This window comes from Eubalaena glacialis, chromosome 3 (genome assembly GCF_028564815.1).
Source record: "Eubalaena glacialis isolate mEubGla1 chromosome 3, mEubGla1.1.hap2.+ XY, whole genome shotgun sequence".
NCBI lineage: Eukaryota > Metazoa > Chordata > Mammalia > Artiodactyla > Balaenidae > Eubalaena > Eubalaena glacialis.
The window spans coordinates 143,813,816-143,935,711 of NC_083718.1; the positions used below are offsets into that span (position 1 = coordinate 143,813,816).

Consider the following 121,896-nt stretch of genomic DNA (forward strand, 5'->3'; position numbering starts at 1 on the left):
CAAAACCCATTTATGATAAAAACCCTCCAGAAAGTAGGCATAGAGGGTACTTACCTCAACACAATAAAGGTAATGTATGAAAAACCCACAGCCAACATCATTCTCAATGGTGAAAAGCTGAAAACATTTCCTCTAAGATCAGTAACAAGACAAGGTTGACCATTCTCACCACTATTATTCAGCATAGCTCTGGAATTTTTAGCCACAACAATCAGAGAAAGAAAAGAAATAAAAGGAATCCAAATCGGAAAACAAGAAGTAAAGCTGTCACTGTTTTCAGATGACATGATACTATACATAGAGAATCCTAAAGATGCTGCCAGAAAACTACTGGAGCTAATCAATGAATTTGGTAAAGTAGCAGGATACAAAATTAATGCACAGAAATCTCTTGCATTCCTATACACTAATGATGAAAAATCTCAAAGGGAAATTAAGGAAACACTCTCATTTACCATTACAACAAAAAAGAATAAAATACCTAGGAATAAACCTACCTAAGGAGACAAAAAACCTGTATGCAGAAAACTATAAGCCACTGATGAAAGAAATTAAAGATGATACAAACAGATGGAGAGACATACCACATTCTTGAATTGGAAGAATCAACATTGTGAAAATGACTATACTACCCAAAGCAATCTACAGATTCAATGCAATCCCTATTAAACTCCCAATGGGGTTTTTCACAGAACTAGAAAAAAAAAATTCACAATTTGTATGGAAACACAAAAGACCCCGAATAGCCAAAGCAATCTTGAGAAAGAAAAACGGAGCTGGAGGAATCAGGTTCCCTGACTTCAGACTATACTACAAAGCTACAGTAATCAAGACAGTATGATACTGGCACAAAAACAGAAATATAGATCAATGGAACAGGATAGAAAGCCCAGAGATAAACTCACACATATATGGTCACCTTATCTTTGATAAGGGAGGCCAAGAATATACAATGGAGAAAAGGCAGCCTCTTCAATAAGTGGTGCTGGGAAAACTGGACAGCTACATGTAAAAGAAAGAAATTAGAACACTCCCTAACACCATACAAAAAATAAAATCAAAATGGATTAAAGACCTAAATGTAAGACCAGATACTATAAAACTTTTAGAAGAAAACATAGGCAGAACACTCTATGACATAAATCACAGCAAGATCCTTTTTGACCCACCTCCTAGAGAAATGGAAATAAAAACAAAAATAAACAAATGTGACCTAATGAAACATAAAAGCTTTTGCACAGCAAAGGAAAACATAAACAAGACAAAAAGACAACCCTCAGAATGGGAGAAATATTTGCAAATGAAGCAACTGACAAAGGATTAATCTCCAAAATTTACAGCAGCTCTTGCAGCTCAGTATCATTAAAACAAACAACCCAATCGAAAATGGGCAGAAGACCTAAATAGACATTTCTCAAAAGAAGATATGCAGATTGCTAACAAACAGATGAAAGGATGCTCAGCATCACTAATCATTAGAGAAATGCAAATCAAAACCACAATGAGGTATCACCTCACACCAGTCAGAATGGCCATCATCAAAAAATCTACAAACAATAAATGCTGGAGGGGGTGTGGAGAAAAGGGAAGCTTCTTGCACTGTTGGTGGGAAAGTAAATTGATACAACCACTATGGAGAAGAGTATGGAGGTTCCTTAAAAAACTAAAAATAGAACTACCATATGACCCAGCAATCCCACTACTGGGCATATACCCTGAGAAACCCATAATTCAAAAAGAGTCATGTACCACAATGTTCATTGCAGCTCTATTTACAATAGCCAGGACATGGAAGCAACCTAAGTGTCCATCAACAGATGAATGGATAAAGAAGATGTGGCACACATATACAATGGAATATTACTCAGCCATAAAAAGAAACAAAATTGAGTTATTTGTAGTGAGGTGGATGGACCTAGAGTCTGTCATACAGAGTGAAGTATGTCAGAAAGAGAAAAACAAATACCGTATGCTAACACATATATATGGAATTAAAAAAAAAATGGTTCTGAAGAACCTAGGGGCAGGACAGAAATAAAGATGCAGATGTAGAGAATGGACTTGAGGACACGGGGAGTAGGAGGAAGGGTTATTTGGGACGAAGTGAGAGAGTGACATGGACATATATACACTACGAAATGTAAAACAGATAGCTAGTAGGAAGCAGCCACATAGCACAGGGAGATCAGCTCGGCGCTTTGTGACCACCTAGAGGTGTGGGATAGCGAGGGTGGGAGGGAGAGGCAAGAGGGAGGAGATAGGGGGATATATGTATATGTATAGCTGATTCACTTTGTTATACAGCAGAACCTAACACACCATTGTAAAGCAATTATACTCTAATAAAGATGTTAAAAAAAAAAAGAAAAAAGAAAGTAAGGGCGACCCAGCAGCTTCTTTCTTTTTATAGATGTAAATTCAGCACTCCAAGATTCTGAATTTTTAAGAGCTTGATAAGCTGCAGATTTTACAATAAGTTAAAGGACATGGGTAAATTGTCAGATATTTTCCTCCTCAAGGTAAAGGATGTGGGCAATAGGTGGTGGGTAATAGTTACACGTATTTATATACATGCCACTCGTTCTGAGATTATTATCCGTCTTTGAGGACAAATTTTCAAAAAAATGGTAATCAACTAAAACTTGCCAGAAAAGAGTGATACATATTAGAGAGATATAGCAGTTATACTCAACGATGATGGGTATTGGAGAAATACTGGCAGTTACACTAATGTTACCTACACCTCCCATCCACTGGGATTTGTTTCCCTACTTGCAAATGGCTAGGGGCTTAACTCATGGTCCTATGTTTCCTAAAGAAGCTTACTTTTCTCCCTTTAGAAAAATGTGTCCCCAATACAGAATAGATTCCTAAAATAGAATCCAGAAAGAATCCCCTGCTAGTCTAAAGTGACTTTCAGAGACAATGTATTTTGACAGCACCTGAAATTTTAGAAAGATAAACATAAAGTCAAGAGAATAAAGGCTCTCTTTTATTTTCTTTTGGAAAGAAAAAATAGCTTTAAAGTTATTGAACTGTATTTCTTTCTTGCAAGCTTCTCTATTCTCTATTTATACCATGAGTCATTGTTTATTTAATTTAATTAACATTGGCCAGTGCCTGCAAACTAAAACACAGTCTTAAAGCATTTGCTTGAAAAGTCTCCTTGTCCCTGAGCTGTCATTTCTTAGCATGATGGATAATGGATAGAAATAATTACCCTGAACAAGGTTAGACAGCTTAAATGATTAGAGTTTCAAAGAATTAGCAGCCTTAGCTAAACACCTTATTTTCCAAGATTAAAGAAAAATAACATAGAGACTGTGATGAATCTGAAAACCCTCTTAAAAGAGTGCCATTGTCTATGACAGGTAAGTTTACACCAAGTATATTTGCAGAGACTCATTTAAATAAGACTGCCACCCAATACCTCATAAATTCCTCCACCAAAGTGACTTGAGATAGTTTTGAATGCCAAGTGTCAATGCAGGACACATATAAGTGGAAATATTGAGGCTTTGTCTGTACATTCCAAGGTCTTCATTAATCTCTCACAGACAGCACTTTGTCTCTTCTGTAAGTCTAAATATGTAAGGGTTTTTATTTGCTTTATTTTTTAAAAATAGGTTTTAATATTATCTATAACTAGGATTGCATTTCCCGATGCAGGCCCATTCTCTTGGCTCTCATGGATGGAATTGCTTTCTGTGCTGACACTTGGAAGGATTTACCACATCTACTTTATTAGAGCATTTTTATTGTTTAATAAAATTTTTTATTTTTATGTCCAATACTGTAAATGGTGAGAAGATGATGGAAAACTTTGAGGCCAATCAAATATCTAAGGAAGTAAGCAAATCAATTTAATAAAAGCTGTATTCTTTTCAGAACTATTTCTCAGACACACAGTGAGCAGAGCTACCAGAGGACATTTAGGCTGATGGTTCTTTTCCCTTCCTAGAAAAAGAGGAGGCTCAATTTCCTGCCTATGGTCAAGAATAAGTTCTCTCCTCTCTTCTGTTGACATTCAGTTTTTATCCTAACCCAATGGAAAACATTTTCCAAGTATTTAAGAGGAATTTGAGGAAGAAAAATTGAGGCCATTTTAAAGAATTAGTTACTGCACCTGGTGAAAATCATGCAACTCACTACTTGTGTGAAAAGTTAGTCTCCAGATTGAGTTCATGTTTCATCTGTAAAGTGGGGAGGATGATATTTATTTCACACTGATGATTTGAGATCCTAATGAGATTGCGTATATAAAAACACACGGCACAATATTTAGCCCATTGCAGGCAAAATTTAAAAAAAAAAACGTTTGGAAGGGTAAAGTTGTATTCCCAGGGTCATGCAAGTAGAAGAGCTGGGATAGGAACCCAGGTCTAATATTAGAGCCTGTGGTTTTATTTAACCTCTACATCAGTGCTTCTCAAAGTGTGGTCCCCAGACCACCAGTATCAGAACCATGTGGGAACCTGTTTGAAATGTAAAGTCTTGTGCCCCACCCCAGACATAATAAATCAGAAATTCTGGGGCTTAGGCCCATCTGCCAGTGTTTTAATAAGTCCTCAGGTGATTCTGATGCATGCTAACATTTGAGAACCACCGACCTATACTATACCACCTACCCACTGAAACAGAAATAGCCTTCTCCAAGGCACTGAACAGAACCTTTCTGTCTTGGTGTCATATAGAGATCCTGTGTGACTCTTCCTAGGAAATGACACAGGACATGCACTGGATCAGCTTCAGGTGGATCAGATCAGATTTGTCAGGAGACAGGTGAGTGGAACACTGACTGACTCTACCCAACTGCAAAAAAAAAAGCAACAGGAAGAAGCTACTGCCTCCTCTCCCTTGCTTGGCTCTTCTCCCTGATTACTTCTTTCCCCAGCTGACTCCAGGAAAGCTAGAAGTGACAGAATACAAATAATAGTCATTATTTTCTTATTGTAAATGATTTACCATGTATGCCTCATTACTGCAATACATGATAATCATGCACGTGATTATAGAAGCCTTAAATTACTTAATTTCAGCCTTAAATCTTTCTCATATATGTGTAGTCCTCTCAGAATCTGAATGCCTATCATTATTTAAAACAATTACCATAAGTATTACTTCTAGGTTTGTTTTTGTTTCTTCTTTTTCATGCTCAAACAAGTCTGGTTAACAGGGAGACAAAATCCTACCATATTCTATTCAAAAACTGGCATGATCTTTTTAAAAGTTTATGAGTAAAATGTGTGTAAATATTACCACCATATATATGTACTTTTTCTCTGAGTTTAAAGTTACCACAATGATGCCTCTTCCTTTTGGCCTTGGAGCTTAAATTCTTCTACCCTAGCAGAGAATGACGAATTTTCCATGTATCTTGCAGAGAGCTGCTTTATTGCCACTGTAATAGCATGAAACTGAATGCGTGATGATATTTTAAGAGAGATGTGGGAGAGAGCAGTTTGTACATAGTAATGCATCTTGGAAAACTCCACTCTTGCCTTCCTCCCCAGTGTCCTTTTAACAATGAAGTCACTGAAAATGTCAGATATTCTAGGAGCATTTTAAATTTGTGTTTTTTAGTAGAGCATCTGATCAATATGAAATGTAGGGCAAAATGAAACCATGAACTTAATGGACAAATAAAACAAACCTGCCAGTAGATCAGATTTGTCTTCCTTCCTAACTAAGTAATATTTATGGAATGTGTTTCCATGGAAAAGGCTGGATTTGGAGTCACTCAGATCTAGGTTTGACTCTCAGTCCCACTTCTGTCACCTTGTTTGGGCTATCCACTTACCTTCTCTGTGCTTCAATTTCCTCATCTGTAAAATGAGGATGTAATGAGTTATTGAGAAAATGAGGTATCCATGTAATATACATGTAAAGTCTTAGCATAACACTTGGCCCATGACTCAGCAAATGGATATCTTATTTGTCTCTGCCCCTTCTACACAGTTGAGCTGTGGTTCTTTACAGAGTAAAGATTCTCTTATGCTCTTCCTGAGAGACCTCCAAGGGTGAGTGACCAACACAACCCTCTCCCTGACACATAGTCACCCACATTATTGAGTATCCCTCTGGAAACAGCATCTCTGAAAAGTAGAAGAGAATGGTCTTTTCAAAAGAATATTGCTGATTAATAATGACTGTGTTGGGAATTTCCATGAAGTATAGTCCCACTGTCTACTAATTCAGAGGTACCTGGAAAAATTCAGGAATTTCAGGACACCAAAAACATCCTATAGTCACGTCCCAATTTCTCTATGATGCTCTCTGATATCCTAATTCTCTTTTTCTTTTTTGCTTTTTCTCTTTATCCCACCATGTCAAGTATGAGTTTCACATGAGGGAAAAAGTAAGTAATGTACCCAAGGGGAGAAAGCAATCAGATATATATTTACGTATTCACAGTCTTCATCGGCCAGAAATTCAGGAACTGATTCTGAAGCCTAAAGAGCTATAAGACTGCACACTCTGAGGCTAAGAGTTGAGCCCAAATTATTCCCAAATAGAAATAGTTTGCTCTGGTAGAAGAGCATGAATTTTATTATCAAGTAGACAGTGCTTGCTGCAATTTCTGGCCATGTGATCTTGAAGCAATCTTGATCAGAGTCCCTTTGAGCCTTAGTTTGCAATAATACTTATTCACAGGTTGTGAGGACTGAATCAAACGATGGATATAAAGTGCTTGGTATGTGGAAGGTAGTCAACTCTTAGAAACCATGATTGTATTTATTTGAGGTGTTTCTTCCCCATCCTTTTACTTGTTACTAAGCCGCACACTTTGATCTGAAAAGCAGAATTTAACTACCTTGTAAGGCATAATTAGTAGCCATTTGTCAATTTCATCCAACATGGAGTTCAAAGTAAAAAATTAACACTCACCCAGCTGTCCTTTAGTCGGTGAATAGATAAATAAACCGTGGTATATCAAACGATGGAATATTATTCAATGCTAAAAGGAAATGAGCTATCAAGCCATGAAAAGACACGGAGGAAACTTAAAAGCACATTACTAAGTGAAAGAAGCCAATCTGAAAAGGCTACACACTGTATGATTCCAACTATATGACATTCTGGAAAAGGCAAAACTATAGAGACAGTAAAAAGATCAGTGGTTGCAGAGGTTGGGGGTGGGGGAGAGATGAATAGGTGGAGCACAGAGAATCTTTAGGGTATCACACTCTGCATGATACCATAATGATGGATGTCCTTATGCATTTTTCCAAACCCATAGAATGTACAACATCAAGAGTGAAGTTCAATGTAAACTATAGACTTTGGGTGATTATGATGTGTCAATGTGTAATCATAATTGTAACAATCGTAATGCACCATTCTGGTGGGCAATGTTGATAAAGGGGGAGGCTATGCACATGTGAGGGCAGGGCATTTAAGAAAAGTCTCTGTACCTCCCCCTTAATTTTGCTGTAAAACTTATACTTCTCTAAAAAAAAGTCTTAATATAAAAAATTTAACACTCTGACCTTGATTCAGTTCCAACTGTCTGGCCCTATCTTTCCTTATCTGTAAAGTGAGACAAATGTGCTGAATAAATGTGATAATCACACATCTGCTTTTATAGGGTTTTTAGCGCATGTCACAATTATAATGAATTGCTTGCTTATTTGATTAATAGCTGTCTCTCACATCAGATTCTAAATTTCCATGAGAGACTGTCTTGTTCATCCCAGCATCCCCTAGAATCTAATAAAATACCTGGCACCTAGAAGATCCTCAATAACTTTTTTGAAATGAATCAATGAATATCACATGGGGTGGCATAGAAATTAATCTGTTCTTTCACTCACCTCCCTCAATCATTCATACAATAAATATTTTTAAATGCTTGATATGTACAAGGCCACATGCTCTGTGGTTGGCAAGGCAATATTCTGCTAGATTATCTCATTTAATCTTTATAAAACACTGTGGGGAGACTTTGCCAGTAGGTCCACATTAGAGATAAAAATAAAGTAGAACTTAAGGACATTGGGAATTTCTCTATGGTCACACAAATGTCAGTGAAAAAGTGAGCAAATACATATTTTTTTTTTAATTTCAAAGTTTTTTTTTTTTTTAATATAGTGCTTACTATTGCAGGCACTATTCTAAGCACTTTACATATATTAAATTTACTTAATCTTTACCAAAAAAGGCTTTGAGGTGGTAACTTATTATCATCAGCTTTCAGATGAAGAAACTTGGGACCACAAAAGGTAAATGATTTTCCACAGAAATTAGGGATTAAGCAATTTGCCTCTGAACTCAGATAGTACCTAGTGGAGAGGTAGGATCTGAACCCACATAGTTCAATGGCACTTAGCCATCACAGTCCAGCACGTCTCAGAAACCTAAAATGATTCTAAAACAAATATCAAATGCTGTTGAGTCTCCTTTGGTTGAAGTCAGCTGAGTTAGTGAGGGGACGGCTAAAAACTGGAGCATGGTGGAATTGATTCATGTGTGTGGTTTACAAAATTTTTTGATGTTTTTTCCATTTTTATGCCTAGGCTAACACAATGATGTGTTACATTTAGTATATGCCCAATAATTTTTCCTGATGTTATGATCGAAATACACATTGTGAAACATAATCTGAGTCAGATCAAAAAATTCAAAATACAGCATACATCAAAGCAATTGCTAATGATTCAGCTGGCCAAATGCCCCCTTTCCTTAGCATAATATATGATATTCCAGAATGAGTCTTTCAACAAGAGTTGGCTTGGAATTTATCCTCAAGCACCTTCAGTTGTGCAATTTGATCTTAGTACAGAAAACGTGTTAATCCCTTCATCTAAAAACTAACCCAAATTGCCTAGAATAGGGGTTGTTAGAAGGAAAATTCACTCTGTAATACTGATGTTGTTATAAGGCAAGAGTTCATTCTTATAACTTTGGGGGAAGAGGCAGAAATTGGAGTAAGAACCTCTAAATTCAAAGCTAGTCTCTACTTGAGAACAATATCTTCCACCTTAAGATGCTGATTTTAGTTTATGAACTCTCAGCAGTCAGAATACCCTAAAATATGGGTTATGGGATCTTACAACTTTAGGTTTGTCAAACTGAGGACTTCCCCCACACCGTTTAAAAATAAACAGGCTATAAAATCATGAAACTTCAACTGTTTTCAGTTCTAAGCACTTGTAAACGGAGATTGTGCCAAGTAAAACCTCAGAAGTAAGGGTAAAGGCACAGAAAATAGCTGGGTTATAATGAGCCTTAGCTTCTTGCAGCTACCTTAGTTTCAGCCCAATATAGTCACATAACATTGGAAATAGCCCATCTGGCTGAAATTCAAAAAGAATAAACTCTTCTCTTTGTTAAGACAACTTTGAGACCAACTAGACAACCTCTGGGATAGATCAACAAATCCTGACTTTCAAAAATATTTTTCCCATTCCAATGTTTTTATTTTCTCCAAATGGATTGTAATTTTCTTTGTACAATTCATTCATATATCATGTATTCATTCATCCACTTCACAAATACTTATCAAGTGCCTTATGAAAACTTACAGCTCCTACCTTGGTTGGTATATAGCAGCTTCTCAGTAAAAAGGGTTTGAATGATGCAATTTTTCATCCGTCATTGTACTCATGTTCATCACACTTATAGCTTGTCAACTTGTGTTCATTCATTTAATAAATCTTTATTTATTGTTCTTGAGCTACTATGTCAAGCACTGGGGACACAATGATAAATCAAACACCATGGTCCTTGCCTTATGTGGCTTATGGTCAAAGATTCTCACAACACATATCAAATTTTTATTGGGATGAAGGAGACATGCTCATCAGCTCGAGTGGAAAAAGAACTTTAGATACTCAGAAATTTCTCAGAAGTAACATTTGTCCTGAGATCTAAAGAGTGAGTACATGCTTCTCTAGGTGTCTTAGATGCGGTTCCCTAAAGGCAGCCCTGAGACACTGGTTCCTGCACTAGAGGTTTATCACAGAGAGATGGGAAGCCAGGCAACAGTGTGATCTCAGACACAGCTGTGCAGAGAATAGCTTCAGCCAGACCCTGTGGGGAGACCTCTGGATTGTAAGCCTTGCCTCAGAGTTGCCCCGATCTATGCAATTTTGCTGGCTTTTCAAACTGTCGCTTAGAACCATTGGTTAAAGGTCCTTGTGGGAGGGGAGTTTAAACACACAGGAACTTCCTGCTAGCAATGCCACTCCAGTAACCAGAGGGCAACCTCAACAAAGGAGCTGAAGGTGCTGCACAGAAGGGTAAGGTACACAGAATTGATAAGAATGGCTCCTAGGAGATAGTGGGAAGCACTAGTATTGTCCTTTACTCTAGATGAGGGCCAAGTATTTCAGTATAGGCAAAGCTCCTACAGTGGAACAAATCTTTGCCAGGATAAGGGCCTGAAAGAAATGCAGAATGGTTAGAGCCAGCCAAGACTGTAGATTGGCATGGGATGGGCTGGAGAGGCAGATGAAGGCTGGCCATAGGTTGGGTTAAGGCCCTGACTTCCATGCAAGAGCAATGGGAGGACACTGAATGCTTCTGAGCAGGGGAGCAGCATATTTGGATTTGCATTTAAAGGCTTCCTCCAGCTAGAGTATGGAGAATGGATTGAAGAGATGCCTGTGTGCAGGCAGGCAGACCCAGTTAGAAGGTTATCTAGAAAAGAAATGATGATGGAGTGGAATTGGGTAGTGGTAAAGAGAAGTAAGCATATTGGAGAAATTTTAGGAGGTAAAACCACTAGGAATTGCTGATGGATTGGATGAGGGAGGGAAGCCCTGGGAAATATCAAGATTTGTGGCTTGCCTGACCAGATGGATGGTGGCTTCATTCATGTGAAATTGTGAACACTGGAATGCTAGGTCTCAGGGCTCAAAACTAAGAAAGATACACACACTATTCACAGGAGGAGGCCCGTCACCTATTGACTAATTCCCACAAGAAATTACCTGCTTCCTAGGTAATATTTTTTGGAAACAAGCAGAGAAACTACAACCATAGATCAATTTCCAAATAGGGATTTCACAGACCTAGACAAATATTAGCCAACTTGCTCCAGGGAATGTACCATCCTATGAATGGGATGGGACTGACTGGGAAGAGAGACCTAGTATAGAGGAAAGAATTAAAACGTTAGACAGAATATAATTACTGTTCATGTATGTGATTCAACTATAAGCCTAAATGACTCAAAGAAATTTTTAATTGAATGCAATAATGAAGATTCTAGCCCACAGTTGGGTACCAAAGTTGGTTCTAATTTTTCTGCATTCTAAATAATACTGGAATGGATATCAAAGGGATTGGTATTACTGGGTCAAAGGGAATATAATTCCAAAGCCCTTGGAATTTGCTTGCCCTCTAGTAGTGCTTCAATGCACTTTTCCTGCACCCGACCCTACACCCTTAGTTTGGCTAAAGAGAAGTATGTTATGGTCTCAGGGTAGGGGGTAGCATGTTATGGTTTTAGCTTATTTGTATTTGATTTCTTGTATGATTAAAGTTTTTGGTGTCATCTTCTTACCCATTTTTTTAAAAGGATTTTATTTACTTCACCCAAATATATGCCGTTGTATTAGTTAATTTTCTTATCAATTTCTACGAATTTTTTACATATGACAATGTAAATTTTGTGTATTTAAACTTTGTATATTTAATGTAAATACTTTCCCAAGTATGTTATTTTATGTCCAGAGCCTTTAATTCTGGTCTACAGAAATAAGATTTTCCTTCCACATTTCTTCACTGCTTTTTTTTTTTCCTTAGTTTAGAAAGTGTTCCCTTATTTACAGATAACAGTGTATTCTGGATTTTTTTTTAATCCAACAAGGCATGGGGGTTGGTAATAGGAAAGTGGATAGATAAACCAAAATCAGTCATGTGTTTTTCATGTTGAAGCTGAGTGTCAGGGTTTGTTATACAATTTTGTTTTTTTTACTCTCTAAAAATTTTATAATAAAGATTTTTAAAAGTTATTTCTAATTCAAAGACCAGAAACATAGTTCTGCATCATTGCTAATAGTCTTCTCACTGGGCTTCGTATTCCAGTCTTCTTTCCTACGATTTAGTCTCAACATGACAACCAGGGTGATCTTTTAAAATGGTGGCATTTTAGCGCCCTATTTGACCCAAAGACCTTCAGTGGCCTGCAAGGCCCTAGGTGATCCATATATCCCTGTCACTCTTTACTGCTCTGATTTCACTACTGCTCTTCCCCTTTGCTGACTCTCCTTCAGTTATACTGTCCTCCTTGCCATTATTTGAACAAGTCAAGCACACTCCCACCTCAGAGCCTTTGCACCTGCTTTTCTTCTGTTGCTCCAGATTCCTGCATGTGAACTCCATTTCCTCCAGGTCTTCCTCAAATATTCCCTCATCAGTGACACTCTCCCTGAGCACTCTATGGAAAATAGCATCTCCCCCATCTCTCTATCCTCTTACCCTTCTTTTACCTCAGATCACCATCCATAGTATGTAGTTACTTTTTTATTTATTATCTATCTTTCAGAATCTGAACTCCTTATGGGTCCTTCTCAGTTTTCATTTTAAGTATATTTCCAGTGCCCAGAACAGTGCTGAAAAAAGAAGTAGTCATTAAGTAAATATAGGTTGAATAAATTAATGCTATTCAGGCAAAAATTGAGATTATATTTTTAATAATACAGAGAAATGTTCATGCTGTAATGCTAAGTGGAAAAAAAGCAGAACACAAAATTTTCACCTTTGAAAAAAATTACGAGTTAAAAATATCAGGGAGAAAATTCAGGTCCCTCTGAATGGGAGCATTTGTGTGATTATTTTGTATATTTTTCAAGCTTTTGTCAAAGACTTTTATAATAAGTATGTGAATTTTAAGACAATATAGTAGCAAATTATATATCTAAGTTTTCACTTCTGGGGCAATATCTTATATGACCAGTAATAATATCTATACTCTATGAAAATACTCAGAATATATGTCACTAGGTTCTCCTGGACAACATAAAGATAAGGATGCTAATAATTTTATACTAAGGTGGTTAGCGAATGTCATTGGCAAGAACAAATACACACTGAGTACTTGATATGCTCCAGGTCCTGAGGTAGATAACTTGGGAGTTTAAATGTAAGCAGGGATAATGCCTATCTTGTTTATTGTAAAATCCCTGGCACACAACACATCAAAGAGTACAAAGTATGTGCTAAATAAGTAATTATTGAATACATTAGGAAATAGGACTTGGGGCTACCACCTTCAAGCATATTAGACTAAGTGAGAATTAACACACAGAGCCCTAGACTTTGCTTCTTCTTTTACAAGATTTATCACACTGACAATTATTTATGTATACATGTCTTTCCTCCTAAACTGTAAAGTTTTGGTGGCAGAGGCCATATCTATTTTGTCAATAACTGTATTCTCAGTGCCTAGCCCAGAGCCTGCTACATAATTGGGGTCCTGATAAATATTTGTGGCACGATTGATAGATGGATATGCCCAAAATTCCCAGCTAAGTTGGATGTATTAAAAGGCATGAGAGATACAAAGAGGTTTAGAGAATTTAGGGAAGCAGAATTTACATCTTGTTTAAAGGAATCTGCAAAATACAAGGAAAAGAACTGGCATTGAGACTGACCTTAAAGAATAAATCAACAATTTTAAGGTGTGATAAGAAAATAGGCATGTGTCATTTTAAGCAAAAGGAATAGAATGATCAGTAGTATCAGATGTGCTTCTGTGAGCTTTTACTATTTGGCACCTTTTGAAAAGTTAATCCTATGTGAAGAAAAGTTTAATTGTGGGGACCCACAGCTGGTACCTTAAGTGCCAGATGTAGTTTTGTTTTATAGTTAAGGGTGGCAACACTGCTTAATTGTATATTTACAAGCAAACACATGTCGTTTCATGAAAACTACTCGATAATTACACAGCGACTACTGGAAGCCCTGATAATTACACAGTTACACGTGTTACTGCTACCAGGTTACCTCCTGATAGCTGAGTAATTAACTTGTCAACTCAGCAAATGGAGCTGGAGGGGAGGCATCTGAAACGCTTATTCCTTTTTTTACAGATGTCTGTGGGTTCATTCAGCACTTGCTGAATTTGGTACTGTCCTCCTCTCGGTCACTTGGCACTTAACGTAGAGGCTGAAACACTTTCTGCCACCCTAAAATACCTAAACCTTTTCACGCTTCTAGTGATTTTAACACATTTTGCCTTGCTGCTAATTTTGGGCGTATCCACCCATCAGTCCATCCATCCATTCACCCATCAGTCCATCCACCCATCCATCTATCAGTCCATCCATCCATTCATCCATGCATGCATCCATCCAACAACCCAGAAATGTTGATTGAACCTGTCCTATGTGCCAGGCCCTGTCTGGAAGTCACTCTTCCCGCTTCAGAAAGCAGGGTGTTATAGCCCAAAGAGCATGAATCAGTTTTCAAATTCAGGAACTGCTACTCTTCAGGTCTCTGATTTTGTGCAACTTTCCTAATCTGTAAAATGGGCCTAATAATGCTTAACAGGGTGGTTATTAGCATGACAGATAATGAAAAGGACTAGCATAAAATAAGCACTCAATAAACTTTAACACCCAACCACTGCCCACCTCCCACTACCAGGCCCCAGTTAGTCTTAACTGTTTCATGTCTTCATCAAAATAGATCCCAAATAGCCTCTACTTGGGATTGTGAATATGGTCAAAATTAAAATAACTACATTAATTTTTTTAATTCTCAAAAGTCAGCTGTATTAACTAAATCAAAAGGCCTTTTATCAAAATATATTGAAATTAATGATTTTGCTAAATGGTGTCCCAAATACCTGAAATGGTAGAGACAAATAAGAAATACAAGACTTTTTTCCTATTTTAATAAAACCATTGTCCAAATCAAAAACCCGAGTCATAATCACACATATCCACTTAGAAGGTAGAATTTAGGAGTCCTCAGGGGGGCCTGGTCATTTGAGACTTCTCACAGCCCTCACTTCTGCTCCCTGCTTTAGCATTCCCTGTCACAAAGCTTCAGTTCATAAGGAAGTGGCTCTCTGTCTGGAGAACAGGGCACCAGACGCTGTGCAGAGACACAAATAAAATAGAAGGTGAAAATAACACCTACCTCTGGGATTAAATATTATTGAGGCTGAGACAGATTAATGACTTGCCCATGTTAATAAAAGCAGGAGGTAGCAGAACTATATATAGTTCAAACTCATCATCCCAACTCCTAACCCATGCTCTTCAGAGAACATCACCCTGCCTCAAGCCAATCTGTACAGGGCCTTGAAAAACTTTCATCCAATGCTTTATTATTTGCTTACATTTATTAAGTGTCTACTACATGATGATAAAATGTCATGCCCTAGAGGAATAAAACTATGTTTAACTAGCATCTAATCAATGCCTGCTATGTGGCAGTCACAAATTTTCCATACACATTAGCTCATCGGATCATCTCAACAACTATGTAGGAAAGATACTGTTATTATCCTCACTAGATGCAGGAAGAAACTGAGGCATAGAAAGCTTATATAACCTGCCTGAGGTCACACCCCATAAGTGGTACAAGTGAGATTTGAACCAAAGCTGACTGTCTGTGAAGGCCACACTGTTAGCCACCAGGCCAGCCCTGCTCTGTTTTGCTGAGATAGCTACAAGGCCCAGCACAGGGCTGGAACAAGGGCAAATGTGCTTCAGACCTTGGACATGGAAAGCTCACAGTCTAACAAGGAAGAAAGACACAGAAACAAATACCATTCAACGTGCTGGGTGTTACACTGTGTGGTTGTGATGGAGCCAGGATCCCAAATGCCTGCTCAGTCACTTCAAGCTTCTGAGAAAATATAACATAAAAGATGCCAACCATATGCACCCTGGTTATTCCTTGCCGTGGTTTTCATCTGAATCCCTGCCTACTCTAGGGAACTGGAATAGATCCCATGTGGAATAAGCGAATCAAAAGTAAATTTCAGGGGAGCACTCTAAGACAGAGCTCAGATCAAGCCCAAGTAATTAGAATTAGTTTCCCCATTTTCAGTCTCTCATGGTACCTGGTCCCTCCTGGCCCTCTAAGTCTTGGAAACTCCCTAGCCAAAGGTCTACCCAGCCTAAATTTTACATTCCAGCCACAGAGGAGGAGAGAGTGTCATAAGGTAAGGAGTCATCTTGACTCTTTTGCTCCTCCAATGAAAGGTCCTTCTCACATGACCAGAATGCTCCTTCTGGCTAAAGAAAAGGAGCGGACTCTGTGTCAACATGACAGAGGGCTGGCCAAGTGCAGTGGAATCTCAGAGGAACCGTATGCACACCTGTTTGAGGAGAAAGATAGGCTTCACAGAGGAGAGGATGTTTCAGGGACGACTAGGAAATGCCAAACACATGGGGAAGAAGAGAATTCCTGAGAGCGGAAATGTATGGAGGCACAGGATGGGAATGGTCAAGAAATCCAATGTGTACCTGGGCACCTGAACAGGGAGAAGGAGGCTCTAGGAGTCACTGGGATAGATGATAAAGAATTTAGCCTGTCCAGTGGAGTAGTTCTAATTGTTCATGGGAGATCTTGAAGCATGGAACTGGCATGATTTATTTTAATAAGCCCAGGGCCAGGAAGACAAGTCAAGAGCCTATTTCAGTTTTTCAGAGGGTGTGGGTTTGTGAATAAGCCAGAGATAAACTCAGGGGCTATTTAACTACTAACATCCGGGCTTAGTGTCAGATATGGGGAGAGAGGAGGTAGGGATTGAAGAGCGTGCCTCAAAGCCTTCAACAGAAGGGAAAGTGACACATAGAAATAAACACAACCACTAAAACCCCATAAACCTATTGCTAAAGAATTATGATTGCAAACTTGCCAAATAAATGGGCAAGCTTAAGCTTCATTCTCCTGTTCTCCTGATTGGTAGATGGTGCTAGTCATGGGTGGTAAGGCAGGAAAAGAGAGATTTAACTTGACTTCCAAGCGCAGCTCTTCTGTCCCAGTCCTAATGACACCCCTACTGCAGGCTATAGTGTCCAGTGTGGGTTTGTAACCCACCTGTCTGTGCAGAATTTCCCACTAGTGGCTTTTCACTTACATATATCTGCTCTGAGCACCAGAATGTTAACTTTCAGGTTCAATCTACCCAGCCAAGATATTCATCAACAAAAATGCTGGAATCTAATCTGTAACTCAACGAATGCAATAAAAGTATTATTGATAATGACTGAACCTGTTCTCTGAAATTGCAATAGTTTAAATAATAGCTGATGTTTGCTTGGAGCTTTCTTTGTTCCCTGCTCTGTACTAACGGATTTATACACAGATTGCTAATGCGACCTGTGATGTAATATAAATTTCATTTAAGGTGCCTATTCTCCTCCCAAATTTGCTCCCTATAATTCTCCACAGCATTACCAAATACCATGGCAGCAAAAATAGGTTCGTTGTTTATTTGGGCCAAAACGTAATAGAACTTTTACAGTTGGAATGGGAGACAGTGAGGTATAGTGGGAAATGTTTGGGGCTTTGAAGTTAGAGAGAACTGGCTTTGGTTCAGCTCAGTTCAATTCAGTGCAACAGAGAGACGCTGAGTCTCTACCATAGGAGTCTTAATAAATGTGTATGACTTTAAGGTAAGCACTGAGCTTGGAAGTAGGTATACAAAGAAGAGTGAAGACACAGTACCTGCTCTTAAGAAGCTTACAAGTTACTGGGAAGAAGAGGCATATAAGTAGATATTTTCAAAATAAAGTGGACAATATTAAGATCAAGGTAAAAAAAATACTATAGGAGCATGAGGAAGAAACACTTAGCACAGCTGAGATGATTCCTGACCTAGGTCTTAAGACATAAGGAAGATATCCCAGCCAGGAATGGTGAGAATCCAATTTTAGGCATTGATTACATTATAAGTGAAGACACATAGGAAGGTCACATGTATGAAAAATTATAAAAAAACGTAAAGTGAAAAGCAGGGCATATTGTCTGTGTGAGCCTGGGCAAATTCCCTTACCTTTCTGAGTCCCAGTTTCCTCATCATAAAAAGATTATCAACAATGTCTCTGTCACTAGCTGGTTGCAAAGATTAAAGGTGAAAACCAATTATGTACCCAGAACACTGTTCATAACAGAAATTCAAAGAAAGATAAAACATTTCTTCTATGGGATATTAATAGATGTTTTCTGTTAAGTTGCATATATGGAGTTGACTAATTTCAAACTTTGAGCAGATTTCTTTAACTGGAACCTTTAATATGCTAATTTTCATTGTGGACCTTTAAGGAAATGAGAGAATATACTTTAAGCTTTTCCAAAGCTTTTTTTTTTCCTAACTAAGCATCCCAAAGACTCATGTTCCATAACTGCACTGGGAAGTATTGGCCAAGACTGAAAGAGAAAACGGGATGCCCAGCACAGCTTTAATCCATCTTACCTTTAGGGAAACTGTGTTTCATTAGTTCATCACTATATTTGAAAGCCAGAATTTTTTGTCCTATGAGAAACTGAAGTCTATGTCACAATGACCCACAGTGATTAAGGGTTCTATGTGTGTAAAGGCATTGAAGAGTCTCAGCTTTAAAACAGCTGATTTGTGAGAAGGGCTGGACTTCACTCCCTGGTCTCTTAAGTATTTGAACTACCATCTGGAATGATAACCCATTGCTTTATAAGCAAGGAGGCAGCCTGATATGGTGACTCTGAGCTCTATAGTAATGGGAAGAATCACTTAGATTCTCTGGGCCCGTTTCCAATTCTGAAAAACAAAATAATGTTATGCATCATCTATCAGCCCTTCTCTTAGATTCTGCAACAATATCACATCCTAGGTCAACCTAGAGAATACTCAGTCTCAAACCTCTAAACTTGGTGAGGCAGGAAGCCATGGCTTATGGAACAGAATTCCATACTTCCAGGTGGATTCCATACTCAGTGATACCTGGGCAGTAATGTAACGGTTCCCAGAAAGAACGGATGTGCCAAGTGGAAAGAAAATAGTATCTCCATCTAGCCTATGGCTTTTTGAAAGAAAATAAGGACTAACAGCCTGTGTTAAAAAGGAGTTGAAGGAGGGCAGTGAGACAGAGAAGACTGGGAAGAAAGTTATTTGCTTAAGTGTAATGTGACCAGTTTAGGAGACTTCCAAATCTTCACCCAGACTTCTTCCAAAGTTATATATCTATATATGTAACTGTCCAGTAACCATCTCCACTTACCTAACACACAGCTCCAACTTAATGTGTTCAAAATAGAACTTGTGTTTTTCCTCCTCTACATAACTCTGAAGCAAGATGGTTTGAAGAGATCCCACAGGTCTGGGGAGGCAACTTCCTGCATCAGATTGAGTGGTCCTCACATCATTGGTGTAAGCGGACAGGAGAGTATTACTAGGGATTTCCGTTTCCTTTGTCCTCAGTGCTTTCCCTGGTACTATCTTATTTCATCCCTAATAAAAACCATTAATAATTGTATCACTATCCCCATTTTTACAAATGATGAAAAGTGAAACTCTGAAGGGGTAGATGATTACTCAAGGTCCCACATATAGTAAGTCTGGGAGCTGGACTTCCTGCCTATACTTGACTCCAAAGCCACGTACCTTTGACTAAGCTGTCTCATCTGAGGATGTCAGAGAGTTGGTACAGATGATGCTAGAGCCCAGGGATGCTGAGCTCTGGCCCTGGGGAGAGGCTGCTCCTTGTTCTACATTGTGCTCTCTGTCACGAGTGAGCATCTCAAAAGTGCTGACTACCACTAGAAGGAACTGTCAGGCAGGGAAAAAAAGGTTAGGATACAGGTTCAGCAACTATCTCATGTGATATACTGTGATCACGGTGCTTCCTGCGCATGTCACCCGAGAGCCTCTCTCTCACACACACGCAGTTCATCCCACCTCCCGTCCTGTCTCTCTCTCTCACTCTCTCTCTCTCTCTCTCTCTCTCTCTCTCACACACACACACACACACACACCCCCTCTGCATGCTTTCTGAGGACACTGGAAAAAATATGCAAAATATAATTTGAGCTACCACACAGCTCTCCCCAGCTTACATTTTATCCACATTAGCTTTCATTTATTGAGCACCTATTGTGAGCTTCTGCTCTACATGCCCAACCCAATTTAATTCTCACAGCATTCCTCTGAAACAGGTATTATAAATTGCATTTTGGAGACAAGGAAACTGCGGCACAGCAAGTTTCAAAATTGTTGGTGGTCACAAAGCTGGTTAGAATACAGGGGTGGAGGAAAAAGTACCTCAGATGAAAACCCAAGGTCTTCAGGCTGCAAAGCCTAGGATTTGGCCAAGGTGCTTGGCTGTCTCAGTGGGCTCTGTTGGTGTGGTGCTGGGTAGGCCATTCTATCAAGACAGCTTTCTGGTGAAGAAAAGTAATTTAAAACATTACTGATCCCTCCACCGCCTTAAACTTAACACTCACAGCAGTTGGGAAAGTGTATATCAAAGAGAGTTCTCCTCCCTTCTCTCCGGAGCAGAAAAAAAAAGATCTAATGAATGTTATTTCATCCCGGTTCACCTGAGTTAATCGAGGAAAGCAGGAAGCATTTCTTGCTGCCAAAGACAAGGTCCAGAGGCCTCCCTCAAGTGCAGCAACACTGACACCCAGTGGCCAAGTCAGCCCTCCCCAGGCCCTCCCTGATTCTCCTCCCACAGCCCCTGGTGGGAGGCCCACCAGCTCTCTCAGACTCTCGGGGCGGGTGTGCTGAGGACAGAACCGTTGAGAAAGAACCAACCACTGGGTTGGGATAGCTGCCAGTAGAGTCTATTTTTGCTCCTATCAGAAGGCAAATACTGCTGCAGGTAACTGATGACAAAGCTAGTTCGTGGCCTGAGAGAACAGGACAGGAATAAAGATGCAGATGTAGAGAATGGACTTGAGGACACGGGGAGGGGGAAGGGTAAGCTGGGACGAAGTGAGAGAGTGGCATGGACCTATATACACTACCAAATGTAAAATAGATAGCTAGTGGGAAGCAGCCGCATAGCACAGGGAGATCAGCTCGGTGCTTTGTGACCACCTAGAGGGGTGGGATAGGGAGGGTGGGAGGGAGACACAAGAGGGAGGAGATATGAGGATATATGTATACGTATAGCTGATTCACTTTGTCATACAGCAGAAACTAACACATGATTGTAAAGCATTTATAGTCCAATAAAGATGTTAAAAAAAAAAAAGAGAGAACAGGAAATTAGACTTTTCCCCCCTAATTTCTGTATTTCATTATTTACTAATTTATATAGCCCTTAACTGTGTTCCAAATATAGGCAACTTAAAAAGATGCGTTGATATTTGGCTAGGTAATCCATTTTATAATTTGGTGAGCAAGATGAAACAAAGGTAAACAATGAGAGAAACAAAAACACAGGTCTGGATTGAAGCCTATACAACATGCATCACTAAAAAACGCAGCCCAAGGGTATGGATGGGACATGGATTTGCCCCTGGGTCTTCTATAAACCAGTGGAAGGATGAAGGCCTCATTGGTTACAGTCTATGAGATAAAAACAAACCATAAGCCAAAGAGGACACAACTATTCCTAATAGGGACAGCAGGGGAAAAAAAACAAACAAACCAAAAGACAGCTCCCCTGATGTCTTTACAGAGAGGGCAATAAGTAAAGGGCATGAGTAAGGTCAGTACACAGATGAGCATAACTGGCCCAGATGATCTTTCTCTGTGGCTCAGCAACTCAGAAAATGCTAACACTCTCACTCATCCCTCCAGTGTTGCATTCTTAAAATAGTACAAGACTTTTGTTTTTCATTATTGGGCTTGATTGTGTATGTGTGTTTAGAATGCTTTGTGCTTCCCCTTTAAATGATTGCTGCCAATTAACTCTGTCTAAAATGCAATAAGATTCCATTTTAAGAAGTCGATGCAGGGCTTTTACTGAGAACACAATAAATTAATCATTAAATCAATTGTATTGATTGGACCTTGCAAGACATGAAAAATTGTAGTGCAAGGAATATTTCCACCAAGGGTAGGAAGAGACTTCAGCATCCTAAGGGAAGGTGGGTCAGTATTCTCTGATAGTACTGCCTCATTCCTTCCCTGGGATGTTAGCTTCATTTATCAACTCTAAAATAAATATGGAGACCATTTAATCTCAAACATCTACCCTAAATAATAGCTTCCATTTATTAAGTACTCACTAGGCACGCCACACTATGCTGAGTGCTTGTATACATTATCTCACACAATCCTAACAATAAGTGTGAGAAAGGCATTCCTATCCCCTATTTGTGGACAAGAATACTGAGGCTAACAGACACAGAAACTTGTTCGAGGTGACCCATTTAATGAGAAGTGACGCCAGGATTTGAACCCAGTTCTGAGTAAACCCAAAGCCCGTGCTCTTAGCACTAAATTAAACCGTAAATTAACAGAGAATATAGAGGTCGGATGGAAACTACGACACACTATTCTGCCTATTGCCTGGACTGCTCGTCTTCCTGACAGTGTGCTAACATGAGTGCAGGGAAGTGGAATGTTGGTGCCAAGATCAGGTTTTATTTGGAGGAAACAGAGTGTTGGTTACCAATGGCAAGACTATGAGCAAAGGTCCAGGTGATGCACCTAACAGACCCCAGTGTGAAGCACTGGGATGAGAGCTGGTGGAAACAACCACCAGGGAAGGCAGGAGGCACTGAGGAAGGGCAGGCCACAGCTGTCCACTCGAAGTGGTATAGAGAGCCTTTGGCAGTTACCACCATGATTGGGGGGATATACAGACATAATTTCCAACCTTAAAGTTTACATCATGCACCATGAGCATGCACCTTAAAATCTCTAAGCCTCAGTTTCCTCATCCATAAAATGGGACAGTCAGACCTCTCTCAAAGTGTTGGTGTGAAGTTTAAATGTGATATGTCTGTGAAGCCCTAAAGAGTCCATCCGGTACCAAGTGGGTGGCTAGTAAAAGGATGCTTCTTTCTCCCCTCCCTTAAATCTCCCACAGCAGAGCCTCTGCTAAGGAACCTCTGAACTGGATTTAGCTGCATAGTGTTTTTCTCCCAGGCTTTTCCAATAGTTCTAGTAAATTTATCTCTTTACACTCTAAATAGCATGCCATCAATTCATAATCTGGCTTCACCTCTTTACCCTCAAGGAGATCTCCCTTGGCCCACCACTCGGAGACCAGGTGTGAAAGGGTAATCTGCTATCAGTCCTCACAAGTGTGAGTAGGGCTGGTGATGGGGTGATGCTGTGACAGAGGTGTCCTCTTTGTTGCCTGACTCTCTGCTCATTTTCATGGGATAAAGCCATCTGGTCTCAGAAGACTTGCTTTTCAAGGAAGCAAAGACAGAAAGAAACCTATACTGATCTTTCCCACCACCTTCTCTCCCAGAAGCAGAACCTTCCCAGTTTTAGTGCCAGAGGTAACCTTTTCGGGATGATTCACTCAGAAAGACAGATATGAAAGGCTGAGGAGGCACTACTGCTTGACAAAATACCAGCCACAAAAAAACCCAAGCGAGTTTTTATTTTGCTGGGCAAATACTTTCAACCGATGCATACCTACGGGCTGATTAAAAATAAAGGTGGTTATTTATTCTTGAAGAGGCTACAGCAAAAACGAGAAAAAGAAAAGTCTTGATTATAGTTGTAGCAGCATGTAAAGGCTGGCTGAGTATTCAGCTGAGATTTGAGCTTGAAGTTCTGGTACCAGATACAGTTTAGGATTCTAGGGAGGAACAGGAAATGGCCTAGCTCAGAGTATTCTTTTTCACTTCTTGAGTCCATTTATTTTATGGGTCTGACCGCATGCCAAAGCCATTTGGAGACTTCAAGAGTTTAAATAGCGATGTCCAATTAATAAGGTATAAAACCCTGCAGCTTCCTCACCCCCATGCATTTAGCCAGCCCTTCTCTGTTCTGACTGTCTAATTGATAGGAGACACTCGCAGGCCTATGTCTCTGCATCCAGGCCAAGAATGGGAGCAGTCAGAGTGGTCTCCAGCATGGGTTTGTGTGTTTGGAACCATTTGAGCAGTCATGTCAAGACGAATTACTATTCCTCGTGGACATGGTGTCTGTGATTGGAATAGGATGAAAGCTCTGGTAGTTTTATTTCTTTCTGAGACGTTCTGGAACATTTTAGCAGTGAATTTGTTTCCTGGCTTTTTTGGACTACAAACTCCCCACATATTATTTTAATAATGAGGCATTCTGCTGAGGGATTAATGGAATAGCTTTGCGGTGTCCAAAGTGACAATTAAAGCTGTTGTTTTTTCTCAGTGATGCATTCATCTCTTTCAAAATGATTATTAAAAAAAAAAAAAAAAAGCTCATGTTTAGATTTCACCTCTGCTTGAACAGAGTCAAACTGGAAAGTATATGGGAAACAACTTGGTTCCAGGAATATTCGATCATATTTAATGGAAGGGTCTATTAAATCTTTCCTCTTCTGTTTCCCCCCCCCCCCAACTGGTTTTAGGTTATAGCAGGTATTCACTACCAAATTTAGAAAGGATAAAAAGCTCTCTTTTTCTGGGTGAAGCTTTTTGTTTTGGGGAGGAGGGATGCAGAGACGATCTTCAATCTCTTCTCCCAATAATTTGTAGATTACACAAACCCTTGTGCTTTTAAGAGATGGTTCCTCATTAGATGGCACAACAGAATAAAATAATTGTCCTCTATTATCCTTGGGAGGCAGGGCCAAGTATCCCCTCAAAGACATTATCATATCAAACAACCACTTTAAACGCAATGCGGAATATAGGCTTTATGGGAAAACTTTGGATTTCTCCCTCCTGCCAAAGGAGGTCTAAAAGATGAGCCCTTTTGTGGCTCTGGAGTTTCTCTAAGAGGTGTACCAGATGAAAGATGACTAAAGACATCCCAGATGGAAGAGTTGGCTAACAGCACTGCCATAAATACCTGATGGATATACAAGCCTCTTGGCGTGAAATATAGTCTTTGCTCTGATTTACACTTTTAGGGCATATTTAAAAGAATGCCACATTTGCTGGGGGCGGGGGGGGGCATTAATAAAAAGTGTTTTAGATTTGTGGGGAGAGGGTAAAGAAAGCCTCTACTCCTTGACATATACATTATTGTTTTTCCTCACCAGAACTCCTTCTTTGTCTCTAAGGACATCTTTGCTTTTCTGGACAGGTTTTACTCTTGGTTGGTTGGTTGGTTTTTGTTTTTTGTTTTTGCCAGAGAGGGCAAACTCCATTCTTCTAGATTGATTCTGAGGATTTTTTGCTGGAAGGAAAAGCTGTGATGTTATGGAAATAGTGTTGACCTTTGAGTCCAGAGATAGGACTCTTTTTTTGTATATAACTCTGTGCTTACTTTTGTCACACTGTTGGTTACAGCGCTGTGTCTGGTACTTTGTAGGCTCTTAATAAATATTTGTTGTTTATCTGAGCCTCAATTTTCTCATCTGCAAAATGGGAGCTAGCAATATCTACACCACAAGGCTTCAACCCATATTTAACAAGAGCCTCTGTATGCCATATTCTTTGCTCAGCACTTTCTTCAAGAAACCTGTACAAGTACAGGATGGAAAGGATATGAATACAAAACAAACCAACATGTGAGAAGGTCATCACGTAGTGAAATCAAACAAACCTGAGTTCAAATCCCAACTCAGCCACTTGCTAGCTTAGTTACTTTGGGAAAATTACTTAGCCCATCTTGGCTTCCAGTTGTCAATTTGTAAAATGGAACATTAATAGTTCCTACCTCATAGGGTTATTGAAAAAATTAAATAAGATAATGCATTAAAACTCTTAAGAAATTGCCTGCATATAATAAGTACTCCATAAATCTCAATCAGCAATTTGGCTGGACTTAATGAAGCTTAATGCCTAGAATGAACTCTTCAAAACTTTTCCCTGATCAAACCATTGCTCAGGTGATATTTTTATTTTAGGACATCACAATTTTATTTTAGGACGTCACATCCAAAAAAGAATCCCTGAGACAATGAAAGGTTTTGAAATCATTTCATATGAAAAATGGTTGAATAGCCTATTATCTGGATTTAAGGGGAAAAAAATCCATCACTATATACATATTTGAAGAGGGATTCAAGTCCTGAGGGATTTTTAAGAGCAATACTGGAACCATCTGATGGGGAGGTTGATACCACTTCTATTTAGAAGAGGACCTCCTGATATTTAAGGCTTTCTGAAAGTGGAATTTTCTCTTTCATGTAGATGTTAATCTCCCACCACTACAGTTAAAAGAGTAGGCCTACGCTCAGTATGACATGGATCTGAATATAAGGTAGAGGAATGGACTTCCTTTCACCTTAAATGTTCTGTGACTCCACATAATGACTAGCAGGCTGACTCTCCTACTATTATACATTGAATGGCAAAAATCCAGACAGATCCTGTCTCTCCAGCTACTTAGTGGTAAATGTGTGCTACAAATTCATTCTGCTAATTCCATTCTGTTTATAGAAAGTCATCACTCTACTGTGATGTGTCCTTCCTCGGGTACGAGGCCAAGCCCTTCACATTTCTTCTTGATTCTGTTCTCCCTCATAGTCTCTTGGTTTAGCTCTTAAGCCTCTTCCTCTCTAATTTTTTGTCTCCTGCAAAAAGGAGCCAAACCTCAACCTGAAAATATGCTCCAAGCTCTCCTGTGTTTCTAACACTTCATTTTTCGTCTTTTATCTCAGTTGATAAGGTGCTCTTGCTGTCTCCGGGTACTCAACCCCTACTTACTCCTCAATCCACCAACCTCCCTAATCTCTAACTGAAATAATTACAGCAAGTTTCTCAGATCTTCCCTATCGCCAACCCCAATAGTCATCTTTCAGATCTTTGCATGCTCTCCTTCTGTTACTCTTTTTTTTTTTTGAATCCTTCCAAAGTTTATTATTACTTTTCACAATCTTCTGCAATTATGTTTTCAGATAAATTCAACAGAAAAGGCCAAAAATATGTAACAGTATATATTTAGAAATCTCTAAAATATTCAACTGTGTTTTTTTTTTCTTTTTCAAAATGCATCATTTTATTTTCCTCATAAGACAGTTATAAACCCTATCATGTGACAGTCACATGATTTCTTTAATCTCAAAATTTCCATGAGCATTCCTGGAGCTTATAGCCAGAGTAGTCTTGAGATTTCAAATATTAAATCTTTCCTCGTAGCCACAAGTTCCTTTGATGTTTGAGTTATTAAACACAAAATCACTGATAATTTGTCCTCAACCTTGTCCATTTTCTGTTCCTAAAAGTGTCAGCTATGCTGTTTTTTTTTGATGAGCACTCTGATTCCATTTAGCACAACTTTTTTTTTCCATCAGATTTAGGTGAAAGAACAGAACATTTAGGAATGAATGAATAATACTAGGGATTCTATCCAACAATTCAACAACAAAAAAAACAAACAAACAATTAATAATGACCTTATCTTACTCCTATCTTTCCAGGCTTGTCTCTCTCTGCCCACAATTACCCACATAGATACACTGTGGGAACGGAGAGAGGAACAGATTAGCAGTAGTATGGAGGCAGGACACTTTGAGGACATATAAGAGAAACGATGAGTGGTTCATTTTGACTCACTTTGACCTGAGTCTGATGGTGGTGGTGGGACCTAATAGAATTTTACAAGGCCTTAAATTCTAGGATAAGGTGCTGAGAATTACTTATGTCTGCAACAAGAAACCATTTTTCTTAGTAGAAGATTGTCACGATCTTTAATTTTTTTAAATTTATTTATTTAATTTATTTATTTTTGGCTGCGTTGGGTATTCATTACTGCACGTGGGCTTTTTCTAGTTGTGGCGAGCGGGGGCTACTCTTCCTTGTGGTGCGCAGGCTTCTCATTGAGGTGGCTTCTCTTGTTGCTGAGCACAGGCTCTAGGCACGCGGGCTTCAGTATTTGTGGCTCATGGGCTCAGTAGTTGTGGCTCGTGGGCTCTAGAGCGCAGGCTCAGTAGTTGTGGTGCATGGGCTTAGTTGCTCTGCAGCATGTGGGATCTTTCCAGACCAGGGCTCGAACCCGTGTCCCCTGCATTGGCAAGCGGATTCTTAACCACTGCACCACCAGGAAAGCCCAGATGATCTTTAATTATAACACATTGGATGGACGACTCGAGGTAGGAAAACCGTTTGGGAGGATCTATTTATTTTCTGCATCCTTTTCTGCTTCCTATCTAGTAACTGAGTTGTTTCATTTGGGGAAATGGTATTCGAAGTGAGCATTTGCTTGATTTCAGAAGAAGAGCTTATAATATTGCCATTATCATGATGAACTTCCCAAAGCATAGCTATGGAATACTGATGGTTCTGGAGATGGTGTGGGATGGGCCAGAGAAAGGGCATTAAATAGCCTTGAAACACATGACAAGAATTTCAGTTATCTTTTAATCCATTCAGTGACACCAACAAGGAAAACATCATTTTGGTGCTCTGTATCTTTAGCATCTAACACTTTGCTAATCTTCAGTTTTACAAAGAAATTATGCCTTAGGCACAGAGACTTCTAGACATAAGACTCTACAGCAGGAATTTAATAACACTCTTGTTTTCATTTATTCATTTTTGTTATTACCATCTATTTATGGCAAGTGAAATTGCTTTCCATTTATGTTGGCATTATGCATCTTCCTTCTAAAATGCATTCATTTAAGTAAAATTTAAGAAGGAGGGGAGTTGATTTACAGAAAAATGTTAAACAAAAGTAAAGGGCTATGCAGTTATGGTGAAAATGAGAAAGGGAACACCAGTGAATAGAATTTGGAAAACCATAATTTGGTAGAAAATGTGGAATTTGGAGTCAGACAAGACTGGCTTAGTATCCAAGGCATACTGAATAATGTAAGACAATTTTCTTAAAAGCCTTAGTGTCTTCATTCGGAAAAAATGAAGAAAATAATACCTTCTTAATAGGACTGTTGAAAGGAATTAAAAGAGGAAATATTTTTAAAGTGCTGAGCACAACACAGTACTTAAGACACATAGTACATTTCAGTGTCCCTTTCCTTTCCTTTCCTTGCTGACCCCTGGGATTGGCCATTGCTCCCTGTTCCCAGGGTCCCCCCTTTCACAGTGTACCCTGTAGGCAGGCTCTTGCATCTGATGGCCTCGGAGTTCTCTCCTTGCTAGTTTCTCTACTGACAGGCTGGCATGGGGCAGTCTGTACGGCTTCTAGGAGGGGGAAATGCCGGGTTGCAGGTGGCAGGAACTCCTAGACAAGCTCTCCCCACAGGCATCCTCCTTCCGCATCTTCACCAAGACGTAGAGTCATTTGTTTCTCCTCCTCTCCCCTTCTATGTGCAAAGCAGCTAACAATCTGCCCTTTAATTGGTTCCCCTATGGAGGAACTCACGAGCCCAAACTGGTACAGTCAAAACAGTGAGAACCAGCTGATTTCTGGCTTCTTAAGGATTCTTCACCAGATATAGAGTCAGACCCTACTGCACTTCTTACAAGCTTGGGAGAAACACTCAGTTTCCCTTTCTGAGTCACAATTTCTTATCTGCAAAATGGAATTATTAAGGACCTCTTTTTAGGGTCATTGTGAGCAGGTAAAGGCTTTAGCATAGTGCCTGGCATCTGATATGACGGCCATTCCACGGTATTAGTCCTCATCAAGTATTACCACGTTCATGGACAGAACCACCATTTCAGAGCTGAAAAGAATTTGGAGATTATTAAATTCTTTCTCTCATCAGAAACAAGAATCTTCTCCAGCCTTAAAACTGTCCACTCTGCAGCTGGAGGCTCCCTTCCTTGAAAGGTAGGTAGTTTCATTGTTTGACACATTACCGTTACACGTTACAAGTTTGATTCAAATACTGAGTTTAAATTTGCCTTCATTTAATCTGCTGTTCTTTCTGGAGCAAGACTGGATAAATCTAAGATTTAATGATTTATTCATCATTATTAATCTGTTTCCAGGTGGCTTCTGATCTGTCATTTCTAGAACCTCTCTGGTTCCTGTGAAGGACTTTCCCATTGCCTTTGGTTTCTCAGTACAGTACTAGACGGTTTTTCCCTAAATTTGAGTTAGTCCCACGAGCCTCATTATGTCATTCTGACGCAAAAAGAACCCTAAGACACTCAGACAAATACCTTGCATTATTTCTGCAATTTCTAGCCAGCAAACAAGAGTCCTTAATAAAGTAGCATCTAAATGGGAAGACAACACAAGTTGTCTTCAAAACCTAGAGTCACAGAAAGATTGAGGGAGGAGGGCAGCCACATGGTGGGTAGGGGAACAACCACTGCATAGAAGAGTAAATTCAGTGTAGCGTGCCTGACAGGACATGAAGAGGCCAAAATCATACCAGGTAGGAGCTGGGAGAGCCCTTGAACTTGCTAGCTATTTCTTTCTGTTATTACTGGTGAGGAAGCTGGAAGCTGCCATGGAGGAATAATATGTGCAACCACACAACACGAGAGTTAGGTCCCAGTTCTCTGACGCCTAACCCAGTGCTCTTTCCCCGACACCATGTCATCTCCTGCCCACCCACTACACTCTCCCTCCTGATGACTGTCCAAAGCCTCAAAGCCTCATTAGACCACAGTTGACGGAGCCATTTTCAACTCTAAGAGTCTGCACAGTCTCCAACAAGGCTCCTAAAGCCTTTAAATCCTTCGAGTCAAAGGATATAAGAATCTAGAATCTGGGAAGTATTTAGATAGTCTAGTACAAGTCTTCATTTATAGAGGGAAAAACAGAAAAGAAGAAAGGAAAGGAAAGGAGAGGAAAGGAGAGGAAAGGAAAGGAAAGGAAAGGAGAAAAAAAAAGAAAAGACCTGAATTACTTTCCAAGTTTACACCTCTTGTTATGGACAGAGCTGGGATGCAAGTAATAACAATAACTAAGTTTATTGAATGGTTATTATGTGTCAGATACAGAGTGTTATGATATTTACAAACATTGCTTGATTTATTGCTCTCAACAAATGCACAATTTTGCCTGCGTTTTTCAGATGAGGAAACCAAAGCAGGTAGCGCTACCTGTCTCTTGAGAGACAATGCAGTTAGTTATATGCAAGACAGTGGGGATACAGAGGTGACTAAAACCCCACCATCATCGACATGGTGTATACAGTCTGGTCATAAAGACACAGACATAAACAAGTGAGCCTTGGGCACTGTGATGAGTGCAACAGTAAGAAATACGGATAGAGGCAGCTCAGAAAACAAAGTAACCAATTCCCCTCCGGCCTACTTTACATACAAATTAGAATCCCATTACTCTCTTTCTTAACATTAGAATAAAGGCATTTTCCATGTATAAGAACTGTTTTTTATAAGATCCTCATAATATTCTATGAAATAAACTATCATTTATTTAAACAAAACTGTCTTATAATATTCATTATTATAAATAAGTCTTCAAAAAACATCTTTGAATACTAAACATTTTTCCCCTTTTTCCTTTGACCACAAAATGTAACTAGTGGCTCAACATGTTCCAATTTCTTTCCCCAAAATCACTTCCCTCATTTTACATACAAGCAGTGAAGCCCACGTCCAAAAGCATTAAGCTGTTTGACCATGTTAAAATAATTAATAAGTAGTTGATCTGAGCCTGGAACACAGGTTCATACAGTTTCCAAGGTGATGCCTAAAGGTTGTAGGAGAAAAATATTTCTCTAGGTTAGGGTTTCTCAATCTTAGTACTATTGATATTCGGACCAGATAATTCTTTCTTGTGGGAGAGTATCCTGTGATTGTAAGATGTTTAGCAGCATCATTTGCCTCTACCAAATAGATGCCAATAGCACCCCGACACACATACCAGTTATGATAACCAAAAATATCTGCAGACAAATGTCCCCTGGGTCGGGGGCTGGCAAAATTGCCCTTGGTTGAGAACCACTGCTCTAAAAGTTTCCTGCTACTTTGATCTGAAAGCAGATCCTCATTGACGGAAATGACAGTAACAAGACAACTTTTTCAATATTGAATAGACTTTGATTCACAACTATATGTGGACAAATGAATCAAGTGTAACTTACATATTAAACTTCAACAAATTCAGGATAAGATATCTGTAAGAGTTTTGAAGTAGGTTATTCAAAAAAACAAGAAGAAATATATTATTCTGAAAGGCTTTTAGGATTCCTGCTGGTGTCCAACAGAATATATGATCCACACAGACAATAAAACGAAGGAAAAGAACATAGAAACAGACGTCAACTCCACGGCTATCTTGATCTTCCAAGCTGCTACTCTCCTAGGATTTCTCTGAAAAGACAAACCATATGGAGGGCTTGTTACCTGGCACTAGTGTTTATGAATCCTTGGGTAGTGATACAGGGCCTTGGGAAAACTCTGGCAGTCAATAAGGAAGACTGTAAAGGAATCCCTTTCAGCTAATGCATAGGTGTCTGGTTTCTTAGAACACAGAATTAAAGGGGTCAAAATCTTGTAATGAGTCTACATATGTGGCCACTGATTGCATCCCTTACCATTCTGATTTCAAGAGACCATGGTTAGATGGTGCTAGTGGATCTCCCAAAACCCATTCAGCATGAAGTAAGCAGAATTTGGCACAATTTCAGCTTTGCTTCAATTGCTCTCATATGTGTATAGAAAGTAAAGTCATAACTGGGTGGAAAAATGGCCTGGAAGTTTGCTTCAAGATAAAATGCCACCCAATGCATAGAGTTAAGGATTTCACAAAGGAGGACTGGGCCCCTGTTCTTCTTCATGCATCTCTACATCCTGTGTCTTCAATTTGATGACTAAATGCCTGACCAACAGCACGTAGACTCCTAGGTGTAGCAGAGGGGAAAGAAGCTCTAGTAATTACTAGCTGAGAGCTCATAGGCAGCTTTCTTCACTTCTCTGAATCCCAGTTTACTTAATTGAACATATGTCCCCAGATTTTGGGGGGATTCAACGAGATATTATATAACTCATCTAGCACAGCATCTACTTCATGATAAACATTCAATAAATGTTAGTTCTTTTTCCCTTTATTACTCTTCAATAGTCAGGCTGTGGGCTAGTGAACATTCTTATCTTGAAGGTCTTTGGGCATTTTGCTAAATAAACTCTTCAGTTAAAATCCAGGATAGAGTTGGATGGTAACCTCCGTAAGGGAAAGGATTGTGTCTGTCTTTTTCTGTTATATGAATGATACCTTAGTACTTGGCATATATTAGGTGCTCAAAAAATCTTTGCTGAAAGAATAAATATATAAATAAATAAACTGATCAGACAATAAAGTCTTGGTATAGGGAAAGGAAAAAATAGCATTTCTTTAGTGCCCACCTTGTGCTAATCATCTTGATATACACTCCCCAGCCATTAATTTATTTAATTTTCTCAAAGTTTAGTCCCATGTTTTAGAAGATGAAACTGTGGCTTAGGTAACTTGGCTAAGGTCACTTGGTAACTAAGTGGGTTTGGCTGAACTTCAAAGTCCTAACCCCTAGTACAGAATGTGAACTTAATTGGAAATAGAGTCATTGCAGATGTGATTAGTTAAGATAAGGTCATACTGCAGTAGGGTGGGCCCTTAATCTAACGTGACTGGTGTCCTTATAAGAGGGGAGATTTGCACAGGAGGAATATGGCCATTTCATGATGGAGGCAGAGACTGGAGTCGGTTATCTATGATCCAAGGAATGCCAAGAATGGCTGGCAAACAACTGAAGCTTGGAAGCCTTCAGGATACCACACTGCTCAAAACTCAGTTCTGAGTATCCTGTACCTTTGATTTGTATCGTGAATTGGCATTTTTAAAAATGGACCTTTATTTACCTGGATATAATAATAGTGCCCGCCACCACCATTGGACAGACCTGGTGCTCTAATGCCGAGTTATTACACACTAGGTAATCTCTGGCATGTCTTCGCTGGCATTATAAAATGTGGCCAGAAAGACAGGCCCTCAGAGTAAGAAGTCCATATTGGTGGTAGGAAACTCAGGTTAGGAGTACTTTTGTCTCAAAGTATCGGTTATTTAGCATACAGCTCTCAAATGAGACTCGTCTGTGTTTCTGGATGAGATGATGCACTCTGTTCTGTCTGCTAAATGCCACTGTGCATAGAATAACATCTTGAGAAGCTACCTAATGCATAAGCGGTTTAATGCTATAAAATATACTAGCTAAATTAAATGCCACTTACTTTTTCAGAGATGAATTAATCAACATCCTGGTCAAATTCAAAGCTTTTTGATGTATAAAACTTCATAAATTATAGGGGGGCAGGGAGGGAGATGCACGAGGGAGGGGATATGGGGATATATGTATACATCTAGCTGATTCACTTTGTTATACAGCAGAAACTAATACAACATTGTAAAGCAATTATACTCCAATAAAGATGTTTTTTAAAAAACCTTCATAAATGGAACTAGCCCACCAATAAGCAAAGTATAACAAAAACCTGCCTAGATATTTGGGGGTTGGGGGGCGCATGTTATTCTGAGTGGTTTTTTGCTCCTCAAATTAACAAACTCTGTAGAGGTAAACAAAGACCCCCCAAATAAGAACAAGCACTGCTTATTGTCAGCAAGGGAGGCAGCCACTACTATAGCTTGAATTTGGCACAGACCCAAATCCAAGGCAGAAAGAGGAGTTGAAAAGCTTTATGGTGGCAAAAGGGGAAGGTGCAGCCTGATGGAAGGTTGAGGGAGTGGGGAAGCTGGAGGTGGGCTGACTAGAAGACGGGCATCCTACGTAACTGGTGAGGGAGAGCATATTTGGCTTCCCCTTGTTGGTCCTAAGAGGATGGGTGTGGGCAAAAATGGCAAGCTGTCAGTTTAGTCCTGACCACTTGGGGCTGATTGCTGCAAAGGTGTGGTCTGACTCTCTGACCTGAACCCCTCCTTTGTTGTCTTCAGTCAACTGAACACATGAGGCAACACCCAGAGCAGAGAGACACAGGCTTCTGGCAGGGAACTCTGGGGCCTCAGTTCGATGTCTACCAAGGTCCGAGGCTGCACAAACCCAAATGCATCTTCCGTTGAACATCCTCAGGCAGTTGTTCCTCCTGGCAGCTGCCAGGTATCTAGAATTCATCTCAGAAGTCCATGGGACTGCCTGTTCCTAGTGCCTTTCCCTGAAGAATAGCCTCAAGACATTGCTTTCTCTTTCTGACCCAGCCCAACTGCCAGCACAAACCCACTGTCCTTGCTTTGAGGCTGTGACTCCATCTGTGACATTTTGTGTGGTAGGATACTTACATGAGTTGAATCCTGGTTACCTAGGGAACTTACAAGACTTGTAGTACTTCCTTGCACTTGACCTAAGGCATAGAAGTGGGCTAAACCAGCCTTTGCCATGCTGGGAGGTTGGAGTGAGGGGCTTGTTAAAGCTGCAGGACCACAGCTCTCAGAGGGAAGGCTGAATTCCCAGCTACACACATTCTTGGAGGGCAGGGCCTCTTCCAGGACAGGGTAGAGTCTTTGAAGTGGAAAGGAAACAAGGATGCGTGGACTCCCAGGAGAGTACTTTGGGAGGTAAATGTGATCTCAACCACTCAGGCAAGACTAGAACCTCAAGTAAGCTGAGAAAGCCCATGCCCTTTGAAGGCTGGAAGCTTGCTCTGGCTCTAGGCCAGGATGTACTTTGAACAGTTTGGAAATAAGAAAGTCCCTGGGGTTTGCTACACTGCTTACCTGTGTCTCCTGGCTCTTGCTATTGGGTGGGGAGACAGCAGCCTGCTTGGGGTTCCTGGTGCCAAGCTCATTCCAAAGGGCTGGTGAGGCAGAGTGGGAGCCGCCTCTGTCTCCAACCTGCCAGGTACCATACTTCTCCCAAGGGAGGGCCTTCTGCTAGGCTGACATCTGAACCTGAACTTGAAAAGGGCAAAGGCTCAAGAGGCTGACTGGTGTCCTAGGAATCTTCTGAGGGGAACAGGGATTTAGTCATCAGCCACAATAGAGAGGCTCTGGGCTCCCTCAGTTTGGTCTCATTCTCCCACTCCTGCTGCCCAGACTTCATGCAGGTGTCCAGGCTGGTCAAGATGTTGGGTCAAGTCTCCAAAGATCTTATGCGTTTCCTGACCTGCTCTTGGATGAGGGACTCAAAGCTGAGATGGAAGGAGTGGAGTTGGCTGTTGTAGAACCTCAGCGGCTCATCCAGGAGCTGTTTGTTCTCGGCTCCAAGGTCATCCCATACAAGCCACAGCTCTTCTGGGCAGCACCGGCCCTGCCTTCTCCTTTTCCTCATACTTCTCCACCTTGGCCTGCAATCATCTATAGTCCTAGTATATAGGAAGGCTGCTTCCCACCACCTTCTCACCACCATGTTGAGGTTCTGGAAGACACTGCCAAACTTTTTCAGGGTTCAATAACGGTCTTTCAGATCTGGTTCACTTTTTCCTGGTTGAAGGTATCCATCCACTTCATGGCCATGTCCAGGGTGGTCACCATGTTCAGTAAGTCCTGGTCTTGCTGGCAGAGGGGATTAGAGAGTAAGTCTAAGGACATCTTCACAGCAGATTTGATGATCAGGTCAGCACTGGGACTCTTCTTCTTCATGTCCTTTCGCAGCCTCCTGGTCTGCTCTTCCAGCTGCTGGAGTTTTCTATACTTCCTTTCACAGTCTCTCTCCACTGCTGACCAATCTTGGAAGGAATTCAGCTCATGTTCATGAACATGGCCCTGCTGCCAGGATCTTCAGCTGCAACTCGGTCCTCCATTTTTTTTTTTTTTTTTTTTTTTTTTTTAAGGAGACTTGTTTTACTTAGAGTGGAAAATTCTGCCAGGGACAAAGTCAACACAACCATATGTATGGAACACAAATATATGTATGGAACATTACACATACAAAGGATGCTTGTAGGGTTGTAGCAATGCAGAAGTAAGAAGTTAGGAGCAGGGAAGAATTCTCCCCTACAGGTTTCAGAGGGAGCATGGCCCTGACTTGATTTCAAACTTCTGGCCTTCAGAACTGTGACACAATAAACTTCAATAGTTTTAAGCCACCTAGTTTGTGATGTTCTGTGATGGCAACCCTAGGAAATGCATACATATCCTCTGTGCAAACTATTGCCGAGCATGTTAGAGCTTCTCTCAGAAGAATGTTCCTCTCTGTTGCTGGAGGTGCTCAAACACAAGTAGGAAGACTACTCAGTGGTGATGTTGTTGAGGAATTTAAATTATTACTTATTTTTAAGAGTCCCACGTAAACCAGATTCTATGATCTTAAGATATGAAGAGCTTGGAGGGGAATGATTCTGGCATTACATTACAACATTTGGAGGTGACTCTGATGAGTATTACCAGGACAGTTAGATTTTTCTAAATTGGCCCAGTCTTATAAGCTACAGCCACCAATTAGAAAAATATTTTTTTAATTAAATTTATTTATTCATTTATTTTTGGCAGCATTGGGTCTTCGTTGCTGCACGCGGGCTTTCTCTAGCTGTGGTGAGTGGGGGCTACTCTTTGTTGCGGTGCACGGGCTTCTCACTGAGGTGGCTTCTCTTGTTGTGGAGCACGGGCTCTAGGCATGCAGGCTTAAGTAGTTGTGGCACGTGGGCTCAGTAGTTGTGGCTTGCGGGCTCTAGAGCACAGGCTCAGTAGTTTTGGCGCACGGGCTTAGTTGCTCTGCAGCATGTGGGATCTTCCTGGACCAGGGATCGAACCTGTGTCCCCTACATTGGCAGGCGGATTCTTAACCGCTGCACCACCAGGGAAGCCCAGAAAAAGACTTTTTTAAAGTGCTGTTAAGGTCTTTCTCAATGATTTATCCACTTTCAAGGACTGTTTGCCCTCCATGTGCACTGTGGATTTAATCACTTTGTCTATATCTTGCCATTTTTCAGACCTAGGAGTGAAAATGTGTTTCAGGTGTGAAATACTGTCTTGAACTAAGAAAGCAGGAGTGATTAAGACTCACCCAAGCCCTCCAACAGAGCCCCAAACTCCTTACCTCCTCTTAGAATTTAAGTATTAGATGCCTAAGACTGTGGAAACCACCAAACCTACAAATGACTGAGTTATTTGTAGTGAGGTGGATGGACCTAGAGTCTGTCATACAGAGTGAAGTAAGTCAGAAGGAGAAAAACAAACACCGTATGCTAACACATATATATGGAATCTAAAAAAAAAAAAAAAAAAAAAAGGTTCTGAAGAATCTGGGGCAGGACAGGAATAAAGACGCAGATGTAGAGAATGGACTTGAGGACACGGGAAGTGGGAAGGGTAAGCTGGGACAAAGTGAGAGAGTGGCATGGACATATATACACTACCAAATGTAAAATCGATAGCTAGTGGGAAGCAGCCACATAACACAGGGAGATCAGCTCAGTGCTTTGTGACCACCTAGAGGGGTGGGATAGGGAGGGTGGGAGGGAGAGGCAAGAGGGAGGAGATATGGGGATATATGTATATGTATAGCTGATTCACTTTGTTATAAAGCAGAAACTAACACACCATTGTAAAGCAATTATACTGCAATAAAGATGTCAAAAATAAATAAATAAAAAGCAAATAAAAAAAAAAATTGTACGCATTTCAAAGGTCTCCGGCCTATGTTCCTTGTTGGAAATGGAGCCTCCTGCCTTTTTATTGTTAAAGGAGTCTCAGTTTCTTTCTTGAGATTATCCCTCATTATTGGATATTGATTTATTATTTTCATAAAATTGCAAATGGGAGCCTGTTGCCTGAGAGCAGTCATAAATTATAAAAATGTGTTCAGCTCCTCTGTAGGGACTGATCTTCTTACGGGGAGAATTACCCAGAACTAAATTTAACTGCTTTGTATACGTTTGCGAGAAGGTTTGATGTCCCTGGCCCTGTAATGAGGAAGGGAAAGTAGAAAGGGGCTAACATTTTCTAACAACCTACTAGGGACCAAATTCTTTGCATGGTACTTAATTTAATGCTCTTAACACAATGAAGCACAATCACCATCTGCTTTGATAGAAGATAAAATAGAGGCACAGAATGATGAAAGACTTTCCCCAGGCTAGTGAAGGAGCAAAGCCAGAGTCAAACCTAACTTTGTCTGCCTCTGAAGTTAAACCTCTTTCCAATTACTGCATTGCCATTCTAAAGTGGAATAGTAATATCTCAGCTAGGGGTGGATGGGGTGGTTTTTATTAATATCAACCTAAACCTTGTGCTCTTCAAGTTCTGACAGATTTGCTCCAAGGAGCCATTAAGAAAGGACACTGATCCAAGGGCTATAAATTAACACGTTCTTCATACACAGCTATAAGCAGCTATTTAAAACCTGGGTAATATCTTCCTAAAAATACGTATCAGTTGTCTGGATATTTATGCCCTATCACTCTTGGTTTTCCATCCTTGACTCCATTAATAGAATTTTCCTTAATTCCTTTTCTCTTTTTATGGCTTTGCAAGAGGCTAATTTGCAGGCAAAACTGCTAATTTTACAGTTGCTTTCCGCTTCGTCAGCATGAGACTGACTGAGGAGTTATTAATAGAAGAATAGGATTCCCTCTTCATCCTTTTGCTATTGACTGTTGTAGGAGGTGGGAAAAACTCCATTATTTAATAACATTTGTTCTTCTTGAAAGGTCATCCTTCCAGCCTTTCAGTTTCCACTAAAGTATAGCAGTTTCAGCAGACACTTTCTCTTCCTGAAGGGATTCTGGAATTCCTCCAGGTTATACGGTTGGCATAAAACTGTCTTTGAGATCCTCCTTGGGAATGGGGTCCAGCTGGGAAATTCTCTCGGTATTTCTGTGCATTTTCCAAATAGTAATTTCTAGCCACAATTATTTTTAAATGTGCCAGTCACCTACATTCCTGAAAAGGATGCTGAATTTGGGATATATTAGTTGAGAATTGTATTTGGCTGCTCATAGCAGAGAATAGAAATAATAGTGGCATAAACAAGAACAATTTATTTTTCACATAAAATATGTTTTAAAACAGACATTCAGGATTGGTATGGTGACCTCACATTGTCATCAGAGACCCAAGCTCCTTCTGCCTTTCAATTTTATTGTCAGTACCATGTAGTTTCCATCCTCACAGCTGACCCATGGTCTCAGATAGCCACTGGACCCATGACTATAAATTTATGATTCTAATCAGGAATCAGAACATAGAGTAAAGGGCAAAAGGGACAGATTTGCTGTCTCTCCATCACTTACAGGACTTTCCCATAGGTCCTCCCAACAGATTCTGTTTATATCTCAAGCTGTAAGGGAGACTGGGAACCATACATAGTCTTTTATCTGGGCACACTGCTGCCTCCATAGTAACTAGGGTTATCTTACTAAGAAGAAAGTGTAGGACAATATTAGAGAGGCAAATAGCATGTCTGCTACATGGAACAAAGAGAATGACTAAATAAAATTAAGCCAATAAACCCTTACTAAGCACCTATTTCATGTCTGGAGATGAAATAGAAAGTTTAGATTAATTCCTTTAAGGAACAAAAACTTAGATACATTATATACCTCATGTCTTCTTAGCCTAGAATGCTTTTTCCTTCCTTGTTCACCTGGAAAACTTGTATTAATTATTCAAGGCTGTTCTCCAATTTCACCTGCCCTGCTGTCTGATGCTTCCTTGGAAGATTCTTCCCAGGAAGAATTCATCAATTGCCAATTACTCAGCTCTGTCCCTATAGCACCTTATCCTTCACTCTACTTCACCACTTAATTCCTCAGAGGCAGTATGCTGAAGTAAGGGTAACATGAGAAGTAGGAAATGTTGACTTCAACTCCCAGGTCTGTTGCTTACTAGCATTGAGACAGATGCTTTTGCCCTTTGAGCTACAGTTTTCCTGCTGTAGAAGAGAGAACGCTAAATTCCACTTCAGGGACTTTTGTGAAGATTAAATGAGATTTCTTAGGAAATACTATCCAAAAGAAATTTATATCAGTTATGTCAAAATTAAATAAAACTGATGTGAAAGTCCAAAGCATTTTTAAAAATAGAAAAGGTTACTACAAAATAGTAAGTTTTAATTCCCCGGTAGTTTTAATGATTCTAAATCTATATGGACTTAAGATAACCTCAAAATAATGTAAAGCAAAAAAATGAAAGTGAAACTTCAGATAGAAATAGATAAACCTATGACCTATTAGAATATTATAACACAATTATCTGTGAAAAATTAAGCACAAAGGTCAGTAAAGATCTAGAAAATTTGAACAACACAACTAACATGTTTGATTTAATGAATATCTATCTATCTATCTATCTATCTATCTATCTATCTATCTATCTATATCAGTCTCGAATCAATGTCAGAGAACACACGTCCTATTTAAACACATGCAGACTCTTTATGAAAAACTGTCCTAGGCCATAATGCAATCTCAACTGATTTCAAAGAATTGTCATCATACAGACCATCCTCTCTGACCGTAATGTAACTAATGCAGTGAAAAGTTACTCACAAAAATATAATTAAATACAATATAAAATTGGAAATTTTAAAATTTACTTTTAATGCCAACCCCAGTTAAATAAAATTCTCTACCTACTCTCCAACATCCTCACAGCAGAACTGATTAGAGAAAAACCAAAACCCTGCTGATTGGTCTCATTTTACATTCATGACCATTAAACTCAAGCAGAACTTTAAGACTGCTTGGTACTCATGCTAATTTCACTCATCCTCCTACTCTCTTATGTAACTACTCTACACCTTTTTCTCTTTTCCCAAACCACGACACCTACTCCCATACTTCCTCTCAGCTTAGACCTTGCTTACTATTTCCCTCAGAAGAAAGAAGCAATCAGAAGATAACTTTAACAAGCTCACATCAGAAAATATATTCACCTGTTTCTTCTTTAGCTTTTCTTATGACGCATAAACTCTTCATGTACCCTATGGACTTCAACCCCTCCACTTTTACACCAAGTCCCACTTTCTGTCACCCGCTCAAGAATAGCTCCAGCACTTCTCCACTTTATTTCCTATGTCACAAATTTTCATAATCACACAGACATGTAAATTTTCCCATCTTATAAAGAGAACACATTTTCCTCCATGTACTTCCCTCTCCCCTTTTACAGAAAAAAATCCTTACGGTGGCTGTGAGAATGCAGCTGGTGACCTCCAACTACAGGGAGTGTAAATGACCAAGAACCCAATTGCTATGCTCTAAAATCTACCTCTACACTTGCACCAAGGCCATGTTTCACTCAAGCGACTTAGTCAGTGGCCAAGTATAGCAGGAACACTAAAGCAGGTACGTTTATTTCACTAAATAAGACTCCTCTGATGCCTTTGGCTACAACTCTCTGATAGCCTTGTGGAAATGTCCTTTAGCCACATGGTAGTCTATGACATGTCCATCCAAACTTTCTCCCTCATGAAAGTCAGACTTACAAACAGTTGAAGGACTATCCCAATCTTTTTAAGCTCTCTCCCCACTTTCTCTAACACAGGTATGTTTCCTAATAAAATCCTTGCACATTTTATTTCATCTGGGATCTGCTTCTCAGAGGATTCAAACTAACTCACTCCTCTGAAGAGTTTACTTTCCTCAGTCTCCAATTCCTCTACTCTCACTTTGTCTTGAAACCATTCTAATCAAGTTTTTGAGCCACACCTCCATTGAAACTGTTCTTGTCAGCAAATTCCAAGATTGCTCAATTGAAAGATTAAACTTCTCCATATTTTAGTTGCTCTACCTGCAGTATTTGATACAGTTCATCCCTCCCTCTTCTTCAAACTGAAAGGCTGACAGGATATACTAAACTGTAACTTGTTCATTCAACTGCTACTCACCTTCTCCATTTAGATGTTTTATAGGTATCTCTGATTTAACCAGCCCAAAACTGGGGATTTGATGATCTTCCCTCCAAATATTCCTTCTCTCTTAATCTTCTTCAATCTGTAAATGAACACTCCATCTTGAAAGAGGGGACGTTACTACATATCCTATGGACATTAAAAGGTTAAGGAGTAATACTATGGACAATTCTATGACCACAAATGTGATAACCGAGATGAAATAGACCAATAATTTGAAAGACACAATTTTCCAAAACTCACACAAGAAGAAATAGACAATCAGAATAGGCCTATATCTATTAAGGAAATTGAGTTTGGCTAAAGCTGGTCTTTGTCTTCTCTACATTAGTGAATCAACACTTCAAACAATTGCTTACTTTCTTCCCTGAAAAGCAGTTTCTGGTTATTGCTGTGGCCAATATTAATATTTTTATTGAGTAATCAATATTCCATTTATTGAGTGTTTTTTATGAGCTATTATGTTGTGCTAGTTGTTTTTTTTTTTTAATAAATTTATTTATTTATTTATTTATTTTTTATTTTTGGCTGTGTTGGGTCTTCGTTTCTGTGCAAGGGCTTTCTCCAGTTGCGGCGAGCGGGGGCCACTCTTCATCGCGGTGCGCAGGCCTCTCACTGTTGCGGCCTCTCTTGTTGCGGAGCACAGGCTCCAGACGCGCAGGTTCAGTAGCTGTGGCTCACGGGCCTAGTTGCTCCGCGGCATGTGGGATCTTCCCAGACCAGGGCTCGAACCCGTGTCCCCTGCATCGGCAGGCAGACTCTCAACCACTGCGCCACCAGGGAAGCCCCTAGTTGCTTTTGATATATACTTTTTACTTCTTTTAACAACCATCCCCATTTAATGGATGAGAAAATTGTAGCTTAGTGAAATTTAGTTGTTTGTCCATTGCCCAACAGTTAGCTGAATGGATGACCTGGAATTTTAAAACACCTGTCTGACTCCAAAGCCTGTGGTTTCTCTATAGCTCCATGCTAGTGCATAAGAAGGTGCCCTAGAACCTACAAATCAATGAGATATCACTGTCCATTCACTAAAGGGTTAATATTTTTGCCTGCTCCTGTTCTAGCTTCTTGGAAGAAGATGTTGGGTCTTTACCTCTACCACATCTACCATGAAGCTCAACCTGAGCATTTGATCTCCTGCTAGTATGCTTTCTGATACATACTGGAAAATAAAAGTAGGAAGCCAGGCATGGTTTAGTCATACTTGTTACACTTTTATGGTACCAGTCAGAAATGATGTTGACCTTAAAATTATGATTTAGAAGCACATATTCTGAAAAAGAACACAGTTCAATAAGAACAAAACCAGTAAGACCTGGGAGAGGCTTCTGAGAGCCCATAGATGATATGAAGCATAAACAGCTGCTATATGATATATTGTTGCCTCTGGCATTCACTATTTATGGTGCAACTGTAAGGTGGTACAGTTTTTCCCTGTACACATGTTTTTCAAGAGAGAAGGAGGGAAATCATGCAATTTTTTTGTAGTTTCAAGGGGGCAAGAGAGAGGAAGTGGTTTGGGAGGGACAGAAAATATGGTCCACCCACTTCTGCTATCCATTGCCTGCTTTCCAAGCATGTGAACTGAAGTGTAAGAAGTCCGGTAAACTGGAAAGTTAGAGTTGTTACAGACAGATCTGCCTTTGATATCATTTCTTTACTACATTTTTATTGAGGTAAAATATAAAATTTACCATTTCAACAATTTGAAGTGTACAGTTCAGTGGCATTAAGTACATTCACAATGTTGTGCAACCATTACCACTATCTAGTTCCATAATTTTTCTTTACCATAAATGGAAACCACATATCTGTTAGTAGTCAGTTCCTATTTCCCCCTTCCCCCAGCTCCTTGAAACTAATAACCTCCTCTCTGCCTCTACAGATTTTCCTATTCTGAAGGTTTTACATAATAAACCTACATAAGGGGGCAAAAGACCTATACACCAACAACTATAAGATGCTAATGAAAGGAATCAAAGACGACACAAATAGATGAAGAGATATACCATGTTCTTGGACTGGAAGAATCAATATTGTGAAAATGACTATACCACCCAAAGCAATCTACAGAGTCAATACAATCCCTATCAAATTACCAAAGCCATTTTTCACAAAACTAAAACAGAAAATTTTACAATTTGTATGGAAACACAAAAGACCCCGAATAGCAAAAGCAATCTTGAGAAAGAAAAATGGAGCTGGAGGAATCAGGCTCCCTGACTTCAGACTATACTACAAAGCTACAGTAATCAAGACAGGATGATACTGGCACAAAAACAGAAATATAGATCAATGGAACAGGATAGAAAGCCCAGAGATAAACCCACGCACATATGGTCACCTAATCTATGACAAAGGAGGCAAGAATATACAATGGAGAAAAGACAGCTTCTTCAATAAGTGGTGATGGGAAAACTGGACAGCTATAGGTAAAAGAATAAAATTAGAATACATCCTAACACCATACACAAAAATAAACTCAAAATGGATTAAAGACCTGAATGTAAGGTCAGATACTATAACACTCTTAGAGGAAAACATAGGCAGAACACTCTTTGACATAAATCGCAGCAGGATCTTTTTTGACTGCCTAGAGTAATGAAAATAAAAACAAAAGTAAACAAATGGGACCTAATTAAATTAAAAAGCATTTGCACAGCAAAGGAAACCATAAACAAGACCAAAAGACAACCCTCAGAATGGGAGAAAATATTTGCAAACGAAGCAACTGACAAAAGTTTAATCTCCAAAATTAACAAGAAGCTCATGCATCTCAATATCAAAAAAACAAAAAACATCAGAAATTGGGCAGAAGACCTAAATAGACATTTCTCCAAAGAAGACATACAGACGGCCAATAAACACATGAAAAGATGCTCAACATCACTAATTATTAGAGAAATGCAAATCAAAACAACAGTGAGGTATCACCTCACACCAGTCAGAATGGCCATCATTAAAAAATCTACAAACAGGGTAGAGACCTTCAAGATGGTGGAGGAGTAAGACGTGGAGATCACCTTCATCCCCACAAACACATGACAAATACATCTACATGTGAAACAACTCCTACAGAACACCGACTGGACACTGGCAGAAGACCTCAGACTTCCCCAAAGGCAAGAAACTCCCCAAGTGCCTGGCCATGTGGCTGACAGAGTCTGGGTGTTCCAGCCAGGAGTCAGGCCTGTGCCTCTGAGGTGGGAGAGCAGAGTTCATGACATTAGTCCACCAGAGACCTCCTACCTCCACATAGTATCAAATGGCGAAAGCTCTCCCAGAGATCTCCATCTCAAAACTAAGACCCAGTTCCACTCAAGGAACAGCAACATACAGTGCTGGACACCCTATGCCAAACAACTAGCAAGACAGGAACACAACCTGACCCAGTAGCAGAGAGGCTGCATGAAATCATAATAAGGTCACAGACACCCCAAAACACACCACCAGACACGGTCCTGCCCACAAGAAAGACAAGATCCAGCCTCATCTACCAGAACACAGGCACCAGTCCCCTCCACCAGGAAGCCTACACAAGCCCCTGAACCAACCTTACCCACTGGGGGCAGACAACAAAAACAATGGGAACTACAAACCTGCAGCCTGAGAAAAGGAGACCCCCAAACACAGTAACTTAAGCAAAATGAGAAGACAGAGAAACACACAGCAGATGAAGGAGCAAGGTAAAAACCCACCAGACCTAACACATGAAGAGGAAATAGGCAGTCAACCTGAAAAAGGATTCAGAGTAATGACAGTAAAGATGATCCAAAATCTCGAAATAGAATGGAGAAAATACAAGAAACGTTTACAAGGATCTAGAAGAACTAAAGAGCAACCAATGATGAACAACACAATAAATGAAATTAAAAATTCCCTAGAAGGAATCAACAGCAGAATAACTGAGGCAGAAGAATGGATAAGTGAGCAGGAAGATAAAAGAGTGGAAATAACTACCACAGATCAGAATAAAGAAAAAAGAGTAAAAAGAATTGAGGACAGTCTCAGAGACCTCTGGGACAACATTAAAAGCACCAACATTCGAATTATAGGGGTCTCGGAAGATGAGGAAAAGAAAGGGACTGAGCAAGTATTTGAAGAGATTATAGTTGAAAACTTTCCTAATATGGGAAAGGAAAGAGTCCATCAAATCCAGGAAGGGCAGAGAGTCCCATACAAGATAAATCCAAGGAGAAACACAACAAGACACATATTAATCAAACTACCAAAAATTCAATACAAAGAAAAAATATTAAAAGCAGCAAGGGAAAAACAACAAATAACATACAGGGGAATCCCCATAAGGTTAACAGCTGATCTTTCAGCAGAAACTCTGCAAGCCAGAAGGGAGTGGCAGTACATATTTAAAATGATGAAAGGGAAAAAACTACAACCAAGATTACTCTACCAAGCAAGGATTGCATTCAGATTTGATGGCGAAATTAAAATCTTTACAGACAAGCAAGAGCTAAGAGAATTCAGAACCACCAAACAAGCTTTACAACAAATGCTAAAGGAACTTCTCTAGGCAGGAAACACAAGAAAAGGAAAAGACCTACAATAATAAACCCAAAACAATTAAGAAAATGGTAATAGGAACATAAATATCGATAATTACCTTAAATGTAAATGGGTTAAATGCCCCAACCAAAAGACACAGACTGGCTGAATGGATACAAAAACAAGACCTGTATATATGCTGTCTACGGGAGACCCACTTCAGATCTAGGGACACATACAGACTAAAAGTGTGGGGATGGAAAAAGATATGCCATGCAAATGGAAATCAAACAAAGCTGGAGTAGCAATTCTCATATCAGACACAATAGACTTTAAAATAAAGACTATTACAAGAGACAAAGAAAGACACTACAAAATGATCAAGGGAGGGAGGAGCTTCAAGATGGCAGAAGAGTAAGACATGGAGATCACCTTCCTCCCCACAAATACATCAGAAATACATCTACATGTGGAACAACTCCTACAGAACACCAACTGAACGCTGGCAGAAGACCTCAGACCTCCGAAAAGGCAAGAAACTCCCCCACATACCTGGGTATGGTACAAGAAAAAAGAAAAAACAGAGACAAAGGATAGGAACGGGACCTGCACCAGTGGGAGGGAGCTGTGAAGGAGGAAAGGTTTCCACACACTAGGAAGCCCCTTCGCGGGTGGAGACTGCGGGTGGCAGAGGGGAGAAAGCTTCAGAGCCACGGAGGAGAGCGCAGCCACAGGGGTACGGAGGGCAAAGCGGAGAGATCCCCGCACAGAGGATCAGTGCCGACCAGCACTCACCAGCCCGAGAGGCTTCTCTGCTCACCTGCCAGGATGGGTGGGGGCTGGGATCTGAGGCTCTGGCTTCGGTCACATCCCAGGGAGAGGACTGGGGTTGGCTGCATGAACACAGCCTGAAGGGACTAGTGCACCACAGCTAGCCGGGAGAGAGTCTGGAAAAAGGTCTGGAGCTGCCGAAGAGACAAGAGACTTTTTCTTGCCTCTTTGTTTCCTGGTGCGCAGGGAGAGGGGATTCAGAGCATCGCCTAAACCAGCTCCAGAAACTGGCCTGAGCCGCAGCTATCAGCGTGGACCCCAGAGATGGGCATGAGACGCTAAGGCTGCTGCTGCAGCCACCAAGAATCCTGTGTGCAAGCACAGGTCACTATCCACACCTCCCCTCCTGGGAGCTTGTGCAGCCCGCCACTGCCAGGGTCCTGTGATCCAGGGACAACTTCCCTGGGAGAACGCACAGCATGCCTCAGGCTGGTGCAACGTCACACTGGCCTCTGCCGCTGCAGGCTCGCCCTGCATTCCGTACCCCTCCCTCCCCCCTGGCCTGAGTGAGCCAGAGCCCCCGAAGCAGCTGCTCCTTTAACCCCGTCCTGTCTGAGCAAAGAACAGACGCCCTCAACCGACCTACACGCAGAGGCGGGTCCAAATCCAAAGCTGAACCCTGGGAGCTGTGCGAACAAAGAAAAGAAAGGGAAAGTTTTTCCCAGCAGCCTTAGGAGCAGTGGATTAAATCACCACAATCAACTTGATGTACCATGCATCTGTGGAATACCTGAATAGACAACGAATCATCCCAAATTGAGGAGCTGGACTTTGGGAGCAATGATATATATATCTTTTCCCCTTTTTTTCTTTTTGTGAGTGTGTATGTGCATGCTTCTGTATGTGATTTTGTCTGTATAGTTTTGCTTTTACCATTTGTCCTAGGGTTCTGTCTGTCCATTTTTATTCTTTTTATTACTTAAAAAAATTTATTTTCCTTAATAATTATTTTTTTATTTTTTATTTTAATAACTTTATTTTATTTTATTTTATCTTCTTCTTTCTTTCTTTCTTTTTTTTCTCCCTTATATTCAGAACCGAGTGGAGGACAGGTTCTTAGTGATCCAGCCAGGCATCAGGGCTGTCCCACTGAGGTAGGAGAGCCAAGTTCAGGACACTGGCCCACATGAGACCTCCCAGCTCCACGTAATATCAAACGGTGAAAATCTCCCAGAGATCTCCATCTCAACGCCAAGACCCAGCTCCACTCAACCACCAGCAAGCGACAGTGCAGGACACCCTATGCCAAACAACTAGCAAGACAGGAACACAGCACAATCCATTAGCAAAGAGGCCTAAAATCATAAGGCCACAGACACCCCAAAACACACCACCACACATGGAACTGCCCACCAGAAAGACAAGATCCAGCCTCATCTACCAGAACACAGGCACTACTCCCCTCCACCAGGAAGACTACACAACCCACTGAACCAACCTTAGCCACTGGGGATAGACACCAAAAACAACAGAAACTATGAACCTGCAGCCTGTGAAAAGGAGACCCCAAACACAGTAAGTTAAGCAAAATGAGAAGACAGAGAAACACACAGCAGATGAAGGAGGAAGGCAAAAACCCACCAGACCTAACAAATGAAGAGGAAATAGGCAGTCTACCTGAAAAAGAATTGAGAATAATGATAGTAAAGATGATCCAAAATCTTGGAAATAGAATGGAGAAAATACAAGGAACGTTTAACAAGGACCTAGAAGAACTAAAGAGCAAACAAACAGAGATGAACAACACCATAAATGAAATTAAAAATTCTCTAGAAGGGATCAATAGCAGAATAACTGAGGCAGAAGAACGGATAAGTGACCTGGAAGATAAAATAGTGGAAATAACTACTGCAGAGCAGAATAAAGAAAAAAGAATGAAAAGAATTGAGGACAGTCTCAGAGACTTCTGGGACAACATTAAACACACCAACATTCGAATTATAGGGGTCCCAGAAGAAGAAGAGAAAAAGAAAGGGATTGAGAAAATACTGGAAGAGATTATAGTTGAAAACTTCCATAATATGGGAAAGGAAATAGTTAATCAAGTCCAGGAAGCACAGAGAGTCCCATACAGGATAAATCCAAGGAGAAACACGCCAAGACACATATTAATCAAACTATCAAAAATTAAATATAAAGAAAAAATATTAAAAGCAGCAAGGGAAAAACAAAAAATAACATACAAGGGAATCCCCATAAGGTTAACAGCTGATCTTTCAGCAGAAACTCTGCAAGCCAGAATGGAGTGGCAGGACATATTTAAAGTGATGAAGGAGAAAAACCTACAACCAAGATTACTCAACCCAGCAAGGATCTCATTCAGATTTGATGGAGAAATTAAAACCTTTACAGACAAGCAAAAGCTGAGAGAGTTCAGCACCACCAAACCAGCTTTACAACAAATGCTAAAGGAACTTCTCTAGGCAAGAAAAACAAGACAAGGAAAACGCCTACAATAACAAACCCAAAACATTTAAGAAAATGGGAAGAGGAACATACATATCGATAATTACCTTAAATGTAAATGGATTAAATGCTCCCACCAAAAGACACAGACTGGCTGAATGGATACAAAAACAAGACCCATATATATGCTGTCTACAAGAGACCCACTTCAGACCTAGGGACACATACAGACTGAAAGTGAGGGGATGGAAAAAGATATTCCATGCAAATGGAAATCAAAAGAAAGCTGGAGTAGCAATTCTCATATCAGACAAAATAGACTTTAAAAGAAAGACTATTACAAGAGACAAAGAAGGATACTACATAATGATCAAGGGATCAATCCAAGAAGAAGACATAACAATTGTAAATATTTATGCACCCAACATAGGAGCACCTCAATACATAAGGCAAATGTTAACAGCCATAAAAGGGGATATCGACATTAACACAATCATAGTAGGGGACTTTAACACCCCACTTTCACCAAAGGACAGATCGTCCAAAATGAAAATAAATAAGAAAACACAAGTTTTAAATGATACATTAAACAGATGGACTTAATTTATATTTATAGGACATTCCATCCAAAAACAGCAGATTACACTTTCTTCTCAAGTGCTCATGGAACATTCTTCAGGATAGATCATATCTTGGGTCACAAATCAAGCCTTGGTAAATTTAAGAAAATTGAAATCGTATCAAGTGTCTTTTCTGACCACAACGCTATGAGACTATATATCAATTACAGGGGAAAATCTGTAAGAAATACAAACACATGGAGGCTAAACAACACACTACTTAATAACCAAGAGATCACTGAAGAAATCAAAGAGGAAATGAAAAAATACCTAGAAACAAATGACAATGAAAACACAACCACCCAAAACCTATGGGATGCAGCAAAAGCAGTTCTAACAGGGAAGTTTATAGCTATACAGGCCTACCTTAAGAAAAAAGAAACATCTCAAATGAACAACCTAACCTTACACCTAAAGCAATTAGAGAAAGAAGAACAAAAAAACCCCAAAGTTAGCAGAAGGAAAGAAATCATAAAGATCAGATCAGAAAGAAATGAAAAAGAAATGAAGCAAATGATAGCAAAGATCAATAAAACTAAAAGCTGGTTCTTTGAGATGATAAACATAATTGATAAACCATTAGCCAGATTTATCAAGAAAAAAAGGGAGAAGACTCAAATCAATAGAATTAGAAATGAAAATGGAGAAGTAACAACTGACACTGCAGAAATACACAGGATCATGAGAGATAACTACAAGCAACTATATGCCAATAAAATGGACAACGTGGAAGAAATGGACAAATTCTTAGAAATGCACAACCTGCCGAGACTGAACCAGGAAGAAAGAGAAAATATGAACAGACCAATCACAAGCAGTGAAATTGAAACTGTGATTAAAAATCTTCCAACAAACAAAAGTCCAGGACCAGATGTATTCACAGGCAAATTCTATCAAAAATTTAGAGAAGAGCTAACACCTATCCTTCTCAAACTCTTCCAAAATATAGCAGAGGGAGGAACACTTCCAAACTCATTCTACGAGACCATCACCACTCTGATACCAAAACCAGACAAAGATGTCACAAAGAAAGAAAACTACAGGCCAATATCACTTATGAACATAGATGCAAAGATCCTCAACAAAATGCTAGCAAACAGAATCCAACAACACATTAAAAGGATCATACACTTTGATGAAGTGGGGTTTATCCCAGGAATGCAAGGATTCTTCAATATATGCAAATCAATCAACGTGATACACCATATTAACAAATTGAAGGAGAAAAACTATATGATCATCTGAATAGATGCAGGGAAAGCTTCTGACAAAATTCAACACCCATTTATGATAAAAACCCTGCATAAAGTAGGCATAGAGGGAACTTTCCTCAACATAATAAAGGCCATATATGACAAACCCACAGCCAACATCATCCTCAATGGTGAAAAACTGAAAACATTTCCACTAAGATCAGGAACAAGACAAGGGTGACCACTCTCACCACTATTATTCAACATAGTTTTGGAAGTCCTAGCCACAGCAATCAGAGAAGAAAAAGAAATAAAAGGAATACAAATTGGAAAAGAAGAAGTAAAGCTGTCACTGTTTGCAGATGACATGATACTATACATAGAGAATACTAAAGATGCTACCAGAAAACTACTAGAGCTAATCAATGAATTTGGTAAAGTAGCAGGATACAAAATTAATGCACAGAAATCTCTTGCATTCCTATACACTAATGATGAAAAATCTGAAAGTGAAATTAAGAAAACACTCCCATTTACCATTGCAACCAAAAGAATAAAATATCTAGGAATAAACCTACCTAAGGAGACAAAAGACCTGTATGCAGAAAACTATAAGACACTGATGAACGAAACTAAAGATGATACAACCAGATGGAGATATACACCATATCCTTGGACTGGAAGAATCAACGTTGTGAAAATGACTATACTACCCAAAGCAATCTACAGATTCAGTGCAATCCCTATCAAACTACCAATGGCATTTTTCACAGAACTAGAACAAAAAATTTCACAATTTGTATGGAAACACAGAAGACCCCGAATAGCCAAAGCAATCTTAAGAAAGAAAAACGGAGCTGGAGGAATCAGGCTCCCTGACTTTAGACTATACTACAAAGCTACAGTAATCAAGACAGTATGGTACTGGCACAAAAACAAAAATATAGATCAATGCAAAAGGATAGAAAGCCCAGAGAGAAACCAACGCACATATGGTCACCTTATCTTTGATAAAGGAGGCAAGCATATACAGTGGAGAAAAGACAGCCTCTTCAATAAGTGGTGCTGGGAAAACTGGACAGGTACATGTAAAAGTATGAAATTATAACACTCCCTAACACCATACACAAAAATGAACTCAAAATGGATTGAAGATCTAAATGTAAGGCCAGACACCAGAAAACTCTTAGAGGAAAATATAGGCAGAACACTTTATAACATAAATCACAGCAAGATCCTTTTTGACCCACCTCCTAGAGAAATGGAAATAAAAACAAAAATAAACAATGGGACCTAATGAAACTTAAAAGCTTTTGCACAGCTAAGGAAACCATAAACAAGATGAAAAGACAACCCTCAGAATGGGAGAAAATATTTGCCAATGAAGCAACTGTCTAAGGTTTAATCTCCAAAATTTACAAGCATCTCATGCAGCTCAATATCAAAAAAACAAACAACGCAATCCAAAAATGGCAGAAGACCTAAATAGATATTTCTCCAAAGAAGATATACAGATTGCCAACAAACACATGAAACGATGCTCAACAATGCTCAACATCAACTACTGGGCATATACCCTGACAAAACCATAATTCAAAAAGTGTCATGTACCACAATGTTAACTGCAGCTCTATTTACAATAGACAGGACATGGAAGAAACCTAAGTGTCCATTGACAGATGAACAGATAAAGATGTGGCACATATATACAATGGAATACTACTCAGCCATAAAAGAAACAAAACTGAGTTATTTGTAGTGAGGTGGATGGACCTAGAGTCTGCCATACAGAGTGAAGTAATTCAGAATGAGAAAAACAAATACCGTATGCTAACATATATATATGGAATCTAAAAGACAAAAAAAAAAAGGTTCTGAAGAACCTAGGGGCAGGACAGGAATAAAGACACAGACATAGAGAATGGACTTGGGGACATAGGGAGGGGAAAGGGTAAGCTGGGATGAAGTGAGAGCGTAGCAAAGACATATATACACTGACAAATGTAAAATAGATAGCTAGTGGGAAGCAGCCACATAGCACAGAGAGGTCAGCTCGGTGCTTTGTGACCACCTAGAGTGGTGGCATAGGGAGAGTGGGAGGGAGATGCAAGAGGGAGGAGATATGGGGATATACTTTTATGTATAGATTCACTGTGTTATAAAGTAGAAACTAACACACCATTGTAAGGCAATTATACTCCAATAAAGATGTTAAAAAAATTGTTAAAAATAAAATACAATAGGCATAATCTACAGAAAAGAAAAAATCTACAAACAAGAAGTGCTTGAGAGGGTGTGGAGAAACGGAAACCCTCTTGCACCGTTGGTGGAAGTGTAAATTGATACAGCCCTTATGGAGAACAGTATGGAGGTTCCTTAAAAAACTAAAAATAGACGTACCATATGACCCAGCAATCCCACTACTGGGCATATACCCAGAGAAAACCATAATTCAAAAAGACACATGCACCCCATTGTTTATTGCAGCACTATTTACAATAGACAGAACATGGAAGCAACCTAAATGTCCATCAACAGAGGAACAGATAAAGAAGATGTGGTACACATATACAATGGTATATTACTCAGTCATATAAAGGAACGAAATTGGGTCATTTGTAGAGATGTGGATGGACCTAGAGACTGTCATACAGAGTGAAGTAAGTCAGAAACAGAGAAACAAATATCATATATTAACACGTATATGTGGAATCTAGAAAATGGTATAGATGATTTTATTTGCAAAGCAGAAATAGAAACACAGACGTACAGCACGAATATATGGATACCAAAGGGGAAAGGGGGTGAGGTTGGGAGGAACTAGGAGATTTGGATTTACATATATACACTATTGATACTATTTATAAAATAGATAACTAATGAGAGCCTACTGTATAGTTCAGAGAACTCTACTCACTGCTCTGTGGTGACCTAAATGGGAAGGGAATCTAAAAAAGAGTATATATATACATATAACTGATTCACTTTCCTATACAGCAGAAACTAAAATAACATTGTAAAGCAACTATACTCAAAAAAAATTTAATAAAAAAAATAGAATCATACAATTTGTGGTCTTTCATAGCTGACATCTTTCACTTAGCATCATGTTTTCCACATTAACCCATGTTTTCCACATTAACCCATGTTTTCCACATTAACACATGTTTTCCACATCAACCCATGTTTTCCACATTAACCCATGAATCAGTACTTCATTCCTTTATACGGCTGAATAATGCTCCATTGTATGGATAGTCCACATTTTGTTTACCCATTCATCAGCTGATGAACATTTGGATGTTCCTACCTTTTGACTATTGTTGAATAGTGCTTCGTGGAGATCATTTTAGATGCACCCAAATCTATCTGTCAAGTGTTGAAGACAGTCGCAGTAACTCCACTCTTTTCCCAAGTGCCCTAGGCCTCACACCATTGCACAGGCTGCCAGCTCCACTCCCACACTGGTGAATCAGTTTCAATTTCATCTTCTCCAAGTCCCTCGTCTTTTACTCTACATTAACAAGCTCTTCACCCTGCAAGTCTCTACCTCATGCTCTTCCTTGTTTCCTTTTTTATCACAATTTTTAAAAAATATCTTTATTTGAGTATAATTGCTTTACATTGTTGTGTTAGTTTCTGCTGTACAGCAAAGTGAGTCAGTTATACATATATATATATTTATATATATACTCTTTTACATATCTGCTGTATAACAAAGTGAATCAGCTATATGTATACTTATATCCCCATAAACCCTCACTCTTGCATCTCCCTCCAAAACTCCCTATCCCACCCCTCTAGTGGGTCACAAAGCACCGAGCTGATCTCCCTGTGCTATGCAGCTGCTTCCCACTAGCTATCTATTTTACATTTGGTAATGTATACATGTCAATGCCACTCTCTCACTTCATCCTAGCTTACCCTTCCCCCTCTCCGTGTCCTTAATCCATTCTTTATGTCTGAGTCTTTATTCCTTTCCGGCCCCTAGGTTCTTCGGAACCATAATTTTTTAGATTCCATATATATGTGTTAGCATACAGTATTTGTTTTTCTCTTTCTGACTTACTTCACTCTGTATGACAGACTCTAGGTCCATCCACCTCACTACAAATAACTCAATTTTGTTTCTTTTTATGGCTGAGTAATATTCCATTGTATATATGTGCCAAATTTTCTTTATCTGTTCATCTCTCGATGGATATTTAGGTTGCTTCCATGTCCTGGCTACTGTAAATAGAGCTGCAGTGAACATTGTGGTACATGACTCTTTTCTTTTTTTTTTTTTAATGGAAGAAAATATTTTATTTAAAATAAGCTGTATTCCCTGGCACTTTTTCTGGAGAATCACTGATCTTCTTTATATAGTATACTTTTGTATGGGATACATAAATACATTCTTTTCTCTTTTTTTTGAATTTTTGAATTTTATTTTATTTAATTTTTTATACAGCAGGTTCTTCTTAGTCATCCATTTTATACACATCAGTGTATACATGTCAATCCCAATCGCCCAATTCATCACACCACCACCCCCACCACCCACCGCTTTCCCCCCTTGGTGTCCATACGTTTGTTCTCTACATCTGTGTCTCAATTTCTGCCCTGAAAACCGGTTCCTCTGTACCATTTTCCTAGGTTCCACATATATGCATTAATATACGATATTTGTTTTTCTCTTTCTGACTTACTTCACTCTGTATGACAGTCTCTAGATCCATCCACGTCTTTACAAATGACCCAAATTCGTTCCTTTTAATGGCTGAGTAATATTTCATTGTATATATTACCACATCGTCTTTATCCAGTCATCTGTCGATGGGCATTTAGGTTGCTTCCATGACCTGGCTATTGTAAATAGTGCTGGAATGAACATTGGGGTGCATGTGTCTTTTTGAATTATGGTTTTCTCTGGGTATATGCCCAGTACTGGGATTGCTGGGTCATATGGTAGTTCTATTTTTAGTTTTTTAAGGAACCTCCATACTGTTCTCCATAGTGGCTGTATCAATTTACATTCCCACCAACAGTGCAAGAGGGTTCACTTTTCTCCACACCCTCTCCAGCATTTGTTGTTTGTAGATTTTCTGATGATGCACATTCTAACTGGTGTGAGGTGATACCTCATTGTAGTTTTGATTTGCATTTCTCTAATAATTAGTGATGTTGAGCAGCTTTTCATGTGCTTCATGGCCATCTGTATGTATTCTTTGGAGAAATGTCTATTTAGGTCTTCTGCCCATTTTTGGATTGGGTTGTTTGTTTTTGGAATATTGAGCTGCATGAGCTGTGTATATATTTTGGAGATGAATCCTTTGTCCATTGATTCATTTGCAAATATTTTCTCCCATTCTGAGGGTTGTCTTTTCGTTTTGTTTATGGTTTCCTTTGCTGTGCAAAAGCTTTTAAGTTTCATTAGGTCCCATTTGTTTATTTTTGTTTTTATTTCCATTACTGTAGGAGGTGGATCAAAAAAATCTTGCTGTGATTAGGTCCAAGTGTGTTCTTCCTATGTTTTCCTCTAAGAGTTTTATAGTGTCCAGTCTTACATTTAGGTTTCTAATCCATTTTGAGTTTATTTTGTGTATGGTGTTAGGGAGTGTTCTAATTTCATTTCATTCTTCTACATGTAGATGTCCAGTTTTCCCAGCACCACTTATTGAAGAGACTGTCTTTTCTCCATTGTATATTCTTGCCTCCTTTGTCATAGATTAGTTGACCATAGGTGCGTGGGTTTATCTCTGGGCTTTCTATCTTGTTCCATTGATCTATGTTTCTGTTTTTGGGCCAGTACCATATTGGCTTCATTACTGTAGCTTTGTAGTATAGTCTGAAATCAGGGAGTCTGATTCCTCCACCTCCGTTTTTTTCCCACAAGACTGCTTTGGCTATTCGGGGTCTTTTGTGTCTCCATACAAACTTTAAGATTTTTTGTTCTAGTTCTGTAAAAAATGCCATTGGTAATTTGATAGGGATTGCACTGAATCTGTAGATTGCTTTGGGTAGTGTAGTCATTTTCACAATGTTGATTCTTCCAATCCAAGAACATGGTATATCTCTCCAGCTGGTTGTATCATCTTTAATTTCTTTCATCAGTGTCTTATAGTTTTCTGCATACAGGTCTTTTGTCAACCTAGGTTCATTTATTCCTAGGTATTTTATTCTTTTTGTTGCAATGGTAAATGGGAGTGTTTCCTTAATTTCTCTTTCAGATTTTTCATCATTAGTATATAGGAATGCAAGAGATTTCTGTGCATTAATTTTGTATCCTGCAACTTAAAAAAATTCATTGATTAGCTCTAGTAGTTTTCTGGTGGCATCTTTAGGATTCTCTGTGTATACTATCATGTCATCTGCAAACAGTGACAGTTTTATTTCTTTTCCAATTTGTATTCCTTTTATTTCTTTTTCTTCTCTGATTGCTGTGGTTAGGATTTCCAAAACTATGTTGAATAATAGTGGTGAGAATGGACATCCTTGTCTTGTTCCTGATCTTACAGGAAATGCTTTCAGTGTTTCACCATTGAGAATGATGTTTGCTGTGGGTTTGTCATATATGGCCTTTATTATGTTGAGGTAGGTTCCCTCTATGCCCACTTTCTGGAGAGTTTTTATCATAAATCAATGTTGAATTTTATCAAAAGCTTTTTCTGCATCTATTGAGATGATCATATGATTTTTCTTCTTCAATTTGTGAATATGGTGTATCACATTGATTGATTTGCGTATATTGAAGAATTCTTGCATCCCTGGGATAAATCCCGTTTGATCATGGAGTATGATCCTTTTAATATGTTGTTGGATTCTGTTTGCTAGTGTTTTGTTGAGGATTTTTGCATCTATATTCGTCAGTGATATTGGTCCTTAATTTTCTTTTTTTGTAGTATCTTTGTCTGGTTTTCATATCAGGGTGATGGTGGCCTCATAGAATGAGTTTTGGGGGTGTTCCTTCCTCTGCAAGTTTTTGGAAGAGTTTGAGAAGGATGGATGTTAGCTCTTCTCTAAATGTTTGATAGAATTCACCTGTGAAGCCATCTGGTCCTGGACTTTTATTTGTTGGAAGATTTTTAATCACAGTTTCGATTTCATTACTTGTGATTGGTCTGTTTATATTTATTATTTCTTCCTGGTTCAGTCTTGGAAGGTTATACCTTTCTAAGAATTTGTCCATTTCTTCCACGTTGTCCAGTTTATTGGCATAGAGTTGCTTGTAGTAGTCTCTTAAGATGCTTTGTATTTCCGCGGTGTCTGTTGTAACTTCTCCTTTTTCATTTCTAATTTTATGGATTTGAGTCCTCTCCCTCTTTTTCTTGATGAGTCTGGCTAATGGTTTATCAATTTTGTTTATCTTCTCCAAGAACCAGCTTTTAGTTTTATTGATCTTTGCTATTGTTTTCTTTGTTTCTATTTCATTTATTTCTGCTCTGATCTTTATGATTTCTTTCCTTCTGCTAACTTTGGGTTTTGTTTGTTTTTCTTTCTCTAGTTACTTTAGGTGTAGGGTTAGGTTGTTTATTTGAGATGTTTCTTGTTTCTTGAGGTAGACTTGTATAGCTATAAACTTCCCTCTTAGAACTGCTTTTGCTGCAACCCATAGATTTTTAATCGTTGTGTTTTCATTGTCATTTGTCTCTAGGTATTTTTTGATTTCCTCTTTGATTTCTTCAGTGATCTCTTGGTTATTTAATAACGTATTGTTTAGCCTCCATGTTTTTGTGTTTTTTACATTTTTTCCCCTGTAATTCATTTCTAGTCTCATAGCATTGTGGTGAGAAAAGATGCTTGATATGATTTCAATTTTCTTAAATTTACTGTGGCTTGATTTGTGACCCAAGATGTGATCTATCCTGGAGAATGTTCCATGCGCACTTGAGGAGAAAGTGTAATCTGCTGTTTTGGGATGAAATGTCCTACAAATATCAATTAAATCTCTCTGTCTATTGTGTCATTTAAAGCTTCTGTTTCCGTATTTATTTTCATTTTGGATGATCTGTCCATTGGTGTAAGTGAGGTATTAAAGTCCCCCACTCTTATTGTATTACTGTCAATTTCCTCTTTTATAGCTGTTAGTAGTTGCCTTATGTATTGAGGTGCTCCTATGTTGGGTGCATATATATTTATAATTGTTACATCTTCTTCTTGGATTGATACTTTGATCATTATGTAGTGGCCTTCCTTGTCTCTTCTAACATTCTTTATTTTAAAGTCTATTTTATCTGATATAAGTATTGCTGCTCCAGCTTTCTTTTGATTTCCATTAGCATGGAATATCTTTTTCCGTCCCCACACTTTCAGTCAGTATGTGTCCCTAGGTCTGAAGTGGGTCTCCTGTAGACAGCATATATATGGGTCTTGTTTTTGTATCCATTCAGCCAGTCTGTGTCTTTTGGTGGGAGCATTTAATCCATTCACGTTTAAGGTAATTATCGATATATATGTTCCTATGACCATTTTCTTAATTGTTTTGGGTTTGTTTTTGTAGGTCCTTTTCTTCTCTTGTGTTTCCCACTTAGAGAAGTTCCTTTAGCATTTGTTGTACAGCTGGTTTGGTGGTGCTGAATTCTCTTAGCTTTTGCTTGTCTGTAAAGCTTTTGATTTCTCCATCGAATCTGAATGAGATCCTTGCTGGGTAGAGTAATCTTGATTGTAGGTTCTTCCCTTTTATCACTTTAAGTATATCATGCCACTCCCTTCTGGCTTGTAGAGTTTCTGCTGAGAAATCAGCTGTTAACCTTATGGGAGTTCCCTTGTATGTTATTTGTCGTTTTTCCCTTGCTGCTTTCAATAATTTTTCTTTGTCTTCAATTTTTGCCAATTTGATTACTATGTGTCTCGGCATGTTTCTCCTTGGGTTTATCCTGTATGGGACTGTCTGTGCTTCCTGGACTTGGGTGGCTATTTCCTTTCCCATTTTAGGGAAATTTTCGACTATAATCTCTTCAAATATTTTCTCGGGTCCTTTCTCTCTCTCTTCTCCTTCTGGGGCCCCTATAATGTGAATGTTTTTGCATTTAATGTTGTCCCAGAGGTCTCTTAGGCTGTCTTCATTTGTTTTCATTCTTTTTTCTTTATTCTGTTTTGCAGCAGTGAATTCTGCCATTCTGTCTTCCAGGTCACTTGTCCGTTCTTCTGCCTCAGTTATTCTGCTATTGATTCCTTTCGTTTGTTCTTTAATTCTTCTAGGTCTTTGTTATACATTTCTTGCATCTTCTCGATCTTTGCCTGCATTCTTTTTCCGAGGTCTTGGATCATCTTCACTATCATTATTTTGAATTCTTTTTCTGGAAGGTTTCCTATCTCCACTTAATTTAGTTGTTTTTCTGGGGTTTTATCTTGTTCCTTCATCTGGTACATAGACCTCTGCCTTTCATCTTGTCTATCTTTCTGTGAATGTGGTTTTTGTTCCACAGGTTGCAGGACTGTAGTTCTTCTTGCTTCTGCTGTCTGCCCTCTGGTAGATGAGGCTATTTACGAGGCTTGTGCAAGTTTCCTGATGGGATGGACTGGTGGTTGGTAGAGCTGGGTGTTGTTCTGGTGGGCAGAGCTCAGTAAAACTTTAATCCACTTGACTGCTGATGGGTGGGGCTGGGTTCCCTTCCTGTTCTTTGTTTGGCCTGAGGTGACCCAACACTGGAGCCTACCCAGGCTCTTTGGTGGGGCTAATGGCAGACTCTGGGAGGGCTCACGCCAAGGAGTACTTCCCAGAACCTCCGCTGCCAGTGTCCTTGTCTCCATGGTGAAACAGAGCCAGCCCCCGCCTCTGCAGGAGACCCTCCAACACTAGCAGGTAGGTCTGGTTCAGTCTCCCCCAGGGTCACTGCTCCTTCCCCTGGGTCCCGATGTACACACTATTCTGTGTGCGCCCTCCAAGAGTGGGGTCTCTGTTTCCCCCAGTCCTGTCGAAGTCCTGCAATCAAATCTCACTAGTCTTCAAAGTCTGATTCTCTTGGATTTCCTCCTTCTGTTGCCAGTCCCCCAGGTTGGGAATCCTGACGTGGGGCTCAGAATCTTCACTCCAGTGGGTGGACTTCTGTGGTATAAGTGTTCTCCAGTTTGTAAGTCACACACTCAGCAGTTATGGGATTTGATTTTCTGGTGATTGCGCCCCTCCTACCGTCTCATTGTGGCTTCTCCTTTGTCTTTGAATGTGGGTTATCTTTTTCGGTGAGTTCCAGTGTCTTCCTGTGGATGATTGTTCAGCAGTTAGTTGTGATTTCGGTGTTCTCGCAGGAGGGAGTGAGAGCTCGTCCTTCTACTCCACCATCTTGAACCAATCTGTATTTAATTTTTGATAGTTTGGTTAATATGTGTCTTGGTGTGTTTCTCCTTGGATTTATCCTGTATGAGACTCTCTGTGCTTCCTGGACTTGACTATTTCCTTTCCCATATTAGGGAAGTTTTCAACTATAATCTCCTCAAATATTTTCTCAGGCCCTTTCTTTTTCTCTTATTCTATAATTCAAATGTTGTTGCGTTTACTGTTGTCCCCAAGGTCTCTGAGACTGTCCTCAATTCTTTTCATTCTTTTTTCTTTATTCTGCTCTGTGGTATTTATTTCCACTATTTTATCTTCCTGGTCACTTATCCATTCTTCTGCCTCAGTTTTCAGCTGTTGATTCCTTCTAGAGAATTTTTAATTTCATTTATTGTGTTTTTCATCACTGTTTGTTTGTTCTTTAGTTCTTCTAGATCCTTGTAAACGTTCCTTGTATTTTCTCCATTCTATTTCAAAGATTTGGATCATCTTTACTATCATTACTCTGAATTCTTTTTCAGATAGACTGTCTATTTCCTCTTCATTTGTTTGTTTTGGTGGATTTTTACCTTGCTCCTTCATCTGCTGCGTATTTCTCTGTCTTCTCATTTTGCTTAACTTATTGTGTTTGGGGTCTCCTTCTCGCAGGCTGCAGCTTCGTATTTCCCATTGTTTTTGGTGTCTGCCCCCAGTGGGTAAGGTTGGTTCAGTAGTGGGTTGTGTAGACTTCCTGGTGGAGGGGACTGGTGCCTGTGTTCTAGTGGATGAGGCTGGATCTTGTCTTTCTGGTGGGCAGGACTGCGTCCAGTGGTGTGTTTTGGGGTGTCTGTGAACTTATTATGATTTTAGGCAGCTTCTCTTCTAATTGGTGCAGCTGTGTTCCTGTCTTGCTAGTTGTTTGGCATGGGGTGTCCAGCACTGGAGCTTGCTAGTTGTTGAGTGGAGCTGGGTCTTAGCATTGAGACAGAGATCTCTGGGAGAGCTCTCACTGATTGATATTACATGGGGCTGGGAGGTCTCTCTTGGTCTAATGTCCTGAACTTGGCTCTCCCACCTCTGAAGCTCAGGCCTGACACCCGGCCGGAACACCAAGACCCTGTCAGCCACACAGCCAGGTATGCAGAAGTTTCTTGCCTGTTGGGAAGTCTGAGGTCTTCTGCCAGCGTTCAGTAGGTGTTCTGTAGGAGTTGTTCCACATGTAGATGTATTTTTGATGTATTTGTGGGGAGGAAGGTGATCTCCACGTCTTACTCCTCCGCCATCCTGAAGGTCCATCCTTCATCACAATTTATAATGAGGTTGTCAACTGTGTTTAATGTGTCTCCTCTACTCGCTATGGAAAGTCAACTCCTTGAGGATAGGAGACCCTATCTACTTATTCACTGAGGAGTTGTTCTCAGCCCTAATGACTCTGCCTGCCACATAGCAAGGGTTTAAATAACACCCAGTAATGGAGATATTTAGCTAAATGTGCTTTTGAGATCTTATCAGACATCTTGCTGGGCTCTATTCAAACTCTGGGAGTCAAATATTATTGTTTAAACACCTTCTTGACTGGATTGGTAAATGTTGTCTAGGCACTTTGAAAAGAGCTTTCCTGATGCTACTGTTTTGCTTAGTTGGAGCCAGATCATGGAGAGCTTCTTAAGCCAGGCTTCCTCTTCTTTGAGTGTGGTTTCCCCAGATATTCATCTGCCTCATTGACTGGATCTTTGCTTCATGGTCCCTCCTTCATGAGACATACATTCACTACCCTACTTAAAACTGTGGTCTGAGGGGGGCCTCTTTTCTTACATTTCTTACCCTCCTTTTTGGACTTTTTTTTTTTTTCCCCAGTGCTTATCACCATCTGACAAACCATCTTGTCTATTGCCTGCATCTCCCTACTAAGATAAAGTCCAAGAGGGCAGAAATTTTCATGTTTTGTTCACTGCTATAACTCAGTATCCTGTACGATACCATGTATACAAATGCTCAATTAATATTTGGTGAATGAATGAATGAATGAATAAATGAATGGAAAGACTTTTTCCTGGGGGCATATGTTGGCACCAGTGCCGGTCTATAGATTTTTCAGTCCCATCTAGACCAGAATGTGTGGGACTCTATGGCTCCTGGCTTTGAGTCACTAAGTCTTAGCATTGACCCTAGAACTCTTGGGCTCTATTCTGGCTCCAAACTATCAGGAGCATCATGTGCTTCCCTACCTTGTATAATATTTAAATGTTACTCTTCTGAGCTCTCTCCTCCTCCCCTTCCAAAGATGTATACAGTTCTAATTCCTACAAATCATAGTATCTAGCATAGGCTTTTTCTATCTCTTCTGAACGGATTGCCCTGGTCAATCTTACTTGGGAGTGGGAAATAACATTTATGTTTTTCTATTTATAAGCTGGGCATTGTATTTATAAGCTGTATCTCATTTAATTGTAGTAACAGTCCCAGGAGTCAGGTGGGTATTATTCTATCCCTTTTACCGATGAGGAAATAAACATCTGTAATTAAGCCCAAAGTCACCCAGCGTGTAAGAAATAATGCTCAGGATGAACCTACATGTGACTGTAAATCTGCAGTTCAAACTATTTCCACCCTTGGATTTTATATTAGTTTTCTACTGTTGAAAAAAAGCCCATCATAGTTAGCAGCTTAACACAACACCTATTCATTATCTCACAGCTCCGTAGGGTAGATATCTGGTACTGTATGGCTGGGTCCTCTGCTCAGGCTGAAATTAAGATATGAGCCAGCTGTGTTCTCATCCGCAGCTCAGGGACTTCTTTCAAGCTCATTCTTGTTATGAGCAGAATTCAATTATTTCTGGTTGTAGGACTAAAGTCCCCATCACTTGCTAGCTGTTAGCTCAAGCTGTACTCAGCTTCTAGAAACCACCCACATTTTTCATCATATGGCCCCCTCAAACCAGTAGTAGGTCATGGAATTTTTCTCATACTTGTAATCTTTCTGACTTCTTCTGATACCAGCCACATAAAACTCTCTGCTTTTTACGGGTTCATGTTTTTGTATTAGACCCACCCAGATAACCTCCTTCTGCCATATAATCATGTAACATAATCATGGGAGTGATATCTCATCATATTCACAGGTTCTACCCACATTCAAAGGGAAGGCACTTATTATACAGGGATAAAGATCATCGATGTTACCCTTAGAATTGTGCCTACCACAGATATTGCAAACCTGAAATAAGTCCTAGTGTTTCATTGGCAGCCACATGGCCTCAATGCAGGCACTGATATCCTGGTGGCTTTCCTGCAATCCACAAGCTTCCTAAAAGAGCCAGAAGCAGATTTCCATCTTTTCTTATTTCAGTCTCCTCTAATTCCATGAGATTCCTTCATTCTCTCTAAGAGTTGGCTGGGCTAGGCAAGGACTGAACCAGTAATAATTAATTGTCTAATGTACATGATGATGAAAAAGGGGTTGGGGGAGAAATAAAAGTAAACTTTTAAACACATTCATAAGTGTTAACTAGAAACTAGAAAAATATATCAAGAAAGAGCCAAAATTATTTTTCTTATCTTTATGAAAGATACATTTGGTACCACACTTCCTCCTATAAATTTGTCTTCTTGCTGAGTTTCATGTAAACTCCAAGCTGCAAAACTGAAAGCTCCATGCTGGTGTCCATACAATGAAACCCAAAATGGTCTGAAAAGGCTATGAGCAATTGGTGCTAATTATGATTCAAAACTGAGGATATGATGGTCTCTTCGGCTCAAACAAAGGGCACTGCTATCTTGAGAGGCACTGGGCTCAGCTTTCCCCTTCTCATCCCAGCATACAACTTGATGAGATAACACATCTGCCTCAGATTTCAATAAATGTCCCTGTGGGAGCATGCAGAAAGTAGACTTTCTTACTTGAAAGAACAGAAGGATCCTATAACACTCCAAAGTATAACAGCATGTCCTAATGGAACACTTTAACCAGTAGGAACTTTCTGTCTACCATAGGATTTCCATGTCATCTCTCAAACCTCCAACAAAGAAATGAAAATTTACAGCTGCTAGTTTTCTAAATAGCTCTCCTCTGCAGCCTTTCCTGAGACCCTGAAAAATCCCAAAGTTGCTTTGTTCTCAACTCTGTTAGTGTCTGTGAATCTTTTTAGTTTATATTGCCATTATTTTTCTTATCACTTTTGCAAGACTGTTACCTTCTTGAGTGAGGAATCTGTGCCTTATTGTATATTTTTATATAATTCAATGTCTGGCACTTAATAATTGATTAATAAAATGTCTAGTGATGCACCACCAGCCAAATCATTTTTCTGTTATTGTTCCTATTGTGCTGTTTTATCTTTAAGTCTCCTTAAGGTTATATATTTATGAGTTAGTGGTTTGAGTTACTTAGTTCACTGATTATTAATGTGAGCTAACCAGAGAGATGTAGGTTCTGTCTCTGTTGGTAGCCAGTTGTAGTGTGAGCTTGCTGGGAGCATCTGGGATGGATTCAAAAGGATCTGGTGAAAGTAAGAAAAACACAGGAATGGATTAGCAAAGTTCAAACAGGGACTGGTGAATCCATCCAGAAAAACATTGAGCTCCAAAGGAAATTTTAATTTGGCCACTGACAACCTCTTGCACCACTGAGATCCATTTATTCTCTCCTGTCCTAAGAAGCTCCAGGGCTATAATATATATCCTTTTAAAAATATATACATATATATACATGAAGGTGTTATCACTCCTTCTCTGAGAGGAGAGGTCCAATAATTCATATTCAATATGGTGGCCAGTTGTACTATTCTGGAACATGAAAGCAAGAGAGTTTGTACAATAAGTTACAGCCCTACTGCTGTAGTTTGTCTAAAGGGCAAAATTGATATTCAACTCCTTTATCAATTGTCCATCCTAGATTCCCCTCACCCTTGTCTAGCATGTTAGCTGGTCTGGGTCATTTGCATAGTGGGGTGACCCAGACTTTAATACCTAAGAGATAGCAACTAAGTGCTCTGTCCTTGTTCAAGTATGTTTGCTGTAGTTGACCATAGTCATTACCAGGCATGGAAGTATGAAGAGACACCCCAGTGATTCCTCCGGATTAGTATAGCAGTCACCCTTTCTCCTGATAGTGACAGGTAGGTTAAATTGCCACAGCCAGTACAGTAATGCTCTTCTTAGCCTCCTGGTCTACTCACTTGTGAGAAGTCCAAAGTGGCTCAATGGTAGTTACAACAGTCAGTTTAATAGAACTCTACTTTATCCCCTGGAAAAGAGTGCCTCCACCACAGAACTAGATTCTGTAACCTGGCAGAGACTAAGATTAAGGAAATGGAAGCACAGATTCCACAAGCAGATCACAGGGCATGAGAGTTAGGGTGGCCACTTTCACCCCTGATTTTCCAGAGCCATAAATTTTAGTTAAACAGGACAAAATACCACCAGTTCAAGTTATATGCCACGTCTTGGAGGACAATTTCCCACCCTGCAAGCATTGTCCCACCACCAGTGCCTTAGCTGAGCATTCACAGGCCATTCCAATCTTTTAACAGGCTGGCTGTTGCTAGGTTTTAGGGTACACAGTAAGACCATAAACCCATAATAATGAGCCCACTGTCACACTTCCTTTGCTATAAAATAGGTCTCTTCATCAGAGGCAATGTTGTGTTGGACTCACACCAATGGATGAGACTTTTTATAAGCTTTCAGAAGGCACTGATGGGAACAGCTCTATAGGAAGGGAGGTCAAAACAATCTGGAGTACGTGTCCATTCCAGTAAAACATAAGTGACTTCTTCCTCCAAACTGGAAGGCCATTGATATTATGATCTGCTCCCAGACCTGCTTGGTCTCCCTGAAGAATTGTTCCTTAGTATTTTCTGCTAGCAGATTTGCATTTAGCAGTGACAATGGTTAGATCAGCCTTGGTGCAGAGGAGCTTAAGTTGTTGAGCCAGTGCACGACCTACATATCTGCCATAGGCTATCTGTTAATTGCACAAGCACTGGGATACTGAGGAAAGAATATAGCTGACATCCTAAGCACAGGTCATTCTGTCCTCCTTCACTGGATGCTGTCTGGTGGCATTAAATGTGAAACATAGAGATCTGTGCATCCCAACAACTATTCTCCCCTGTTACTCCTGATACACATTAGACAAATCCTGGGATTGCTTTGGCTTGAGGATTTTTCTTTTCAGAGCTATGCTTGTACTTCTCTATCAGGGCTGTGCTGAGACCTAATTCCAATTATTAGCCAAGAGGTAATGATGGGTGGTACGGGTGAGTCTTGAGATAATCACTTTATAAGGTACCTGCTCCAGGTGAAATAATTACTTGGTCTCCAAGGAAAGGGAGGTTATTCTCCTCTGGAAAAGATGAAAGTGCTGCTTTTACTGGCCAAAAAGGTCCAAGAGAATTTGGGGATTCAAGATTCTCAGATTTGCTTACTCAAATTTTACCACCCCAGGTCTCATGGTTCTACTCTTTATCTATCAAGGTCCTAGCTTTGGCATAGAACACCTATTGAGACTAAGTACTGATCCTTTTGGTAGCTCAGTCACCCTTATAATCAGTTCCTGAACCTGATTTTCATCCCTGAAACTACAGGAGAGAAGATTGACCGTTGGAGCTTTGATTAAAAACATTTTGGTTTTTACATTCTTCCTTAAGTTGAAATTGACTCTCTTTTGCTTTTCTTTTTTCTAAACTAGGTCTCCAGTGCTACCTAAAGCAGCCACCCCACTTTACAACCTTTATTAAAGAAACAAACAAACCAACACCCTGTTCCCATATCAATTAAGGGCTGCAACTTATTGGTGTGCCAATGTCTTGCCTCCAATTGCACTACCCCAATTTTCCACAGGTAAAAACTTAAGTGATTGCAATGAATAGCATCTTACTACTGGCAATGGGTTTTACTACTTCTAGACAAGTGGGCAATACAATTTTAAAATCTTGTTTTCTAGAATCATTTCTGGGTTCAGCCAAGTGTCTATAAAGCAGAGCCTGAGGCAAGGATTAAAGTGATGATACTTTATTTAGAAGAAGCAAGCCTAGAGAAATGAAGGTGAGAAAGAAAAGGAGAATGGGGCAAGGAAATATGAGAAGAAATGCAATGTATTTTAGGACACTGGCCACTTTTGCTGAATAAGCCAGGAAGACTTATAGCAGCTTGTTGTCACACATGTTTGCTTGACCTACAAGACTTCTTTGGAAGGTTTACAAGGAGATTTTTCACCTTGGAGAAATCCCCCAAAAGATAAATGAGGTGGAATTATCTGACTAGCTCCCTTCTATCTCTCATTTGTCATTGCTCTTGGTTTGCCTCACTGCACTAGATCAACTTCTATAGCAAATATGAGCCACAGGACCCTGTTTGCAAAAATATCTAATGTTGAAAGTGACCAAATGTTTGGAAGCCATATATAACAGTAAGAGTTCATGAAATAAAATAGACAGACATGTCAAGCTGACTCTTAAATAAGATATTGTGGGTAATTAATATTATGTGGAGAAGACTGGGGAAGAAAGAATCAATAGAACCAAACATTCATAGAGAATGCTTGGGAATTGTCATCTGATTGATATGAAAATATGTTTAGATATCCATGATTATATTAAAAATCAAGAAATAAAAATTACAATATATTTTACATAATTCTACCATAAAATAAATTCCTTCTACAATGAAACAGCAATGACATGAAAATCAACATACAAAAAATAAAATTTATTTAAAAGCTGGTGTATATTTTTTATCTTTAAAACAAAGCCAGGGGTGGAGTCAAGATGGAGGTACGGGAAGACACAGAGTTCGTATCTCCCCACAACTAGGGCACCTGCCAGATGCTGGTGGGGGACCTCGATGCCCAAGGAGATGGGAAGAACCTGCAAGCAAACTGGGGACTGAGGGCAGAGGAGAAGTGGAGGCCAGACAGGACCGGCACCTCTGAGGGGTGGCTGGCGGGGGGGGTGGGTGTTCCTACACCTGAAGGGACCCTCATGGGCTCAGATCAAGGGGAGTGTGGCAACGTTTTCCCATGCCCAATCAGCCTGGGAAGTTTGTCCAGCTCTCAGGCCAGGTCCTACGCCCTCAGAGGATGCCTCCAGGTCGTGTGGCCCTGGGGGCATAAGAGGGAGGACAGGGGAGAACAGGACAGGCAGGTGAGAAGGGCCCTCCAGGACAAGAGGAGTGGGAGAGGAGCAGAGTGCATTTGCCCTGCCAACTCGGGCCCAGGAAGCCTGCTGGGCTCCCAGGCAGGGTCCCCCAACCTCTGAGACCAGAGGCATGCCTGGGCCCCTTCTGTTCAGTTGAGCCTGAGCCCCAACCCCCAACACGCCCCCAGGGCCTTTTCCAGCCCTGTGGGTCCTAAGCATAGGCCCCGCCCACCATCCAAAACCTGCCTCTGCTTAGGTCCCACCCTCCACAACCAAGGTCTTTTCCATCTTCTTTTTTTCTTTTTTTTTTTTTCTCTTCTCCTCTTTTTCACTATTGTGGTTCTGTTTTACCTTCCAGTTGTTGTTTCATCTATATTTTTATTTTTATATTCTTTCTAACATATCTGTTAGTTTCCTAGTCTAATTTTATTTTTTACTCTTTGTTATTGTTCACCTTTTTTTTTTTTTTTTTTTTTTTGCCACCACGCACAGCTTGCAGGATCTTGGTTCATGAGCCAGGGGTGGGGCTAAAGCTCCTGTGGTGGGAGCTCTGAGTCTGAACCACTGAACTAACAGAGAACCTCTGACCCCAGGGAATATTCACCAGAGTGAGGTCTCCCGGAGGTCCTCATCCCAGCACCAAGACCCAGCTCTATCCAACAACCTGCAAACTCCAGTGTTGGAAGCCTCAGGCCAAACAACCAGTACAACAGGAACACAATCTGACCCATTAAAAAAAAAAAATGAGATGGCAAAAAAATATGTCACAGATGAAGGAGCAAAGCAAAAACCTACAAGACCAAATAAATGAAGAGGAAATAGGCAATCTACCTGAAAAAGAATTCAGAGTAATGATAGTAAAGATAATCCAGAATCTTGGAAATAGAATGGAGGCACAGATTGAAAAAATACAAGAAATGTTTAACAAAGTCTTAGAAGAACTAAAGAACAAACAAACAGAAATGAACAACATAATAACTGAAATGAAAAATACACTAGAAGGAAACAATAACAAAATAACTGAGGCAGAAAAATGAATAAGTGAGCTGGAAGACAAAATGGTGGAAAAAACTGCCAAGGAGCAGAATGAAGAAAAAAGAATGGGGCTTCCCTGTTGGCACAGGGGTTGACAATCACCTGCTAACATGGGGGACACAGGTTCGAGCCCTGGTCTGGGAGGATCCCACATGCCGTGGAGCAGCTAAGCCCGTGCGCCACGGCAGCTGGGCCTGCCCTCTACAACCCACGAGCCACAACTACTGGGGCCTGCACGCCTGGAGCCTGTGCTCCGCAATGGGGGAGCGGGGCACCACAGAGGGAGGCCTGCATGCTGCAACAAAGAGTAGCCCCTGTGCTGTGCAACTAGAGAAAGCCCATGTGCAGAAACGAACACCCAACACAGCCAAAAATAACTAAATAAAATAAATAAATTTTTTAAAATATTAAAAAAATAAAAAAGAATGAAAAGAATTGAAGACAATCTCAGAGACCTCTGGGACAACACTAAACACACAAACATTCGAATTACAGGGGTCCCAGAAGAAGAAGAGGAAAAATAAGGGTCTGAAAAAATATTTGAAGAGATTACAGTGGAAAACTTCCCTAACATGGGAAAAGAAATAGTCACCCAAGTCCAGGAAGCACAGAGAGTCCCATACAGGATAAACTCCAGGACAAACAGATCAAGACACATATTAATCAAATTAACAAAAATTAAATTCAAAGAAAAAATCTTAAAAGTAGCAAGGGAAAAACAAAAAATAACATACAAAGGAATCCCCATAAGGTTATCAGCTGATTTTTCAGCAGAAACTCTGCAGGCCAGAAGGGAGTGGCAGGATATACTTAAAGTGATGGAACAGAAAAACCTACAACCAAGATTACTCTACCCAGCAAGGATCTCATTCAGATTTGACAGAGAAATCAAAAGCTTTTCAGACAAGCAAAAGCTAAGAGAATTCAACACCAACAAACCAGCTTTACAACAAATGTTAAACAAACTTCTCTAAGTGGGAAACACAAGAGAAGAAAAAGACCCACAAAAACAAACCCAAAACAATTAAGAAAATGATAATAGGAACATACATATCGATAATAACCTTAAATGTAAATGGATTAAATGCCCCAACCAAAAGACACAGACTGGCTGAACGGATACAAAAACAAGACCCATATATGTGCTGTCTACAGGAGACCCACTTTAGACCTAGGGACACATACAGACTGAAAGTGAGGGGATGGAAAAAGATATTCCATGCAAATGGAAATCAAAAGAAAGCGGGAGGAGCAATACTCATAGCAGAGAAAATAGACTTTAAAATAAAGAATGTTACAAGAGACAAGGAAGAACACTACATAATTATCAAGGGATCAATCCAAAAAGAAGATATAACAATTATAAATGTTTATGCACTCAACATAAGAGCACCTCAATACATAAGAGAAATGCTAACAACCATGAAAGGGGAAATTGACAGTAACAAAATAATAGTAGGGGACTTTAACACCCCACTTATACCAATGGACAGATCATCTAAACAGAAAATAAATATGGAAACATAAGTTTTAAATGACACAATACACCAGATAGTTTTAATTAATAGTTATAGAACACTCCACCCGAAAGTGGTAGACTACACTTTCTTCTCAAGTGCACACGGAACAGTCTCCAGGATAGATCACACCTTGGGTCACAAATCAAGCCTTGGAAAATTTAAGAAAATTGAAATTATATCAGGCAGCTTTTCTGACCACAACACTATGAGATTGGAAATCAATTACAAAAAAAATGTAAAAAACACAAATACATGGAAGCTAAACAGTGCATTACTAAATAACCAAGAGATCAGTGAAGAAATCAAAGAAGAAAATTAAAAATACATAGAAACAAATGACAACGAAACACGACGACCCAAAACCTATGGGATGCAGCAAAAGCAGTTCTAAGAGGGAAGTATATAGCAATTCAATCTCACCTCAAGAAACAAGAAAAATCTCACAAAATAATCTAACTCTATACCTAAAGCAACTAGAGAAAGAAGAACAAACAGCACCCAAAGTCAGTAGAAAGAAAGAAATCATAAAGATCAGAGCAGACATAAATGAAATAGGAATGAAGAAAACAATAGCAAAGATCAAAAAACACTAAAAGCTGATTCTTTAAGAAGATATACAAAATTGATAAATCCTTAGCCAGACTCATCAAGAAAAAAAAGGGAGAGGACACAAATCAATAAAATTAGAAATGAAAAAGGAGAAACGACACTGCAGAAATACAAAGAATTATAACAAACTACTACAAATAACTATATGCCAATAAAATGGACAACCATGAAGAAATGGACAAATTCTTGGAAAGGTACAATTTTCCAAGACTGAACCAGGAACAAATAGAAAATATAAACAGACCTATCACAAGTAATGAAATTGAAACTGTAATTAAAAATTTTCCAACAAACAAAGGTCAAGGACCAGATGGCTTCACAGGTGAATTCTATCAAACATTTACAGAAGAGCTAACACTGATGCTTCTCAAACTCTTCCAAAAAATTGAAGAGGGAGGAACACTCCCAAATTCATTCTACAAAACCACCATCACCCTGATACAAAAACCAGAAAAAGATATCACAACAAAAGAAAATTATAGACCAGTATCACTGATAAACATAGATGCAAAAATCCTGAACAAATACTAGCAAACAGAATCCAACAACACATTAAAAGGATCACACACCATGATCAAGTGGGATTTATCCCAGGGATGCAAGAATTCTTCAATATATGCAAATCAAACAATGTGATACACCATATTAACAAATTGAAGAAGAAAAACCATATGATCATCTCAATAGATTCAGAAAAAGCTTTTGACAAAATTCAACACCCATTTATGATAAAAACTCTCCAGAAAGTGGGCATAGAGGGAACCTACCTCAACATAATAAAGATCAGATATGACAAACCACAGCAAACATCATACTCAATGGTGAAAAACTGAAAGCATTTCCACTTAGACTGGGAACAAGACAAGGATGTCCATTCTCGCCACTTTTACTTTTACAATATAGTTTTAAAAGTTCTAGCCATGGCAATCAGAGAAGAAAAAAAATAAAAGGAAAACAAATTGGAAAAGAAGAAGTAAACCTGTCACTCTTTTCAGATGACATGGATACTATACATAGATAACCCTAAAGATGCTACCAGAAAACTACTAGAACTAATCAATGAATTTGGTAAGGTTTCAGGATACAAAATTAATGCACAGAAATGTCTTGTATTCCTATATACTAGCAACAAAAGATCAGAAAGAGAAATTAAGGAAACAATCCCATTTACCATTGCAACAAAAAGAATAAAATACCTAGGAGTAAACCTACGTAAGGAGGTGAAAGACTTCTAGTCAGAAAACTATAAAACACTGATGAAAGAATTCATAGATGACGTAAACAGATGGAGAAATATACCATGTTCTCAGATTGGAAGAATCAATACTGTGAAAAAGACTACACTACACAAAGCAATCTACAGATTCAATGCAATCCCTGTCAAACTACCAATGGCATTCTTCACAGAATTAGAACAAAAAATTTTACAATTCATATGGAAATGCAAAGGACCCCAAATAGCCAAAGCAATCTTAAGAAAGAAAAACAGAACATTCACAGAAAGATAGAAAACATGAAAAGGCAGAGGACTATGTACCAGATGAAGGAACAAGATAAAACCCCAGAAAAACAACTAAATGAAGTGGAGATAGGCAACCTTCCAGAAAAAGATTTCAGATTAATGATAGTGAATATGATCCAGGACCTCGGAAAAAGAATGGAGGCAAAGATCGAGAAGATGCAAGAAATGTTTAACAAAGACCTAGAAGAATTAAAGAACAAACGAACAGAGATGAACAATACAATAACTGAAATGAAAACTACACTAGAAGGAATCAATAGCAGAATAACTGAGGCAGAAGAACAGATAAGTGACCTGTAAGACAGAAAGGCGGAATTCACTGCTGCAGAACAGAATAAAGATAAAAGAATGAAAACAAATGAAGACAGCCTCAGAGACCTCTGGGACAACATTAAATGCAAAAACATTCGCATTATAGGGGCCCCAGAAGGAGAAGAGAGAGAGAAAGGACCCGAGAAAATATTTGAAGAGATTATAGTCGAAAATTTCCCTAAAATGGGAAAGGAAATAGCCACCCAAGTCCAGGAAGCACAGACAGTCCCATACAGGATAAACCCAAGGAGAAACATGCCGAGACACATAGTAATCAAATTGGCAAAAATTAAAGACAAAGAAAAATTATTGAAAGCAGCAAGGGAAAAATGACAAATAACATACAAGGGAACTCCCATAAGGTTAACAGCTGATTTCTCAGCAGAAACTCTACAAGCCAGAAGGGAGTGGCATGATATACTTAAAGTGATGAAAGGGAAGAACCTACAATCAAGATTACTCTACCCAGCAAGGATCTCATTCAGATTCGATGGAGAAATCAAAAGCTTTACAGACAAGCAAAAGCTAAGAGAATTCAGCACCACCAAACCAGCTGTACAACAAATGCTAAAGGAACTTCTCTAAGTGGGAAACACAAGAGAAGAAAAGGACCTACAAAAACAAACCCAAAACAATTAAGAAAATGGTCATAGGAACATATACATCGATAATTACCTTAAACGTGAATGGATTAAATGCTCCAGCCAAAAGACACAGGCTTGCTGAATGGATACAAAAACAAGACCCATATATATGCTGTCTACAAGAGACCCACTTTAGAACTAGGGACACATACAGACTGAAAGTGAGGGGATGGAAAAAGATATTCCATGCAAATGGAAATCAAAAGAAAGCTGGAGTAGCTATACTCATATCAGATAAAATAGACTTTAAAATAAAGAATGTTAGAAGAGACAAGGACGGACACTACATAATGATCAAGGGATCAATCCAAGAAGAAGATATAACAATTATAAATATATATGCACCCAACATAGGAGCACCTCATTACATAAGGCAACTGCTAACAGCTATAAAAGAGGAAATTGACAGTAACACAATAATAGTGGGGGACTTTAACACCTCACTTACACCAATGGACAGATCATCCAAAATGAAAATAAATAAGGAAACAGAAGCTTTAAATGACACAATAGACAAGATAGATTTAATTGATATTTATAGGACATTCCATCCAAAAACAGCAGATTACACGTTCTTCTCAAGTGCACACGGAACATTCTCCAGGATAAATCACATCTTGGGTCACAAATCAAGCCTCAGTAAATTTAAGAAAATTGAAATCATATCAAGCATCTTTTCTCACCACAACGCTATGAGATTAGAAATGAATTACAGGGAAAAAAACGTAAAAAACACAAACACATGGAGGCTAAACAATACGTTACTAAATAACCAAGAGATCACTGAAGAAATCAAAGAGGAAATCAAAAAATACCTAGAGACAAGTGACAATGAAAACAGGATGACCCAAAAGCTATGGGATGCAGAAAAGCAGTTCTAAGATGGAAGTTTATAGCTATACAAGCCTACCTCAAGAAACAAGAAAAATCTCAAACAATCTAACCTTACACCTAAAGGAACTAGAGAAAGAAGAACAAACAAAATCCAAAGTTAGCAGAAGGAAAAAAATCATAAAGATCAGAGCAGAAGTAAATGAAATAGAAACAAAGAAAACAATAGCAAAGATCAATAAAACTAAAAGCTGGTTCTTGGAGAAGATAAACAAAATTGATAAAGCCAGACTCATCAAGAAAAAGAGGGAGAGGACTCAAATCCATAAAATTAGAAATGAAAAAGGAGAAGTTACAACAGACACTGAAGAAATACAAAGCATCCTAAGAGACTACTATAAGCAACTCTATGCCAATAAACTGGACAACGTGGAAGAAACTGACAAATTCTTAGAAAGGTATAACCTTCCAAGACTGAACCAGGAAGAAATAATAAATATGAACAGACCAATCACAAGTAATGAAATTGAAACTGTGATTAAAAACCTTCCAACAAACAAAAGTCCAGGACCAGATGGCTTCACAGGTGAATTCTATCAAACATTTAGAGAAGAGCTAACACCTATCCTTCTCAAACTCTTCCAAAAAATTGCAGAGGAAGGAACACTCCCAAACTCATTCTATGAGGCCACCATCACCCTGATACCAAAACCAGACAAAGACACTACAAAAAAAGAAAATTACAGACCAATATCACTGTTGAATATAGATGCAAAAATCCTCAACAAAATACTAGCAAACAGAATCCAACAACACATTAAAAGGATCATACACCATGATCAAGTGGGATTTATCCCAGGGATGCAAGGATTCTTCAATATACGCAAATCAATCAATGTGATACACCATATTAACAAATTGAAGAATAAAAACCATATGATCATCTCAATAGATGCAGAAAAAGCTTTTGACAAAATTCAACACCCATTTATGATAAAAAAAAACTCTCCAGAAAGTGGGCATAGAGGGAACCTACCTCAACATAATAAAGCCCATATATGACAAACCCACAGCAAACATCATTCTCAATGGTGAAAAACTGAAAGCATTTCCTCTAAGATCAGGAACGAGACAAGGATGTCCACTCTCACCACTATTATTCAACATAGTTCTGGAAGTCCTAGCCACAGCAATCAGAGAAGGAAAAGAAATAAAAGGAATACAAATTGGAAAAGAAGAAGTAAAACTGTCACTGTTTGCAGATGACATGATACTATGCATAGAGAATCCTAACACTGCCACCAAAAAACTGCTAGAGCTAATTAATGAATATGGTAAAGTTGCAGGATACAAAATTAATGCACAGAAATCTGTTGCATTCCTATACACTAATGATGAAAAATCTGAAAGAGAAATTATGGAAACACTCCCATTTACCATTGCAACAAAAAGAATAAAATACCTAGGAATAAACCTACCTAGGGAGACAAAAGACCTGTATGCAGAAAACTATAAGACACTGATGAAAGAAATTAAAGATGATACAACCAGCTGGAGAGATATACCATGTTCTTGGATTGGAAGAATCAACATTGTGAAAATGACTATACTACCCAAAGCAATCTACAGATTCAATGCAATCCCTATCAAATTACCAATGGCATTTTTTACGGAGCTAGAACAAATCATCTTAAAATTTGTATGGAGACAAAAAAGACCCCGAATAGCCAAAGCAATCTTGAGGGAAAAAAACGGAGCTGGAGGAATCAGACTCCCTGACTTCAGACTATACTACAAAGCTACAGCAATCAAGACAATATGGTACTGGCACAAAAACAGAAACATAGATCAATGGAACAAGATAGAAAGCCCAGAGATAAACCCACGCACCTATGGTCAACTAATCTATGACAAAGGAGGCAAAGATATACAATGGAGAAAAGACAGTCTCTTCAATAAGTGGTGCTGGGAAAACTGGACAGGTACATGTAAAAGAATGAAATTACAATACTCCCTAACACCATACACAAAAATAAACTCAAAATGGATTAGAGACCTAAATGTAAGACTGGACACTATAAAAGTCTTAGAGGAAAACATAGGAAGAACACTCTTTGACATAAATCACAGCAAGATCTTTTTTGATCCACCTCCTAGAGTAATGGAAATAAAAACAAAAATAAACAAATGGGACCTAATGAAACTTCAAAGCTTTTGCACAGCAAAGGAAACCATAAACAAGATGAAAAGACAACCCTCAGAATGGGAGAAAATATTTGCAAACGAATCAACGGACAAAGGATTAATCTCCAAAATATATACACAGCTCATGCAGCTCAATATTAAAGAAACAAACACCCCAATCCAAAAATGGGCAGAAGACCTAAATAGACATTTCTCCAAAGAAGACATACAGACGGCCAAGAAGCACATGAAAAGCTGCTCAACATCACTAATTATTAGAGAAATGCAAATCAAAACTACAATGAGGTATCACCTCACACCAGTTAGAATGGGCATCATCAGAAAATCTACAAACAACAAATGCTGGAGAGGGTGTGGAGAAAAGGGAACCCTCTTGCACTGTTGGTGGGAATGTAAATTGATACAGCCACTATGGAGAAAAATATGGAGGTTCCTTAAAAAACTAAAAATCGAATTACCATATGACCCAGCAATCCCACTACTGGGCATATACCCAGAGAAAACCGTAATTCAAAAAAGACACATGCACCCGAATGTTCATTGCAGCACTATTTATAATAGCCAGGTCATGGAAGCAACCTAAATGCCCATCAACAGACGAATGGATAAAGAAGTTGTGGTACATATATACAATGGAATATTACTCAGCCATAAAAAGGAACGAAATTGAGTCATTTGTTGAGACGTGGATGGATCTAGAGACTGTCATACAGAGTGAAGTAAGTCAGAAAGAGAAAAACAAATATCGTATATTAACGCATGTATGTGGAACCTAGAAAAATGGTACAGATGAGCCGGTTTGCAGGGCAGAAGTTGAGACACAGATGTAGAGAACAGACATATGGACACCAAGGGGGGAAAACTGCGGTGGGGTGGGGATGGTGGTGTGCTGAATTGGGCGATTGGGATTGACATGTATACACTGATGTGTATAAAATTGATGACTAATAAGAACCTGCAGTATAAACAAACAAACAAAACAACTAATACTAAACTTTCATTGGGTTATTTGTATGGAAATATGTTAATATAAATGTTTCAGACATTACATGAAATTTCTAAAAATCTTATATGTTCTGGTATAATGCTATAAGTCATAATCCTAGTTATTACTTTAAAATGTATATCTCAGAAATAACTAATTTTCTTGTCAACTGCATTATTATGAAATTTCATCAAATCTTTAACCGTGGTCATTTTTAAGTCTTTTGTCATTTACAGACAGTTCTGGGTGTACTCTGATGCTTTTGTAAATATGTTCCTATAAAAGGGTTTCATCTTCAGGAAATTCATGGAAAAAACTCTGACAAGTACAGGTTTCTGGTACCTGACTGTACTGCTGAACTGAATGAATAAACATTTTCAGAACTCTAATGAAAAACTGATGAGCTCATAAAAGTGCTAACAAAAGATCAAGATGAAAAAAAAAAATTAATTACATGGGACTGAGTGAACTGATGAGGATGAGTATAAGTTTTGTGACTTTCTGTTTGAATTTAAAAAAAGAAAAAATCCCACAAGGACTCAGAGGCAAAGAATATACAAATCAATTTTCACTGCAAAGTAAAGGAGCTGTTACAGTGGAGGATTACTGGACTGAATGTCAATATTATGACATAGTATGAGTGTGTTTCATGTTTGGTAATTGCAATCATTGTTGCTTTTGTTGTGGTCATCCATGTACAATGCTTGGTGTCAGTCTATTTATCTCTTGTAAAAATAAAAAAAATAAAAAATAAAAATAAATTTAAAAAAAGATGAAAAGACAACCCTCAGAATGGGAGAATATATTTGCAAATAAATCAACGGACCAAGGATTCATCTCCAAAATATATAAACAGCTCATGCAGCTCAATATTAAAAAAACAAACACCCCAATCCAAAAATGGGCAGAAGACCTAAATAGACATTTCTCCAAAGAAGACATACAGATGGCCAAGAAGCACACGAAAAGCTGCTCAACATCACTAATTATTAGAGAAATGGAAACCAAAACTACAATGAGGTACCATCTCACACCAGTTAGAATGGGCGTCATCAGAAAATCTACAAACAACAAATGCTGGAGAGGGTGTGGTAAAAAGGGAACCCTCCTGGTACTATTGGTTGGAATGTGAATTGATACAGCCACTATGAAGAACATATGGAGGTTCCTTAAAAAACTAAAAATAGAACTACCATATGACCCAGCAATCCCACTACTGGGCATATACCCTGAGAAAACCGTAATTCAAAAGGAGTCATGTACCACAATGTTCATTGTAGCACTATTTACAATAGCCAGGACATGAAAGCAACCTAAATGTCCATCAACAGATGAAAGGATAAAGAATATGTGTCACGTATATACAATGGAATATTACTCAGCCATAAAAAGAAATGAAATTGAGTTATTTATAGTGAGGTGGATGGACCTAGAGTCTGTCATACAGAGTGAAGTAAGTCAGAAAGAGAAGAATACCGTATGCTAACGCATATATATGAAATCTAAAAAAAAAGAAAAAAATGTTGCTGATGAACGTAGTGGCAGGGCAGGTATAAAGACGTAGACGTAGAGAATGGACTTGAGGATACAGTGGGGAGGGGGAAGCTGGGGCAAAGTGAGAGTAGCATCGACATATATACACTACCAAATGTAAAACAAATAGCTAGTGGGAAGCAGTAGCATAGCACAGGGAGATCAGCTCAGTGCTTTGCCATGACCTAGAGGGGTAGGATAGGGAGGGTAGGAGGGAGGCTCAAGAGGGAGGGGATATGGGGATATATGTATGCATATGGCTGATTCACTTTGTTGTACAACAGAAACTAACAGCATTGTGAAGCAATTATACTCCAATAAAGATGTATTTTTAAAATTTTTTTTAAATAAAAAATAAAACAAAGCCAGCATTTGATGTAAACTAGAAGCAAAGGGATAGCTTAGGGAGTACCCCCTCTTGAGGGACCTCTGGGCTCATACCAAAAGTATTTTTTTTTTTACCTAGAAGTATGGTCAAGAAAGCATATAGTTCCCTCATGGATATATACTTTCATACTGTTGTTACAAGTGCTATCGAAAGACTACTGGATTGTGTATTCTGTAAGAGCACAGACCATATGTTTTAGTCACCCAATGGATGTAGTATATCAAACTTGGTAAGCATTCAGTTAGTATTTATTGGATGATGCAATAAGTCAATTAATCAATCAGTCCAAAAAGGTTTCATATACTTTTCCATCTGTCATTTCTCATTGCTCTTGGTTCACCCCATTTGAAGTTTTGATTGTAGGTCAAGTACAAATTAAATTTATTAAACTGTATTTGAGTAGGCCTTCCCAATCTTTCTCATAGCTCTTCCCTGGTAGTGAATATTAATATTGAAAATTGTATAAGTTCGTGGCTAAAAGATGAGCCTTCAGAATGCTATGAGTTTAATACATGAGTTGGGCATAGTTGAACTTTTACGGCCATCTAGGGTAACTTAGGTACCTTCAAAGGATTTTTGATGGTGTAGCATATCAATGTTCATAGATTTCCAGGATATATTTATTTTCCTTCTAAATGTATAAAAAGACAAATGTCAGATTGTCTTTTTGTAGGCTTATATGACAAGTGACTCACACTGGATTCATTATTTACCTACCATGGGCCAAATTTCCCTATTGAAAGCAACCTTTTTTCCTGATTTTATCTTAGTTGATATGCTTCAATCCTTGGTTAACAGTCATAGAAAAATAAGCCTGAACTTTGATATTCATCATGGCCTGTAGTCCAGAGCATGGATGCATGGATGATTTTCTATGTCATGAACAGAACTGGAAATGAACAGATAACTGGCATAGGCTCAAAATAAAGTGTACTAAGAAGGGCATTATTTTTCTCCCTCAAAATATAGAAATGTCATTCTCTAAGGTCTTGAGAAACTTCCTAGCTAACCCAGAATATTTCTATAAGTTACTAATATTTAGGCAAAATGAGAAAGAGAATAACAATCTGAAGTAGAAGGGGAGCTCACCAGTTCTCCATTCTGGCAGTATTCTTGTACCATTTAATCTGTTTCAAGATTCAACATTTCTAATATATAAGTTGGCTTTGTCAACACCAACCAACTGAAAATACATTGGGAGTGTTGACTGTTGGAAGAATAAGTGGTCAGGGACATTCTTGGAGAACTCCATGGGAATAGAAAATGACCCCCTGGTCAACAAAAATAACAAAATATAAAGAGCAAGATATTAGCTATCAATGAAAGGAAGTAAGTGTTTCTCATCCCTGGTGACATCAGACAAAAAGTCCATATTATTTGTGCCTCAGGTGGCAATTGATGTTAGGCAGATAACAGCTAGTAGAATCAATGGCTTCTTGGAAAGTGTGACTATATCACAGCTCAGGTAAACTCATTTGGACCAGATCCAGTTAAATGGAAAGATGGTGCTTCAAAAGAGGGCACAGCTTAATTTCCTTGTTTTATTGAAAACTAAATTCAGATAGTGGAGTCTTGGGAAAGCTGGGAGTCTGAACACAGAAGTCTCAAGTTTTCCATGCCTGCTCAAGAAAAGGAGTAGAGCATCAGTTGTGTGGGTCAGTTGAATGACTCTTGAAGAATAAAGTTGTCCAGCAATTATCAGAGCATGGACTCCATTTATTCATTTTTCATTTAATCTAGTGTTGTACAGTATGATATACTGATTAAATTTCTTAACATATCTTAGAGGTACGATCATTTACCCACAGGTAGTCTCAGAAGCGACTGCCCTGCTCACATTCCATGAAGCTAACGACCTGGTGATGTCAAACAAGATTGCACAGGTTAAACTCTCCTTTTGAAAGTGTAGACAGATGAGACTATTTTAGGCACTTTCCTTTCTCCTATAGTTTTTCTCCAATTGAGTTCTTTAACACTGGATTTTCCCCTCTATGTTATCGGAGAAATGATGAACATTCTTTCTCTCATGGACTGAGTGAGTAAACTTCAGGGACTCTCAGATCGCTGGCCTTCCTGTCTATGTCTCTGAAAGCCAGTATAATGTAACTATAAGGACCATAGGCCCAGAGACCGGATACAAAAGCTACTGATCACAACTCTGCCACTAACTCATGTTGTGACCTTGAACAAGTCATTTTCCTTTTCTAGGTCACAATTTTCTCACCTGTCAAATGAAGGCATTCAATGAATAATTTGTAAGTACAATTTACAGCTTAATAATTCTTTAATTCAAAGCATAATTTGGCGTCTAGATTTCCCTGGTATTTTTAGGTACCTCATTTACTCCAACAAAGATTAGACTTTCTGGATATTAAGTAACAGTTAATGTATGTTTGATGTCACGGATGTGGAAAAAGTCATTGTTAACTTTGTGAACTTTTCCAAGTTTACTTTGGGAAACTTTGAGGAATTCTGAAAGAACTCATTTGCATATCCAATCTTAGTGGCATGAGTGATTTGAAACATGTCTCTTAGGTGGACAAATCAATTCATTCTCATAAATAGGTCAGTCCTTTTTGGTTCTCTTTGGGAATAGCCTTTCTGCTTGAGAATGTTTTAAGAAGGACATGGGAGCTATTCAATGCCTTGTGTCTTTCACATTCTGCCTCCTAGGTCCAATGGACCTTTAACAAGTACCCAATCTGAGAGAGAATCAGGGGGTAACTAAGGCATTTGCAAAAGAGTATCCATTTTGATTCAGGAGTTAGTGATTCTCAGTCTTTTATGATCCTCACTATGGCTGACTGAATGTGAATTCTTCATATATACAGTTACCCAATGGTTTTTCTTTTTTGTTCTACAGACCCTAAGATATAAAATATAGAGAGATATGAAAGGATCCCTCAGGAAGTTTAACTCTTTCTATATTGATGGAAAATACTTCAAAGTTGGCAAAAAACCAACTTCTAGAATCCTTTAGAATATTGTTTAAAGGAGAGAACTTATGTGGTATCAGATGCTGCAAACTCTCAGGTCATGTCTACAACTGAGTATGCTGTCAATAAGTATGTTCTCTTATTATTAATAGTATTATATTATTCTCCTAAACAATATCAATACTAGAGAACTGGTATTCTACTTGATGTAACCCTTTTCCCCAGACTACATCCTCACCAGAGCTCTAAGGGTTGAACTGAACATATATGATGTATATGATGTATATCATCTGTTTCTCCTCCATATCCACTTTCTACTATTCTGTATCACGTCATCCAGAAGGCTGATCCGTATGAATATACTAATGGAATAACCTGCTTTCTAACTTCCAGCTGGGTTTGATCAATGGGTAATACTAGCAAGAACTCAGAGGACAAGAGAAAGGAGGCTGTTTATTGCCCTCCTCCCTCCCATTATGATTGGTTAGTTGCCACCAACTAAAGGTTTCATCCCCTATCAGGCAGTTCTCTTCACACAACTATCTCTGTACGTAGTTAGTAACCATTCCCTACCCTTGTCCATCAGGCTAGTGCTTTCCTGTTACTAACCAGAGAACACTGTACCATTCTTTCCAGTTTACCTACACCCAACCACATCTTGGTAAATAGCCCCTTTATTACATTTTCTTCAAATTATCCATTTAATGTGTAGCATGCCTTTCCTGACAGGACTCTGACAATGCACATGGCCTGTAGGCTGTCAGTTCCATGAGGACAGGGATCTTTGTTCTAAATTATTCATTGCTGTATCAACAGCACTTTAGCACAGTCCCTGGCATGTATTAGGCATCCGAGATAAATTTGTTGAAGGAATGACTGTTCTCTAAATAGCTTTAGAACAGATTTTATGGAGGCAAAGACTTTTTATAATTATGGAGGCACTCTTTAAGAAAAAGAATATGCAAATATGTCAGTGTTGCCATGTTTATAAAAATATATGACCTTATTGCTAAGGCCCCTCAAGACCTTGAATGGGTCCTATGCAAATGAAGGGCCCTGAAACTTAAGTTTCTCTAGCTTCAACCTGCCTCTTCTTGAATCTCAACTCAGAGTTTCAAGGAATCTGCCAGTTGCCTTCATAGAAATGTGAAGAGAACAGCATGATGTAAAGGAAAATGCATAGCATTAGGAGTCAGATACACATGGGTGAGAATTCCAACTCCTTGGCTTATAAGTTATCTTCCAAGAGACTTGGTCTACTTCATCTATAATAGAGGGATAATATTCCTCTTTCAGAGAACTGTTGTGAGGATAATCTGAGATAACTATGTAAAGGTTCTAGCTTACAATAAGTGCTTAGAGATTGGTCAGTCTTTCCCTGGGAAAGGTATTTTCCCAGCAGCCTCTGTCCAAGCCTTCCCCAGGCCTGCTTCTTATCTATTATGATAGAACTGGATCTTCCCGGTGACTCCTCTGAGACCCTGTCTAAGCAGGTGCTACTTCAGGACTGGACCATAGCCCTATTTACACTATGTTCTGGAATCAATATCTGCACAATGGAAAGTCTAGCATCTAACACAATTTGCCTCCAGCCAAACATATAGCCCTGTTTGCTGGGGATTCCTTTATGTCACTGGCCATAACTCAGCCAGATCTCTAAGGAGCCATTTAGATGCTCTAAGCAAATTTTTTCATTGCTTTTTCAAAGGAAAAATTCTCCCCATATTTCATTTTCTAAGTGACCCTCAAAGGCATGTCAGCTGCCTTCTACATAAACATTTTATTATAGTTTTGAGCAAGCTACATTTTAGAGCCTGGGTTATCTTTTTTTAAAAATTCTATTTGCTCTGTTATTAATTCTCTCCTCTTCCAGTTACTCAAATATGAATTACACCCAAATTCTTGCTTAAACAATACAAAATCCATGAAGATAGGGATGGTATTGCTTTACTTATCACTGTATTCTCAGAATATAGTGACTGGCATGTGATAGATACTCAATAAATGTTTTTGAATTAATAAATGAATGATTGAGTATATCATGCAGAATGGAATACAAGAGTATGACCTAGGGCTTCCCTGGTGGCGCAGTGGTTGAGTCTGCCTGCTAATGCAGGGGACACGGGTTCGAGCCCTGGTCTGGGAGGATCCCACATGCTGCGGAGCAACTAGGCCCGTGAGCCACAACTACTGAGCCTGTGCGTCTGGAGCCTGTGCTCCCCAACAAGAGAGGCCGCGATAGTGAGAGGCCCGCGCACCACGATGAAGAGTGGCCCCCGCTTGCCACATCTAGAGAAAGCCCTCGCACAGAAACGAAGACCCAACACAGCCAAAAATAAATAAGTAAACAAATGTGGGGTTTAAAAAAAAAAAAATTAAAAAAAAAAAAAGAGTATGACCTAGGGGATGTTAGTTATGAGGGTAAACTAAGAAATCAAATATGGGCAATACTTTATACTGTATATCTACAAGGGTTAGATATCTTATGAGAGAGAGTTCTTCATGACTGGAGATGCTAAAATAGAAACTGGTGAACATTTTTCAGGAATTCTGTAAAGAAAAATCTTGCCTTAAATTGAAGATGGAAGTTGGTTTCCTCTAATTTCAATACCAACTCAGAATTTATGATTTCCTACATTCATACTAAGTGTTAGGTAGTAGTTTGTGGTAATTTAGGGGCCTAATTGACCTTGGAGCTAATTCCAGTTCCCATATACTAACTTTGGTACCTTGACCAAGTCAAGTTCCCTGAGCCTCAGTTTCTGTATCTGTAGAGTGAGCATAATACTGATTTCACAGGATCACTGTAGATTAAATGAAATATTAAATTTAAGAGCCCCCAAGCACCACTCTAAACATCTATTAACTGCTCAACAGGTATTAGATGCCTTTTCATCCCTCAAATTTATGCTCTTAATAAAGTTAGACTAGTTAAGGAATTCCTCAAGAATACAATGTAAGAAAGAGGCTGGTACTGCAATTCAGAAGACCTAGTCTCTTGGTCTATCATTGGCCCTAATCACCTCTGTGACTTTTAGCAAATCAGACACCTCTGATTCTTCAGTTATAACATGAAGGCCCTAGATTAAATACTGCCTTAGATTTCCTCAAATGCTGAAGCTATGGTATGTCTTCAGAAAGCTCAGTTTACCTACATAATACTCAGAACAATACTAAATAGAAAAAAACCACACTTCCTTGTTGATTTTTCTTACCCTTATGGGTAGAATCCTAGCACATGGCTGAATCCAACTTGGTCCCATGAGTATGTTATTGTGTACTCTGGGCTTTGTGAAATACAATAAGCCACATGTAATTCATTAGCCATAATGAACCTATCTTGACTAAGAGGCAGGCATCCTCTCTGAGGCAGACCTCTTCCACAATAACTTCATTTCTTCCTGGAATGAGACTGAAGAATTAATACACGGCAGCTATTAGGATAATATTTCAATTTTTCAAAAGGAAATGTTCTTAACATGGGCCTGGTATCCCTCCTGCTGTTAACAATAGAACCCTCCACCTCCTTCTATGAGCCTTCCCTATAAAGGCCAGAAAACTCATTCTCTGCTAAACAAGTACTTACATAACCGTAGTGAGGAAGAGATCATTTTAGCTTCCTGCCCAGAAAGCCTACAGTGCACTGGTGTGTCTTCCTGAAATCTGATTAGTTCTTCAAATAAAAAGCCTGATACTTTTTCATTATATTCTTCTTCCTCTGGGAATAATTTTGCAAAAAAATAATATGAATAACAAAACGTGACATTAAAATGGGGTGAGCTATTCAATGGAGATAAAGAGCAGGGGTCAAGAAAAGACTCTTTTGCCTCTAACTGGGAAATTAAACTGCCCTCTCAGTTCTGATTATAAAGGGAAGAAAAAGATTTCACTCAACTGTGAAGGCAAAAGATTTGATTGATAGAGATGTTATCCTTGGTTAGCTTTATAATGACTTACTTTGAATGGGTTGATTTTAAGTAAAATTGATTTCAAAAATATGCCTCTGCCTCCCTGTCTTTATTTAAGTCACAGCCACCCCCCTCTCCACACCCAGAGCACATCCTCATAACATTTTCATCATTAATGAGTAGTGTTAACTTCTGGATGATTTCACGACTCGATCTGCTGATGCACTGGCAGATCCTGACTGTGTTAAGTTTTGCAATGTTCTTATCCAGAGGTTTCAATGAGAACCACACGTTTCTGCCACTTACTCTAATTCTAGTTAGTGACAATATCTGCTACTCTGAGACTTTTCAGGAACTCTCTACAGACCCAAGTTGCCCTGGCTTGAAGGATGAGTTTGGATATGACTGGAGCTTGAGTCCAAAAGGCACAGGAATACTGTGAACTAAAGAAAGAGCAGAGAGAGAGTCACAATATAGACACCACCTTCTGAAAAAGGCTCTGGGAAAACAACCTCAAAGTGGAAATCAGACCACGTGAGTTTCAGAGTCAGTAAATACTGACTTAAGTGCCCAGTGAAAACTGGGGCTGTTTCACATTATTTCAGCATCAAATCTACATTTTAAGGAGTCATTATTAACTCTACTTATAATGAAGGCACTGAAGCTCTGAAAAGTTACATCACTTTCTTAAGGTCCCAAAATTATTGCAGAGTTGAAATCTGAACTCAGATCTCCTAAGTCTTTGTTACTAACTGCCTCTTAGAACCAAAAGAACAGCATTAAAAATCCCTCTCTGACCAAGATTAAAACTACTAATCATTAAATTAAAAGTACCTTGTAGGGACTTCTCTGGTGGCACAGTGGTTAAGAATCTGCCTGCCAATGCAGGGGACACGGGTTCAAGCCCTGGTCCAGGAAGATCCCACATGCCACGGAGCAACTAAGCCCGCGTGCCACAACTACTGAGCCTGCGTGCCACAACTACTGAAGCCCGCGCGCCTAGAGCCCATGCTCCGCAACAGGAGAAGCCACCGCAGTGAGAAGTCGGCACAGCACAATGAAGAGTAGCCCCCGCTCACCGTTAACTAGCGAAAGCTCGTGCGCAGCAATGAAGACCCAATGGAGCCAAAAAAATAAAAATTAAAAAAAAAAAAAGTGCCTTGTAATCACTACAATCTTGTTTTTCCGATGATCATGGTTGTCCATAGCTTTCAGGATAAAGTTCAACGTTCTTACCTTAACCCACAAAACCCACAAGGCTCTCCATCACCTTTCTTCCTACTCATTTGCCTTCCTCTCTCCTTAATCCCCAGAAGCTTATCTTATTCTACAGAACTGCCCTCCACCCCAGACAGTAATTACAATTTCCCAGTACACATGCCACTCCTCCACTCAGGGTGCCTTCTCTCCCTTATTTATCCAGTTAACTCAAATATATCTTTAAAAATCAGCTCTATGGTCTCCTCTTCTAGAAAGCCTACTTTGACTCCAGCTTAATTTAGATGCCTCTGCTCTGTGTCCCCACCCATACCATGGGGACCATACTCCTAACTATTCTCCATAATGACTCATTGACTTGCTTTTCTCCTTTACCAGATTCAGAACTCCCTAAGAACCAGACTATGTTGAATTTATCTTGTATCCTCAGCATCTATCACAACAACTGAGGCATAAAAAGTGATTAATGATTCTGAGTGAGTAAATGATTAAAAACAAGGTTGATCAGGAGATGACTAACAAGACATATGGGAGACAATTTCTGAGAAGCCAAATTCTTTCAGCCACAGTATGGTTTTACCTACCTGTACAATTTCACATATCACTCCCTGCCGCCCCCTTCTAACTCCTCCCATCTTATACTAGAAGGGATATTTTCTAGTATAAGAAATTTCTTATAAGTATATATTATAAGTATAATTTCTGTTGACCTAAAACAATTAGACTGCCAGTTATTTCTCAGGATCAGTAAAGAATTGCTCTTCGGGGTCTGCAACCATGGTGAGCCATGCACAAGTCTCCAGCAAAGATGGAGAGAAGAACTCTTTCATAGAGGGGAAAAGGAAGTTGGGAGGGTTGTAGTAAACAAAGAGCCCTCAGCTTTTCATTGGCTGAGTTCTGACAGTCTCTCACTGGGAGCTCTTGCCAGCAAGGAAGAGGAAGCCCTTCTTTTTCCTGTTGGGCTCTGCCTGTTGTCACAGGGCATGAGAGCCCCCCTTCTGGTCTCCCAACTCTATTGAACTGAAGTTTCTGTTTATTCATTTTTTTTACCACCCATTCATGATTATCTTTGATATGTTAAAGTTTAGCTTTATGCTCTCAACTTTCACCGACAATTGCTATGAAAAATAACCCCCAAAACTCACTGCTGATTCTTATGAATCTCTATATTGGGAAGTTCTTAGAAAGTTTAGCCCTAGAAGAACTTAATTTCCCCTTAATGGATTTGGCATCCTTTTTACAATATAAGCTATGTAACCAAGTATGATTTCATATTCACTTTAGCTTCTAGGAAATTTAGAGTCAAATTTCTTGCCCAATCATAGCAACTATACAGGCCCTCTGGTTTGCAAATTTTTATTTTTATTTTACTTTCTGGTCTCTACTTCAATTCAACAACATTTTTTGAGAACTTACTGGATGCATGAAACTGTTCTGGGGGCTTAGTGTATATCAATTAACAAAATAGAATGAAAATTCTACCCTCATGAAACTTACCCAGTTTCAAGGTATATTATTTTTTATGTACATCATACAAACCAATTCCAAAATTAATGCTGTACATATGATCTAAAGTTGATGCTTACATTTATTCAATCCTGTTTCCTTCTTTTATAATGCATTTATTATAATTATATCTCTCAACTAAATTTTGTAAATGCTGACATTCACAGATTTGAAACCTCTAAGAAAAACATAAAATGCTGGTGGAATTAGAATCATCTCATTTCAGACTTTCTTAAATAATGGTAATTGAAAGTTTATAGGCAGCTTCAGTAATTCCTAATCAGTGCTTTTTAACACATTAGCAGTTGGTGTCTGGAGTCTGACATTTGCTGTGAATGAGTGCCTGACAGCTTTTGTTGTAAGTTTGGGCTTCTTTTGCCTAGTAATTTGCTCCCTGCTGTCTAAGGGGAGGGAACTTTACTTTCCCAGATGTCCTACAAAGTGTCAGTGTCAGTCTCCCAACCCACCCCAGAGCTTAATGCTCCCCACCAATACCAGCAACCCTGACCTGAAGGTTTCCTAGCTACGGGTCAGATATGACTTGTACTGGGATTGGGAGGGCTTCTCCTGAGATGCACCTTCCAGTCTTCAGAATATCTAGAGAGTTTCTTTTTATGCAAGACCTTACAGAGACATCCAGAGCATCAGTTGAGAGCTGAATCTCCTTCATGCACTAAGAATATTCAGTTTGTAATACAATTAACAAAAGCACACTTTGCCTTGGATTGTATATACTATACAATGGCAACCTCATATTTATGTCCTATTCAACTTCCCCAAAGGGTTAGAGAAAACCTTTAGAGTGAAGTGGCTAACCAAATGAGATCTACTGTATCTACCATTTTTCCTATCATTGTTGAAACTCTTCTCCTGGGCCTCATGCTGTTCTTGTCTCACACTGCCTATTCTGTCAGAGGATCTGACTAATGGGGGCCTGAGCTGAAAATGTATCCCTCATTGGGAAGAAAAATGTAACTCCATTCACTAAACCTTACCCCACCTACCCCATCTTTATTTAACTGTTTCACACTATCAATACCATATAGGCTATACATACAACAGTGCTATCTAATCCAGCCTAATTCATCAAGCAAGAATTTAATGAATAACTACTAAATATGCAAAATAGACAGAGAATGACTATGGCAGGGACTTGGACCTCCTACAAGGTCCCTCCTGTTTGTGTGCTTGAAGGATATTGTCACCTGCTGGCCCACAGTTCACAGTTTTTCTTTGTTTTGTTTTTCGTATATTGAAAAATGTGACTTTTATACTACAACGAAGCAAATCATAGCCTCCTCACTTCACCACTTATGTATATGATTCCATTTTCTTTTAATAAATATACCACATTCCCAACAGCTTATAATCATTTCGTTACAGGAAGCTGGCAAGAAAATGTGCTCCCAAGCTAGGGATATGCAAAACATCATCAACAAATCATAAATGCATTTTACTGGACAAAAGAAGGCCCTCCCCAAAGACTGCATACTGTGTGAATCCATGCATACAACATTCAGGAAAAGGTGAGACTATAAATATTGAGAAAAAATCAATGGTTTTCAAGGTTCGGAGGGGGGTGCTGGGCTTACCTAGAAAGAAACTATATAAGGGAATTTTGGCATAGAGAGAGAGAGATGAATCTGTGTCATGATTTTAGGAGTAGTTGCATGACTCTGAGTATCAAAACCTACAGAATTGTATAGTCAGGAATAATTTTATTTTAGGTAAGAAAAAGTTAATAAATATCAAAGCCCATGTGATGAAAAGAACTCCAGCTACAAGTCTAATAAGTATAAATTTGCTACACTACCTAAGATATATATTTATATCATCTTTAGTTATTAGCCTTTAGACTTATGATATCCAAAACAATACTAGAATTTTGATAAGATATATCCAAGTATTTAAATACCCTATAATCATAGATACATGGAATCTAAAAGTTATACAGAATCTTGAGGGCAATTTACCATTAGATTAACAGATTAACAAGAAAAACATATAATCATCTCAGTAGATTCAGAGAAATCCTCTGATGATATCCAACATCCAATTCTGACTAGAAAAAATAAGACAAAAACAAACAAAAACCCTCTCAGCACTCAAGGCATAGAAAGGAACAACCACAATCTAATGAACCACATCTACAAAAACTGTGAAGCAAACATCATACTTAACAGTAGAAGACTGAATGCTTTCCCCTAAGATGAGGAGCAAATCAAGGGACCACTTCTATTTAACATTACTGGCCGTTCTACACAGAGGTACAAGGAAACTATAATGTTTTCATGCCTATTTACCAAATTATACACTTCAAATATGTGTGAGTTTTTTGTATATCGAATATACCTCAATAAAGCTTTAAAAATTATGTGATTTAAGCACAGTCCTTTCACCTACTGCTAACCAAAGCCTAATCAAGTTCTTGGTCTCTTCACAGTCTGAGAATATTGGATCGTAGAAGTAGCCAGGAAGTCAGGAAGTCACTAGGTGGAGACAGGCCTGATGTTTGGGAGGTGGCTAAGCATTCTCTTCTGACAAAATGGAGTAAAATAAATCAGACTTCCAGAAATCCTGTTCACTAGGAGCATACACGATGAGTTCTAACCTCACTGAGAAGTAGAAAAGATAGTATAAAAGACGTAGCGTTTTGGAATCACACAGATTTCAAATCAAATTCTGAATTAACCAAATCTTGGTTGTGTGATTTTGATATATTTATTACACTTTCTGAGCTTCAGTTCCTGCTCTGTCAAATGAGGACAATAATACTGTTTTTTCTAAAGGGTGCTTTGAGGAACAAATAAGTTATTCTATGTTAAATGACATATATTAGGCATTCAATAAATATTGTACAAGTTCCCTTTCTCTTCTCCAAAATCCTTTAAGTCTTTTCTGCTTTTATCTTGTTTCCAAAGCCTTGTAAATAATTATCCAATTATTTATTAGGTATTTTCTCAAAATCAACCCCCGTGCTGTGTAGTGAGTTATCATAGAAGAAACAGGCATGGCATTTACCTAGAAAGAGCTCACAGTCTAGTCAGGAAGACCAATGTATAGAAACAAATGCTATCCTGCAATCAAAGTAAGTACTACAAAAAGTAGGGCTACAACAAGTAGAGTGAATAATTTTGCTCAGATGACTCAAGTAAGGTTTTTCCAGAGCAAAAAGAATGTCTTAAAATATGGATGAGAGTTACTAGGTTTATGTGGATGTAGGGAAAAGCATTTCAAGCTGAGGAAACAAAGAATATATACTACATTCACAGGCTTTATTAACAAAGTGCTTTTTGCATCTTGCTTCATGACATAAGTCTGATCCACACACACTGAGACCAACTTCAGGTGTCACCAAGCAAAGCCCATTAACAATTCTCCAGTGCAAGCTCTCACCTCTCCATTCTTTGATCATCCTTTGCTTCTGAACCAAACTCGGTCTCGTTCTATTGGCATGAGCCACACCCAGCAGGAGGACCCTTGTTGGGCCCCAACTTGGGAGGGTCAGTAACACATGGACTCCTATAGCAAGTGTTTAACTGCACGGCAATCTGCCCAAAAACTCCACGGCACACTTATCCTATATGATCTTCACGTCCTTGGTCTACCCCAGGCTCTGGGAAAGTAAATAGAAGAGGCCCAGACCATCAACAATCTAATCTTGGAAAAAGAGGTTGTGTCTTCTAAGTTCCCCACCAAGTTTGTCTTTATCACAACATTTGTATCATTTGAAGGCTTCTCCCTCTTAGGCTATAGGAAGTAGAGAAATGGCAAACTCCTTGGGCATATCAGATATAGATACAAATACTGAATATTAGTTTTCCAAACTAATTGCAGAGGGAATGAAACAAATTACCCGCCTCTAAAGAAATTGCTGAGCACCTTAGAGAAAAGTACCAAGTAACCATACCACAACCAGCAAATCTGAAACATCTGGAATCAGATCCTATGGAATACACATCAAAAACTATATATTGAATAGATCAAGGAAGTATTCTTCTCCTGAGCTGGAAGAGTTAATTTGATTTAGAACCACAGACAGTAAACTGTTCCATTTCCCTTACCATGCCATTGCATCTTTTTTCCTGAAGTGTTCTAATATGCTGCCTTGATTTGAAGTTGCCTAGATGTGAGAGGCATCATGAAATCCTACAGGTACCAAATTCTTGATTTCAAGATTTGTGCTCATTTCACTGCAATATGCTGCTTCTGAAAGAATGGGCATGCCATTCTCCCCTCCCCCACCATACCTTTTAGAAGGATCTTGAGTAATTGACGCTCACTCAGGATTGCTCAGTTTTGATGCGAAAAAGGGAGAGATTGGAGTTTAGGTACATGAGTCCAAGGAGAGTCAAGCTTGAAACACCTTACAAAGAAGAAACAATAATTAGAAGGCTCTAAAAAGAAGTAAAGGAAAAGGAACTACTTATGTGCTTTGTGCTGTGCTAAGTACTTAATCACAGCCAGTGATAGCTATTAATATCCCTATTTTAAAGATAAAGAAACTGAGGCTTGGTGAAGTAGTAAAGACGGTCACAAAGCCATCAGTCTTTTATAATCATAATAACTTTATTTGAATAGTACTTGGTATTTTTCAATGTGTTGCTAAATCCATTCTTTAAATTGCTCCTATTTTCATCTGTATGAAAAGGACAAGACATATTTTCTGAATTCTATTTTATACCTGATCAAACTAAGGCACAGAACTTTAAATCCTTTGTCTAATTGACTGCCAAAAAACCCCACTACCCCATAGCTTACAATAGTAACAATTTATTGTATCTCATGATTCTGCAGTGAAGTATCTGAGCAGGGCTCAGCTGTATGACTCTTCCATGTAGCACTGAAATCTCTCAGTAGTATTCACCTGGCAGATGGGCTGGCTTGGAGGACTGAAGATGGCTTCACTCATGTCTGGTGCTTTGTCAGGGATAGCTGGTAGGCTGGACTCAGCTGGGACTTTTTTTCTTTTTAATTTTATTGAGATACAATTGACAAATATCATTGTTTAGATTTAAAGTGTACAACGTGATGATTTGACATACATATACATTGTGGAATGATTACCAAGATCAAGGGGACTTTTGACCAGAAGGCCTACACATGGCCTCTCCAGCATGATGGTCCTAGGTTAGTTCCAAAAGAGGGTGTTCCAGCGAACAAGAAGAAACTGCATGACATTTATAACCTAACTTTGAAAGTCACATAGTTACTCCTCCCAGATTCTATTGGCCAAAGCAGTCATAAACTCACGCAAATTCAAGAGGAGGGAAGGTAAACATGAAATGAAATGTCAAAGGACCCGTGATGATGTTTCAAGACTGCCATAGGTGCACAGGTACTATTGGAATCGTGATTTAAAGCCACAACTTTGTCCCATTCCCTTGATGCTCTACCTGAGTAACCACCAACAATTCACAAGCCTGCAGGGTTGGAAGGGCAGGGAAAAGGGGCTGTCAGGGAACAATGGCAACCCAGAAGGCATAGACTCAGGGCTGTGCCAAGATTCCATTGCCAGTTGTGTTGGTCTATCATGAAAATCTAGAAATCCAGATTTTTATGTGAAATCTCCCAATTTTTAATTATTAGGAAATAATTCAAAATTTTAATATACTACATGAATTAATTTTAATCTCTAATTTTTTTTCACATCTTTATTGGAGTATAAATGCTTTACAATGTTGTGTTAGTTTCTATTGTACAACAAAGTGAATCAGCTATATGTATACATATATCCCCATATCCCCTTCCTCCTGAGCCTCCCTCTCACCCTCCCTATCCCATCCCTCGAGATGGTCACAAAGCACTGAGCTGATCTCCCAATGCTATGCAGCAGCTTCCCACTAGCCATCCATTTTACATTTGGTAGTGTATATATGTCAATGCTACTCTCTCACTTCATCCCAGCTTCCCCTCCCCCTGCCCTGTCCCCTCAAGTCCATTCTCTACGTCTGCATCTTTATTCTTGCCCTGCAACTAGGTTCATCAGTACCACTTTTTAAAATTCCATATATATGCATTAGCATACAGTATTTGCTTTTCTTTATGACTTACTTCACTCTGTATGACAGATTCTAGATCCAGCCACCTCACTACAAATAACTCAATTTCATTCCTTTTTATGGCCGAGTAATATTCTATTGTATATATGTGCCACATCTTCTTTATCCATGCATCTGTTGATGGACATTTAGGTTGCTTCCATGTCCTGGTTATTGTAAATAGTGCTGCAATGAACATTGTGGTACATGAATCTTTTTGAATTATGGTTTTCTCAAGGTATATGCCCAGTAGTGGGATTGTTGGGTCATATGGTAGTTCTATTTTTAATTTTTTAAGGAACCTCCATACTGTTCTCCATAGTGGCTGTATCAATTTACATTGCCACCAACAGTGCAGAAGGGTTCCCTTTTCTCCACACCCTCTCCAGCATTTATTGTTTGTAGACATTTTGATGATGGCCATTCTGACTGGTATGAGGTGATACCTCATTGTAGTTTTGATTTGCATTACTCCAATGATACTGGATTGGAGCATACATTGGATTACAGCTTTGGATTACTTCAAAAGCTACTCCAATGTTGAGCACCTTTTCATGTATTTGTTGGTCATCTGTATGTCTTCATTGGAGAAATGTCTATTTAGGTCTTCCTCCCATTTTTGGATTGGGTTGTTTGCTTTTGTGATACTGAGCTGCATGAGCTGCTTGTATATTTTGGAGATTAATCGTTTGTCAGTTGCTTCATTTGCAAATATTTTCTCCCATTCTGAGGGTTGTCTTTTCATCTTGTTTATGATTTCCCTTGCTGTGCAAAAGCTTTTAAGTTTCATTAGGTCTCATTTGTTTATTTTTGTTTTTATTTCCCTAACTCTAGGAGGTGGGTCAAAAAGGATCTTGCTGTGATTTATGTCATAGAGTATTCTGCCTATGTTTTCCTCTAAGAGTTTGATAGTGTCTGGCCTTACATTTAGATCTTTAATCCATTTTGAGTTTATTTTTGTGTATGGTGTTAGGGTGTGTTCTAATATCATTCTTTTACATGCAGCTGTCCTTTTTTTCCAGCACCACTTATTGAAGAGGCTGTCTTTTCTCCATTGTATATTTTTGCCTTTGTCAAAGATAAGGTGACCATATGTGCGTGGGTTTATCTCTGGGCTTTCTATCCTGTTCCATTGATCTATATTTCTGTTTTTGTGCCAGTAGCATACTGTCTTGATTGCTGTAGCTTTGTAGTATAGTCTGAAGTCAAGGAGCCAGATTCCTCCAGTTCCGTTTTTCTTTCTTAAGATTGTTTTGGCTATTTGGGGTCTTTTGTGTTTCCATACAAATTGTAAAATTTCTTGTTCTAGTTCTGTGAAAAATTCCATTGGTAATTTGATAGCGTTAATCTCTAATTTTTATCTCTATATCACACAATTTGAACTTTTCTGTTTTGTTTTCATGTCTGGAGGAAAATGAGGTAATTATTTGTTTCTTTTGCCAACTACAAATTGGCACTTGCCATCTACCTCTGCAAGAATTAAATCATGAGTCACTGCAGCTGCTGACCTTCAACACTCCCTAAAAGGAGTTTAGGGTGGAGATCAGGAATGAGGCACTCTGTGCTCTGGGAAAAACTGGCAGAAGAGGTCTTCAGATAGTTAGATATTTTCAGGAGATTTTATGAGCCCAATTCTTGCCTCTCCTCATGTCTAGGAAAGCACTAAAATCATTAACGGTGACATCTGCTCCTCGTGACTAGCAGCCAACCTCTGCCAAAATGTGTGCTTGACTGCACGTACCCCGTTCACTAAAATCGTATGTAACACTGACCTCCCCCACAGCCTCTTTGGAGCAGTTTCTCAGAGTTCTCTGAAATGCTATCTCCCAGGCTAGAGTCCTCATTTTGCCCCAAATAAAACTTCACTCACAACCCTCACATTGTGCATTTTTTCAGTTGACACTTTCAAAGCAAGAAGTATAGGTCCCAAATACAGGTCTGGAGTCAGACAGCCACAAGTTCAAGTCCCGGTTTTGCCACCTGATAATTCTGTGCCTGATGCTAAGTCACCTATGCTCTCTGAGCCTGTGTCCTCAACTGTAAAATGGGGATAATAATAATAGTTATCTCATAGGACTTCTCAGAGCGAAAATGAGGCAAGAAGGCTAGCACAGCTCATGACACATAGTAGGTCCTCAGTCAGTGGTACTTATCATTATGAAGGGGAAAACATCCTCCTCCACTCTGACAAGAATCAGTGTGGAGAACTTTCACCAGGAGCCAAAAGACCTGAGTTTTATTCTGGCCTGAAGTGAGTCTAGGCTATGGATCAGTAGTCAGGGAGGCAGGAAAGTAGGAGGCCCCTGCAAAGCTGAGGTCCAAGTCAGGCTATGACTTGAATAAAGTGCATGAAAAGAGAGGCCATGGTCTACACAGACGCTGAAGGACCAGGCAAGCAGCATCGTTGAGCCCTGGCCTTGGAATCAGGCTGTTACTTAGATGACCTTGGGAATATCACAGGATTTCTGTGGAGTTTGCTTGAGTTCCTCACAGGTAAAATAGATAACATAATCTCTTCTTAAAAGGGTTGATGTGAAGATCAACTGAACGAGCTCATGTGAATTATCTGTCAATGTCTCATACATATACTTAATGAATGTTTATTGAATCTGACTCTGAGCCATTCCGAAGTCAGGCAGAAGACTGAAGATGTTTCCTCTTTAAAACTCAGAACACACACGTACACACACATACACATACACATACACACAGGTGCATCTAAAACTGTTGAAACCTGAATACACCCTGTGGATTGTACCAATGTCAATTTCCTGGTATGAATATTGTACTATAGTTATGGGAGATGTAACCATTAGGGAAAACTAATTGAAAGCTATACATGGGACCTCTGCATGTTTTGTTTGTTAGGTTTTTGGGGTTTTTTTTTTTTTTTTTGCTACTTCCTATGAATCTATAATTGTTTCAAAGTAAAAAGTTTTTTAAAAGTCAGAAGAAACAGTAGAATATAAACCAAAGAGAGAGTGAGAGAAATCAGCAAGACACTCATAACAGAACACAAGGCAAAGACCAGGAAGGTGGGGAGGGTAGGGGCAGCGGCAGGAAATTCACAGGTATTGAAAAAGGCCGGATGAAGCCTGTAGGGAAACAAACAGCTGTGAAGCACTGATCCTAAAGCTTCAAATCTGAGGCCATTTTCTCTCACAGCCTAGACACTTCTTGCCTGGTTACTATTCTATTCAGAAGACTATCTTGGGACCTAGCCAGACCAATGGCTGCAGACAGAAACAGGTAAATAAGAAAAGAGGACCAGAACCAGAGGGTGCACTATGGAATAGAGGAGGAGACAGAGGAAGGAATAGTGGCCACCAGAAAACATACCAAAATTTGATTATTCATCATGCCACATGTGGTTTTACATGTGTCCCAGAGCTTGCTCTGAGGCAAATCTTGAATGGTGCATTTGGCTTTCAGGCAGATTGGTGATCACTTTCTTGTTTATTCAATCCACAGAAAGGTTAATTATGCTAGTGACTGTGGCTGGGAAATAATTCCTGGAAAATGCTTTGGTAACAACAGGTTGGCAGTGTATGAAAACCATCTGCTTCCCGCAAATGTTAAGGTAAACTTTCAAACTTGTGGGGTTAGCAATTACAGATTGTATGGTAGTTTAGCAGAGGGAAAATACATGCTGTGTTGATGTAGACTTTCGAGATCTTCTTGACACCCAGCCGAGAAAGAACACCCTGTTATAAGAAGGATGGTCTTCGAGCATATCAAAACTTTGGGTAAGTCATCTTTGTTTGCACGTATTAAGGCTAACAGAACAAGAACATCACACAAGGGAATATAGTATTTATACTGAATGAATCCTAAGTAAATTAAGTCTCTCTGGTTTGCTCTTGCCCTGACCCACTAATGGGAACAGGATTATAGATGGAAGATTTGTTTCTTATAAAAATATTCAGTTTATTCTACAAAGGAACATAAAATGCTGCTCCTCTGACCCCGTTGCAGGAGCTGCTCTCAAGGGCTGCAATTGTGGTTGTTCCAGCTGCTTTGTCATGAAGAGGTCTACTCTCCAACTCTTCTGATGGCAGGGCTTCATGGCTCCCCACCTCCACTCCGGAGGAGAGAAATGGAAAGGGCTAACGGGCTCCCAACTTAGCAAATGTTGTCAGGACCACTAATCCATCATTCTAAGGGTACTTCTCAAAGAGACAGATTCGTGTGAAAATCATTCAGCTGACGCTGAGAGGGAATATTTTAAGTAGAGTGGAGTTCAAAATTATGAATGGCAGCAGAGAATGGACACAAATCATATTTGCTAATGGAAGTGAAAAATCTAATTTGTCCCTTGTGGTTACATCTTGAATAGCAACACCTTATAATGCTTAGGCCCTAGGTGACTTATGTCCACTACTTATTGAGGAATGGCCACATAAATATATAAAGTAAAATTTTAGGCAATCTTAGATCTATAGGTGATTAACACTGTCCCCACAACATTCTCATTCTGATTGACCATTTATGACATTTCTTCTAAGATCTGGAAAGGCAGGGTGAAGAAAATGGTGACATCTACCTCAATTTGTATGTGTGAACATCTTATAGCGGTTATAAAAAAAAGGAAACTTCTATCCTTGTCAGAAGACTGCGAGGCATTAAAAAGAACACAGAGGGGCTTCCCTGGTGGCACACATTGGCTTCCCTGGCCAATGCAGGGGACATGGGTTCAAACCCTGGTCCAGGAAGATCCCACATGCCACAGAGCAACTAAGTCCATGCGCCACAACTACTGAGCCTGCGCTCTAGAGCCCGCAAGCCACAATTACTGAGCCCGTGTGCCACAACTACTGAAGCCCGTGCGCCTAGAGCCCGTGCTCTGCAACAAGAGAAGCCACCGCAATAAGAAGCCTGTGCACCGTAATGAAGAGTAGCCCCCGCTTGTCGCAACTAGAGAAAGCCTGTGCGCAGCAAAGACCCAATGCCGCCAAAAATAAATTAATTAATTAATAAATCTATTTTTAAAAAAAGGAACACAGAATCTGGAATCAGATGATATTTATTTTAATAGAGACTCTGACACCAAATAACTGACCTTGTGCTAGGTATTCAAACTTTGCAAATCACAGAATTTTCATAATTAAAACTGGATCGACAACAATAATATGCTTCTCATAGGTTTGCTGGAGACCCAGCTATCTCTGCAAGTGACAGATACATATTATTTCCTTCTTCTTTGTTAATCAGGTCCCAGTTTTGCTTAGGTGTTCACACTCCCCTTGGCTATATGCTCAGAGAAAGGACACCTCCCCAGGCCTAAATGGTTAATCTTGACTAGTCTAAGTCAAACATGGCCCTTCCGTTGCCCCTGACAAAATCTGGTTTAGGCATGGGCATGTGACAAAATTCTTGCCAAAGAGACATGAAGGGAAGACTCTGGGGGGACGAGGCCTCCAGAAGATGGATTATTCACTCTTACACAGAGCCCCATAAAGACAACTTCACTTTCCTACCTCAGGATAGTGTTAGCTACATACAAGACCCATAACTGCAGCGACCATAAAACCATGAGAACAAAGCCAAGAGAATTTTAAAGAACCCAAGCTAGATCCGGGATGCATTTACGAATTAGCAGCCAAAGAACCAGCCTATCTCTGGACTTCTCGTTATGTAAGATGATAAATTTATTCTGTTTAAGCTACTTTTTGTTTTACTTGCAGCATCCCAGGGAATCCTACCTGATACAATATAAGAATCGAATAAATAATGTCTATGGGGGTCTACCCTCCAGATATGGGATGGACCAGATGCAAATGGAACCTTACCAAAGTTTCAACCCAGCTTCAATGCATCTCAGTCTCAGACTGTATTCGTGTGACCTGCCCTCTATTGACGATCTTGAGCATATGGCAAAATCACTCTAGAGGCAAATGACATCACCAAGAGCTTCCACAAATTCCCATAAATTATGTCTGCCATTCAATTAAACATAACAGACATATCAACAAACAAGAATAACAGGAAAAACACAGACAATGGAAAAAGAACGGGAGATGACCTGGTTTGGGAACCCATCAGACATTAACTTTAAAATAACTGTCAGTAGAGGCTTCCCTGGTGGCACAGTGGTTGAGAATCCACCTGCTAATGCAGGGGACACGGGTTCGAGCCCTGGTCCGGGAAGATCCCACATGCCAAGGAGCAATTAAGCCTGTGTGCCACAGCTGCTGAGCCTGCGCTCTAGAGCCCACGAGCCACAACTATTGAGCCCACGTGCCACAACTACTGGGGCCCACACGCTTAGAGCTCATGCTCTGCAATGGGAGAGGCCACCACAATGAGAAGCCCGCGCACCACAACAAAGAGTGGTCCCCACTTGCCACAACTAGAGAAAGCCTGTGCAGCAACGAAGACCCAACATAGCCAAAAATTTTAAAAAATAATAAAATTAAATAAATTAAATAAATCTTTTAAAAAGCTTTTGTCCAACTTAATAAAAAAAAAATGTCAGTAAAATGTGGAGATGACAAGATGGAGAATGTAATCAGAGAACTGGCACTTCCAAAAATCAAATTAAAAATTTAGAACTAAAAAATATAATAATCAAAATTAAGAATTCTATATGGACATAACAGTGAACCAGGAGTTAGGTCAATAGAAACTATTCAAGCTAACACAGGGAGAGCAAGAAAAGATGAAAATTTTAGAAAGTACCAAGAAAGACATATGAGAGAGGATATAAAGCTCTATCATGTATATGATGGAATTGCATAAAGGAAGAAGAAAAAGAAAGGATCAAAGGCAATAGTTGAAAGTTGACAGTTGAAAATTATCAAAAATTGACAAAAGATATTAAGCCACAGATTAAAGCAGGATATATAAAAAGAAAACCACACCTAGGAATATCATAATAAGACTACTAAAAACCAAAAACAAAATCATTTTAAAAGCAGCCAGAGGAAAAAGCACATTTATCTTCAAAGGAGCAATAGTAAAACTTAATGCCTGACTTTTCAATAGAAACTTTAGAGGCTATAAAACTATAAAAATGCTTTTTAAAGTTCTTAAAGGAAATAACTATTAACTCCCAAAACTAAAACCAGTGAAAAATGGTACATACCCAACAGAAATAAGTATTTATGTCCTACCAAAAGAAAGCCTGTACAATAATGTTCATCACAGCTTTATTATTAATAGCCCAAAATGAAAAACAACCCAAGTGTCCATCAATAATAGAGTGGATAAATAAATTGTAATATAGTCAATGGGATACTATATGGCAATAAAAAAAAGCCCCACTATTACACATAAAAGATGATTCCACAGACCTAATGTTGAGTCAAAGAAGCCAGAAACAAAAGTACATGTTGTATGGTACCACTTGTATGAAGTTCAAGAACAGGCAAAACTAACGTATTGTTGGAGAACACAGAATTGCAGTTACTTCTATAGCAAAAGTGTTGTCTGTAGGGAAGGATGGGAAAACTTCTTGGAGTGCTCTGCATGTTCAAAACCTTGATTTGGATGGTATACATAAAAATTCATCAAGCTGAACGCTGAGATTTTGTGCTTTGAATGTATGTAAGTTGTTCCTAAATAAAAACAATGTCACATATAAAGAAGAAAAAAGCAAAGAGTAAATAAAAATGTTTCCATACAAGCAAACAAAAAACCCCGAGAAAATTCATCATCAACAGAATCCCACTAAAAGTAGTTAGCTCTTCAGACAGTAGGAAAATGATTCTAAGCAATAAAATCAAAATGCAGGAAAGAATTAAGGACAATTGGTAGAGGTACATCAAGTATATAAACCTAAATGAATATTATCTATACAAACAATGATAATAATGTCTTGTGGACTCTAAAATGTATGTGTTACTTTGCTTGACATTAATAACCAAAAATCAGGAAAAGAATAAAAGGAGTATAAATGTTCTCAATCAGCAATATCTGGGAAGTGGTAAAAGATCTAATTTATATTAGACTGGAATTAGTTAAGTGTGCTTGTAATTTCTAGGATACTCACTAAAAGTAGGTAAAAGAATGTATAACTAACAGGTTAACAGAGGAGAAATAATGAAGCTAGACATGAGAGAAAACAGAACACACAAATACACCAGTATACACATTAAGTGTAAGTGGATTAATATTTTGATTAAAAACAAAAATTAACAGACTGAAAAAAACAAAACACAACAATATGCTCCATCTTTAAATATAAAGATATTAGACAAACTGTAAGTAAAAAGATAGCTTCCTAGGCTGGATTTCTTCAGAAGCAGACCCTGACACAAGTATTTGAGTGCAAATAGTTTACTATTAAGTGATGACAGGATCATATGTAAGGGAATGTGAAAATAAGACAGGGAAAGGAAGGATACTGGATGCATTAATGAACAGTTTAATTCTTGGGGCGATTATAACTGAATTCTGCTATGGACTGATGCGGGATGGTATAAAATATATATCACAGTTGTCTCAACTGAGGGGTTAGAAAACTGAGGTATTTATCCCTAAACTCCCACACTTTATTGGTAGAGGGCTCTGCCTGGAGAGCTACTAACTCCCCCTACTTCCTGCCTGCCACAGGAGTCAATTAAAAATGTCAGGCAGAGAGTTGAAGGTGCTTATGGGACTCAGTAGGATGATTTAGCATTTCCTGGAAGACTGAGTGCTGAGGAGATACCAGCAGGGCATCCATAGCTTCAGCCACAAATGAAAATATATATACCATGCAAACACTAATTAAAAAAAAAAAAAAAACTATATCAGACAATGTAGGTAAGACACATTTTTTAAAAAATTTTTGGCTGCACCGCACAGCATGTGTTATCTTAGTTCCCTGACCAGGGACTGAACCTGTGCCCCCTGCATTGGAAGCGCAGAGTCCTAACCACTGGACCACCAGGGGAGTCCCAAGACACATTTTTAGAAATTAAAAAAAAATTTTTCATAGGATAAAAGGATGATTTAACACTTATTAATATGAACTCAATTGCATAGATTCACAATACATGAAATATAAACTGACATAAGAAAAAAGAAAAAATAAATATATAATCATAGAAATATTAGCATGCCTCTCTCAATAACCAGTATATACACTGACAAAAATATCAGTAAAAACAAACAAAAAAAGATCTGAATAGCACAAATAATATTCTGGAACTAATTGACAGCTATAGAACACTGCAACTGAGAGCACCAGTAGCAGTACACACAGTATTTTCAAGTGTACATAGAACATTTATCAAAATTGACAATACACTTGACTATAAAGCAAGTCTCAACGCCTTGCAAATAATTTAAGTCATACATAATATGCCCTCTGAACACGGTGGTTTAGACCTAGAAAAAAATAACAAAAACCTAAACAGAAAACCCCTAAAACTAACAATTATGCAAAATAATTCCAAATGAACCTTGGGTTAAAGAATAAACCACAATGAAAATTAGAAAATATTTTGTACTAAATTATTAAAAAACATATCAAAACTCGCAGATGCTGCTGAAATACAGACTTAAAGGAAAATGTGTAGCCTTAAAAGCATATGTTAGAAAAGAAATTTTAAAAGGCCCAAACCCAATGTTTTAAGTAATTAACTGAAATAGTAGAAGGAGGGAAATCAAAAAGAACAGAAATAATAAAATGGAAAAAAATACAGTAGAGGAAATAAACAAAGAAAAGTAACTATTAGAATAACAAAAAGAATAAATGCTTAGCAAGATTGATCAAGAAGAGAGGGACAGAGACAGAGAAAGGAGGACAGGGGAGTGGGGAGAGAGATTTGATAACCAGGTATGAAAAAGAACATATCACAACATATCCTACAAACACTTTTTTCAAAAAAAGGAAGAATAATGAGAGGATATTATAAATAACTTTATGCCAGTAAATTTTAAAAGTTAAGTGAAATTGCCAAATTCCTAAAGGAAGGAAATTTCCCTAAACTGACACAAGAACAGAAAACTTGATCTATAGCTATTTAAAAAGTTAAATTTCCAATTAAAACATTCCACCGAATGGAGAAGTCTCTAGGCTCAGACAGCCTCATTAGTTAATTCTTCCAAATATTTAAGGAGAAAATATCATCAATCTTGCACAAGTTTTTCCAGATAATAGAAAAGAATAGCTAACTTTATGAGATCAGCATAACCTTGATTCAACAACCTGACAAGGATATTGGAAAAAAGGAAAATGTCAGATAAATCTCTCTCAAGAACATGTAAAAATCCTAAATAAGACATCAACAAGTCCAATCCAGCAGTATACAAAAATGATAGTACCCAAGGCCAACTAGGGTTTACTCCAGAAATAAAAATTCCTGGTTGGTTTAGCACTCAAAGTTCAATCCATGTAATTTAGCACATTAATGGAGTAAAGAATAAAACAATATGATAATCTAAATACATAAAAGCATTTGATAAAATCCAATACCCTTCCTTCTAAAAATTCCTAGCAAACTTGGAATGGAGTGAACTTTCTTAATTGGATAAATACTGTTCTTTAAAACCTTATATCAAGTATCATACTTAATAGTGAAATATTGAAAACTTTTTCCCTGAAATGGAGAATGTGACAAGAATGCTTGATACTACCATTTCTATTCAACATTGTACTGAGGACTGGGCTAGCACAATAAGGGAAGAAAAAAATTAAAACCATAGAACTGGTATGGAAGAAATTAAAAGGTCCTTATTCACAGATGACATGATTGCATGCAATAGACAATCTGAAAGAATATACGATTAGAACTAATAAGTGAAAATAGCAAGGTTGATATTTAAAAAGTGTTTTTATATAGCACTAACAAATAGAAAATATTTTAAATAATACCATTTACAGTAGCATCATAGACATGAAATACTTCAAAAAATTTAACAAAAGATGTGCAAAACTTCTGAACTCACAACTATGAGACATTACTGAGAGAAATTAACACCAATTTAAATGGAGGGATATACCATCCTTATTTACTGGAAAACTCATACTATTGATTCAATACTATTCAATACTATCCCGTTCGACATCTGTAGCAGGACTAGTTATTATTGTAAAAAGTGACCAGCTGATTCTAAATTTTATGTGGAAATGCAAAAGGCTAAGAATAGCAAGACAATCTTGAAAAAGGCAATACTGCAAGATTTACCTACCAAATATCAAAACTTGTTTAAATGTACATTGATTAAGACATTGTAGTACTGGTGCACAGATAGACAAATATATCAATAGGGGACAAAAGAGTGTTCAAAATTAAACCTATCCATGTACGGTCACTTGGTTCGGACAAATATTCTCTGCAGTGCAGTCAGGAAATAATGGGCTTTGCAATAAATGGAAAGTGAATTGGAAATTATTATGGGAAAAGTGAACCCTGATTCCTTCCTAACAACAAGCAAAAACTAATTCCTGATTAAAAGTAGATCTAAATGTGGAAAGTAAAACATTAAATCTTCTAGAAAAAAAAACAAAAGAAAATATCTTTATGACCTGAAAATAAGTGAAGGTTTATTAAACAGGACACAAAAATCAACATTATAAATCAGACTATATAAGAATTAAGAAATTTTATATGCCAAAAGACAAGATTTCAAGAGTGAAAAGTTAGAGGGGAGGGATAAATTAGGAGTTTGGGATTAAAGTATACACACTACTATATATAAAATAGATAATCAACAAGGGCCTACTATATAGCACAGGGAACTATACAAAATATCTTGTAATAACCTACAGTGAAAGAGGATGTAAAGTGTGTGTATATATATACATATATATATAAAACTGAGTCACTTTGCTGTACACCTGAAACTAAAACAACATTGTAAATCAACTATATTTCAATAAAAATTAAAAATATAAATATATAAATAAATACATATACAAACAGAGTGAAAAGGTAAACCACAAATTGGGAGAATATATTTTCCATATATATACAGCAAAGAACCCGTATCCAAAATTAAAAAAAAAAAAAATGCCTACAAATCAAGAAGAAAAAAGACAGAAAACCTGAATAGGCACTTCAAAAAAGGAGATATTCAAATAGCCAATAAGCATATGCAAAGGCACTCAACTTCATTAGGTGTTAGAGAAATGCAAATTGAAATAAAAATAATACCACTACACACCCAACAGAAAGGGTATAAATAAAAATTCTGACAATACCAATTGTTGGTAAGTATGTGGAGCTACCAGAACTCTCATTCTCTGCTGGTGAGGGAATAAATTGTTTGAATTACTCTGAGAAACCTTTAAGCAGTACTTAATCAAGCTAAAGATTTACACTCTACAACCCAGCAATTTATCTCTTAGGTATACAACCAGCAGAAATGTGTTTCTGTTTTACCTGTATATCAAAAGACAAACACAAGAATTCATAACAACCCAAATGTCCGTTAATAGTAGAATGAATTTTAAAAAATACTATACAGCAACAAGAAAGAATTATTGCTACATGTAACAACATGGATGAATCTCACACACTAATTGAAAGGAATAAACCACACATAAGAGTATATAATTCCATTTACTAAAGTTCAAAAACAGGCAAAATTAATCTAAGTTGTTGGAAAGCAGAACAGTGGTTACCTTTGGTTAGGAAGAGGCACAGGGGAGATTTGTGGGGGTATAGGAAATCTTCACTTTTTTATCTCAGTGCTGGTTACACAGGTACACGTACTTCGTAAAAATTACTTGACCACTTGTGATTCGTGCATTTTTCTGAATATATATTATAGGTAAATAAAATGTATTGAAATAAAACAACACACATTATATAAATGTACTTTGTAAAATGAAAAATATGTAAAAGCAAAATGAATGTCCACAAAAGAACTTTGTAAAGAAGTTTGATTGCTCCGTTGTAGGAACAAGGTAAATGATCAAGAGATGTTTGATTTTAAAAATATGTGTATCACTGAGTCACTTTGCTGTATAGCAGAGATTGGCACAGCATTGTAAATCAACTATACTGCAAAAAAAATTCTTTTTAAAGAGATGTTTGACAAAGACAGGAAGAAAGAAATATACAAAGGACTGAAAAAAACAGTGGAAAGGAAAGGAGAGAGGGAGGGAGAGTCCAACAATGCAGTACAGCCAGGGATGTTCCACCTTGAGCAAACTCTGTCCTGCTAGCTCTCGGATTCACTGATATAACTTGTACAAAAATCCAAGCAACTGCGACAGTCAGTTAACTGCTAAGTACCAAGCTCTGGGCTCTTCTTCAATCATGCCAAGGACGTACTTTATACCTATATTATGGGTGAGTGTAATGAGGCTTGGAGAGGTTAGATACCTGTGCAAAGTCACAAAACCGATAAAGACAGAAGCAAGGATGTGAATCCCTGTCGATGTGACTTCCAGACCATATTCTCAACAGCCACCGTCTCCTGCTAACACAGTAGTCAATAGTTATCTATTTAGATATGTTTTGAAAGGCTAAGTAAATAGCAAGGTCTAAGGATCTCCTGCATCCCAAACTGCTTTCCTAATATTTATCTTCCTTTATCTTTTTTAAAAATCTTCCTTTATCTTTGATGAACAGAGATGATGTTCCTCAGGAAAGGAAAAAGTGATGACATAGCAACAGCTTGATGTCCCACAAAGCTGTCTGGAGTTGGTCCCTGGAAGTGTTTGTGGTTTGCACACGCAGGTGACGGCAATGGGGATCTAAAGCAATGGGACTCACGTACACTGACTTCATCACTTACTAAAGAAAAGAGTCCTTTGCTCTGAAAACAAATGTGTTCCTTCCATTGCTCAGAAAGACCTCTTTATTCACAACCTGATCTTGGCCTCAGGCTGATCTGGCACTTGCAGTATCAAAACCACACTGGAAACCCGCTGAGTGATACCTTCATTGCCCTGTGCACTTCCTCCATCCAGGCAGCACTGTCCCTCGCCTCATTTTAATACTTTGGCATTCAGTGTCCTACTCTTCTGGAACTCTCATTAAAACATGTTTGTGGTTCACCTACTGGGTGACTTGATAGCCTTATCACAGTTAATCCTTATCACACATCTTTGGGGTAGCTTATTGGATTCCCATTTTGCATTGGAGGACAGTGAAGGCCAGAGATGTTAAGGGGTGTGTTCAAGGCTACACAAATATTGAAGGACAGAGCCAGGACCTATCAGATACTAGAGACTGGTCATTCCTTTCTACACACACTTATGTAACACCCACGGTTGTAGACCCATATGAACAGCAAAATATCTTGAAAAACAGGGAGGAATGTGGAAAAAAAGCAGACAAACACAAAAACCTTAGTGATCTGGGGCTAAATGAAGGACCAATCTTGCATATTTCAGTAGCCTCTTAAACATTTGTAATTGAATTGCATTAGAATTATTCAGCTTCATTTTACAATTATGCCTGTTATACATGCATTCATGACTCAGGCCTTTAGTTAACAGTAGATACCAGGTACTGGGCTAAGAACTGGGATGATGATGATGGCGATGATGATGATAGTGACAATGATAGCATACTGTCTACCCACATGGACCTTACCATCTAATTGGAAAGTTAATCACATTAACAACAAAGAGTGTTGTCTGTTATGACAGGGGAAATTATGACCCTGATCATCAAGTAAAAAGTACAATCATGATTACAGTTCTGTTGTCAAAAAGGCACGAAAGTGTCAAATGTATTTAAAACAAGATATTATAAAAATAAGTTTGGGGCATTTACCTGCCTTAATAACTAGAAAAACGTTTGTTAACTTCTTGGGGATAATCAGAATAAATAAGAGATTGTTGGGCTTCCCTGGTGGCGCAGTGGTTAAGAATCTGCCTGCCAATACAAGGGACAGAGGTTCGAGCCCTGGCCTGGGAAGATCCCACATGCCGCGGAGCAACTAAGCCCGTGCGCCACAACTACTGAGCCTGAACTCTAGAGCCCGCAAGCCACAACTACTGAGCCCACGTGCCACAACTACTGAAGCCTGCGCGCCTAGAGCCTGTGCTCCACAACGAGAAGTCACCGCAATGAGAAGCCCGTGCACCGCAACGAAGAGTAGCCCCCGCTCACCACAACTAGAGAAAGCCCACGTACAGCAACGAGGACCCAACACAGCCAAAAGTAAATAAACTAATTAATTTTTTTTAAAAAGAGATTGTTCTAATATGACAGATTATCTGCCTTTGTTTTACAGTAAAATCAAAGCTCATTAGCATGTCCGGTTCTACCTTCTGTGTCTAGCAGGGTAGTATGGAAAGAGCAAGGTCTTTGTAGGGACAAACACTGAGTATAAATATCAAGGAGGTCATTAGTTTTTTTCTGGTTCTTCTTATTTCTATTAGAAAAAGCCGCTCATAAGAATACTGGGAACAGAGTTGTTGGAAGAACCAAGGAAGACAATGTGTATAAACAAACTTTGTTACCTATTATATTACTCAGAAATTTTTTTGGTTGCAAATGCCAAAAATCTAATTCAATTAGCTTTAAAATTGTATTTGTTAAAAACTTTTGTCCACACAAAAACCTTCACACAGATGTTTATAGAAACTTTATTCATAATTGCCAAAACCTGGGAGCAACCAAGATGTCCTTCAGTAGGTGAATGGATCAATAAACTGTGGTACCTCCAGACAATGGAGTATTATTCAGCTTTAAAAAGAAATGAACTGGGCTTCCCAGGTGGCGCAGTGGTTGAGAATCTGCCTGCCAAGGCAGGGGACATGGGTTCGAGCCCTGGTCTGGGAAGATCCCACATGCCGCGGAGCAACTAGGCCCGTGAGCCACAACTGCTGAGCCTGCGCGTCTGGAGCCTGTGCTCCGCAACGGGAGAGGCCCACGCACCGCGATGAAGAGTGGCCCCCACTCGCCGCAACTAGAGAAAGCCCTCGCACAGAAACGAAGACCCCACACAGCCATAAATAAATAAATAAATAAATAAATAAATAAATTTATAAAAAAAAAATCTTTAAAAAAAAAAAAAAAGAAAGAAATGAACTATCAAGCCATGAAAAGACATGGAAGAAACGTAAATGCATATTACTAAGTGAGAGAAGGCAATCTGGAAAAGTACGATTCCAACTATATGACATCTGAAAAAGGCAAAACTATGGAGACAGTCAAAGAGTCAGTGGTTGCCAGGGCTGGAGGAGAGGGAGGTCAGGGTAAATAGGCAGAGCACAGAGGACTTTTAGGGCTTCCCTGGTGGTGCAGTGGTTAAGAATATGCCTGCCAATGCAGGCGACATGGGTTCGAGCCCTGCTCCGTGAGCAGCTAAGCCCGTGCACCACAACTACTGAGCCTGCGCTCTAGAGCCTGCAAGCCACAATTACTGAGCCCGTGTGCCACAACTACCGAAGCCTGCGAGCCTAGAGCCTGTACTCCACAACAAGAGAAGCCACTGCAATGAGAAGCCTGCGCACTGCAATGAAGAGTAGCCCCCGCTCGCTGCAACTAGAGAAAGCCCACGAGCAGCAACAAAGACCCAACACAGCCAAAAGTAAATAAATTTAAAAAAAAATTTATTTAGTATCATACAGAAACTACTCTGTATGATACTACAGTGGTGGAAACATGTCATCATAAATTTGTCCAAACCCATAGAATGTACGACGCCAAGAGTGAACCGTAATGTGAACTATGGACTTTGGGTGATTATGATGGGTCAATGTAAGTTTGTCAATTGTCACAAATGTACAGCTCTGGTGGGTGACGATGGGGGAGGCTAAGCATGTGTGGAGGCAGGAGGATATGGGAAATCTCTGTACCTTCCTCTCAACCTTGTTGTGAACCTAAAACTGCTCTAAAAAAAGTGTCTTTTTTTTTTTAAAAAAATGGTATTTACTGACTCCCATGACTGGAAAGCATGGTGCGGATCTCACCTCAAGCACTGCTGGGCCTAGGGGCTTAAAGGATGCAGCCAGAACGCTCTCCATCTCTTGCCTCTGTTATTCTGTTGGCTTCGTTCTTTCCTATTGTAAACAGTCTTCTTGAGTCTTCTTACCTCATCCTGGCTGGCAATCCTACAGGAGAGACAGTCTCTCTCTCCACTTTTATATATATATAAATCCTAGGGATCCTGGTTGGCCAGGCCTTCATCCTGTACCCAGCCCTTGAGTCAGTTAATGGGGTTAGAGTGAGAGTATTATTGTGACTGGCTAGGCCTGGCCACACTATTACCCTGTGGTGACATGGACAGGCACAGAATACTATGGACTATGTTCTGGAGGAGGGGTGACTGCCCAAAGAAGAAGAGGGGATAGAGAAAAGCATGCTGGGGAGTCAGATCTGCACAATCCACCACACACAGTGACTAAGTTAAGATCTGTGGATTTCTACACACTTCACGATATTCCAGCTGTGTGATCTAGGCCTATATATTTCACTGCCCTATGCTTCATTTTCCTCATCTATAAAATAAGGCATTTCCTTTGTAAGCATTAAATGAAATAATAAACCCCAGATGCTTGGTGCCTGGCACATAGAATTGCTCTGTAGAAGGCAGCCATTACTAATAAGATTAATCCCCATCTCACAGACCTGGGAACAAAGGCTCAGAGAGGTTCTAATTTGCCCTGGGCCACATCCATGGAACACCCTATGGAGAAATCATAACAACAAGTATAAGAGCCTGGAGGCCTGCAGACATCCTTTGCACTTAGGGAATTATACAAATGATTTCTCATTGATGACATCTGGTCCTGAGGGAGATAAGGCTCACTTTTAGCTGTGCTTAAGGACAATCGTATAGTCATCATAATGTCTTGTGCTGCATGCTGCTTTTATTTTTCAAAGTGTTTCCCATCAATTACATCATTTTACTCTTAAATATCCCTATGAGTCAGGGAAGACATTATCACCATTAGTTGTTGTTCTTATTATTGATTTTTTTTCAATGCTCTGCTTGTTATAGAGCAAATATAGCCATTCCCATTTTTAAACTGTTCCTAATATATTTTTTCATGAATTCTGGTGCTTAGTTTTCTCTCACTTGAATTATTCTCTCTAAATTGAAAATGGCAAATGTCCTTGACAAATGCACAGCAAGATGGCTTAGGACGAGACTAAGGAGTAGGAGAGCTGGAAAATGGATTTTTATATACAAGCAAATGAATGACAAAATCTGTATTTCCCAATCCTAAACCTCTGCAGAGGCTGGAGTCAGGAGGACCAAGGAATCTGTGAACTAGCTAACACCACAAGTTAGCAGCTGTTCACATGGGGCCCAGACAATTGCCAAATGAATGCATTTCTCAGTGTAAACAGAGCTGATGGAAAGTCTGGGCCTTGTGAAATCTTGTAAAGGTCGGGAGTCCCAGATTCTACCACTCAGCTCTGCCACTGACTAGCTGTCTGACAAGAGGAAAGGGACACCTGCTCTCTGAGCCCCATTCACTTCTGGAAAGTGGAAATACCAGGAACTTCTGAGGAAGGTAGGTCTGGGTGTGAATCCAGCTTACTTATATTCTGAGTGCGTGGCAAGCCATATAATTATCTGAGCTCTAATTTAGTCACTCAAACTGCTTATATTTGAAGATTGAATAGCATCAATATGTACAAGGACCTAATATAGTGCCTGCTGCATAGCGAGGATCATAATTATTAGTATCTCTTTCCCTAGAGCAAAACAAACAAATCTATATACATATGATAGATAAATTGATATATATATATAGGAACATAGATAGTATAATTATATGCATATATAATTACTGTGATAAAATTAAAACTTTCAGTTATTTAAAATGATTACAATACATTTAATATGCAATATACATTAAACATTTTATACTCTGTATTATTTCAAATTCTCAAATAAATATTCCATCTTCAAAAAGAGTATCATTGTGTAAAAGCCAGGGTTAGGATCACTCTATTCTCTCATACAGTAATTATTCAAGGACCTCCTATGTGTCAAGCACTTCCATGCATATAACGACTAGCAAAACAGATCAGGTCTCCACCTTGCATCTAATGGAAGTTCAGGCAATGATGACAAAGAACTGTTCCTCCCTGGAGAAAGTACCTAGGAAGGATATCTGGGGAACACATCAAAGGGCCACCAAATTCATTTTCAACAGAATTTATCCAGGTGAAAACAGAAGCAGAGGATTCCAGATAGAGCAAAGTGAACGTAAGCATTAGCTCTGAGAGGGAAGCCAAGAGATGTTCCCTAAGGCAGAATCTATCACAAATGATTGGTCAGAGACAAGATCCTTATCTAAGTATATAAAATAAGCAGTCACCGTATGATGAAGGTCTACCTTTTCAAGGAATTTCAGCCTTTTCTCTAAAACAGTCCGTGTGCACATCTGCAAAAAACAGAAAGAAGCTTAGCTACTCAACTTCTTTGGTATCCAACAATTCTTGAACAGGTCTCTAAAGGTAATCAGTTTCACAGCCCACCCATTGCCTTAAGGGAAATCTAGTTTCACAGTATGGTTAGATCACTCACCAGTCACATGTCTTTGGTCAAGTCACTGAACAGCTAGGCCTCAGTTTCCCCATTATCAAATGCTGATAGTCATAAACCAATTCACTTTTCTTTTCAACCACCCACATGAGACCAACACTTTAATGAAAAAGGGTATTTTGATGTCACCCCCTTTGCTATGATTTTATGCATTTATCCTAAAGCCTGACTTTATCATCAGCTGGTTACCATTTATTAAAAAAAAAAAAGGAAACATCCCTGCATAATAAGACTCTCATGGGAATGGTAAGGGAATTGGACTCACTTATAAAAATCAAGTAGCAAAACGATTTAGCTGTTGGTTCACTCCAGCCTGGGCTGTGCTTTGCATGAAAAATGAGCTCATCTTTGAATGTAGCAAATTCTGCTTGTTTGGGTAGTGCTTCTAATCGAGGCATATATATTTTCCCTCAATCACAGGAAAACAAATTGTCAGTGGCATATTGCTTTGATATTTCAACCATTTGCGGGATTCCCAGCCTCCAAAATGTCTTAAACAGAAGCATGAAGCATGAATAGGCCAAACTAGAGAAACCAGTATTTATGAGCCTATTCGAACCTTGTAAAGATTTGATCAGCAAATATGCCAATTGATACACCATAATGTTTTACAACTGCAGTTGTCTTGGTCTATAAAACTTATTATAATTCTGAAGGGATTTCTGCTTTCTTTGCAGACATTTCTGTTTTATTGCCACCTAGTGGTGAATATTAGAACTGGCAGTATTGCTGCTGGAATTTTAGGGAGGCAGAAAGTGAAAGAAAAAAAAAAAAAAAGACACAAACAAATGATCCTAAAAGGCATCTTTCTCTCTGTCTCACTCATCTCACCTTCCCTATCCAAGTAATCCCCTCCGCTTTCATACATAAACACAATATTCCAGGCAGATTCTATAACGCTCTAGTATGGCTTATGGACTATGCGGTAGAAAAAGTCCCAAAGCCATTTTTGACAAAGAGCCCTGATCTTCCTGATCTTTAATATCTACCAGACTATAAATAAAGCTGATGTTTTTACTCTCATTTGACTCCTCTTTCAAAAATCTCCACCAGTTGGAATGCAGTACTTAGAAGCTTCTAGACTTATGACGACAGAGACCAAGATGGTGGTGGTGTTGAGGGGCCAGGATTGGCTCCTCAGGATGATACTGGGATGGCCTTGGCAGACTCACTGCTCAGGAAAAGCACACGGGGATGTCAAGCGGAGCTCCTTTCTAGGAGATTCCTAGGGCACCAACCAAAGGAAGCAAGAGAAAATCCCAGTCACCAATGTCCTGAGCATACAGAGAAAAAGGTCCCACTCTACAGAAGCTCTATGGCTTCCCACAGAAATATTAGCAGTCTTGGGTCCCATTAGATCAATGATTTTCAACCTGAGGGAGTAGTATCCCCACAATAAGCATGGGGTGGTGGATATTTTGATTGCCACCATGAATGGAGAATGCTCTTGGAAACTAGTGCTAAATGTTCTTCACAGTCCTGCACAATGAAGAATGTTCCATCCAGAATGCCACTACTGTCCCCACAGAGAAACACAGCATTCACTTGAGGATGGGGATGATTCTTCATTCCTTCTTTGATAAAGCTTTTCTGAGTTCCTTTGTGTCAGACCTTGGGTTAGAATCTATGGATCGGCTATTAAAGACACAGCCTCCCCAAAATTTCAAAGGATCCCAGTGGGTATTCTATTCATTCTCAACAACATGGTACTTTTGTTGATTTTCTTTTTCTCCCTTGAGGATACGGTAACTGATCAGGAAGCCACTTGAGGATAGCACAGCCTTGTCACAGTCACAGATGAGGATGCCCACCAGGTGGACATTGATTACCTCCTAAGGGTGCTGTGGTCCAGTGCACTCAAAGCATCACACTCTCAAGAGACTCTAGCAGAGCCACATTCTGATTCTTACGGTGTTCATGCCAAGGTGGAGGGAAATAGCCTTCCTTTCTCTTTTGTGTTACACTTTGTCACCTACTTACCAAACAAGTTCTGCTTCTGTCTCTGTGTCTCAGAGTCTCTCCACGTCATCTCCTTTACCATCTACTTCTAGTTATGTACAGTCTTGGGTATGTGGTGGGATACCTAAATCTCAACAAACACCATAACGTCCATCCTATTTCAAGCTAATTCCTAGATACCCACATGAAACCACTTTATCATATTCCTTCAGTAACTCCTCTCTACTCCTGGAAAAATCCCTCATGCAAACCCACTACCTGAGGCCTTATTCACCAGGTCAGTACATCAGATACATTAAATCCCAGTTTAGACTCAAGCTGGAACACTCCCTCCCGTTGCATAAGAGCTGAATCAATGTCCTTACATATGTTGATGAGAAAGATAGAGAGAGATGGATAGAGGATAGATGATAGATATGATGTGATAAAACATCACATGTAAAAAGTTTGACACATACCAGGCTCTTAATTAAATTTAGCTGTTATCCTTAATACATTTTTGGAGAATTCTGTTGTTATCAATGCCATTTTAAAGATGAGAAACTAAGGCACGAAGTCACAGAGCAACTAGTTCATAAAGTTAGGATTCTAGCTTATTGATCTCTGACTCCAAAGCTCAGGCACTTTTGACTAAGCCATACTAGCTCTACATTCCATTCTCAAAATATCTTCCTTTTATGTAGATCGTGTAACATGTTCACACCACATACAGGCGACTGTGTGTATACACATTACATCAGTGTTCTTCTTTCCTTAAGCATGGCTTTCTCTCTCATCACATTCTGATGAGGAGGCGTCCTTTGGAAGATGTGGTCTATAATGGCTAGACTGCAGCTTGCAGCTGAAGCCAAGTGAGGTGTCAGCTGTGTGTTGGCAGAGCTTAAGCCCCATACAACATACACCAATTTATGCTGCCCTAGAGATAATAACAGGCAGACTACAGAAATAAGTAGCTATCTTCCTCTCATTATGTGTTGTGGGTGGATAAACCGTAAACACTATTTGCTTCATTTGAAAGTTGTAAATGCAACAGATGGGGAAATGTCTGTTAATAGAGTATTAGAAGCCTTACGTATCTCTATTTTGTTTGTAAATACAATCTTGTTCTGAATCACAGTGATTTTCTGCAAGTCTGGGTGTGGTGGACATTACTAGGGCTCCTCAGTATCCATGTCCTCCCCATTTCCAGACACACAGAGACCAGACTTCCCGGGCCCCGCTTGCATTAGGAAGGGCCACGGTACTCATCTGGCCAATGAGCTGTAAGCAGAAGCAGTGCGTGTGTGGCTTCTAGAACAAAGTAACTTAGTTCCAGATGGGTAACCTTTCAGAACTTTTTTCTTGCAACAGCCATTGCGGAAGCATGTGTTAATATGGAGGTGCCACAGGGTCCACAGAGACCAGACTGTGGAGCCCACCAACACACAGAGGATAATTGTCCTGGAGAATTGCCCAAATCCACGGCAGAATTTGCATAAATAAAAATAAACTTTTAGAATCTTCCTGCCAATGCAGGGAACACGGGTTCAAGCCCTGGTCTGGGAAGATCCCACATGCCGCGGAGCAACTGGGCCCGTGAGCCACAACTACTGAGCCTGTGCGTCTGGAGCCTGTGCTCCGCAACAAGAGAGGCCGCGATAGTGAGAGGCCCGCGCACCGCGATGAAGAGTGGCCCCCGCTTGCCACAACTGGAGAAAGCCCTCACACAGAAACGAAGACCCAACACAGCTAAAAATAAATAAATAAATAAATTTAAAAACAAACAAACAAACAAACAAAACTTTTGACTTTTGTTTTCTTAAGCCACTGAAATTTAAATGTCGTCTCTTAACAACGTAAGAGACATAACTTGGACCCTCCTGACTAATGCTGTGGGTGAGGTCATTTCACTCATACCATAAAATAGCATACACATCCTTCTGTCCTAATCCAAAGTAATATATGCATTTTAATCTCAAACTCAACGTCTTCTACAAACTGGCCCAAACCTACCTTTCGAAGTTACCTTCTACCATCCTCCAAGTGAAACTAAACACCATTCTTTGACCACATCTCACAATTCCTTGCTCTTTAAATCTATGTTGTTCCCTTGCCTAGCATACTGCCTCTTCCCTTCACACATATCAAATTGCTATCTTTAAAAGGCCCAACTCATATGCTAACTCTTCCAATGAAACCTTCTCTAATCCCACTATTCTGAAGTAATTTCTCCTTCCTTCAGATTTTCATATTTCTTGCTGCTCCTTCTAACTGTATATTTTGTATTATGCTTATTTTACACATAACATCATATTAGTTTCAGGTGCACAGCATAAAGATTTGAAACATGTATGTATAGTAAAATGATTACCCCAGGCTACTTAATTTCTATCACTGCACATAGTTACGTTTATTTTTCTTGTGATGAGAACTTTTAAGATCTACTCTCTTAGCAACTTTCAAATATACAACACAGTATTATTAACTATAGTCACCATTCTGTATGTTATATCCTCATGACTTATTTTATAACTGGAAGTTTGTACTTTTTGACCCCCTTCACCCATTTCACCCACCCTCGCCCACCTCCCACCTCTGGCAACCACCAATCTGTTCTCTGTATCTATGAGTTCAGGGTTTGGGGTTTTTTTAATTTTTTATTTCTATTTTTAGATTCCACAAATAAGTGAGATCATAAAGGACTTGTCTTTCTTTGTCTGATTTTTTTCACTTAATGTAATGCCCTCAAGGTCCAGCCATGTTGTAGCAGATGGCAAGATTCCCTTCTTTTTTATGACTAATATTCATACATATGTCAAATCCTTT

General features: G+C 39.0%; 1 pseudogene; it reads right to left on the reverse strand.

Moving 5' to 3' along the window:
• Positions 1 to 35,781: 35,781 nt before the first annotated feature.
• LOC133087176 (bridging integrator 3-like) lies at positions 35,782 to 119,161 on the reverse strand (annotated as a pseudogene).
• Between the last annotated feature and the right edge of the window lie 2,735 nt (positions 119,162 to 121,896).